Source organism: Biomphalaria glabrata, chromosome 17 (genome assembly GCF_947242115.1).
Source record: "Biomphalaria glabrata chromosome 17, xgBioGlab47.1, whole genome shotgun sequence".
NCBI lineage: Eukaryota > Metazoa > Mollusca > Gastropoda > Planorbidae > Biomphalaria > Biomphalaria glabrata.
This window is the reverse complement of record NC_074727.1, coordinates 25,814,584-25,930,573: the sequence shown is the minus strand read 5'-3', so window position 1 is coordinate 25,930,573 and position 115,990 is coordinate 25,814,584. Positions and strand designations below refer to the sequence as shown.

General features: G+C 36.4%; 2 protein-coding genes across 5 annotated transcripts; one reads left to right on the top strand and one right to left on the bottom strand.

Annotated features, from left to right (window-relative positions):
* Window positions 1-36,680: 36,680 nt before the first annotated feature.
* On the bottom strand, window positions 36,681-38,801 carry LOC129923641 (uncharacterized). Its single transcript, XM_056015586.1, has 2 exons — window positions 37,341-38,801; window positions 36,681-37,156 (listed from the first exon to the last, which is right to left on the bottom strand). Exon 1 carries the CDS (start codon window positions 38,731-38,733, stop codon window positions 37,984-37,986), a length of 750 nt encoding a protein of 249 aa, XP_055871561.1. The 5' UTR covers window positions 38,734-38,801; the 3' UTR covers window positions 36,681-37,156; window positions 37,341-37,983.
* A 5,855-nt stretch (window positions 38,802-44,656) lies between these two features.
* On the top strand, window positions 44,657-115,206 carry LOC106070215 (neuroglian-like). Of its 4 annotated transcripts, none has more exons than XM_056015575.1 (15): window positions 44,658-44,812; window positions 65,892-65,995; window positions 70,819-70,927; window positions 73,183-73,373; window positions 73,849-74,034; window positions 75,356-75,499; window positions 76,070-76,157; window positions 77,679-77,884; window positions 78,930-79,088; window positions 79,537-79,674; window positions 82,136-82,247; window positions 96,584-96,801; window positions 98,007-98,138; window positions 111,807-111,885; window positions 112,092-115,206. In XM_056015575.1, the coding sequence occupies exons 2-15, from the start codon at window positions 65,929-65,931 to the stop codon at window positions 112,297-112,299; spliced, it is 2,037 nt and encodes a 678-aa protein (XP_055871550.1). In that variant the 5' UTR covers window positions 44,658-44,812; window positions 65,892-65,928; the 3' UTR covers window positions 112,300-115,206. The 4 variants fall into 4 exon arrangements, with proteins under 4 accessions (XP_055871553.1, XP_055871550.1, XP_055871551.1 ...); XM_056015576.1 differs by having other exon boundaries at window positions 44,676-44,816; window positions 65,896-65,995; XM_056015577.1 differs by lacking the exon at window positions 44,658-44,812 and adding an exon at window positions 65,421-65,552.
* The last annotated feature ends 784 nt before the right edge of the window (window positions 115,207-115,990 follow it).

Below are 115,990 nucleotides of genomic sequence, written 5' to 3'. Positions count from 1 at the left end.
GTATTTAGTCTTCAGGAGCATGGGCGTACCTCGGTCACTGGCGGATCCAGTGGGAGGGGGGGTAGAGACGATCGCTCCCCCCCTCCACAAGGGGGTTGTGGGAAATTTAGTAGAGAAATCACACAATTTCTAAAATAATTCTTTACTTATGTTAATAATATATACTAATTATTTATATTTTAATCAATTTTTCGATTATTTCGTCACCCCCTCGAGTATGTTGGCCGATTTAGTGGGGTGGGGTGGGGCAGTCGAACCTAACCATTCAATTTGGGAGTATATATATCCTGGCCGAGAGCGTAAGAAACGAAGCTGCCTTAGTCAAGAGAAAAAGAAAACTAGCCCTAAAACAGATGCATATACATGCACAAACTGTGGCAAAATCTTTCACTCCAGAATTGGCTTGATCAGTCATACCCAAAGTGTCGTTGTTAACGGGACAGAGTCAACAAGCTTAATTTTGAAGTACGGAGTACCCTAAGGATCGGTTCTATGCCCAGTATTGTTCACTATGTAAACTACTCCACTTAGCGGCATCTTATATCACAGTTATACGATTCCTCAGTATCTTCAGAGATGTCGCATCTGGCAGCAAAAATCCGTGGTACATTTTCAAGAGTAAGCGATTGGATGGTTGAGAATAAGCTCAAGATGAACGAAGACAAGACAGAAATAACATTTCAAAAGTCGAGAGCATATATTACTTTTTATCGCGAACTGCCAGGTTCCTTATGTCCATGTAGTGCGAAATTTAAGAGTTTTCTTTGACTTAATCTTTCTACACACACATTAGTCATCTCTGCAAAGGTCTTTATCTGCAGCTGCACAGATCAGGCCAGATCCAACAATATTTAACAAAGGGAGTCAACAAAAAAAGCTAGCTGTGGCATTCGTACTCTCCGGCCTTGACTATTCCAGTGCCGTGCTGGCAGGTATACCGAATGACAAAATCGCCAAGCTGCAACAGATTCAGAACAACGCCGCACAAATAGTGCTAAGAAAAACAAGACGAGATCCTGCTACTACTCTCTTGTGCACACTCCATTGGCTTTCTGTGAAAGCGAGAATCGACTACAAGGTGGCCCCACTTTATCATCAATGTAACTACAACAAAGAAATGCCCTTGTACCTTATCGAAATGATCACTCTATATGTCACTCAGATAGCCTTGCGCTCAATGGACTCAACGTGTTTAGTGGTGCCACGTTTTTCCCTCAAAAGCTACGGTCTGCGGGCTTTTTTAATGCACGGACCAAAGGCCTGGAACTCACTCCCCATTGATTTCAGACGGAAAACATGCTACACTACATTCAAGAAAAACATTAAGACCTACCTATTAAAACTTTTTTTTAGATTAGTTTGTCATTTTTTAGCTCTCGTGTAAATGTTTGTAATGTTATCACAGCGCCTTAAGCCTACATTTTGTTTGTTAACAGCGCTCTATAAATAATAATAATAATAATAATAAAACATTTTTGCATGGGCCTCTCCTTTGACACTAGTGTAGCGTTTTCTGCTTCGGGGGCAAGCTGAATTACACAGAAAGGCTTAAATCAGTGTGTTAAAAGCTGTTCGATTTGCACATTTTTTTCGTCAAACCAATCTTGATGCTTGCGTTTTGGCTTACTGAGGACACTGCTAGCCAAAGAGTACACAGAATCCCTTAGTTTATTCCAGCTGTTTTCCACATCCTTGTTTTAGTGCAGGGTTTTAATTTCACTGTATGGTTTGTTGATGAGCTCTTGCTTGATGTCTGGGTCAGTGAGCTTACCAACATCTAAGCGCTTTGTATGCTTGCATTCTTGGGGCCGTCTAGGTGGTTTTATGCATATTTTCAGCTTAGATAAGATTAGGCGATGATCAGTCCAACAGTCCGCTCCGCATAATGCTTTAGTGACTTTGACGTCTTGTCAGTCAGACGGACAATGATAAAGTCTATATGATGCCACTGCTTGGACCTGGGATGCATCATGATAACTTTTTTTTCTGTGAGGTAGCTGGAAAAGAGTATTTGTTACAGTCAGCTTGTGGGCTGCGCACATTTCTAATAACAATGCACCGTTGTTGCAGTGATTAATTTCCTTGATGCTGTCTTGGTGAAATATAGTTGGGGCGTGGGCGCTTATTAGATTTGCGTGTCGCCTTGGGGTCAGGAGTAGGCGTAGGGTCATTAGACGGTCATTTATGCCTTTTGATAATCCTGTTAACTTGTTGACTAATTTGGATTTCACTTCGAAGCCAACACCAGCTTCAAGCCTTTCCTCGCTATTTTTGCCGATCAAGAAGAACGTGTGGCCTGTGCCAAGTTCTGTTAACTGTCCCTGTTAGCTGGCAAGATTCTGGCTAGGTGTCACGGCCTGGTTCTTGTTATAGGCGTGATGACGCGAATTTCTCTGTGCGTTGTAGATACCTCTTCTGGTACTATTATAATGTTCTCTGACTTGTTAACCTGCACTACATTTGCAGGTGCGTGAGAACACTAACACACTGAACTCTCCGACCACAACATTTAGAATTATTAATAAACGCTCTTGTAGCAGACATGAATTTTATTCACACTATAATAGATCACAAAAGATATTGGCGAGTTCAGCCATCACACATTATACATATCCAAGCAAATAAGTTCTGAACTCAAATCAATTATAATAACTTCAATACTTTAATACTAATACATAACTCTGCTGTCAAAAATATCCATAGCACTCCTATCGCTCTAAGAGTCTACTGAGGTGTCCACCTCGTGGTCAGTCCCCGACCAGGAGAAAAATCTCGTGCAGTTAGCACGGAATAGTTCAGTGAGTACTAGTCACCAAATATTACAGGGGTTCTAAAACTGATACATGACACTAGGGTGCTTTTAAAAAGACTACAACACCACATAGAAACTGGCCTACTTGCGGAGAGTCAATTCGGCTTCTGTGGTCATAGAATTTGGTAACTGTAGTTTGCTTTAGAATAATATTGAAGATAGAGGTTTTCCACCACAAAACGCTCTGTAAGTGGATTTTAAACTCAAAACCATCTGGAGGGGTTTTAAACTTTAAAAAAAAAAAGCCATCTGTAGGAGAGGGGTTTAAACTCAAAACCCCTAATTGGCTTGGCTACGCTCAAATAATTTTAGTGTGTAATTTGCTTTTTTTTTATATTGAAGAGGTATTTTTTAGCATCAAACCCCTCTGGTGGGGTGTTTAAACTCAAAACCCCTTTAGCTACGCTCATAGATTTTAGAGTGTGTAATATGTTTTTTTTTTTTATATTGAAAAGGTATTTTTAGCTTCAAAATCCACTGGAGGGGAGTAAAAACTCAAAACCCCTTCGACTACATTCATAGAATTTTGAGTGTATAATTTGATTGGTTGTTAATATTAAAGAGGTATTTTTTACCTTCAAACCACGCTGAAGGGGGGTTTAAACTCAAAACTGAGTCAAAACCCATTTAACTACGCTCATAACATTTTGAACGCGTAATTTGCTTTTTTCTTTATATTGAAGAGGTATTTTTTTTAGCATCAAACCCCTCTGAAAGGGGGTTTAAACTAAAAAAACCTTTAGCTACGCTCATAGATTTTAGAGTGTGTAATATGCTTTTTTTTATATTGAAAAGGTATTTTTTAGCTTCAAAATCCACTGGAGGGGAGTTTAAACCCAAAACCCCTTTGACTATATTCATAGCATTTTGAGTGTATAATTTGCTTTCTTTTTAATATTAAAGAGGTATTTTTTACCTTCAAACCACGCTGAAGGGGGATTTAAACTCAAAACTGAGTCAAAACCCATTTAGCTACGCTCATAACATTTTGAGTGCGTAATTAGCTTTTTTTTATATTGAAGAGGTATTTTTCAGCTTCAAACACTACTGAAGATGGGGGGGGGGTTAAACTCAAAACCCCTTTACAAATTTTAGTGTGTAATTTGCTTTTTTATATTGAAGAGGGGTTTTATCGTAAATTTTGGAGGGGGTTTTTAAATCAAAAGCTTCCTTAACTGTGCTCTTGGAATTTGAGGATTGTCGTTTGTATTTGTTTTTTTTTTATTTTGTTTTATAGAAGAGGGGAATTTAAATGCTAAAACCCCTGGTAGGGGGTTTAAAACTCAAACCCCCCCTGATAGGGGTTTTAAACTCAAAACCCCCTGACTGTGCTGAGGCAAGTGATGGTTTAGTATTAAAATCTTACCTAAAATAAACAAAATCAAAGCAAAAAATCAATCAATAAATTCCGACCCACCCCCCTGCGGGGGATTTCATTTCGGGGGGGGGGGTTGAACCCCCACCCAAACCCCCTGGCTACGCCCATGATATATATATATATATATATATATATATATATATATATATATATATATATATATATATATGTATATGTGTGTGGCTGGTGCTGTAGCTGTCTGCTGTGGGCTGGCGGAATGTGTCCAGGACGTGGGCAGTCCAACTGTGAGTAGAAGCAGGAATCAGCTGCGGCTACTGACAGCACAGCCAGTGACGGGTCGTGGCAAGCAGTCTCTGTGTTGACTTCTGTAACGGAGGGCAGAGTACCTAAAGATTAAGAGGCTGCAAAGATAAAAAGATCAAGCATTTGATCCATAATGACACCACTGGGATGTAGATGCCTTTCTGGACTAGGCCGTCACTCAGCCTAACAGCTACTGTAAGAATGAAGCGATACGACTGGTCAAATCTAGTTTCCCTTTCAGTATTGTTGAGGGAAGTGACGTATGCTTAACCTAAAAGCAAAATATCAAAGAACCCCGTTTTTTCTGAGATGTCAAGAATTTACTGTCTTATTTATTATGTGAGCTGGCGCTCCTAGATCTAATTTTTGACCTAATTTTATCTTTATTTTAATTTGTAATTTATATAGGCCAGGGCTATGATGTTTGTAATTTAGTGTCTTTTTAGTTTATATAGTTCAGTGCTGAGTATATTGTAATTTCCACTATTTATAACTTTCTGCTAGTTTTATTCTTCTTCTGTTATTTGTGTCATCCCCTTGCGCCATCCTTAATGCTTTTGCTTTCCTATACTATGTGTAAATATTTTATTATTTTATGTCTTCTAAAAGTATTTTTATTAATATTGTTACGAATCTCACTATCCAGGCTCTCTGCAAACTGCACCATACACCACCAACTTAAAGAACTTGACAACTCAGGGCTCCAAAGTAACGTAAAGGTTTAATAGTTGAATAAATAACAGCCAATACTGTACAATCGGCAACACGTACACTGTACAAATATCCCTCCGATAACACCATTTCGCCGTATCAACTCTTGCACTGGCCTCTCCGTCTCGTTCCGGGCTTGCACTGGGTTCAACAGTTCGGGACTGACTTCACACACTTGGGCTCGTTGTGTCGGACTCGATCACAGACCAAGATCAAGACGCCGTTCGTCTCAACTGTACTTGACAGTACTCCGCACTGAACCGTCGTAATGCTCCGTACAGAACCACACCGTTGAACTGTGCTGTAGTCGACCGTGTTCTGAACTCCTGTCGTAAACCCGCTTTCTGAACCGTCTTGACTGCGTCGCCTCCGCTCTTATATAGGGTCCCTACTGGCCTTCTCGAACCGGACAGAACGCCGCTCGACGTTTCTAGGTGGTCAGATGACTATAACTCTCGTGACGCTCCTGAGTTCTGTTCACGACGTCGATCCTTCCCGGACCGCCGTGTTGACACTCGTCTCGGCTGACCGTGGTATATCGTCACGGTTGACCGCTCGTCTAGCGCTGGCCTGGGGCGATTTGCGTCGGCTGACTAAACTCACACCACTACCCCCATCTGTGCTACCAACAGGTTTATAACACTGCCCCCTCCTTAGATCTGTCCGTCCCGGACAGAATCAAGCTCATGACATTGGCTGTAAAGTTTCATCGCTGTAGGTGGGGGTCGATCAGTGGCAGTTGGCTTGCCTCTTGAGCTTGACGGAGCCATCCATGTTGCAGTCAGCAATGGTCGCTTCGTTCTTCTCCTCCAGTTTGCCTTGACCTGGTTGCCTCGCCGTCGTGTTTTCATCGCCATCCATGTTGAATTCAGAAAACGTTTTCTTCTCCTCCAGTTAGCCTTCATCTGGTTGTATCGACCTCGTGATCGCATGGTCATCCATATTGCACTCAGCAAAAGTCGCCTTCTTCTTCTTCTCCGCCAGTTGGTTTTCATGTGGCTGCAGTGATATCGAGGTTGCATCGTCACCCATCTTGCATTCGACAAAAGTAGCCTTCTTCTTCTCCGCCAGTTGGTCTTCATGTGACTGCAGTGATGTCGTGGTCGCGTCGCTCTGTTGTCGTTTGGTATTGAGGGCAGCCGTTTGGCGCATGGCGATGTATAGGATGTAAAAACTGGGGTTACCAAGATCGATGGCCAAAGAGGTGATTTCATAGGACTTTGCGAAGAAGGACTGGGATGGGCTTCAAATCCACAGGACACGGAATTGTGGAACAGGTCATCATCTTCAGCCTTGTCTGGAGGGCATGCTCGTGGGGCAGGTTGGCAACACTCCTCGTGCAAAGGTCCCTCGTCTTCGGCTTCAGGCTCCATTTGACTTTCTTCACCACCATCAGGACCTCTCTCTCTCTCGTCTCAGTACCGGGCCAATCACTTGTTGGTTTCAGACCTTGTCGATGACTTTCATCGTGCAAATGTCCATCATCTTCAACGCCAGACTGCCTTGGATTCTCTTTACCACCATCAGGACTTTCCTCTCCAGTCTTGGCAGTTGAACCAACGTCAGGCTTCCTTGGATTCTCTTGACCACCATCAAGACTTCTCTTGCTGAGCTTAGCATCTGGACGAACGTCTGTAGGGTCCAAGCTTCGCCGGTAGCTTCCATCATGTAAACGTCCCTCAGCAACTGGCTTGGAGGCAGACTCAGTGTTCTCTTGATCTGTCTTGTTGTTTGAGGTGCTCACATCAGGTACATCTGCAGCACAACCTTTGATCAAACTATTGTTTTTTTTTCTCGTTTCTTCATCAGTCTCCTTCTGCTTCTCGTTGAGATCACAATCTTCATCAGCACTACACTTGTTTCTGCCCGTTTCTTCAAAACCTTGGATGGGTTGTAGTTCGACGTTGAATGATGGTGCGGCTCCTCCATCGTTCAAATCACTCTGGCAGCATGGGGTTTCTACCACGTCTTTTGAATTTCTCAGCATGGGCCTCGTCACTTCCTTCACCGAAGTATACATCTGTTCGAGCCCGGAACAGATCTGTTCATTCAACATGTTCAACATTGTACTCGTGGCACGAACCTCTTCTCGTACGGCGCTCATCTGCTCTTGCTTGCTACGGGTGATCTGCCCCTGCATAGCTGCCATCTGTTGCTGCATGATACTGGTACTGGTGATCTGTTGATGCATGCTACTGGTGATCTGTTCCAGCAAGTCCGGTTCGACTTCAAAAAGATATGTGTCCGGATCTTCTTTTTCTTCCAAAATGTCTTCTCGGAGGCGTGCTTGTAACGTTTCCTTGTTTCCACATGCCTTCAGCCCTCGTTCACGGAGTTCTTGCTTCAGTTCTCTGAATTCAAGTTCGTACAGCAGTTTCAGACGAGCCATAGTAGATCCGATCCAATCCGTTCCGATCCCACTTCTGACACCAGTTCTTCCCGAACCGTCATGTTGAAATTCGTCTCGGCTGACCGTGGTATATCGTCACGGTTGACCGCTCGTCTAGCGCTGGCCTGTGGCGATTTGCGTCGGCTGACTAAACTCACACCACTACCCCCATCTGTGCTACCACCAGGTTTATAACAATATTATAATATTGTTAGGATAACGGTTCTAACAAGTTGGCATGTGTCCGATTTTAATTTTTAATGTAAATGATGGCTGCCTAACTGTCTGCGGTAGTATTGCCTAACTGCTTTTACTGCTGCCATAGCTGCCGTAGTAATTATTGCTGCTGCTAGTAGCTTACTGTTGTAGTTTTGCCAAATAGCTGCTTTATTTGTTAGGTTCAGTTAAGTAGGGTTGATCAATCGTTTAGTAGTGTGTATATTTAGTTTTATTACTGTTTTTTTTTCATGTAAATAAAGTATATATAAGTTGTTTTATAAATTTAGTTGGTTGTTTTATTTTTAGTTTGTTTCCTTTTAGTTTAGTTTAGTTTAATTGTGCTGTCTGGTTGCTTAGGCGACTCTAGCCCCTTGGTCGCAGACCGAGGTGCACAGATTGGGCCCACCCAGTAGAGCTACCACCTGCCTACTGTTATAAATGAATAAATGTTGAGCAGCAGATAACAAAAAGGCCTCACTCAGTAGCGCCACCCTGACATGCTCACAATTAAATAAAGCATTTAAATACAAAATGGTAAAATGTTTGCTATTACAACTTTTTACTTAGAATTTAAATATGTTATTAACTCAAATTTGAAAACCATCGGAGTTTCCCTTTAAGACACACACTCTTAGTAGAAGACACAGTCTCAATTGAAGACACAGTCTTAGTTGAAGATAGTCTTACAATCATGAAACAAAGTCATACACAGTCTTACAATCATGAAACAAAGTCATACACAGTCTTACAATCATGAAACAAAGTCATATACAGTCTTACAATCATGAAACAAAGTCATACACAGTCTTACAATCATGAAACAAAGTCTAAACTGTTGAAGACACAAAGTCTTTGATCAAGTAACACATGTAGGTTTATATTTAAGATAAGCAAGACAGAATGTCCACTACAACGTGTCCTTTACCTGGAATATGCTGCACTTGAATTGAAAGTCCTGAAGCATCAGAGCCCAGCGAGTTACCCTGGAATTCACCGACTTACGTGTGTTTAAACAGCGTAAAAGTGCGTGATCTGTGCGGAGTACGAATCTTCTGACCCAACAGGTATCTGGCCAACTTGGTTACTGCCCAAACAACTGCTAAGCACTCTCTTTCTAGTTTCTACGGTGCTGTATCGTTGTTCCGCTGAAGACAACTTTCTACTGACGTACATTACGGGATGTAGAATGCCCTGTGATTTCCGTACTAAGCATCTCCCGATAGCAACAGCAGATGCATCAGTAGCAGTATGAATTCCTTCTGATATTCAGGTAGACGCAGGATCGGTTCCTTCTTTATCTTTTGCAGCGATACTTCACAGTCATGTGACCATCTGATTACGTTGGGTGCTCCCTTTCTGGTCAGGTTTGTGAGTGGCTCAGTCATCTCTGCAAAATCTGCTATAAACATTCGACAGAAGTTGCAAAGTCCCAATAAACTACGGACCTGTCACTTGGTAGATTCATAATCCGTTGTCGTAGTTCAGGTTGCGGTTTCAGTGAGTGTCCTCCAATTACATATCCTAGAAAGGAAATGCTCTTGCAACCTTTAGATGGTCTGTCTTGCAGATCTGTGACTTATAATGGGACTTTTGTAAACGATCTCTCGGCTTTGTTCTGGCATAAGTGCTACACGCTGAACAATATATTTTCACATTTTTAAATATTCCTGGCCAGTAAAAGTTATTAAGAATTCTTTTTCTTGTTCGTGCTATCCCCATATGACCCGCAAAATGTGAGTCATGACCTAACTCTAAAATTCTGTTTCTGTCGGCGGCAGGAACGACTAGCTGTAGTTTCTCTTTGTTATCTTGTCTCACCAGAAGTCCATTTTTCACTTTAAATTTACTGGTGGGACGCTTCGCCAATTCAAAAAGTTTAACCAATGTTTGGTGTTCCTTTTGTTTCAATGCATAGCTGGATGTTATATCTGATCTTGGCTGTTCAATCTGACTATGTGTGATCGGTTGTCCCATGTTATCTATTATATTAGATTGAGATCTTGTCACAGCATGTGTAACTTCTGACATTGCTAGCCTTTGCCACTTGTAGATATCTGTGATGGTAGGTTCAGTTATGCCATTCACGTTTCCTAGAATCAAGTCAGCTGCAGGCCTCTCCAACAAAAATGCTTCAACTTTTTCAGATAAAAATGGCGTATCTATGTCAATGACAGCTGTAGGATATTCTTCAATTGTTCCCTCAAATGTCATACATTAAACTTTCTTACCCGTCAACTGGTGACGTACCTCGTGTATGAAGTTGCTTGTTTGGTGTCTAGGGGATGATTATTTTTGAATTGCCACACACTGGCCCATCAGAGATAAATCGGAAGCAGACATGCAACGAGACAAACAATGGAGAAAGATACAAATGTTGAAAAATTAAAGAATATTTATTTACATAAATATACAAAGTAAAATAAAATAGGGGAGGGGATTTGCATCTATCTCGTTAGCAATATTGTATCATCATACTAAGCACTTAATTAGAGAGTATGTCACTTTCGTCCTCTGCACTTAGTTGGTTGTTCTGCTGGTTTAGCAGCTGGCAGTGATCCTGGCTGGAGGTCTTGCAACTGGAGGTAGCGCTCTAGTGGGTAGAGGGTCGCCGGTGATTCAGTTTTTGTGGAGTCTCAATCCAAAGTTCTGATCTGTAGTCGGCACAGTAGGGCGGGTGGCCGGCTACCGTGGGCACAAGGGTGCTGCGGGCAGAGCTGATCTGCCGTAGGCAGCGTCGTTAGCAGGATAAGTCAAGTGAGTTGCGGAGATTTGGCGAAGCTATGACTTCTCGCACAGACGCGTGGTCTATAGAGACGTCGTGCCTAATAGGTTGACAAGTGGACTGTCAAAAAGGCAGGCAAGTAGAGCCGATATCGCCAAGTAGTAGAGCCAAATAGGCAGGTAGGCCAATAGGCAATTGAGTAGTGTCAAGTGAGCAGATGACACTGGATAATAGATCCAAGTAAATAGGTGATACTAGAAAGGCAGACACCTGAGGGAGGCTGCGGATAAACAAAGACAAGTTAGGACATGTCTCTCATGCATCTTATCGATGCCCTCGACTGAGGTGCATTCGTCAGGTTGCTAAAATTGCTTTTGAGTACAATGGGGAGATGATGGCTAATGAGATTTGGAAAATAGATGGCTGGTAGTAGCAATATAAAATGTACATAGTAAGGGCGATAATAATCTCAATTAAACATCATAAGTTGGAAGAGAAAGTGGGGAGGGAGAAATGGACGGTGGTCAGCGACCATGACGATTTGTTTACATATGGCCGTCGGCCATAAACAATGGAGCAAAATTGAATGGAGAGAGCGTCCGTTCAAGGGGCGCAACTCTCGTCAAAGCAAAATAGTTAATGGGGAGATAATTCATATCTCTTTTCTTAGCACAGTATTAGTGCGCTAGTAAAATTATCAAGGTGGTCAGCCGAGATAAATGGAATAAAATAAAATGTACAAATATATACATGGTTGCATCAACGATCAATTGAGCAACGTAGCATTAATAGATTAATGCAATACATAGATATATGCCATGTTTATGTTTTCTACTTACGACAGTGAGAAATACACAATGCACTAATTAAATATAAATGAAATAATAAAATCCACATGATAATATCCAGTGATAAATATACACAAAGTAATTAATATGGAACTGTGATTAAGTTCGGCTTACCACTAGGTATTCCTCTAAGAGCAAAAATAAAATTGTGGTCCATACTCGATGTCGGCGAGAATGAGAAGTGAAAGAGTGTATCTGTGCCGCCTAATTCTACCTTATAGAGGTCCGGAAGAAATGGGGGAAACAGGAAATGCGATAGGGTAAGGATTATCTCTCACGTGGGTAAAGTCCAACGAAAGTTGCACATTGGAAGGGTCAAGAGGCGTGGTAACACAAATAATCTTCTTGATCAAAGAGAAACGTGGGTGTGGTGGAAGAAATAATGAAGTGTATTCCATCCCAGGTGGTCTCGACGTGAAAGTCGGACATCCGGCGCCTAAGGCCATGTAAGTGATTGTTTATCTTTACCCCGGTCAAGGGGAGATAAGCGAGAAGTAGTGGCTTTGTTGTCGACGAGGTGGTGGACTCAGTCTAGCGAGAAGATGAAAGGTTGGGGTTCAGGGGTGAAATTGGGGCTAAAAGTATGAAATAATTAAATTAAAAGAAATAAATAATAATAGATAATAATTAATGCTGTGATAAAATCGAGTCACTCTGTCAGCAAGCTTTTGACTTCTGACAACATGCAGTCTCTTTACTCCTATCGTGGTCGCTCATGTGTCTCTTAAGACCCAAATAGATTTCTTCCCAACGAATCCAGGATACATTTTTAGTTTCCCAGCGTCACAAGTTTCTGCTCCAGCCACCTGGATCTAATCAGATTCATGAGGGAGTTATTCACCATGTTGATAGTCTATGCAAACTGACGCATTGTATGGATGTCCAGTTGGTCTTCCCCTGTTGCTGGTTTTAAACTCCTGACTTCTGCTTGAGCCAGTAGTCTCATTTTGTCTTAGAGGGGTTTTGTTTCTACATTGGGCCGCTAAATGTCCTGTTTTGAAACACTTAAAATATTTTCTTTTTTCATCCACACTTCTTTTCTGCAGACGGCCCTGTTTCCATTCTTGTTTAAAACGACTTTTGTTATCATTAGTCTTTGCAGCAAATGCAAACTTGCTAGTTATCAAGTCTTCCTCCCTTTGAATTGTCTGCTCTGGATAAGCAGTAATATATTGCTGACACAAATTCACTGCTGTCTGCACATCTTTCGGTTTCCTTTCATGTAAAAAAGCCCCTTACTGAGGGTTGCACGATGTGAGGATCTTGTCTCAGATAAACAAATCAATGAGACCTTCAAATGTCTTTTCAGTGTTAGACAATTCGACCCAACGCATGCAGTAATGTCCTCAACCAATTCATGAAATGGCTGGTTTCTTTCTGGTTTAGCTTTATGGAACTTTTGTCTATACCCATCATGTTAAGTTGTATCTCTTCATCAATACTTCCTTTACCTTATCATATTCTTCTAGGACTTTCTTAGAAAAAATTGATACAATTGATCCCCATGACTTTTTAGGTATTTCTGTAGCTTGAGCATGTACTTCGAATCTAGCCCAATAGGCATCAATCTGGTCGACATTCTCATTAAGGGTGGCAACTTTGGCTTCCTTACAGGTTTTATATGCTCTTTGATTTTGATTTCTCCTTTGGTCTCCATAAACTCCAACTCTATGATTCTTAATTTATGTATTTCTACATTAGCCTCTTTCTCTTTAATTCTTGCTTCTGCCTCTTTTTCTTTAGCTTTTTCTTCAGCTTCTCTCTCTTTAGCTCTTTCTTCTCTCTCTCTTAAGCTCTTTCTTCTCTCTCTCTCAATCTCTTTCATCTCGATTTCTTAATCTTTCATCTCGATCGCTGTCCTCTCTTTCTTTTACCCACTCTTGTAAAGCGGTTCCAGTCAATCCCATTTCTTTTCCAGCGGCTATTATCTGTGATAATCTGTCTGCCATCCTTGTTTATGTGAGTAGCATCCAATATAAACAATACAAACTGCTTTATCACTGTGTTTGACCTAGTTTCCTCTTGGCTGATTAACTTAATTTTTTTCCCACCGTTGCACGTAAGCGCGCATCTTTCACGCCTTCATGACCTTCTTGCTCCTTGACCTTATCGCAATGTCGAACCGCAATTCAGCCTAATGTCTTCCAAGACTAAGTCAAGTAACTATACAAACGAGCCTTCAAACATGTTAAATATGTTACAGCTTTATCTATTATATTGACCCCACCACCCCCTCCTCCTCCCCCAACGCAGAAGAAAACAACGCCACAAAATAAACCTCCAAAGAGAAAAGAAAGCCCTGTTGTCATCCTAAAGAACAGGTTCTCTTTGCTCGCTGATGGGAGCATGGAGACTGAGCAGCATGTCAAAACCAACACTCCGGGAGAACCCGGAGATATTATGTCTGACACAGGTTCTCCTCAGAGAACCTAGCCAGACACCCCAACCTCTACTGAGTTAGAGGTTGACCAACTCCCTAAGGGAGTTACCGAAGATACCCGACGTGAGGGAGGAGGAAATAGCCTCCGCTCTAACCGGAGGGATCTCACCTCTCCAGAGAGAAAGACCTTCCACAAAAGGGGGTTGTCCTCTTCTCCATCCAAACACAAGAATAAAAATACCAAGTTCATTGCAATAAAGGGAAAACCCTCCGGGGGCCTCCCAAGGCCTAAAAGCTCCAAGTAGGTCATTTAGAATAAGCCATGGATTCCAGAATTGTGCAGTGAAACTGTAGTGGCCTCAAGGCCAATTACGAAGGAATGCAGCTACTGATGAACTCTTGAGACTCCTGTAGCTATTTGCTTACAGGAAACATTTCTGAAAGATAGTATCAGCTTCCGAAGCTACAGCACTTACAGCAGGAATGTTGAGGATGCGGAGAGCGCGTCAGGTAAAGTCTGTATTCTTGTGAAGGACAGCGTCCCCCATGAGAGGGTAGAACTACAGACCACACTACAGGCTATAGCAGCTAGGATAACTCTACACAAGTTTATCACTTGCTGCAGCCTGTATCTACCACAAGGCGCTCCATTAAACCCAACAGAAACAACTCCCTCGGCCGTATATAATTTTTGGAGATTTCAATGCGCATAACACTACGTGGGGATCCAACAACACTGACACAAGAGGTCGTATGCTGGAGAATATCTTCCTCTAACATGATTTATGCATGCTTAATGATGCATCACAGACCTGAACTGGATCTCTCACGTGCATTGACCTCACCGTTTGCGTCCCAGACTTCTGAGCGATTTTAAAAGGTCAGTTAGCAACGATCTACGGGGAAGAAATCACTTCCCAATCAGCATTACTAACAATGTTCCCTCATTAGGACGACCTCAGCGGTGGAAACTGAATAAGGCCGATTGGGAACAATTCCAAAAAAGATGCTCCGAGGATATCACAGAAAATATCATTGATGAACAGAACCCAGCTGATATCTTTGCTATCAAGTTACTTGATATTGCCAGGAAAGTTGTTCCTCTAACCCCCGCAAATCCAAAAAGGCCTAGCAAACCATGGTTTGATACAGCTTGCAAAAGTGCTATAGGCGATAGGAAAAAACGACTGGCTGCATTCATAAAGAAGCCTTCCCAGGAAAATCTAAAGCTATTTAAGATAGCTAGAGCAAAGGCTAGACAAACCATAGGTCAATCAAAAGGAATTCCTGGAGAAGTTTTGTCGGCAGTCTGGATAGTAAAACTTCTGCTAGAGCAGTTTGGAAGGCAGTAAGGCGGATCAAAGGGAAATAATCAAATTCAATAGGGCATTTGAAAAACCAAAGACGAACTGTTACGTCCCCCAGAGATATAGCTGACTGCCTTGCATCCTCAACAACAGATAAATCATCCACTGCACACTACACGCCAAAGTTCCAAAAAGTCAAAATCAAGGAGGAAAGACACCCCATTGACTTCAGATCAGAGATCAATAAAGATTACAACAAAACCGTTCTCGCTTGAAGAACTGAGGGACTCGCTGGACAAATCACATGACACAGCGCCAGGAGAAGACGAAATCCATTATCAGTTCCTCAAGCATCTTCCCAAACCCTCAGTGGCAATCCTGCTAAAAATCTATAACTGTGTCTGGCAAACAAGCGCTTTTCCAAACATCTGGAGGAAAGCCACAGCTATACCGATACCCAAACCAGGAAGAGATGGGTCTGACCCAGCTAACTATCGACCAATAGCATTAACAAGCTGCATCTGCAAAACCATGGAAAGGATGATAAACAATAGGCTGGAAAAGTAATCTCCAACTACCAGTGCAAATTCCATCAGGGGCGGACAACAACTGACCACCTGGTAAGGCTGGAAGCTTTCATCAGAAATGCATTGCTAAGACGAGAACATCTAGTAGGTGTATTTTTCGACATAGAAAAGGCCTATGATACAACATGGAAACATGGCATTCTACGTGACATGGAGCTTATGGGGCTTAAGGGACACCTTCCCTGCTTTGTGAGGGAATTCCTAAAGGACCGGAAATTTCAGGTTCGAGTGGGCTATACCGCCTCTGACACTTATGACCAGGAAATGGGTGTACCCCAGGGCAGCATTCTCTCAGTAACCCTGTTCGACATAAAAATTAACAGTATTATAAAGGCTCTGTCCCCTCGCATAGAGTGCTCTCTGTATGTTGATGACTTTGTCATTTTTACACATGGGAAAAACATGAATACTTTAGAAAGAAAATTACAGTTATGAGTGAGTCTGGTGTGAATGTACACTTTGGTTTCTTATAGTTATAATGTTTTTTGTTTGGTGTAATGCACACATTGTAAGACAAATTTCCTTAAGGATAATAAAGATTATTATTATTATTATTATTAAATAAAATTCAAAATTGGGCAAACGATAATGGTTTTAAATTTTCGGACTCCAAAACAGTTAGCATGAATTTTTGTAATATAAGAGGAAATAAATCAGACTCTGAACTATTTATACACAAAAAGAAGATCCCTGTCGTGAAAACTACAAAATTTTTAGGCCTCACCCTAGATCCCTCATTGTTAGATAGCTAGTTTAGTTAGTTGGGTTTGGGTTACGCACTTTAATGTACTGACAGTGAACGGATATTTTAGAATGACGACATAGACTTTGGGGTTAGAGGTTAAGTTTGACTTTTAGGAATCAGTTACCGCAAGACTCTTGAGGGGATAACATCGTTCTTTAGTGACAGACTAGACTGTGGCCCATTCTGCTACTGTTACTTTGGAGCCAAGAGTTGTAAGGTTCTTTAAGTTCGTTGTGTCGAGTGGTGCAGTTTGCAGAGAGCCTGGAAAGTAGAGAAATGTTACGGTACTAAGTTCTACCCCTGATGTCGATTCTTAGCACCTGCAGCCTGCCTAAGCATCCCGGATTTCCCCCCCCCCCTAACGGTGTCACTTGTCACTTCCACTTCGAGGGCACATATTAGCAGCCGGGCTATTACTTATTCAGCTGCAGTATTTCGGCTGGAGCTTGCACCTCTCAAGCTGATACTCATGGAAAAAGCAGGGTCGTAGCTAGCATGGGCGTAGACAGGATTTTTTTTCGGAGAGGGGGGGTTGGGTGGATTTTCTTCTCCCCCCTTTTCAGCCCCCCCCCCCCGCGAAAAAATATAATTATATATATATATATATATGTGTGTATATATATACTATATATACTCCCAGAGCTATTTTTAGCGGCCCCCGTAAGGGGAAAAAGCCGCTATTAGGTTTGTGCAAAATGTCCGTCTGTCCGTCTATCCGTCTGTCACACTCAGATCTCGAAAACTAGAAGAGATATGAAAAATATTATTTCATCATTAAATCCGGCTTGAAAAGTTTAGGTGCAACGGCTACTTTTGGTTTTCTAAAAGCAAACCGTTTAATTTATAAAATTAATTATGCAAGCGATTTTTTCATAAAAATACACCAATTCTAAAACAATTACGTAAATGTAAGGGAGGCAATGTTACAATATGCTAACAAAGATGGACAAATTTTGTGTATTTTCAGTATCACTAAGTCAAATATATTTTTAAAATGTACAGGAAATGTTTACAACAAATACAAATAATAGTTAAAGACGTTTTTTCTGGTCAACTAGCTGCTAAAATTAAAAGAAAACATTTCTGTTTGTTTATAAAGGCTAATAATGCACTTTGTATGTAAATATCACGCACATTTTTTTAAATGGACTTTTTATGCAGCGATTTTCGTGCAGTAGCGTAACGTCGCAACATGATCAGGTGCTAAACCAATTCCTTAAACTTTTTTTAAAAATCAGATTTTATTTATTTTTTGTTTAGTGCCCCCATCCGAATAAAAGAAGCTTATTTTTGTGCGTTTTGTCTGTTGGTCGGTCTGTCCGTCACGATTAGATTTAAAAAACTAGAACTCTAAAAGCTATTGAAAATCTGATTTACCCTTTAATGTTCCTCCCATAACATCTCAATAGTTTTAAGTATCTAAAATTGATTGTTCCGGATTTTTTTGTGCAAAACTAATCAACGCCAACAAATGTTTGTTTGCTCTTCTAACTTATATTACATTCAATTTCCATGCTTAAACGTTGCAAAAACACATTATCAATAATATGTTGTTCCGTTTTTTATGTAAATAGCATATTAATGCTAAATCATAATCTCTATACTGACTTATATTTCATTAAGTGTAAAAATGTTCCGGATATTGTTTTATAAAACATGAATTATGCCTAATGATTGTTTGAAATCGCATAAGGCTTTTAAAAAAAGTAATTTACTAGAATTGATTACTGAAAATTACTTTTTAGACATTTAATTTTCTTGTAAAACATAACATAGAAGTTTTGTAATCGATAAAGAAAGTTCCGGATTTTGTTTCTTACAAATCGTCGCCAGAAATTTCCGAATTTATTTAAAAATCTACTAACGCCAAATAATTGTTTGAACTCCCTCTTCTAATTAATAAACAAATAATCTTCTCATTTACGAAATAATGTTTTTACGGATTTTTATGAAAAATATTTTAACTCACTACTCTCTTACAGTACATTTAACTTTCTACCTAAAACATTAAAAAATCTAATTATCGTTAATATTATGTTCCGATTTTTAAGGAAAACAGAATCCAAACACCAAAGTAAGGTATGAAAATCTCTCCACGTGGCTGTAGTACATCTAATTTTTATACGAGACCATCCAAAAAATTTAATTAACGGTAATACATTTATCTGAAATTCTCTTTTTCTTTTACTATTTATACAAACATCCGGAACAATCTATTATATAAACTTTTCAATTGTGTTCATACCTAAAAATTATTGCGATGTTTTGAAACGTAAAATAAAGGTTAATCAATTTTTAATAACTTTTAGTTGTTTTTTTTATATCAAGATAACGGACAGACCGACTGACAGACAAAACGCAAAAACAATGTGGCTTTGATCCTTTTTAAATAATATCTATTAGAACTCAGTGCACCAATGTCTATGAACCCTCGTTAAATATCTCGTGTAAATAAAGACATTTTTTTTTATGGTACCGGTACTAGCCTATTGTGAGGTAATGGAATTTTTTTTCTTTGACGTCATATGAATGGACTCTTTAAATGTAATGTTAAAAGAACGCACTCGGTGCACCAATGTCTATTAACCCTCGAAAAAATTGCTTGTATTAATGAAAACATATTTTAGTCTAACTAAGCCGTGTGACGTAGTGTTTTTTTTTCCTTTGACGTCACATGGAATGAATTCTTTAAATGAAATGCTAAAAGAACGCACTCGGTGCACCAATGTCTATGAACACTCGAGAAATGGCTTGTGTTGATAAAGGTGATTTTTAGTCTAGCTAGGCCTTGTGACGTAGTGTTTTTTTTTCCTTTGACGTCATATGGAATGAATTCTTTAAATGAAATGCTAAAAGAACGCACTCGGTGCACCAATGTCTATGAACACTCGATAAAAGGCTCGTAATGATGAAGGCGATTTTTATTCTAGCTAGGCCGTGTGACGTAGTGTTTTTTTTTCCTTTGACGTCATATGGAATGAATTCTTTAAATGAAATGCTTAAAGAACGCACTTGGTGCACCAAAGTCTATGAACACTCGATAAATGGCTCTTATAGATGAAGGCGATTTTTAGTCTAGCTAGGCCGTGTGACGTAGTGTTTTTTTTTCCCTCTGACGTTATATGGAATTAATTCTTCAAATGAAATGAAAAAAGAACTCGGTATAGTAATGTTTATTAAGCCTCGTTATGTGACTCGCGTTTAAAAAAGGAATGATATCTTGATTTAGATCTAATCTAGATTTTTTTAACTAGATCTAGATTTTTATTACAGTATATCTAGATCTGGATTTATATTCTAATTAAAATTATTTTAGAGTCTAGATCTAGAATTTCTAGATCTAGTTTAGACTAAAATAGACTAGATTAAGATGTAGAATTTCAATTTCTAAACTTAAAGTGTAAAAAAAAAAAAGTGTAGATTTTCATTTCCAAACGTTTTGATCAATATTGTAATGTTTTAATATACTAAAACTAATCTACTATTTTTTTATTAAATTTAAATTGTATTTTCATAGGCTATAGCTGTTCTTTATATTCTTTTTTTTATAGGTTAGTGTCAGATTTTATAATTGTACTTCCGCCTAAAGGGTTAGGGTTAGGGTTATATAGTTATATGGGTTAGTGTGGGATAGTATATATTGCTATGTCCATGCTGTTTCTTGGACAGTTGACCAATGTCTGTGTGACGAGAGGTCTTGGTGATCTTAAATGCTAGTAATTGTTTTCAATATTTTTATTCCTGTACCTGGGACGGCCTGTAAATTTGTAACTATTTTATATTTTCTTTTACTAGATCTATGTCACACTATGTGTAAATATACTTTACATTTTAAGGTAGTTATTTTATTTTCTACTTGGACTATTTGTCATTATAGTTGTCAACATGCTGTATTAAAGATGGCGGCGCCCATCAGTCCTGCTTTGAGTGTTCTAGATCTAATAGAATATATGATTTTGTATTTATAGTTTTGTATGTTCATATGTTGCAGGCTATTTTTACTGCTGAATATTACCGCTGCTGTATCTAATATTGCTGCTTTAAGCTGCTGTTGTAGATCTAGTGATATTATTGTTTCTGTACTGTTGCCTTAGTCGGCTTAGTGGCTTAGTCGCCTTAGTCTGAGTAATAGTAAGGGACTAACTAAGGACGTAAGGTGTTCTTGTTTCAGTGTTAGTGTTATGGGTTGGTTGTAGTAGTAGAATATTGTATATCTAGACTAGTTTATTGTAAGGTGTTAGTGTAGATCTAGGTCTAGTGTAGTAGTTGTAGTGATTTAGTTAGTTACTTATTGGTAAGGTTGGTTTGTTAGTGTTGATTTTTGGTAGTTGCATAGGTATATTTTTTTTCTATTCAACTTTAGTGTATAGGCCTATATTATATTTTATTACTGATTTATTTTTGTATGTAAATAAAGTTTCATTTTGTTTTATTTAATTTCAAGTGAAGTTACGTTTTTTCTTTCGTTCATTTTAGGTTAGTATGTCTGGTTACTTAGGCGACTCTTGCCCCTTGGTCGTAGACTGAGGTGTCACAGATGAAACCCACCCAGTAGCGCTAACATCTGCCTACTGCTAATAAAATTTAATGTTGAGCAGAGAAAAGGTCTTCCAGCGCCTCCTGACCTGCTTATATATATATATTCTTTATTACATTCTGACTCATCATTTTTTCGGAACACGTTTATTAGAGTAGGCTCTTCCTGGAGTTAGCGGAAAGTTTATAGACTCTCCGCCCTTCACAGTAATGGGGTCTGGTGGAGCACTTTGAGCACTATTTTCGGTATTGAAAGCCTCAATAATGCATATTCTGAGGTGTCTACAGTGCATTATTCTGCTATTAAAAAGTTTTATTTCAAAAATTGTGCTATTCTTACTTACTTAAATCCACCCGCGCCGTTCGGCTCATTGGGCAGCAAGCTGTTTCCACAAAATCTGTCACTGGCAATGTCTGAAGCCTCTTCCCTACTGCTCTGAGGACCTCTATGAAAGTTTGGCGTGAAGTTGTACTAGGATGTTCCTGTTTGCGATTTCCTCGTAATGGCCCCCATGTCATTGCAAATCTAATTATGCGTAATTCATTTTGTCGGAATACATGTCCCGCAAACCTCATGCGACGCTATATCACAACCTTACCAATGGGTCGACTCCCACTTCGGCATAGCATTCCTTGATTGAGACCCGATCTCTATAACTGACTCCTAAAATCCGTCTTAGCCATCTTTGTTGAGCCACATTTAGTCTTTTTCAATTTCGTTAGATGACTATCCACTGCACTTTATTAATGGAGTCCAGCCACTGGTAGAAATTTTGTAACCTCCTTGGCTACGCTCTTGGAATTTGGTGACTGTAGTTTGCTTTAGATTTTATATCGAAAATGGAAATTTTATCGTCAAAATCATCTGTTGTGGGGTTTTAAACTAAAAAATCTCTGGAGTTTTTTTTTAACCCTATTTAGCTACGCTCATAGAATTTGGTGAGTGTAGTTTGCTTTAGAATAATATTGAAGAGGGAGCTTTCAACTTCAAAGCTCTCTATAGGTGGATTTTAAACTCAAAAACATCTGGAGTAGTTTTAAACCAAAAAAAAGCCACCTGGAAGAGAGGATTTAAACTCAAAACTCCCCTTTGGCTTGGCTAAGCTCAAAGAATTTTAGTTTGTAATTTACATTTTTAGCGGCCCCGAAAGGGGAAAAGACGCTACTAGTTTTGTGTGAAATGTCTGACCGTCTGTCCGTCCGTCCCGTTTAGATCTCGTAAACTACAAAAGATATTGAAAATCCGACATCACAATATTTTAGACCATTCAAAGTTCTGATGCAACGGCTACTTTTTTTTTTCCTGAAAGCGAAAAATATAATTTTTAAAATCAGTTATGCAAGCAGTTTTTTAAAGAGAAAAAGCTAATTAGTATGCATTATAATATATACCAAATTTAAAACGAATAGTAATCTTATAAATTTTATTTTCTTGAACATTTTTTTTTTTTGCGGAATTTTTTTTTTTTTTTTTTTGAGGATTCGAATAAGAGATTCAGCCTTTTCAAAACAATCAAATTATTTATAAGACTTCAGTTAGGCCTGGAGAGGCGCGTTAGTTGAGTGGTAAAGCACTTGTCTTCAGAACCGAGGGTCCAGGGTTCGAATCCTGGTGAAGACTGGGATATTCAACTTCGGAATCCTTGGGCGCCTCTGAGTCTACCCAGCTCTAATGGGTACCTGACATTAGTTGAGGAAAAGTAAAGGCGGTTGGTCGTTGTGCTGGCTACATGACACCCTCGTTAACCGTAGGCCACAAAAACAGATGAACTTTACATCATCTGCCCTATAGACCACAAGGTCTGAAAGGGGAACTAGTTAGGCCAGGTTCACATCTAACTTTGCATTCACTTGCACCTATCCTTTGATCTGCTGCACCGTTGGGGCATTACACAAGATCTGTCAGCCTTCTTTCTCCATTCTTGTCTCTCATTTGTCTCTGATATAATTTCATTTGGATGTTCTTTCTGAAAATATTGAAGCCTGCCTGGGAGGACCTCTTCGGTGTACCTGTCTTTGTAACCTTGTTTTTATATTGAAGAGGTATTTTTTAACATCAAACCCCAATGAAGGCGGGTTTAAACTCAAAACCCTCTTTGACTACGCTCATAGTATTTTGAGTGTGTAATTTGCTTTTTTTTAAATAGAAGAGGTATTTTTTCGCTTCAAACCCCGCTGAAGGGGGATTTAAACTTAAAACCCCTTTGGTTACTCTCAAAGATTTTTGAGTGTGTAATTTTGCGTTTTATATATTGATGAAGTATTTTTTTAGCTTCAAAACCCACTGGAGGCGGTTTAAATTTAAAATCCCTTTGGTTATGCTCTTAGTATTTTGAGTGTGTAATTTGCTTTTTTTTAAATAGAAGAGTTACTTTTTTGCTTCAAACTCCGCTAAAGAGGGATATAAACTTAAAACCCCTTTGGTTACTCTCAAAGATTTTTGAGTGTGTAATTTGCTTTTTTTATATTGATGAGGTATTTTTTTAGCTTCAAACCCCACGAAGGGGGGTTTAAATTTAAAAAAAAACCTTTGGCTATGCTCAAAGATTTTTTAGTGTGTAATTTGCTTTTTTTTATATTGAGGAGGTATTTTTTTTAGCTTCAAACGCCCCTGCGAGGGGTTAAACTCAAAAGCCCCTTTGGCTACACTCATTGAATTTGGAGTGTGTAATTTGCTTTTTTTTTAAGAGGTATTTTTTAGCTTTAAACCCGCTGAAGGGGGGGGGTAAACTCAAACCCCCATTGGCTACGCTCATAGCACTCTCAGTGTGTAATTTCTTTTTTTTTAATTGAAGAGGGGGTTTTATAGTTAATTTCGGATGGGTTTTTAAAATCAAAACCTTCCTTAGCTATGCTCTTGGAATTTAGGGATTGTCATTTGCATTATTTTTTGTTTGTTTTGTTTTATTGAAGAGGGGAATTTGACTGCAAAACCCCCTGCGAGGGGTTTTAAACTCAAAACCCCCTTGGCTGCACTGGGGCAAGTGATGGTTTAGTATTAAAATTTCACCTAAAATAAACAAAATCCAAGAAAAAAATCAGTCACTAAAGTCCGTCCCCCCCCCAGGGAGGATTTCATTTCGGGAGGGGGGTTGAACCCCAAACCCCCCTGGCTACACCCATGGTAGCTAGATAGCTAGAGATTTGGGGAGCTGGGAGGATTGACCTCTTTGGGGGCCCCTTGCATTTTGACATTCGACATCATGACATGAGATAATGTACTTAATAAATATATAACCCTATATTCAAATTGGTGCGGTATATCAGTAACATTAACAAGAAATAATCATTAAGGCTCTTTTAATGAATAATAACGTTTTTTATTGGCGAAATAATGCACAAGTGGCAAATCTCAATTCATATCGCTTCATGTCGTGCTTTCTGTGTAGCAAAGGCAGCTGTAACATCGTCTACATCGATACTGTCTGGTATTTGTGACTCCACTGACATTAAAGCCATGGCTAAGCCTTTCTTGCGTCATTGTGTTCCTGAGATAGCTTTTGATTGACTTGAGTTTTGAGAATGATCTCTCACGTGACGCAATGGAAGTGGCCTGAGTTACCAGTATTGGAATGGATGTTGCAAGGTTTGAGCACACATCATTACCATATGAAACCAGCTTCCTCAATATGTCAATTGGTGATAGTGGCACTGGTTTGTTGATGAAAAGTGCTCGTGCATAAATGATATTGAATTAGCGATTTACCTGTATTTTATCAAACAAGAAAAAAAAAACAACAGTTTTTTATCAGTGCGTCATCATCCATAGACTTAAAGAGATGTCTTGGTTCAAGAAGAAACCCAAAAGTTGTCCACAAGGTTTTCCAGCCTTTGGAATCTGTCCTTTATTTTCATATGAAGTCTTTCCAGCTTTTCTGTCGCAACACATTTGAATTTCAGTGTTAAGAGTGATATGATTTAATATTCCTATTAAAAGATGATGCACACCCTCCCTCTCTTCATCTTTTATGTAAATAAACATCTTGTAAATTATTAATATATTCATTTCTTTATTGTCTGTTTGTTGCGTGCCTGTTTCCGATTTATCTTTGATGACCGAGTATATTGCACACTCGAACAATCATCCCCTATTGACACTAAACAAGCCACAAATATAAGCAACACCCGCGTGTCGTCACAACTACAAATTGAATTATTTTAAAAGTTTCCCTTTCTATAGGGCAGATGATTTTGGTCTCAAAAGTGAGACAATTATGTATTTACTGACCTTATGACACGGTAGATTGCTGATTCCAACTTGGAGAACGTTGCCATGTATTTTTAAAGATAAATTGAAAATAGGATCTTTGTTGGATCTTTAAAGATCTTTATCTTAGTTGGGGGTGCCAGATGTAACAATCATTTATATTTGAGTGCTAGATGGGAAGATGTTGCGCATTTCATTATTGTCGAAAAAAATATCTTTGGACAATCCTGGCCAAAACACACTCTGTTTTGCCTTGGATCTGGTTTTCTCAAGACCAAAATGACCTATGTGCAACTTGTCGAGAATTTCATTTCTCATACTTGAAGGAATTATAATTCTGTTCTCATAAAACAATATTCCATTCTCTTCATGAATACTGTCTTTAAATGACCAATACACTTTCACTGTTTCATGAACTTGAGTTTTTATCTTTGGCCAACCTTCTCTGATATAATTAATTGCAAGTTTTAATTTAGCATCAGATTCAGTTTTCCTTCTAATTTTAATAATCTTCTGATCACTTCCCGGAAACTGTGCTGTTGCGCTATGAATTCTCATAACCATGTCATCATTTGAATTTGATTGTTCTTGACCATTGATGTACGCACGCGATAACGTATCAGCTATTTGCATTTTTGAACCTGAAGTGTAAGTTACTGTTAATTGATATCTCAACAGTCTTAACATCATCAACTGAAGTCTTGGTGAAATCTTATGTAAAGGCTTAGTCACAATAGTTTGCAAAGGTTTGTGATCTGATTGTACAGTCACAGTTCTTCCAAAAATATAATGGTGAAAATTTTCAGCTGCAACCACTATAGCTAACATTTCCTTTTCTATTTGTGCATACCTGCACTCTGTTTCTGTCAATGATCTTGACATATACGCAACTGGTTTGTCTTCTTGCATTAAACATACTCACAACCCTTTAGAAGAAGCGTCACACTGAATAGTAACTGGCTTTTCAGGGTTAAACAATTGCAGAACTGGAGCTTCACTAAGGATTTTCTTTATTAGTTGGAAAGCATTTTCTTGCTCTGCATTCCACTGCCACAATACATCTTTCTTTAGCAATTCACGCAATGGACTGGTAATTGTTGACATGTTTGGAATGAAACTTGACAGAAAGTTCAACATCCCTAGCAGTCTTTGAATTCCTGTTCGATCTGTTGGTGCTGGCATCTCCATTATTGTTTTGATTTTATCTGGATCTGTACGAATACCATCTGCTCCAATTTGTCTTCCGAGATAATTAACACCAGAAAGCTTATATTGTATCTTGTTCTTGTTGAACTTTACATTGTTCTTTCTAGCTCTCTCCAGAACCTTTTCAAAAATTTGATCATGTTCTTTTTCATCTTTTGCTGCGATCAGCATGTCATCTGACATGAGATGTACACCTGGGATGTCTCCGAATACTTGATAAGCACGTTTCTGTAATACTTCACTAGCTGAGGATATTCCAAAAGGCATTCTCAAGAATCTGTATCTTCCAAACAGAGTATTGAATGTACATAAATAAGAGCTTGGTTCATCCAACTCAACTTGCCAATATGCATCCTTTTGATCAAGTATACTAAACACTTTTGCTGCTCCCAGTGAACTATTGATTTGATCAAATGTTGGTATAGTGAAATGTTCTCTCATTATATATTTGTTCAGTTCTCGGGGATCTAAACACAACCTCAAAGAATTATCTTTCTTCTTTGCTATAACCAAGTTATGAACCCATTCTGTTGGTTCATCAACTTCTGTGATCACTCCATCTTGTTGCATTTGTGTGAGTTTTCTTTTTAATTCTTCATAGAGTGATGGTGCAAGTCTGCGCGCACATTGAATAACTGGTTTTGCATCTGACGTCAGTTTAATGTGATACTTCATTTTGTATGTACCGAGTCCTTCGAATACTTGATTATATTTTTTCATCAACACTCGTGGAACTTCATTTTGTTGCTTGACATCGTGTACTTCGACATTTCTCTTTGCCTCAATTAGTTTTAAAGCAATAGATGTCTTCAGACCTAGTATAGGATTTATACTTTTCTTGATCACGTACAGATCATCTTTTACTTCTACATCGCCGACTTTAAATGTGACTGATGCAACTCCGTTCAGTTCTAATGCTTCATCCCCCAATGCTCGTAGGGTAGTATTTGAATTCTTTAACTGAGTATCAGTTTCTAAATTGTTCCACGTTTGACTCTGATATCACATTAGCTTGTGCTCCTGTGTCAGTCTTCATTTTGACTATTTTTCCCATAATATTGACATCAACCATCCAAACTTTGACATTGTTGTCAGTACCAATTGCCTCAAACCACAACTCATTTACTTGGCTTGACTGACTTTCATCTTCCAGTGAATCAACAGCCTTGAAGTGTTTCGAACGACATTTTACAGCGAAATGATTTATTTTTTTACATTTTCGGTATGTCTGTCCAAATGCTCTGTTATCAGCAGCAGACGCCTTGGCTGTCTTGGCCACGTTTGTAGAATGCCAGTAGGTCGACTTCCACAGGACATCCTGTATGGCGATCTAATAGAAGGCAGGAGAGCCGCTGGTCGCCCACTTTTACGTTATACGGATGTATGCAAACGCGACATGAAGCTCTTCAAAATCGACACTGGCAACTGGGAAGAGGTGGCACTGGACAGATCCAGATGGAGAGAGAGCATAAAGCAAGGGTCACAGATTGCAGATGTCATACACAACAGAAGCAGAAAGAAGGGTGAAAATGCAACGGCGCCTGGTGATTATATATGCCCAACCTGCGATCGCAGCTGTGTATGAAGGATTGGCCTCTTTAGTCACACAAGAAGTGGCAAGGGAAAAGATCGTCTCTCGAGACGTAAAATGCCACAGAGCCGTTCTGTATATTCTTTTTTATAGGTTAGTGTCAGATTTTATAATTGTACTTCCGCATATTTTTATATAGGTTAGTGCGGGATGGTATAAAAAGTGATGCACATGCTGTCTTAAAACAGTTGAGTGTTCATTCGACCAGTGGTCAGTACAGTATCTCTGTCTGTGTGACAGCTGAAGTCTGTCGTGTAATTATTTTATTATTCTGTACTTTGTACGGCCTGCTATTGTTACTGCTGTGTTATTGCTGCTTTTAGCTGCTATTACTTTGCTGAACATAACTGCTGTATTATTGCTGCTAATTTTACGGCTGCCCTGCTATAATTGCCGCTGTAGATCTAGCCTAGTGTCATTTTGTTTCTGTAGTGTTGCCTTAGTCTTAGTCGGCTTAGTGGCTTAGTTATAGTCTGTTCTTAGTGAATACTAATAGTAAGGTACTAGGCTAAGGTGTTCTTGTTTTAGTGTTAGTGTTATGGTTTGGTTGTAGTAGTAGAATTTTGTAGATCTAGACTAGTTTATTGTAGGGTGTTAGTGTAGATCTAGGTCTAGTGTAGTAATTGTAGTGATTTAGTTAGATAGTTATTGGTAAGGTTGGTTTGTTAGTGTTGATTTTTGGTAGTTGCATAGGTATATTTTTTTTTCAACTTTAGTGTATATATTATATTTTATTATTGATTTATTTTTATGTAAATAAAGTTTAATTTTTAGTATTACTTTCAAGTAAAGTTTGTTTCTTGCTTTAGTTAGTTAGTCTAGTCTAGTTGTCTGGTTGCTTAGGCGACTCTAGCCCCTTGGTCGTAGACTGAGGTGTCACAGATGAAACCCACCCAGTAGCGATAACATCTGCATACTGTTAATAAAATTTAATGTTGAGCAGAGAAAAGATCTCCAACGCCTCCTGACCTGCTCACATTTTTCTTATGACACCAAAAATATTGCATGAACTGTCTGCCTTGGCCTCTGACTCTTCGTTCTGCGTTACAGATCGGAAACAGAACACTCAAGTAGCATACAATAGAGAAAAGAATCCCTTTTGTTAGCAAGATAAAATTGTTTAGTGTAATTAAAATGAAAGGGGGAGGTATTACAAAAAGTAAGGAGTATAATCATACATCCTAAAGTAACATATGAAGTAAGTAAAGATAACTGAGATGCTTTACTCATCATACATACTGCTGACTGTACAAACGTGTAAATGCCCTTATTGACTTAGATCTTAGGTTACTTGGTTTGGTCTTTCCCTCTGCCTTGTTGCTTTAGACTGTTTTAGTCTGCTACCCAGTGGCGTAGCTAGGGTGGGGGGAAGAGAGGGAGAATGTCACTTTGCCTTTGAACTTATCTGAGTGTTCTGTTGATGTCGTAGCTGGCTGTGTTCCTTGTTGGAAGGTTTGTAGCTGGAGGTGGCGCAATAGCGGATAGAGCGTCGCCGGTAACTTATTGCTTGAGGAGTGTCAATCCAAAGTCCCTGGTTTATGGGCAGAGTAGTGCGGGTGCCAGACTACCGCGGACTAGGAAGTAGACATAGAGTGGTATCAAGTACTAGGAAGTAGGTAAGAAGTAGTATCAAGTACTAGGAAGTAGGCATGAAGTCCTATCAAGTACTAGCAAGTAGACATAGAGTGGTATCAAGTACTAGGAAGTAAGTATGAAGTAGTATCAAGTACTAGGAAGTAGGTATGAAGTGGTATTAAGTATTAAGTAATAGGAAGTAGGAAAGTATAAAATGGGCTACACATAATATATTGGTAAACATATGATACAAACCCAGCATTATCTAAATTATTTGTAGAATAAAATCCTGAATAAAATATAAGAAATAGTGAACATATGCAGTTAAGAAAATCAAATGGTAAATAATATAAGAAGCATGTTTACATTTAAGTTAAATCCAAAGGTAGATTTGATAAACATAATAAAATGCTCGCTGGCAAAAGTTGGGAATAAAAGTATTTACATTTAATTGTTTACCTGCCAATCAACGGAGATAAACATGTAAGGAATATGGTGGGCAATAAAGTCCAGGCACTAGCGGATCCAGAACTTTTGAAGGGGAACAAACCCTAAACTTAACGCCCAACAAACCCTAACCCTATGTATAAACGCATACACACAGCGCACACAAATAAATAAATAAATATTTTGTTGTAACTCCAGTGGCGGACTGACAGGGTTAACGTGTGTGCGACCTACTACACAAGCGACTTAGGCCAATCACACAGGTCAACCGCTGTCGATGAACAAGGGACAAAACTGCTAATGCACGTAAATATGACCCGTGTTATGGTCATGTGATCGAAAGCCTTCACGGGCGAGGAACAAAGTGTAAGAAAGGACAGTTGAGTCCGGGACAGCAAGGCAGTAAGGACGGTGAGGTACCATGTGAGTCCTCGTGAATGTAGCTGTAAGAGCTAGAGAGACTAGTAGTGTCTAGAGGGCAGTTCTGTTGTGTACAATAAATCATTTGAAGTTAGTGTAGCCAATTGTGTTGTATTGGCTGTTGATGTATAAAAGCAACATTGTTATTGGAAACTCTTGTCAAGTTCTAGTATTAGATATGCTTTGTTGAGCAGTGTTTACAGAAGTCCTGGTAGAGAAGATACTCAAGATAGTAACAATATATATACTAGAAATTGCCCATATTGGAGGTTACCCACTGCCCAACATGCATGTCTACTAGATGCGCCTGGGTTTGGTGACCTTTTTGATAACTTGAACACTTGGGGACCTACGGCTCATTTGCAAAGCATCCACCGAGAAAGCCTGCTAAAGGAACGTGCTACACAAACAGCCTTGATGACCACTGCCATGACAACGACTTCCTCGCTACTTGCTCAGGGCCACGGTCGGCCAGGCAACGAACACGACGTCCCCTCAACCAAAGGAAGACCAACTGGAGCAGAAGGAGAAAGTGATAAACACAGACTACAAGGCAGATAGCTCCATCGAAATGGCAATGCAAGCCCACTCCCGCTCCCAGCCATATACCCCACCTGCATCGATGAACATCCACATTCCATATGATGTAGTTATTGTCCTGGATAGACACATAACTATGATTTCTGCATAAAAAGTGGACAGTATCCCCAACTCAAAGATGCAATCCCCCCCCCGCCCCGTTTCTAAGCCCTAACTTAATATTATATAAAGATTAGTTTAACTATTAATAAGTAGCTAAAGTAGCTTATATCAAATAGAGTACCAGGGTGATTCGCTAGGTTGAATATTTTATTGAGAAACTCCTTTTATAAACATTTTTGTAATGACGAAAATGAGGGATCGGGTAAAGACCACCAATAAGAAGAGTTGGTTTTGTGTTCTTTTAGTTCTAAATGAATAGAATAGAAAGTCTTTTGAGTCCCTCTACACTACAGTTTAGAAAATTAAAAACAAACTAAAAGATTGGCGTTCTCCGTATATATTGTTATAACCTTGCCATGCACACCGCCATCCAAGATAGTGCAGAAGGTGCGCACTATTAGTGACTGGACTAGTAGGGATGTTGACATTAGAGAAAAAATGAACGATTTTCGCCCAAGTCTAGAGCCGATATGAAGATGCTGTGCTCAAGGCAGATGTGCTCAAGGCAGATATCCTATGTGTTTGTAATGTCTCCATGTAAATAAACATCTATGTCTCGTTGAGTTGTCTCCATTCAGCTATTACCACCTAAAAAAAGATTGCCTTTTGGCAACGTTCTTTCCCAATATTAGATACGTGCCCTGCCCACCGTAGCTGCCGGAATATAAGAAGTCCCTCTACACTCTATACCAGTGGTTTTCAACGGGGGCGCTAGCTCCCCCAGGAAGCAATTTCGTGAAATTGTGTGGCGCTGGGAGCCAATGGGGCAGTATGGGGAGCTGTGCACCATGGGTGCGGTATGCGGGCGCTGGGCAGAAAAGGGGGACGTTTTTTTTAGACATTAGGTCCTCCCGCGCCGTTCGGCACATTGGGCGGCAAGCTGTCTCCACAAAGATCTGTCAATGGCATAGTCTGAAGCCTCCTCCCACTTGGTGTCTACTGTTCCGAGGTCCTCCATGAAGGTGTGGCGCCAAGTTATACGAGGACGTCCCTGTTTGCGCTTTCCTCGTAATGGCCTCCATGTCATCGCTACTCTAGGTATGCGTAGTTCATTTTGTCGGAGAACACCTCCCGCAAACCTCATGCGACGCTCTGTCACAAACTCACTAAGTGTTCGACTCCCAGTTCGGCATAGGATTTCCTTGTTTGAGGCCGAACTGTGTAACTGACTCCCAAAATCCGTCTCAGCAATTTTTGTTGAGCCACATTTAGTCTTTTCTCAATGTTGACAGACGACTTCCATGTCTCACATTCGTATGTTGCTGTTTGGATGACGATTGTGTTGAGAAGGTGTATTTTTGTCTCGAGTCCAATGGCTTGGCTTGTCCAAATAGGCTGCAGCCTTTGGAAAATGCTCCCCGCCTTTCCTTTTCGGGACGCTACATCATGGTAGACATCCCATCATTTGTTATGATGCTGCCAAGGTATGTGAACTTGTCCAACTTTTCAAGCTTTGACTCGCCAAGTCTGACGGGGTCACCCTTTGCCTTATTTCGCAAAATTTTAGTCTTATCCAAGCTTATGCGGAGGTCAATTTTGGGTGCCTCTCTATCTAGGCTCTCCGTCATTTCTTGTATGTGTAGCCCCGAGTAGTGCAACGTCATGGGCAAAGTCAAAGTCCGTGTTTCGGTTTTGTTCACGCCATGGAGTACCAAAGGCAGTCTGGTTCATTGCTCTCCTCATTATGTAGTCGCATTATCTTATCTTATATAATACAGATGTTACTTCAAAAAAGAAGAAAATTACGTCCTACGAGTCATGTATTCAGTCATGCATGTTAACCAATGACTTAAATTCTGCCAAGTCACTGGTTTTCCTGGCTAGCTCAGGCAGCCCATTTCATGCTCTAATAGCACTAGGGAAGAAGGAGTATTTGTACAAATTTGTCCTAGCATATGGGATGAGGAATGTGCCTTTATCTTTGTGTCCTTCTGAGTATTTTATTAAATTTTGTTTTTGTATTTCAAGATTATGGTTCAGTGTTTTATGTATAATAGCTACTTTACTTTTGAGTCTTCTGTCCTGAAGGCTCTCTAAATTTAGTGATTTTACTAAAGGTGTTACTCTAGTCAAATATGAATATTCGTTTATTATGAATTTCACTGCTCTATTTTGTGTCTGTTCCAGTTTCTTAATGTTTTCTTGAGTTGAGGGGTCCCAAACAGAGTATGCATATTCTATTATTGGCCTAACCAATAACATTTTAGTTTTATGTTTTCATTTGATTTATAGAAATTTCTTTTAATAAACCCTAATGCTTTGTTTGATAGCTTCATCAATATGGGGATTCCATGACAGTTTTTCATTTATTATAACACCTAGGTATTTTGCGTTTTTAGTCTGTGTTACTGGTTTACCATGAATAAGATAAGTGGAATTAATTTGTTTTTGTTTTTTTTTTTGTTACTCTTAATAACTGACATTTTTCTGGGTGGAAAGGCATGCTCCAATTTGATTCCCATTTCTGTAATTCATCTAATTCTCTTTGTAAAATGTCTGTATCTTATGTGTTTTTATTGTTCTATATATTATGCCATCATCTGCGAATAATCTGACTTTTGTTCCTGAACTAATGCAATTTGGTAAATCGTTTATGTAAATTAAAAATAGTAGTGGACCTAAGACTGTTCCTTGAGGTACGCCTGAGTTTACGGTTACGGTTTACGGTGTTGATTTAGAGCCATTTATTATTACAGTTTGTTCTTTCCCTATCAGAAAATCTTTAATTCACTGATGCAATGGACCATCAATGCCAAAATATTTTAATTTTTTAAGCAAACTATGGTGGTGAACTTTATCAAAAGCCTTGGAAAAATCTAGTAAGATAGCATCTATATTTCCTAAAGCCATGTTGGTATGGAGTAAGGACATTATGTTTGTCTAAGTGGTTTATGATGTTGCTACATATTATGTGTTCTAGGATTTTACATGTGATACTGGTAAGTGATACTGGTCTGTAGTTTCCTGGGTCTGATTTTTCTCCTTTTTTAAATAGAGGGGTGACAATAGCTTCTTTCCAGTTCCTTGGTACTCTACCCTGGTTAAGAGATGCCTGAAAAAGTATTTTGAACACTGGTGCTAGCTCATTGCTTAGTTCTTTGAGTAATCTAGCTGAAATACCATCAGGTCCAGACGCTTTATTAGGTTTGATGTTGGCTAATAGTTTTTGGATTCCCTTTTCTTGTGCTTCTATATCTCCTATGTTGTCTACTTGGTTCAAATTAAATAATATGTCTTTGTCTCCTGGGGCTGAGAATGCTGATGCAAAGTATTTGTTTAGGATGTTAGCTTTAGTTTCATTATCATTATGTATTATGTTATGTTCATCTTTTAATGGCGCTATGCCTGTTGTTTCCATTTTCTTAGACTTAATATATGACCATAGGTTTTTATTGTTATCTTTAGATATTATATTGTTTATGTATTCACTCTGCAGCTGTCTGCTTACTTTTTGGGTTAGGTGTTTAATTTTTATGTACTTTTTATAAACTCTTTCTGCCTTAGTTTCTTTAAATTTTCTATATAGGTTTTCCTTCTGTTTACAGAGCTTTTAATTTATTATTAAACCAGCATTTATTTATTGATGTATTGATATGTATTTAGTTGTTATATGGTTTTCTATAATGTTTTTAAGATAGTTTTTTTATGAAATTCCAGAGGTCATCAACTGGTTGGTTAATGTCTCTTTCTGATAAGAATGTTTGTTGAAAGTTTAATGCAGCTTGGTGTAGTTGTGTTAGGTTGCATTTGTTCCAGGGTAAGATTTTTCTTTTGGGTTTTATATTGGCTACTGCTTATATCTGACTGTGTATTTTTATGATCTCATGGTCTGATAGACCAGGTATGATATCATAATCTACTACTAATCCAGGTCTGTTGGTTAAGAAGAGATCTAATGTGTTTTTTAATCTAGTTTGATTTGATCTAAACTTAGGTTGTTTAAAGTTTGTATGAAAAGCTCATTTATGTCCTTAAGTTTTTGGTGTTTATCTATGGTTAGTGTTTTCCAATTTATATTAGGTAGGTTGAAATCAAACATAATCCAAAAAACTGCATTTTTATTTGTCTCTTGAAGTTTAGTAAGCTGATTACATAGTTCTTGCATGTATTCTAAGCTAGAATTTGGTGGTCTGTAAAAACTGCCTATTATTAAGGATGTTGAGGTATTAATTTTACAAAACTGTATTACAAAATTTCATATGTCAAACTAGTCATGCGTGTTGATCAATGACTTAAACCCATTCCATTCTCTAATAGTACTAGGGAAGAAGGGGCACTTGAATTGGTTCTAGCAAATGGAATAAGAAATCTTTGTGTCGTTCTGAGTATTTCATTAGGTTTTGTTACTGATGTTCTAGTTGAGTTGTATGAAAAAAATTAATTTCCAAATTATTTCTTCAGTAAAATAAATGTTAACATAGGAGGCACAGCAGAGATATGGTTGCATTTAAATGTTCTGGTAAAATAGTTTTTCCATCAACATGGTTAAACCATGGTTAAACTGGATTAAGTGCGTAACAAATTTAGCTTAACAATTTTTAGCGGCCCCCGAAAGGGGAAAAGACGCTATTAGTTTTGTGCGAAATGTCTGTCCGTCCGTCCCGTTTAGATCTCGTAAACTAGAAAAGATATTGAAAATCCGACATCACAATATTTTAGACCATTCAAAGTTCTGATGCAACGGCTCTGTAATGGGTACCTGACATTATTTGGGGAAAAGTAAAGACGGTTGGTCGTTGTGCTGGCTACATGACACCCTCGTTAACCGTAGGCCACAAAAACAGATGAACTTTACATCATCTGCCCTATAGACCACAGGGTCTGAAAGGGGAACTAGTTAGGCCAGGTTCACATCTAACTTTGCATTAACTTGCACCTATCCTTTGATCTGCTGGACCGTTGGGGCACTACACAAGATCTGTCAACCTTTTTTCTCCATTCTTATCTCTCATTTGTCTTTGATATAATTTCATTTGGATGTTCTTTCTGAAAATATTGAAGCTTGCCTGGGTGGACCAATTCGGTGGCCGATTTTAAGTTTGTGTTTCCACACAAACTGTCTTTGTAACCTTGTTTTTTTTGTGAATTCAGCGATAATAAATTTACATTAAAAATTATACAAAACGTACAATTAAACCAAAAAAATTGTAGGCCTACTAGGCCCTAATATTCATTAACTTTTAGAGGGACTATTCAAAGGATTTGAAAGAAAGTGAGATTAATGAGATTAATTTTTTCTTTGTAATCACTGAAAGTTATTTGATATAATTTTTGTATAATAGTTATAAAAAACGATCTATTATTGACAGCATGAAAATTAATAAATAAATGACATTTTATTGAAATTTGCCTTCTCACGCTTCTTTTTTTCTTTTTTTTTGTATTTTTCTTATGGGTGGGGGGGGGGGGGGCGCTGGTGGATTTATTAAATGTGAGCAGGTCAGGCAGGTGCGAGTGGCTAGAGAGAGATTACCTATTCTCTTCTGCTCAACATTAAATTATTACCAACAGTAGACAGATGTTTGCGCTACTGGGTGGGCTCATCTGTGACACCTCAGTCTACGACCAAGGGGCTAGAGTCACCTAAGTAACCAGACATACTAAACTAAACTAAATGGAAACAAGATAACAAACTTTAGTTTAGTATAAATAAACAAAATGAAACTTTATTTACATGGAATCAAATAATAATAAAATATAATATATACACTAACCACTATAAACTACCCTCTAAATCTACACCACTACAAACACTAACAAACTAACTAACACAAACTGATCAAACCAACTATCTAACAAAATCACTACAACTACTACACTAGACCTAGATCTACACAAACACACTACAATAAATTAGTCTAGATCTACAATATCCTACTATTACACTCATAACACTAACACTAAAACAAGAATATCTTATCCTTAGGCTCAGTACCTTACTATTCACTAAGAACAGAAACTGAGAAACAGACTATAAATATAACTAAGTTTACCAAGGCATAAAAAGAAACAAAATAACACTAGATTCTAGCTTCCCTAGAATTAGAATAGATCTAACAACAGTAGTTATAAACAGCAGCTCAAAGCAGCAACACAGCAGTAATAATAGCCTGCAATACATAAATGCAAAACTATATTAGATCTAGATTATATTCTATTAGGACTGATGGACGCCGCCATCTTCCGTACAGCATGTTGCCAACTATTATGACAAATAGTCCAAGTAGAAAATAAAATAACTACCTTACACATAGTATAGATCTAGTAAAAAATATAAAATATTTCTACACTTACAGGCTGTCCCAGGTACAGGAATAAAAATATAATTAGATGACAGACCACAACGATCTTCAGCTGTCACACAGACAGATATGGTACTGACCACTGGTCAACTGTACACTGAACTGTTTTAAAACAGCGTGGGCATCACTTTTTATACACAAAAAGCGGAAGTAGAAATAATAAGTTTGGCACTAGCCTATAAAAATAAAATATATAAAAATATAGCTCTGGGAGCACAAGCTCACATTCATCCCGCCTTAAATTTTTTTGCGTCCTCGCAAAACAAAATACTAACAAACTACTTAAAATGCATTACATACATACTGCTGACATATTCTACCATCAAGAAAATACACACTAAAATCTATTTCACACAAAAATATACATCTCCATGACATGACTTAAATTACATTGCTTTACCAGGACAAAAGCAAAAAAAAATATACACTTCATCAGCTAAAAACACAAGAAAATACTCTTGATTCTGTACATTCTCAAATAGGTACAGCAACTACTAAGCTTTTTAAAAAAACTTTTAAATACACATGTAGATAACAAGTACTCATAGAGTTATTACAAACTAATACATCTTAATACATTGGAACGCAACCAACATATTAAATAAAAATTACAAATATACAAATGAAGAATTATGCTAGTATGGTGAGGAAACGAACTTCATTTCCTCCTCTCGTACATATCGGTAAGTACTGCCATCTTCTGCTTCTACCATGTACCAGCCAGAAGCATACTTGGGTACTGCAGTAATTATAAAACACGAGGGCTCATACTGCATGAACATTCTTCCCTGGCCTCTGACTCTTTGTTCAACAAGAACTCTGCACCCAATGTTCAGAAGGTCGTTCCTTTTCTTCTGCAACTCAGGAACCTCATGGGAAAGCAAGGTGGATTCTGGTTGGACCGGATGAAACTGTAGGAAAGGATTTGTTTCCCTACCTCCTTCTGCATGACTACTGAAAGTGTCAGGTGAGGCAACTTCTGAATGAATCGACATCATTTCTGCCACTGCGGGTTGGTTTCTGCGAACAATTGAATCGGGAGCAGTGTTGGATCGCCTAGGATTCTGTGGCACCTCAACCAACAATTCTGTTGGCTTGGGGGCAGGTTGCAGTTGTACTGCCTGTGGTTGTTCCACTGAGGCAACCCGAACGTGATTCACTGCTGCAGTGACATCAGGGCAAGCTCGGGTGAAATGGTCCCGGCTTCCACAATTCGAGCAGTTGCTTCTAGAAGGGTGTTGCTGGTGAGCCCGGTTCCCTGACTTCTTTCGCTGACATTGGAACCTGTTCTGCAGCCTGCAATTTCTTGCAAGATGGCCAGGTATCTCTCTATCAAATCCTTGTCCCCGTACAAGGACAGCCTCTGTGTCGGACATGCGGGACATGTACCAGTTATCTCTCTATCAAATCCTTGTCCCAATCGTCCTTCGTGCAGAACTATGCATTCATAAAGAAAGTGTTCTATTGTCTCATCGTCCTCCATGCAGTGGCGACACCGTCCGAAGTAAGCACCAATTGGACAATGTCCGACCCGGAACTGGGCTAGGACCGCCTGTTCCACACGATTAAGTTGCCACAACGCATCTCTTTTTTCTGGTCATTGCCCTGTGGAGCTCACGTCCCTTGTCCGAAGAATCCCAGCCATCGTACAAAAGTGTCAACAAACGTTTGTCGGCAAGGGATCGTACACTTTGGTAAGTGCACGGTTCATCATGCTCGAGCGCTGTTGCGACCGCGGTTTTTGCGAGGTGGTTAGCCAAGTCGTGGTTGACCACTCCACAATTGGCGGGCACCCATTGTAAAGTAATGCTCACTCCGAATCGTAGGAGACGCCCTCCGACCGTGAGGACGTCCCATACCCTTCTGACACCTTCTTCTAGCCCCTCTAAGGCCTCAATTTTGGACATCGAATCCGTGAATAGGACTATGTCGTTGGCTGAAAGCAATGCGTCATTTGGAACTATGCTTCCCACATATGTGAAGTGGTCTACCACGTTAATGGGATGATCTTTGGGGCTGATTAGTTTTTCCGAGGTATATAGCAAAACAAAAAGTGGCGGCAGCGTACGCAAATTCGTTGACCGCGAGCTTAAGATCATGTTCAGTGTGAGTGAGACCAATCGTTATAGGAGACCTGGACACTGACATGTATCGTCACAACCTGTGGGCATTTTAAAACAATAGCTCTTTGCCACGTCAAAACGAATGGTCTCTTTGTGAGCATGTAAGAAGCTGTGTTATGACAGTTTCCTTTATTTCGGAATGAGACAGTAGGCTTCGAAGATTAAACATATTGTAATTATTCAACAGTAAAATAAAATATTACCCTGCATAATTAACCTGCATAATAGGACTATGCTAATTATTCTAAGCTATCTAAACTGGTAAATAATTAGTTATTTGCTTTGAAAAAAAACAAAACTTGACCTATCAGATTTATAAAGGACATCTATTTGTTTACTAAGTCACAAAAATTTTTAACAAGGGGTCAAACTTAATACTTAATGGAAACTTTTATCACTTTTGTTTGTGGTCAGACAAGAAACTTGCTTTTGTTCAGCGCAAGTTTGTGCTTTTAGCTTTCTCAATACGCTATGATCCTATCACTTGTCTGAACCAGTTGGAAACTGATTGGGAGAGAAATGGGTATCTGTGTGATCGCTTTATTAATAAAAAAAAAAAGGAAGCGACCTGAATTCGAACTCTAGGGCTAGGCCTCTGCCTCTAGTCAACACACTAACCACTGTGCAAGGGAGCTGCTTATGAAAATAGTTTTTTAGTTATTTACAAACTTTTCTTTGTACAAAACAATAATAAGGGGACTAATTTAACGTATACTACCTTATCTGTTAAGTAAAATTCCTTTACCTTGTTTGAGATACCAATCAATACCAATTCGAGATAACAATCAATACCAATATGAGATACCAATCAAAACAATTAATTACCAAAAAATTAATAAACTAATTGGCTAATTTTTTTAATTAATTTTTGTTTTGATATGTAAAAGAAATAATTGTGCAAAATTCCTGCTTGATCCGATATTGGGTTTTGGAGAAATAACGTGTACAAACTTTTTACCAGACAGACAGGCAGAGTGAGTTGATATAAGCTTTGTAAAAAGGTACAGCATTTCAAGTGTAACTTTTTTTTGTCGTTTCTCGAGGTGTAACAACGCTATCATGAACAAAAATATTTTTCCCTTAAAAAAATATTTTGCCGCACATGTGGTAATGCTTCATTCAAGAATCTTTATGAGTTAAAAAGGTATATCATTCTCATTGTAAAGTGTCCATTGTTCGGTCTCAACATTTATTAAAAAAATACAAAGGTTAAATAAGACTTAATTTTCAGAAATTCTGTTCCAATTGACTTCGAATCATATATTATTAAACGCCGTATAAATCTAGCGCGTCAGACATTTACACAGCTAAAACCAACCTGGAAATCTCCTCACATCTCAAACAAAACTAAACTAAGAATCTTTAACTCTAATGTCAAGGTTGTCCTACTGTATGGTTCTGAAACATGGAGAACAACTGAAGCGACAAAAAAAATACAGACCTTCATCAACAGATGCCTGAGAAATATCCTAAAAATACACTGGTATGACAAAGTAGAAAACACCAAACTGTGGGAGATGAGTTGACAGAAAAAAAAAAGAAGTGCAGATATTAGAGAGGAAGTGGAGATGAATTGGTCACATCCTTAGAAAAGATACCAGCAACAGAGCTAGGCAGGCCTTAGAGTGGAACCTCCAGGGAACAAGACGCAGAGGAAGACCAAAAAGAACATGTGTACCTGAAGAAGCCGAGAGGACCGGGAAGAGCTGGGAAACCATAAAAAAATCTAGCAAGAGACCGTGAAGAGTGGCGTGTTTTTGTCGAGGCCCTATGTTCCATGAGGAACTCAAAGAAGTGATGATGATGATGATGATATATGATATAATAAACAACATTCAACAAGCTCTAACTATGTAATACATGGCTTCTGAATTTTGTATCCAAGTACTTATGATTAAGTAGAGTTTACAGCCTATAATAGTGTCATAAGAATTTATTAGATCATCAATTAACATAATCAGTGCGGTCGCAGTGGGCCCCGCACTAATTCAAGGTGTAAATTATTAAATTGAACCATTTTAACTTATTATTAAAGGTTACCGCGGCCATCTGATTTTCCAGGTGCTCCAGGAGATTTCCTGAAATGGCAAAATATACGAAAAAGTCATAAAAATCTCGCGAAATTATTAAAATCTTCTAAAAACTCTTACAAATCTCCTAAAAACAGACGAATTGTCATTCAATATGGAAAACGCCAATTAAATACTACTCGCGATTAAAAAAAAACCGGCATTGTCAGCTTTCATTTAATAAAAATGTAACAATAGGGCGAATTATAACCAAAACAAGAAGTTCAAATACTTAACTTAGTTTAATAGTCACTGGCATATAAATATCTCTATATATAATTGTCTTTTTCCCTCAAGAGTTTGGACGAGAAGCAAGAAGTAAAGGAAACATTACTCTCTTATTTCTGCGGAATCATCCCACGAAATAACAAGAGGGGGATGAGAACAACTGGATATTCACACGTCGCAACGGATGGCTGCGCGCTGGACTGTCAAACCCTGCCGGCACCCATCCCCATTCGTCATGAGGGAGGTTTGGACTAAAATGTAAACTATCTTCAACACTGTAGGAACATCCGAAACATGTAAAACATTTTACAAACAAACATTTTACAAACACTAAATAGCAGGGCCAGACTTAAGCATTGTGGGGCCCTATTCGAAACGGATTTCGCGGGGCCAAGTTTGGGTAGGGAAGCGGACAATAAGTGAAATTTAAGAATTTGAATTAGAAAATAAATTCGTCTATGCATTTTATTCATTCTTTACTACGTACATAATTACTTTACGAGCCTTGCATGTAGCAAAGTCATACAGTATATCATAATAATTCTGTTTCCTACATAGATCTCGCTCAATAGCAAGAATTACCAAATGTTTCAATCTATCTTTCAGAATTGTTGACCTCAAGTAATTCTTCATTAGTTTGAGGTGCTAGAAGCTTCGTTCACCTGATTACACAATTTCGGGAGATTTCCAGGAGCTCCTGGTAAATCGACAGGAGGGCGCGGGAAAGCTATTTTAAGTTATAATATTGTTTACTTTAATAATTTATACACCTAGAATATATAATTCTCCTCTTCCCTCAAGAGTTTGAACGAGAAGAAGAAGTAAAGTAAAGATCACTCTCTTATTTCTGCGGATAGTCACCCCACGAAAAAACAAGAGGGGGGGGGGAGAACAAGTGGGTATTCACACGTCGATACGGATGGCTGCACGCTGGACTGTCATACCCTGCCCTCTCCCATCCCCTTTCGTCCTGAGGGAGGTTTGCACTAGGAAGTAAACTATCTTCAATTCTGAAGGAACATCCGAAACATGTAAAACATTTTACAAACAAACATTTTACAAACACTAAATAGCAGCACCGGGCGCGTAACCATTGTGACCAAGAGGTCATGGAAAGAGAACAAGTAATCTACTATGTATATTCATCCGTCACTAAATAGCAGAGCCGGACTTAACGGATTTCGCGGGGCCAAGTTTGGGTAGGGAAGCAGATAATAATTGAAATTTAAGAGTTTGTATTAGTGAATAAATTCGTCTATGCATTTTATTAATTCTTTACTACGTACAGAAGATGAAGTAAAGGAAAGATCACTCTCTTATTTCTGCGGATAGTTACCCCACGAAAAAACACCGGGGTGGGGGAGAACAAGTGGGTATTCATACGTCGATACGGATAGCTGCGCGCTGGACTGTCAAACCCTGCCCGCTCCAATCCACTTCGTCCTGCGGGAGGTTAAGACTAGGAAGTAAACTATCGTCAACTCTGAAGGAACATCCGAAAAATGTTAAACATTTTACAAGCAAACATATTTACAAACACTAAATAGCAGCGCCGGACTTAACCATTGTGACCAAGAGGTCATGGAAAGAGAAAAAGTAATCTAACATGTATATTTACAGGTCACTAAATAGCCTGTCCAGACTAAACAATTGTGGGGCCCTATGCGAAACGGAATTCGCGGGGCCAAGTTTGGGTAGGGAAGCGGATAATAAGTGAAATTTAAGAGTTTGTATTAGAAAATAAATTCGTCTATGCATTTTATTCATTCTTTAATACGTACAGAATTACTTTACGAGCCTTGCATGTAGCAAAGTCATACAGTATATAAATAATATATCATAATAATTCTGTTTCCTCAATAGCAAGAATTACCAAATGTTTCAATCTATTTTTGAGAATTGTTGACCTCAAGTAATTCTTCATTAGTTTGAGGGGCGAGAAGCTTCTTTCACCAGATTACACAATTACGGCTAATGCAAAATGCCGTTTTTACTTATCGCGCGTAGGATTGGCGTTTTCCATATTGAATGACATCCCAAAATGACAATTTTTGTGTAGGCTTTATATTTCCGTATATTTTAAGGACTTTTTCGTATATTTTGCAATTTCGGGAAATTTCCAGGAGCTCCTGGTAAATCGACAGGAGGGCGCTGGAAATCTGTTTTAAGTTATAAAATGGTTTAATTTAATAATTTATACACCTTGAATTAGCGCGGGTTCTATGAAAGTGCGGGGCCCACTGCGGTCGCATAGGTTTCAGTGGCCTAAGGCCGGCCCAGCAAAATAGCGGCGTATGGTACGCCGCCGGTCGACTAGTAGATCTAAATCTATCTCGACCTCTTAAAAAAATTATAAGCGATATTTTGCTAGTCGATACTAAATCTAAAAGGCATATCTGAATGTTTATCGGCTTTTTGTTGGAAAACTACCATCTACTGTAGATGGCTCGTAAAGTTAATTTGACCTTGATTTTCCACGTAGTAAAGTATGAATAAAATGCAAAGATGAATTTATTTTCTAATACAAAATCTTAATTTTCACTAATTTTCCTTATGATAGCCTTATCGCTACCGAGACTGGGCTCGCGCAATCCGTTTCGCATAGGGCCCCGCAATCTGTAGGACCGTCCCTGAACAAGATCATATAAAATCTAGGTTTAGATACAAAGTAGCTCTAACTTATCTAATATAAATTTCAAATAATGGGTGCAAGATTTTGATTTTTTCTGACCTTGATTACATCTACCCACGCTTTTTTTTTTCTTTTAAAACTGTGGTCTGCGCCAAGCCAAAGCTGGCATAAAATTTGTTGGGCTATTATTAGGCATACCATAGTTGTTACACGGGCAACCACGCTTTTAGTCCACCTTCGTAAACAACAGGCTGTTTTCTCGATATCTTTCAGCCAATCAAATCATAGCGTTTCAAATTCTGTGTAGTTCGTCATGAATGACGAATCACACCCTACACGGAATTGTAAGGGAGAGGTGTGTGACACACTTTTTATGTGTATGCGGAAGACGCTATTACCTGATAAAATTTAGGTAAGTTCAGTAGTCTATTCTTTTCAATGTGTTTAAAAATTAATATATAAACCTAATTGCTCAATGTTTATAATTGTTGCCAAATCTGAATTGTTTGATCATATTTGCTCTGTACAATTGTCTAGAAGTTGGTTATTGTAAGTGTAAGCACATTAATGATCACATGTCTGCTCAGTTAGTGGGGCTGCCTGGGACTTGATATGACTATGTCTATGGCCTAGATATTTACTTGACACACAAGATCTTTCATTTCGGGGATTGGGTTGACGTTAGGTTGGGTTTGAGATATTCGATGATTGTGGCATTTACGTGACTCACTAATGTAAAACGGAAAAGTAGTTATTTAGATTTAGATTACGAGATCTAGAGTTAGAATCTAGATTCTATAGTATAATATAGAACTAGATAAGCGTACTACAGAGGCTGAGTGAGTGAGTCTGTTAGTCTATAGACACTATACTGACTATAGTAATAGTAGTCTATACTACAGTCTACACGACTAGACAACTAGAATCTACATTTTTCAATTAATTTTAATAATTTTTAACGAGATTGAGATGAGAAATAGAATCTAAGTAATTTCACATCTAAGACTAGATCTAGAATCTAGATCTTAAATGACAACTAAACTTCACACATAACTAATGAACTGCTGAGTTACTGCTCACTCAACTCCACTGCTCAACATCTTTAGAAGTGACTTACTTTTTTGACTTAGAAGTTAACTCTGAAATTGAGTCTGAAAGTAGATATAATTTATTATCTAGATTAGAATTGATTAGATCTAGAGATCTAGTTAAAAGAGTACTTTTTAAACATTTTTTAAAAACCAAAATAGGCCTACCTACATATCAGTACATGTACAATAAATCAGAAAAAAAAAATTAAATTAGTACTGGTGGCCCTTATTCTTAATCAACTGTGTATGAGTATGTTTAGGCTGTAACCATATTCCCAGTCAACTGTGTTATGTCAAAATCCTATTCCCAGTTTTAATTGTACACCCATGACTCATTGTAGTACAATGGTTAAAGTCATTGTTGTCTTACAGAATTAAAAAATATATTTTAATTTTTAAATAATTAATTTAAAGGAAGATAAGTGAAAATAGCTTTAAAATTTTTTGAGGAATAAAATAAAATTGATTTGTTATTGATAAATCTTTACACTGTTATCACTGTATTAGTGGGCAGACATGGCAAAATTGTGCCAAAAACACAAAGTATCAAATATCCATATAGTCTACTATGATTAGTCCTTAATGTAATTAAAGGCTGTAAGTATAGGCCCAATATTTACTATGTAAGCTAAATTGTTATAGAGTTTTTAAGTATCATTTTTAATCTTTGTGCTGAATATTTATAATAATAGTTATAAAATATATTAAATATCAAAATTTTAAGTCATTGAGTAATAGTGCTGTTAAGGCTTTGACTAAAATATATACAAGTAAAAAATAGTAAAAAAAAAACACACACACACGTCTGTCTGTGGCACATTTGTTGGGGAAAATAAAGGCGGTTGGTTTTTGTGCTGGCCACAACACACAGGTTAACTGTCAGCTTTTCTCTGCCCTATAGATTGCCAGACCTGAAGGGGTACTTTATTAAAAGGTAGGAGAGTGGAATATAAACTACATAAACCTTACTAAAGTAAAAAAAAACTAAAATGAATGTTATAGACAATCTGTTCAATAAGTAGCTATTAAAAGAAAATTGCACTGGCCAAAGTACTGGTATCAACTATTGAATGTCTGTCAGGTACTAACTTGATACACCAAAAAGATTTTTTTATTGATAACACCTTATATAAAACAAACCTTTGATTTGGTAGTACTCCTTAACTTGTTGTTTTGTAGCTTTGCATACCAACTTAAGCCACTCTTACTGTGTATATAGATGCTTTTAGGTGCTCACTGAGTGATAATGTAAAATCAAAAAACATATTGATAATATTTAATATCTAACACGGGAAAATTGTTGGTAAAATCTACTTGCTTTTTTGAAATAAAAAAATCTATCCTAGTTTTTAGTGGGGACACGACAATTCGTTCACAGACAACTTGTTCACTGATTAACGACAAATCGCTCACTGACAATTCGTTCACATTTTGTTAATATTGTATTATATTCTCGCTGCATGTTTAGTGTATTTAAATTAAAACTTTTGCAGCTATTATTTCCCCCCCAAAAAATTTTGATTGCTAGAGATGGGGCCTAATCTGAGTTTCTTTGTTATTTTTGTGTGTTGATCAGGGAACATGAAATGCACCAAGATACCTGTGTGTAGTCGCTGAATGAACTCTTTATGTTGTCTGTTGTATTTATGTGTATTTTTCTGTTGTGTTGTCTTTATATGAGAAACGAGTCCTTGTAATCACAACAAATTTCCGTAAGGATCAATAAAGCAGTCTTAGTCTTAGTCTTAGTGTGTTAATTCTTTGTTCTACGACTGAAGGAGGCTAATGATGAATAATTCTTTGTTAATGAGGACAGTATGTAATATAAATTATACTTTAAAAAATGCAATCTTACAACAAGCTAACTAAAAAAAAATTAAATGGGCCCTAAATTAGCTTTAGGCAATATTTTTACTTCCATCATGTTGGCATTCTTTTACACTCATTTCTTTCATGTAGTCTTGTTCGCCCCACCTACATTTGCTTATCTTCTTAATTGCAGTCCAGATGTTTACTTGACATACCTATTCCATCATGCCATTATAGTCGACACTCTTCATATAGGGCCTTCCTCTACCTATACCACCCCCTTTTTTTAATCTACCCATTCAACTGGATACTCTAGTTAACACCTAGTTGAGTGCTAGACAGAATGGCGGCTGTAGAAGTAATAGAACTTTATCGGACTTATAAAAGTAGAAATGGTTCATTGACAAGTCATTGTTTTTTATATTCATCTACACGTTTGCAAAACATTGGTGAAAGTTTTTTTTATTATTATCTTTGAGTATTTTAAAAATAATTTTTATTTCTTAATATTTGTTTTTTTTTTTCTCACCTAACTTAACATGTCTATTGGACACTTTCACTATAAAGTAAACAATGAACAAAGAATTAACCTAAAAAAAATTAACAAAGAAACTCTGATTAAATTTTTTTTTTTGGAAATAATAACTACAAAAGTTTTAATGTAAACAAATAAAACTCTCGAAGAGAATATACGAGTATTTCTCCAGTACTGGTGACAAATAGGTATTGGCTCACTAAAAAGTATATAACTCAAAAACTTCTTATTAAAATGTCACAATTTTCTTTTCATTTCACTTAGAAATGGTTTATCTATAAATTGTGATATTTTGAGCTTGAAAGGTGCATTGTGAAATTTTTAAATTGTAGAAAATGTGTGAAATAGTGCACAAAATGGCATCTTTTGATGTAACATGGAATACCAGGCTTAGGTTGAAGTAATATTCTACTAAAAGCAAAGATTATTCAACAGACATTTTTGTAGAAATAGGTTAACACTATAATGTTATTGCATTATCTATATCTTTTTATTTTATAGTTACTTTGGTATTACTTAGATGTCGCCGTAAAAAAATGTGTCACAGGTGCATCACATGGTGTCCCACTTAACTTGAAATTTCAAACCTTTATCAATTGTAAACAAAGTAAAGGATTCTGCTCCCAATAGTGTTTCTGTTACTAAAAGCATCAATGATTAATTTACACAGTGCAATTTGTCTTAAAAAATGTAAAAATTTATATAATTTTAGTAAAATAGCTCTTGGTGTCCCAGGTGAAGCACCTCAAACGCTCTTAAAAAAAAGAACATTTTTTTAAACAAAGTTATTAATGACATGGGAATTACTTCATTAATGGTATCTCTGATACTGCTTAGTACACAATAAGCTCCATTTTCTAGGGAAAAGGCTACATAGTAATTAACAGGAGACATTAATATACATGGTGTCCCACATTTTTTCATTGTAGCACCCGAAACGCCTCATGTTGAATGATACCAGAAAATCTCAGAGATCTAGATATAAGTAGTTTTCTCACAAAAGTTTTGAATTATAATGAGAATTAAGTTTATTATTCTTAAGTTTGATCTAAAATACATAGAAATACTATTTTTTAATCTAAGTTAATGTAAACCTTATTGTTTTATCATTGTCTGTTGTGCTTCACGGGACACTAAACAAGTCTTGATCTAGATATATAGGTCTTGTGTAGATTTAAATCTACTCTGTATTTCAATTAATATGTAAATCTAGTTTTGGATCTTGTTCTTGGTGCATTGAAAGTCATAAAGCTGCTTTAGTCTATGATTAGGTCATGTTTGAGGCAGTTATATCTAATATATTTTTAAATGATTATTGAACACACACACACACAAAGGTCTAGTACATTCATTTGTGGTTATAGAAAACTATTTTGTGAATCATTGATAAAAGACTAATTGGTAATGTATTTACAGACTTTAAAAATATTGTATTTCAGCATGTATTAACAAAAAAAACTATATATTTCATATTGGTGTCCCGTTGTAGCACCCGCAACATCTTGTGATATAATAGTTATGTTATAATAAATGCTTGAATTATTGTTGAGATATTGTAGCAAATAATAGCCTATTAGTTTGCTACAATGCAAGTATAGCATAAATTCTATTTTCTTATAAAAAATCTTATTTAAAAAACTTTCACCAGTAGTGTTACAGGTGCTACGGTGTCCCATTTTTTAAATTGAGCGCAAACATAACGTAAGTGCTCAAAAACTTCAATTTCTCTATCTAGCTGCCTAATACAATAGAAACATTCAAATTTATGCTAAGAAAGCAAACAAATTAACAGTTAGTTGTACTTTAATCATCAATGGTGTCCCGGTGATGCACCTGAAATGCAATAGTGGGTACCCCATTTGCCAGCACTGCTGAGGAAATGTATGTATTCCAATTCATTTTCTATTGATAAATTCTTAAAGTACAATGGGTGAAGAAATGAATACACTTAAAATTAAACCAAAAAGGTCCGTCCATTTTAATTTTTGACCTAATGTGACACTTTTTGATACCAGTACCGGAGAAACACTCATATAAAATAGGCCTATTAACAATATGTTACTATCAAGTGAATGAATTGTCATGTGAACAATTAGTCGTGAACCAATTGTCGGTGAACAAGTTGTCTGTGAGTGATATGTCGAATGAACGAATAGTCAGGTGAACAAAATATCAGTGAAAGAATTGTCATGGAACTGATTTTAGTTACACTATAAAACAGTTTGTGTGGATTTGTTATAAATTAAAATAGAGATAAAAAAAAAGCTAAATGAAAAAAGTAAATAAATGCTTCACTGGCTTAAATCTAATTTTCAAGTTTTCATTTAAATCTAGCACATGTAAATCTAGTTCTAACTTTATTTTATGTAGTAATCACCAACAAACCTTAAGTTAACGTCATGTAACGTATCAAGACAAAAAAAATGTGTTGATTTAGGTACGCAAAGTATCATAATTATGTTAACTTTTTAAAATTTACACATGCATACTATTATACACACACAATGATAAGAATATACTATTATCAGAAACTTAAAATCATCGTAAAAGAGGAGGCCTTAGGGAGTGGGGCAATCACGACAGGCCTCGCGCCCTAATAGAAGTTCAGTTTGCATGCTATGAGTAAGCAAAAGTTTAAATACGGAAATCCCATTTCATGTTTCTAATAGTTTTTTTAAAACGTGTATTTAATTATAACAATATTTTCACTTTTTTAAAAAGTGTTTTTAGTTATAACACTATTTCACTTGAAATGCCAGGAGTCTCATTGTGGTAACTCTTTTATAAGTCATACTTCTCAGCTGCCCCTTTCAATAGTTATATTAACTTCTCTAGGGTTTCTTTGAACCTGACTGGGTAACTTACCATGAAACAAGGCACCACTTCACCTAACACCTTTTCTTTTAAATGTCTTAATTTTATAAATGAAGCATTTTTGTTTAGTAACATGTACTTTCATTCCATGACTTTTATATGACTGAAAAAAAATTAATCGAATTTTCTTTTTTTTTTCTTTTTCATTTGGATCCAAAATACCATTGGGGGTGGGTGGGGCTAAAGTAAATTATAACAAATAAAACATGCTCATTAGACCAGTAACGAAAGTTTTCTTTCTGTTCAATACCATATAAGGTGTAGGATATGGAAAACTATTCTTTGTTTATATAACTATACATACATATATATTTAACTATTACCTAACGGAATTCGGTTAACTAGATCTAGTCTGAATATTCGATTTTATCAGTTTTTAGAATTTGCAGATGATTCACTAACTACCGTATAAATAAGTGAATTTTTCGTTTGAAACAAAACCTGGAATAATTATGGTAAAATCGTGATCAGGCAGCTTAACAGTATTTCCTTATCGCTCCACTTAGTTTTTTCCCCTTTTAAATTTCCCACTTGAGTGTTTTTACTATATCCTTTAGAACGAGTTTCATTTTCGTCTAATAATTACAATGTTTAGTTCAACGATGTGGTAAGAAGTCAGTACACTATTCAATAGCATGTCATTTCTCCGTTTCGTTGCTAATGAATACTTTTTAAAAAAGGTTTTAGTATTCTTACGTCAGCAATGAAAGTTTAACCGATAGATAAGTTATAAGCACAGCTTCACCATGTCATGTAGCTGTAAGCACAGCTTCACCATGTCATGTAGCTGTAAGCACACATTCACCATGTTATTAGCTGTAAGCACACTTTCAGCAACATGTTAAAGAATGCTTGATGCTCTCATTTTGTTTTTAAACTGATTAAAAAAAAAACATAATCTGTTTTTTCTGTTACAAGACAGCTAATTGAACAGAATGCAATTAAGATCAGAGACACGGGGGCTTGGGAGAGTGTCATATCAGGGCCACGGTGACAAAAGATTCTTATTAATCTCGGTGCCTCGTTAGGGCGCGAGGCCTGTCGTGATTGCCCCAATCCCTAAGGCCCCCTCTTTTACGATGATTTTAAGTTTCTGATAATAGTATATTCTTATCATTGTGTGTGTATAATAGTATGCATGTGTAAATTAAAAAAGTTAACATAATTATGATACTTTGCGTAGCTAAATCAACACATTTTTTTTTGTCTTGATACGTTACATGACGTTAACTTGTACATAAAACACAGACGAAATAGTTATAAAATGTGTGTGTTTCGTAAGCTACCCAGGATCGTAAGGTACCCACGTCCCTTTAAGACAAAACTTAAACTTAGCACGTTGACTTTCTCCAGCCAATTTAATTTATTTTGGAATTTCCAGTGAGTAGTATAAACGATCGATATTTTTCCTGAAACAAGTCACTAACGATTTGAAGTTATCCAAATGATGGGAAATTCATGTGTAATCCAAGTTTATATTTTTAGTACATGGGAATTTCTAAATCATCGCACTGGCGTCTGTTACTTGACATATTTCCCCAATATTTTGGGTATGTTTAACATTCAACTTGACTCACAAGAATTTATTTACAAATTTCGTTCTCCTTCTTTACAAAAGTAGCAAGGGGAACAACTCACAGCATCGGTTAATTTTGAACATATACATTGATTCTAGACCCCGTTGACTGACTGATAATCACTAAGTTTTCTCAAACTTGAGTGGAAAATACGAAAAAATGTAACCTGTTATTTTCGTGTGCATAGAAGAATTAAGCCATTTTCACAGATTTAAATCGCAGCGGTTTAATTAACCAAAAAGGATTTTTTTATTCTCGAGTTTGACCAAATTTTTTTTTCTAGCCTACATTTAAATGTCTAAAGTACACAGTTGTATTTCCTTCAGCGTTTTAATTATTTTTTTTCTACACAGATCTAGAGCTTAAATGTAATTCTCCTCTAGATCTAAATGACTACAATTAGGGGGTATATAATACTGTTTGTTGAGATGAGTAATTCTAAGTAAGGTGCTTCTCTAGATCTGTGACTGACAAAATTAAAAAAAAAGTGTCAAGAGAGGACTAAATACATGTAGTGATGTTTCTTCTTTCAAACTGTGCCACTTCATTTAGTTCTCAGTAAAATTTACAAAAAAAAGTGTGCTAGGATCATAGATTATATATATACAGGACTGCCAACTGTGCGCACCACGCCTATATTATTCAATTAAATAAGTCCCGTACACCGAGGCGTCCTTGGTTGCAGTGTAGTGTTAGAAGAATGACTTCCGGTGAATTAGTTTACAATCATAGACATATTTATTTATGTCTATGTTTACAATAAAAAGAAACCATCACTATTGATAAACACTACGTTCAAAATATTTCTTAGTCATAATTTTGGTAACAGTGCGATAGACATAGCCAGATTTTTATAAAAACAAAATCTGATTTACCAACTTTAAAAAAGAGCATTTACATAGATAATGTTCTAACTAGTTTATATATTTAATTAAAAACCCATTAAGCACTTTTGTTCAAAAACAAATTATAGTAGTGTGAATGTAGATATAGTTTATACTAGCCATAAGTCACTAAGTCTGGGTCAAAGTTTACATGTTTACTACGTGTACAATTAATTTTTATTGAAGTAGGAACAATGATTCTAGAATTCTATTAGGTGAAGAAAAATTTGGAACAATATATTTTGGGGGGGGGGGGGGGGCTTTTAGAATAATTGGATGTTATTTAGGATTTAATTAGTTTAAAAAATTAAAAAGTTAATAACTTGCAGAGCTGAAAGTTTTATTCATATTTTTCAATTAGTCATAAATACACGATTGCTTGTAATTTTTAATGGCTTCATTCTCCATTAATATATATATATATATATATATATATATATATATATATATATATATATATATATATATATATATATATATATATATATATATATATATATATATATATATATATATATATATATATATATATATATATATATATATATATATATATATATATATATATATATTGTTGTAACCACGCTCCCGCGCTACACTTATGGTGCGCATCTGAGCACTACTGAACACAACTAGTGAAAGACATATTTAGACAAGAAGGACTGTTGTGAGCAGGCTAAAAGTCATGGGAGTCTGAACAGTCTGGTGCTGAGTGCGTGTACAATTAATTTTTATTGAAGTAGGAACAATGATTCTAGAATTCTATTAGGTGAAGAAAAATTTGGAACAATCAATTTTCAATTTTTTTTTTTGGGGGGGGGGGGGCTTTTAGAATAATTGGATGTTATTTAGGATTTAATTAGTTTAAAAAATTAATAACTTGCAGAGCTGAAAGTTTTATGCTTATTTTTCAATTAGTCATAAATACACGATTGCTTGTAATTTTTAATGGCTTCATTCTCCATTAATATATATATATATATATATATATATATATATATATATATATATATATATATATATATATATATATATATATATTGTTGTAATGCTGTCCTGTGTGATACTAGGAAACTGTGGGAGACCTGGAGCGACACTGGGAAGTGTGTCGGTGGTCTGTTCTGTGTTCTGGTATGAAGTAGGACTCTTAGAACTTTAGACATATTACTCCCTGTGACTTTATAGCAGACGTCCAAGTCTAACTAGTAACTATTACTATTTGTTGATGCTTATACTAGTTATAATAAATAAATACATCGTTTACTGTTGTCGACCTGTCTTTTGTTGAGTGCCTACCCTAGAGTTACAACAATATATAATGCATACTGCATGCTATCTTAAAAAAAAAAACTACAAATAAGTTTTAAAAAATAGGTATAGAATCTAGATGTAAATAAAAGTTGGCAAAGATGTCAGTGTGTAGGCTCAGGGACTCCACTATTGTTATTTTTTTTTTAGACTGACTCACTCACAGACTTAACTTCTATCACCCATTATAGGCCTATAGGCTACCTAAGTAATAAATGACACTCTCAAAACTGTATTGATTCTTTCATTAATCGCTTATTTAACTCATATTAATAGTATACAATGTAAAAAGAAATTGTCCAATGTGATGAAAAGGGAAAAAATATATATTATCCAAGCTGGCATTATCATTCAAACATCGTGAATGTCATAAAATAAGTTTATTCCGGAAGTACCTCGTCTCACATTTTGGAGTTGAACGAAACTTATGCTTAGTTACCCTTAGTGTTGGCAGTCCTGTATATATATATATATATAGTCTATGGCTAGGATGCAACGAGTGATTCAAAGAAGTGTATGCTTTGTTTTAAAATGTTTTACTTTTATTTGATGGATGTAAAATTAAACTAAATGAATACTCGGATATTATCGAATTCAGGGGTAAAAAGTATTTTCTAAGGGGGCGGGGTGAAAAGGTTGGGGTAGAGAAATGATATTCACAGGTCTGAAGTGAGTGTGTTTGGCAGGGCGTTTTAAAGCGTGCCGTTTCAAATAAACTTAACATACAGGCATACTAGAATACACTGGCCAAAACGGGGTTGTTGAAATGAAGGCAGTTTTATACTAATGTGAGAGATTTGGGGAGAAGATTGTTTTCTCATCAATGAAAAGTTTGGCCGAGCTGAATAAGCTACCAAACGTTTCTCAGGGCATTCTTTTAACATGTACGTGATTTTGTCTTCTTCTAGATGGAGTAGGCCTCTCTCCGCCTCGTCATGGATGACACTGCATAGAACGCGTTTTATAATACACTCAATTACATACGCGCTAAGATAAGAAAGCTTAAGTCACTTAGACATGTACTCATAGCTAAAACATTTCCAGTAAATGGCCTGCCGATAGACGATACCCTCTTCCTCTAAGCTAAACTGTATAAATCTTAATGTTAGTTCTGGAGGATACTATCGCAACACTTCACCCTCCCCCGCCCCCTTTTTTCCCGAAAAATAAAAACTCTTTATCTGCAGCCATAAATCTTTTTTTTTCCTTGACCAAACTACAATTCCTTCACAAACACGACAATGGGTGTAATTCTCAAGCGCACATAGAAAGTTGTTACAAATCAGATTGATATCTTCATTTTAAATATAAAACAAGGTTACAAAAGACAGTTTGTGTGGAAACACAAACTCAAAATCGGCCCCCGAAGAGGTCCACCCAGACAGGCTTCAATATTTTCATCCAAATGAAATTATATCAAAGACAAATGAGAGATAAGAATGGAAAAGAAGGTTAACAGATCTTGTGTAGTGCCCCAGCGGTCCCGCAGATCAAAGGATAGGTGTAAGTGAATGTAAATATAGATGTGAACCTGGCCTAACTAGTTCCCCTTTTAGACCTTGTGGTCTATGGGGCAGATGATGTAAAGTTCATCTGTTTTTGTGGCCTACGGTTAGCGAGGGTGTCATGTAGCCAGCACAACAACCAACCGCCTATACTTTCCCCAACTAATGTCATGTACCCATTAGAGCTGAGTGGACTCAGAGGCGCCCAAATATTCCAAAGTTGAAAATCCCAGTCTTCACCAGGATTCGAACCCGGGACTCCCGGTTCGGAAGCCAAGCGCTTTACCGCTCAGCCGCCTTCCCTGGCATAACTGATGTCTTATAATTGATCTAATTGTTTTGAAAAGGCTCAATCTCTTATTCGAATCCTCAAAAAAAAAAAAAAAAATCATAATTTCCGCAATAAAATTTTTTTTCAGAAAAATGAAGTTTATAAGACCACTATTCATTTCAAATTAGGTCTAACTTATAATGCATACTAATTAGTTTTTTCTCTTTAAAAAACTGCTTGCATAACTGATTTTAAAAATTAGATTTTTCGCTTTCAGAAAAAAAAAGTAGCCGTTGCATCAGAACTTTGAATGGTGTAAAATATTGTGATGTCGGATTTTCAATATCTTTTGTAGTTTACGAGATCTAAACGGGACGGACGGACAGACATTTCGCACAAAACTAATAGCGTCTTTTCCCCTTTCGGGGTCCGCTAAAAATGTCAAATGATTTTTTTAATATAATAGACGCTTTCCCATAAGAAGACTTGGTGACACTTAGAATATAACAAGAAAAGAAAATACTTAAAAAAAAAAGACTATACATCCTTTACACAACTTGTAGAGCGATTTTTTTCTTCATTTTAATAACTAATGAATGTTAGATTTAAAAAAAGATTCATTTATGATTAAACTCTTCAATGTATAGGACCTACATGCACGCACGCGCACACACACACACATATATATATATATATATATATATATATATATATATATATATATATATATATATATATATATATATATATATATATATATATAAGAATGGATAGGTCTACCATTGATAGAGGTTTTAAACACGGCAAAAGACGGGGAGGAATGGAGAAAGACGGTCGACAAATCTTGCTTGGTGCCCCAACGGTCCAACAGACTTAGGGATAGGTAAAGGTAAAAAAAAAAAAAAAAGGATTGGATTTCGATCTACGTCTAACAGCGATTTTCCATTCCCATTTTTTTTTAGATTTCGTTATAAAAATTAGAGTGAAAATAAAATGCTGTAAAATCGGATTTACCCGATTTGTATAAAGTTTTTTTTTAAAATAGAGAATAATTTAGTTTTTCTTTTATTTTTAGAGCCTTCAGTGGACCTCATTCACCAATCGTAAAGATTTTGCCACGTGGTTATTTATATCTTCTATACAAATTACGCAATCCATAATGGCTGTCACGTGATACGTAATTTTCATTGTTTTATCAATATTATCACGTGGCTAAATGTTGTATGTTTACGATTGGTGAATGAGGTCTATTGAGGAAGGAACATTAAACATACAGACATACATACGCCTCACTTCATGCATTATATATTAGTGTAATGTCATTGGCCTTGCTTTTTTTTTTCTCTGACGCTTTTTTTGTGCCAACAGTGTTCTCTTGTCCTCTGCATTTTGTGTGCCAGTTTTGACTGCGCGACGCCATATTAGCATAAAAATAAACTCTCTTTAAGTTGTTGAAAGGATAATTTTTTAAATTCTATTTTTTTTTAATAGTTTTCTTGTTTAATGACATTAATTGGAATGAAAATGTTAAGTTTAGTGTTAGTATCCTTATCTATGATTGAATGACGCTGCTAAATTTTTAATGAACATGTGATGGGGGGGGGGTTAGGGCTAATTACTTTACCTCGTTCGGTTACGTGGATGTCAGAGAAAAGTAATCAGCAGTACTTGTCCTCATGCACGAGTGTACGAAAGAGCGTGATACTCCCCGCTGAGCTCACAGCTCTTGTCAGAAACAGCAAACTTTTGTGTCCCAAGGGGTGCACCCCGAGAGATGCGGTGTTTGTTTGGAGCCCAGTAACCTTGCTCGCAGTAGGCTATTTTAAACTACGTTGTTGTGTTTGTTTGGAGCCCAGTAACCTTGGCTCTCAGTAGGCTATTTTAAACTAAGTTGGTGTGTTTGTTTGGAGCCCAGTACCCTTGGCTCGCAGTAGGCTATTTTAAACTACGTTGGTGTGTTTGTTTGGAGCCCAGTACCCTTGGCTCGCAGTAGGCTATTTTAAACTAAGTTGGTGTGTTTGTTTGGAGCCCAGTACCCTTGGCTCGCAGTAGGCTATTTTAAACTAAGTTGGTGTGTTTGTTTGGAGCCCAGTAATCTTGGCTCGCTGTAGGCTATTTTAAACTAAGTTGGTGTGTTTGTTTGGAGCCCAGTAACCTTGGCTCGCAGTAGGCTATTTTAAACTAAGTTGGTGTGTTTGTTTGGAGCCCAGTAACCTTGGCTCGCTGTAGGCTATTTTAAACTAAGTTGGTGTGTTTGTTTGGAGCCCAGTAACCTTGGCTCGCTGTAGGCTATTTTAAACTAAGTTGGTGTGTTTGTTTGGAGCCCAGTAACCTTGGCTCGCAGTAGGCTATTTTAAACTAAGTTGGTGTGTTTGTTTGGAGCCCAGTAACCTTGGCTCGTATAAACTGAGTTAGTCTTTACATTGGTCACGAGATGGATCGTTTCCCTCTTAAAAAACAAAATAAGAAACCGTCTAATAGGGTCAATGCAGTTAACGTAACAAAAATAACACAACCGTAACAATGCATCATTATTTTGCACATAAGCAGATACATTAACACCCGCCCCGTTTTAAATATTAATTATCAAAGTTATATAGACGTAGGCAAGAACAAATACGAGTTATGCAAATGATTTGAGATTTGAAAGTAAATCCTTTTAAGAAAAAGTTACTTTTACTTTTTATTTCCTAACTGGTAGTAAGATTGAACAGTTTGTTTTCAAAGTTGAAGCTGTACGTGGACAATGAGAAATATTTACGAGTGAAAGTTTATTATTGATAAAAATGTTTTGTTGATTTTTTTTGGTAAGATATAATGCACGAATAAAAAAGAATAAAAAAGATTATCATTATTATTATGAAATAAGAGGACTTGAACTCTGACATTCTTTTTTTAAACAAATTTTCAACGAACGAAGTAAAATGAATGATGTATGTGAACAAAAACTAAATTTGGATTGAGAACCAATTGTGAGCAAGCCTTGACAATCTTTTAATAGAGTTAGGCACAACTGTAACAACAATGGCCGGTCTATGCATTTGACGTGACAAATTGTTATAAATAACAAAACTGCAATTCTGACGACGGCATTACATCTCGGGTTAATTGATACCCGCCCATGTGAACCGGGCACAGGTCTTTCATCGTAAAACGGAAAAAGTAATGTGATGGAGGCTGTTAGAAGTGGATCAATTATGTGTGTGTGTGTGTGTAAAGAACGTATTATTACAAATTGATGTATCATTCGGAAGTAATCATAGCTTCCAAATTAATGGTATCTGTTTGTGACAAAAATGCTTCTCGTCTCTATTTCCATCTTGTTCTCGATAGTATTGCTGGAAGGAAGTTTGTTAACCATTAGGAGAAAAAAATTGGTTTCAGAACTAACTTTGTTCTTTTTAAAAATGCTAATTGAAAATGATCTTATAAATCGTCTCAAAAATGTTTTTTTTTTTTTTGTTTTGTTGTTGTCCTCACTATCAACCAGTGCCAACGTCTTAGCGTTTTTCAGAGGTTTTAATTTACATAATTATGCACTTTTTCTTACTTTATACATTTCTTATAATCATTCATTCATTCAACGCCACCAACTTACATCTAAAGAATGGTATCTGTGATGATTTCAGTTTCTTTATTGTTAAATTTTTATTGACGATATATTGTTATTATTTTTTCAATACATTTCATATATCTTAATGGCACAAACATAATCATCTTGCCGGATAGATTTTCAGTTCAATAACAACTTGACTAAATTATCTTGATAATATTCAACTTTCTACTAATACAACTTAACTGATAACTTATTACTAAAACAACTTAATGATACAACTTTAACTTCAACTTGTGGGACACGCAACTCATCACAGCCCCAAGACAGTTACTATGCAAGCACCCCGACTAACTTGCTTTCCCTCAATTTATACTTTGTTTAAAAAGTATTTTCCAGAATCCTAGAAACTTCTGAATATTTTATTAACTATGACCTTCTAGAAACTGACGTACGAGATTTTTTTCCTGACCTCTTTCCCTGAGTGGATGACTATAATTCAACATGTGTTTTTCTGCGGCTTCTTTGACCTGACCCCGGTTTCTGGAAAGAGGTAGAAGTAGGTCACAGTATCGGTTACTTTAAAATGTCAGATGTTTTAGATTGCAATTGATCTGGACCAGAAACAAAATCGTTATTACTGATAGACAAAAAGATAAAGAAATGAACAAGTAATTCCCCCAAAGAAAAAAAAAAGATACTGCTTTATATAGATATATCCTTATATAAAGTTAGAAACCGAAAACATCAAACGTAAACTACGGCAGTGGCGTCACTAGGGTCGGGATCACCAATCAACTTTCTCTAAACCTTTTCCAATAAACATTTCCAGGTATCGTTAGTTTGTTTTTGTTGAACCAATACAGTGAGCTAATTACCAACTTTCATTGATTTTTACATAAATGAGTGTCTATTCTATTATAAAATCACAATTTTTATAACATGTATTCAATAGTTATTACATATTTTACTATCCAGGGTTTTAAAACTAGAAACAGACTGAACATCACGTATAGATGTTTCCATTGTTAGACAGAAACAGTATAACATTATGATATGTCGTTCAAACTTCGACTACCATTTAAACCAGAAAATCTTCGTTTGCTGCCTCCTTAGTCAGCAGTTGGTCTGGAGCACTAGCGGATCCAGAACTTTGGAGTGGGGGGGGGCGATTTTTTTCCAAACCCTAACCCTAACGCCCAGTAAACCCTAACCCTATGCATAAACGTGCGTACAGCGCGCGCGCGCACATATATATATATATATCATTTCTCAACCTTCGGCGAAAAACAAAACAACTGGGCCAGAGCTATAAGGCCCCGACGACAAAAGTGTTTTCTTGCTTTTTTCACTGTAGAAAGGTATTCTCCTGACAAGCACACCTCATTATTCATCAATGGAATTCGGGGCGAAGCCCCGACGCCAAAAGCGTTTTCTTGCATTCTTCACTGCAGAAACGCATTCTCCTGACATCAACAGCTCATTATTCATCAATGGACTTCGGGGCGAAGCCCCGACGCAAAAAAAGGTTTTCTTGCATTCTTCACTGCAGAAACGCATTCTCCTGACACCTACAGCTCATTTTCATCAAAGGACTTCGGGGCGATGCCCCTACGCCAAAAGCGTTTTCTTGCATTCTTCACTGCAGAAACGTATTCTCCTGACCTAAAGCTTATTATTCATACTATTAAAAAAGGACCTTTCGAATAATGTTGTACTTGAAAAATATTCTAATATAAATTTATAGGCCCATAATACATTGCAAATAAAACTGATTTGTTTCTTGAAAAGATAGGATACCCCACATATTTAGCTTTTTGCTTTGAGGATCGCCGCCGAAAAAAAAAATTATTCGATAAATAGTATTTAAGAAAATTGAAGTATAAATTGTGAGTTATAGTCCCAAATTTATTTAACTAGAAAAATATCAGATTGAGTAAAGGTTGGGAAAAGGCGACTATGAAAACATTATTTGAGTTTAGAACTCATCTCAATCATGACTTTTATACTGAAAAATTTCGTTTGAATTATAACTTTTCCAATGGAAAGTCTTTCTTAAAATAATTATAATCAATTCATGTGAAATTATATTAATAAACTCTGTCTGGAAATGGGAGGAGCGGTAGAGTGAAAACGATTAATCTTCGCTTCTTTAATAATTTCTGCTAAATATTGCATTTGGCATTAAAGAATAGGGGTGGGGCGACTCGATATAAGAATTTAATTTATAGTGTATATAAATTATATTAGTGACAGATTTTTTTTAATTTTGTAATTTCTTAACTATAATACAAAAAGAAAAAGTATTGATTTTTCCGATGGGGGTAATGTGATTGCATGTATCGCCCCTCCCAACTGGTACAACCCTTTTTCATTTAAATTTACTAATGATACAATTTGAGATTAGAGTATGGTACGACATAATATACAATGGGTCACATATCAATACGTAGTTTATATTATATAGATATTCAACTAATTTTGTTCACAAACTATGATTTCTCCATAAAAACGGACCGCCCCCCCCCACTCAAAGGTTTAGGTGGGAAGGGCAGTAGAGGTATTCGCCCCCCCCCCACACACCAATCGGCAAACAGGGAACGACATAAAGATCGGTTAAAATATCAATAACAAGTTTTAATAATATAGATATTTAATTGATTTTGTTAGCAAGCTGTGATTTCTACAAACAAATCGGACCGCCCCCCCCACTCGAAAGTGTAGGGGGGGGGCGGGATTGATACCATTGACCCCTCCCGACCCCACCAAATCGGCCAACATACTAGAGGGGGGGGGCGAATCAATCTAAAAATAGGTTGAAATATAAATAATTTGTATATATTTTTAACATAAGTAATAAATTCGTATACAAATTGTGTGAATCCTATACTAAAGTTCGTCCGCCTCCCCCCCCCCCCCGGATCCGCCAGTGGTCTGGAGGAGCACTTAAAGCTTCCAAAGCGCCTATTAGCTTTTCTCAAGCTTTTACCGTTGGCGGCTTCAGAAACAGTGCTTTGTAGATAAATTCAAAGTGTTTTGTATAGCCGAAAAGAGAGGCGGCAGGTTACCTCTCAATCCAGCGGGTAGTCTGGGTAAGCGCCGTTAGCTCCGCCAAGCGTTTTCTTGCGTTCTGAACTTCATCAATTCTTTCTCTGTCGTGTACAAACCATTTTTTTTTGTCCCGTAGTAAGAAGAGCACATGTCACTGTTTACGTATAACGGAGTGGGAAGTTCCGATATTGAAATATTTTCTTGGACTCTGAGTGCAATATATTTATCCTAGTAAAAAAAAAAGTTACTCAAATTTAAGTCTATTTAATAAAAAAAAAGGCATCATTGAACGTTTTAGTTATTGTCACACAAAGGTCGTCAACTTAACGATGTTAAGCACTACAGAAAATTTTGACCATTCTGACCATTTGAGACGAATGACGTAAGCGCAGAAGTTTTGAAATATCTTCTTCAAAAAAGTTTTGATTCAATATTGTTAGACATTAGAGGAAGTATTTAACTTAAAATATTCTTTTCAAACATTAATGATATCATTTTACTGGGTTAAAATATCTTCTTCAAAAAAGTTTTGATTCAATATTGTTAGACATTAGAGGAAGTATTTAACTCAAAATATTCTTTTCAAACATTAATACTGGGTTTAAACTCACACGTTCATTGATAACTACAATGAAAGACAGTGTTACGTGCGCATCTTAGTGTAAATGTGAAGTGGTGCGATTGCGTGTTGAAAATGGAGGAATATGAACAAGAAAGTGTTTTCAGTATTGAGAAAGCTAAACGCATGAAATAGCGCTAAACCAAAACAATCGATAAAAATATTATTAATCGCACAGATTTATTGTTCTAGATCTATTACAAATTTAATTGCATGGCTAATTGATGGGCTAATTGATACAGTTACACTTCGTATAAGCTTTTTTTTTAAAGTTTATTCTTGTTATAGAATAATTTCATTAAAAACACCACTACGTTGAAATTAAACGTGTATTGTAATGTAACAGCATTATAATCTGGTAACTTTTTTATGTAAGCACCTCAGTTGTCAGCAAAAAAACACTATCTTAGACCACCTTTTTTAAAATTAAGTTGCGAGTTCTAAATATGGATGTCCAGTGCAGCTCCTGATGGTCTTATTCGCACTCATTGTGAACGGTCACTTAATAATTTGTTAGAACATGGGTCCTAAAGCTCAAAGATAGCTGAAAAGTAAAGCGCCTCAAGTTATTTTGTCATTCTTACAGGGAAGACATAGCCCTAGATAACACCATGTAGAGAAATGGTGACAAAGAAAGCTATTGACAGAGAAAAAAAAGCTCTGGAAGAAAAGGGTGCCAAACGAAAAATGTCTGGCTCTTCGAACACCAAAGCGAGTGCCACCTTTACCTGCGTTCTATGTGGACGGGAATCTCTCCAGAATAGGGCTTTAAAGTCACATGAAAAAGTATCCTCCGATGAAGTCGTTCTACGACTGAAGGAGGCCAAGATTATTGTAAGCCGTTCCTGTAACAAGTAGGGTCATCCTTGTGTACTAGTTTAGCTGTAGACGGACTAGATCTATTATTTTGATTTGCTTATAAATAGTGTGTAGCCTACATACTGGAAAATCCTGTTCTGCCTGTCTTCTCGCCAGCGTTGATTTCAGTGATTCTCAAAAAGGAAATTGCTATTATGGAGTTTACATTTAGATAGCTTATGCAGTTTTAAAAAATACATTAAAAACAAGTTAAAACCGTCGAAAAAAATATTTTGAATATTTGGTGGTCACTGATAACATCTTAGTATCTGTAAGAAACAATAGAGGCATTATAGTGTACACAAATATTTTGACCCCCCCCCCCCCCATTTTTTTTTCTTTCTGTCTCTCTCTAAATCTATATATCTACAGTTGCACCTAAACTTTCTAAGCTCTTCAATATCAAGAAAACGAATTTTGAATATCTTATCTTTTCTAGACCACACACAATTTCTCGTTTCTTTGGGGGGGGGGACTATTTTGAGCTACTAGATTTTTTTTTTTTAGTGTCATTCGATTTAGAAAGCAATATCCCAATGAGCGAGTGAAAACTTGTATAGATTCTAGATATTGTTCTGGGGTAATATTGGCTTAGGATAGACTCATTTCTGTACTAAAATACAATAATGACTCCAATCTGGTAATAGATTTCTCCTAGTGTAGATTTTATTGACATTTTTTTTTCTAATGGCCTTTCAGCCTTGTTGTTGATCTAGGTCTACACATCTATACAGTTCAGCACAATGTTGTTGGGGTCAGTAGACCATATTCATGTGAGAGATGTGCAGGTTAAAATAGCACACTGTTTTTTTTTCCCCACAGACAGTTGGTTTTATAAACATATGTCTGAGAGGGAAAAATCAGCAGAAAGAAACTTGACAAGAAAGATAAATACTTTAATACAGTTATAGTCTAGTTTCTAGTTACTGACAAGGCTTGTGGTGCTAAACGAACATAGGTCTCTCTTGATACCTGTTTTTATGGCTTTGAAAGGTTGTTTAACAACTGTGGCTGTGTTTGTGTAGTTCTTTTGACACAGTGTGTGGGTAGTTCCATAACATTTGCAGGGTTTAATATGGAGATGTGTTTGTAGTTAACTGTGTGTTAGGCTCAGTTGTGTCCCTCCACCTGAGACTTCCAATAGTCAGTATAATAATGTATGTGTGGTTTTCAGACAAAGTGTGTCAAGTTTTACTGTGTGTATTGAATCTTGGAAGGTATATCCCTAAACATTGTTTGAAGTTTTCTGTGTTTTTAGAATAAATAAAACCTTGAGCATTAACATTACAAATTACAAGTTTCACAAATCAATCCAAAATACCATGAAGTATTTTTGTCTATCTCAACCTCTTTACTTTTTTATATTTGAACTTCAATAGTTGCCTAAATATCATAAGTCAGTTATTCAGACTCAAACTTGTAAGTGATAATTAATAGAGGAAACGAAAAATTCTATAATTATTAACTGTTCTTAGCGTAAACAGCATTTTTCTACTTATCTTTGCTAGCCTTAAACTTAAAAAAAAATGTTTGTTTAAAAAATATTATTTTTACAGGTAGGATTAGATCAGAAATTAAGCTCCCAAGACGATCATGTTACAGCTGATGTTCTTACTGCTGCTCAGCAGTTTTTTCTTCTCAAGTCATTGTATTACAGATGGTAATCTTATTTTCTTCTATCTTTAAATAGTCCTTAGAAGAATTTCCGTTCTATAAAAATATATTATGTACAATTTCTAAAAATATGTTTTGTAAGGTGGGGAAGTGCCATGGGAAAGTATTTTACAGAAATAATGCTCTTATCAGGGTAGAACATGGAATTTGGTTTTAGCTAAAATTTTCTCAGAACTGTATTTAACCTTGGTTAGGCCAATAATAGAATATGCATCCTCTGTTTGGGACCCCTCAACTCAAGAAAACATTAAGAAACTGGAACAGACACAAAATAGAGAAGTGAGATTCATAACAAACGAATATTCACCTTTGACTAGTAAAATCACTAAATTTAGAAAGCCTTCAGGATAGAAGACTCAAAAGTAAAGTAGCAATAATACATAAAACACTTTTCAAATCTTCAAATACAAAAACAAAATTTAATAAAATACTCCGAGACACAAAGAGAAAGGCACATTCCTCGTTCCATATCCATCCATCCATCCCAGTGGCGCTACAGCCCATGGAGGGCTCTGGCCTGCTTTAGCACATCCTTCCATTCAGATCTCTGCTGGGCCTTTCTTCTCCATGCCCTGACCCCAAGCTGCTTCAGATCTGCCTCTACATCATCAATCCATCGCATTCGGGGTCTGCCTTTGGGTCGCCTGCCTTTTGGTTTTTGCCTCGTGTGTATGTGTATATTTCTTATAACTCTCTCCAGTGTCAAATTGAAAAGCATGCAGGAAAGTGCGTCTCCTAGTCTTAATCCTCGTTTAATCCTAAATTCCTGTGAGTGTTCTCCTTGTATTATGACTTTGCTTTTTGAGTTGTTTAGTGTCATATGTATAAGTCTTGTCAGCTTGTTGGGTATTCCAAAATCCTGTAGAGTCTCATATAGGTATTTCCTTCTGATACTGTCATAAGCCATTTTATACTCTATAAAGAGTTGGTGGATTGATATGTTGTATTCATGGCATTTTTCTAGTTTACATCTTAGTGTGAAGATGTGATCGGTTGTGGATTTGTTGGGTCTGAAACAACATAGGTAGTCACCTAAGATTTCTTCTCAATATTTTCCAAGCCTCTTAGTTATAAGCCTAGACAGTATCTTATAAGTCACATTTAGTAGAGAGATTCCTCTGTAATTACAGCACTTTAGCTTGGATCCTTTTTTGTGTATTGGGGTTATAAGAGCTGTTTCCCATTCTGTTGGTATTACTTCTTCCCAAATTCTTGATATTAGTCTGTGTATTTGGGAATGTAAGTCTTTCCCTCCATATTTAATTAGTTCTGCTGTGATTTGGTCCTCTCCTGGTGCTTTGTGATTTTTCATAGTTCTAATTATTTCTGATGTTTCAATGAGTGTTGGAGGGTTCACTAAGGGATCTGGTTCCCCATGTGGCAGTTCATATTCTCCATTGTCTCCATCTTCAGTGGTATTTAGGATCTCCTCAAAGTATTCAGCCCATCTCTCAATTACCCTGCTGTTTTTTGTAATAAGCTGACCATCTTTGTTCTCACACATGTGGGATCTAGCTTGAAATCCGTTGTTTTCATCTTTAATTTTCATATACATTCCTCTCATGTCTCCCTCCCCAATGCTAGTTCCTCAATTTGAATAATCTTGGACGTTTCCCATTCCCATTTTTCTTTCTCACAACTTTTGTGGCCCTTCTTCTTGCTTCATTGTATTGCTGTCTAGTGTTTCTGGTTTCTCTCTGAAGCATTATCATTCGAGCATTGTTTTTCTCTTCTATAGTTTGTCTGCATTCATCATCATACCACCCCATTTTCATGTTCTTTTGTTTAAATTCAACTACCTCTTCTGCTGTTCTTTTGATAGCATGCTTTATTATTTCCCAATGCTCATTTATGTTATTTTCGCTGTCCTTTTCTAGTGTTGTTAGTTGCGTTTGGAGTGCAATTCTATAAGTTTCTGCAACATGTGGATCCTTTGTGATTTTTTGACTATCATATTGCTGTGCTCTCTTTCTTTGGTAATTGTGTATGGTACTTATTCTTTGTCTAAGTTTAGCTTTTACTAGTAGGTGGTCTGAGTCAGCATTCGCTCCTCTGAAACTTCTTACATCTAGTATGTCTGATCCATCTCTCTTATCTATGAGTATATGATCTATTTGATTCTGGGTGTTGCCATCAGGTGAGATCCAGGTAGCCTTCTGAATATTATGTTGGAATTTTGTGCTGCTGATAGACATTCCTTTTCCTGATGCAAAATCAACTAATCTTATGCCATTATTGTTGGTCTCTTCATGTAAGCTTTCTTTGCCAATTATTGGTCTGAATGCTGGTTCCTTTCCAATTTTTGCATTGAAATCTCTTAGTACTATTTTGATGTCATGCTTTGGTGCTTCATCATAAATTCTTTCCAGTCCATCATAGAAGGCTTCTTTTGTGTTTTCATCTGCATCTTCAGTAGGGGCATGAACATTGATAAATGAATTTTCCTTTCAAACGTAGTGAGCCGAGTCTATCACTTCCAGGTTTAAATCCAATGACATTACCTACCATTTCCTTTTTAACAGCAAAACCTGTACCTAAGTTGTTAGTGCTTCCACCACAATAAAATATAGTATACTCCTTGGTTCTGAGAATGTCTGAGTCTTTCCACCTGATTTCCTGTAGGGCTACAAGTGGTATCCTATATTTCTTTAACACTTCAGTAAGTTGGGCTAGTGCACCTGCTCTATAAAGGCTTAGCACGTTCCATGTCGCAAAACAAAAATCTTGTCCTTTTCCAGGCCTAGGTCGTTTTCCGTTGAGATCTGTCCGGGTTTTCTTGTGTGTATTAGCTTTCGTAACAGTATTTTTTTATATGACAGAGTTATTAGCCCTGTGCATAACCATCTGGGGGCTGCCCCTTTCAGCTCTCTGGATAGCTGCCTTTATTTTCGGGTTAGGTGCCCTAGCCTTTGTGGATCCCTCCACTTCCTGCAAGGCAGCAGGTTTGATTTTTGTCCACCCCAGGTATTTTATTTCTCCGGTACCCACCATATCTGGAGGGCATTCCTATATCCACCACCTGGGGAGGCGCTCGATGGGAGATAAAAAAAACTCCACACGAGCCTCGTTCCATATGCTAGGACAAATTTGTACAAATGCTCCTTCTGGAATGGGTTGCCTGAGGAAAAACAGTGACTTGGCAGAATTTAGGTAATTGGTTGATATGCATGATTGAATGCATGACGCGTAGGACGTAATCATATTCTTGTTTGAAGTAATGTCTGTATTATATAAGAAAAAGCTAAAATGATATTACAATTTGTCCTCTGTTTGGGATCCTCCAAGTCAAGATAGCACTAGAATTACACAAAAAATGGATTCGTCAGGTTTATTAGTAAAACCACTATATTTAGAGACACTCCAGAACAGAAGACTAAAAAGTAAAGTAGGAATACTACTTAAAACACTAAACACCAAAACTATTGAATACAAAAACATGTGTTGCTGAGTGGCAAAAGCATTGATCCCATCTTTAACTGAATTGTGTTTGATGAGGGTCTAGTGGCAATATGGAAACCTTTTCCCCCCACCCCCTCCTTTCCCTTGGGTCCATAATTGAGATTAGACCAGTCGCACTGAGCAAGCTTATTGCATGAAAGTATTTAAAAATATATAGAAGTTTATAAATTACTCAGACACACAAAAAGAAAAAGTTGAATTTTTTATTCCATATAAATATATATACTTTGATGAATGCAACTAAGTGCTCTTCTTCCCTAGTGCTATTATAGCATGGAGCATGGAACCTGAATCAGTCAGGAAAACATGATTTGTTGAAGTAACATTAAATGGTTAAGTGTAGAATATGAGGAGGAGGGTTTGACGTGGGGCTAGCGACCCTACCCTGTTAAGCCACAATTGCTACAGAAACGGTAAACTTGAAAGATAAATAAGTCTGTAATTTATAACATCTAATCAACATCTGGGTCATTCATATTTCAGTAGTCTTTAGATCAATGGACAGGTTTTCATTCACATCATTGCAATCGCTTAAGAGAGAGAGAGATTTTTCCACCAATAAGGTCTACAATAACTTATCATAAGAAAGGGATGTAGTTAAAAGGTCATAGGCCACTTACAAACTATTGGTAGTTTGGATTTTATTTATAAGAACTTTAGTGTAACTTAACAAGCTTAGAAAAGCAAGATCTGATAAGCAGACAATGCACTCAAAAACAAGTTGTCAAAGGTAAAGGAACATACATTTTGTTAAAAATGTTATACATTTTTAAAAAATTTAAATCAATCACTTCTTTACATAAAATGTAAATTAATGTAAAAAATATGTATATATGACACTGCCTGTAGAAACATATTTAAAAAAAAAGTTTTAAAAAAGTGGAATTTATGTTAGTGTTCTCTTTAGTGTGCTTTCTTCATGAGCTGAATGAAATTTAGTCATCCACTACCTAATAGCTTTTGGAATTTTATTTATAATTTAGAACATTTTTCTGCCTGGAAATTAAAAAAATACATGTTATATATATATTAACTTGACCAAAAATTTTGTAATATCAATCATAATTATCTTATCTTATATAATACAGACATTACTTCAAAAAAGAAGATGATTACCTCTTACGCGTCATGCATTTAATCATGCATATTAACCAATGACCTAAATTCTGCTAAGTCACTGGTTTTCCAGGCTAGCTTGCTTCCAAGACATTTCATATTAGTATTAATTATATTCAATGCTTTAACAGGAATATATTCAGCTAAAACCATTGCTTGCTTAATTTAATTACGCATAGAACAAGAGTTAAGTGTTTAGTACATATTTTGTATATATTTGATTTCTTTGTCCAGTGTTACTTAGCCCTCCAGACATCACCAATCCAATTGAAGCAGTGACTTTGTACAAGGGTGAACTTGACTTTGTTGTCAAATGTGAAGCTACTGGTATACCAAAACCAACGTAAGTAGTCACTTCTTATTGTACACATTTCAACTTGTTTGGTTTCAAAAAGTGTGTAAATTGTTTGACCATAGTAGAATTTGTTTCCAGTCAAGGAAAAGGCTAGTGCAGTGTTTCTCAAACATTTATCAGTGACGCCCACGAATTGGTTTTCTTTGAAAAGTTTTGAGTAAATATTGTTACTGAAGCCTCTAACGCAAAAGGTATACATTTTGAAAGGTCCTGTCTAAAAGTAACAATGTCATCTCATCTATCACTTTATTTTAGTCATATAGGTGCTGTGATATTTGGGTAACCAAATCCCTCCACTTGTACTGGTCAGCAGCTGTTCTTAGTAGGATATTATGAAAGAGGCTAGTCTGATCTTTACATTGTACTGCTAGCTTTTCTTGACCCTTTCTTCTTGTTTCCTCCACTGTACTTTAAAGGATAACTTTTGACTGTAAGTCATACCTTACAATATCACTGCAACATCTCAGCTTTTATCTCATCAGAGTATTGAGGAGTTCCTCGTTTTTGCCAGCCAGCCAGAGTGTTGTAAAAAAATACAATACAGGCAATTAAAAATACAAACTCGTTTTCTTTTCCTGGTATCCAATACCCAGCATTTTTCTGTAACATTTTTCTCAAAGGCTCTCACAACCATAATTCCTTTATCACAATCATAAAGGAGTAAGAAACAACTAGCAAAAATACATTCTTTATTTTTCTTGGAAGTTGATGTTACTTTTATAGATTTTTTCATAGTTTGCTATTGACAGTGGATGCCAAGTCATAACTGGTTTTTATCTCTTAATTGATCCTCCATCACTTATGTTTGACCCTAGGTATTTAAACAAGTCAACTTATTCTAATCTACCACCAATTCCTATAGCGTTTCTCCTGGTTTTTGCTGCAGAGTCTTCAATGGCTTCAATTCTATAAACCTTTTTCATGTGTTCCTCCCCAAATTACAATTCCATTGTTCTAACAATGGCCTCGTAATCTTGCTGGTCGTTAACTATCTGTAGCAATTCAGAGGCCTTTCCTCGTAGTGCTAGCATTAATCCAGTTGCTTTTTCATCGTTGGTACTCCAGATGTTCACTTTTGCAGCCACTTCAAATTGTCTTTTTTAGACTGTCCACGAAACTGTACCATTAAAAAATAAGATGGCTTGACTTTCCTATTGTTTTGCTCGATCCTGAATTTGTTTTTATGCGTTAAACTTTGTCCAGCTTGTCTCTGACTGCCTGTACCTGGTCATTAAAGGCTTGATCTTTGCTTCCTGTCTACTGTAAGCTGTGACTTCACTGTGGCAGTTTCATCCCATAACTTACTTCTGAATTCCTCCAGATCTTTTTTCAGGTCAGTTGCAATTGCTCACATTGACCCTAGAAATTCCTCTTTTATTTCACTCAACATTCTGCAGAGATCAGCCTTCATTTCAAACTCGTATCTCTGACAGCTAATGAGGGCTTCTTTTTTTTTTCTGATATGACAATGTCCTGCCTCTTTAACTCCTATGGATTTTGTCAAATCTGGAGCTCATGTAGGCATTTAGAAGTAGACATGTTGGTAAGTAGAGTAGGTGATATCCCGCTTCGACACCAATTTTTATGACAGGGGAATGAACTAAAGAAAATAACTAATTCTCTGGTTGCTGGTATTTCTCCGATTGCAGAAGCACAATTCAACTATTATCACTCAATAACTTCACAATAATCCAAATGAAACTTACTAACGCAAATTAAAGAAAACAATCCTCAATCCTCTGTCAAGAAATAAAAAAAATCGTAACTAAAGTTTCTTAACACATTAACACACTAGCTCAGGTCATTAACGCCTGACAGCATAACAAAAAGGACCTTACTTGGCATGTGGAAAATATGGTTAGTCAGGGGGGAACAGATTAAAAGCAAAACCAATTAATAATCACACAAGTATGCATACTGGCTGAATCAGAAACATAGCAACTGACGTCGTCACTTGTTAGGCATCTGCTTTGAACCAAATATTATTTTAATTCTTTTTTATTTTATTATATTTTAATAAAGCTTAATAGTGGAGGCATTGTCTTTTTCAACAATTTAGTTTTTAATGGTTTTCTTGTTGTATACTCTTTAAGACACAATAGTTATATAATTTGAAATTGTGATTAAATGTAGGTTACAATTATTCTTTTTTATTGAGATCTATCTTGAATTTTTTCCTAGAGTTATCTTAAAATGTTCTCATTTAATTAGTTTGAATAGATTTCATTTTTTTTAAAATTTAGTTACCAGTGGAAAAGGAATAACCAAGATATCCCTCCTAGTAGCTACATTACCTATGATGCCAACACTGGTGACTTAACTTTTAAAGGGTTTTCAGAGAGAGAAGAAGGAGAGTACAGATGTTATGCATCAAATGTTTTGGAGCAAACTACAGCTGTCAGTGTCTCTCAACCAGTCACTATTAAAAAATATCGTGAGTGTATCATATATAGAAATATAGTTTGCTTAAAATCTTATAACTGTAAATTAGTTATTTAATAATGTGTTTTGGGGAAATATGTGTACTGAGTGATGATGTCACTTTGTGATAGAGTGGTACTTTTTGCTTTCCTTGCCACACAGCAACTTAACATAATGTTTAATGAATAAGCTATTGTATCAAGAAATAGTCTCTTTAAGTTACATAAGTTGCAAAGGGAAAAGATTATCTCAAGATGAAAAATACCACATAGTCTTCATATAGATCTGTAAAATTATATCAGTAACTAGACATTCTCAAAAATCATGCTGATAGTTCAGACCACAGAACTACATTTACAGGTGGTCACTATAGTCAGAACACACTGGGAAGCCTCTGTTAATAAATGTTAGCTTTGCTAGCTATTTTGGATTGTGACAGACTGTAACAAGTTATCTTTTTATATGTAATGTTTTGTTTTTTCAAATAGGCTTTCTGAGACCGGATAGTAACCTTGCTACTGAACCAGTTAGCATCAAACAATATGACTATGTCAAATTATTTTGTAAAAAGGACAAACTTGAAGTAGTGGCTGAAAGTATAAACTACAACTGGTATTCTAAAAGTAATGACCAGCTTCAATTAGATGATGGTCGACTGTACATTGACCAAAATGGTAAGTATTTTCTCAATTTTGTTTTGTTTGCTTGACAAGCAAAATGTGACATGCAAGCTCATATCAGTCTTGCTTAGATCTGATGGTAATTGTGTAACCCTGACATAATAATCATGGCAATTGTAACAACTTGATTTTTACCATGGCTGCTACACTTGAAGTAAATCTAATTATTAATTATTAATCCTTTAATATCCATTATCCATTTCAGTCATTCAATTTAATCATACCAAAATCAAAATAATAATCCTCACATAAATAATTTTACATTAAGTAACCATATAATGGAACAAAAAACTATAATTAAAAATCTTATGGATTGGAGGAAAGTTTACACATAAAAATTCACATAAAAATATAACAAATACACAACAAAAACATGCATTTATCTTTTTAGAGACAATTTAGTAACATGTCCTAAATTGTGCTGTGCCAGAAACCCATATATCATCCCAATCATATGGATGCTCCTCCATAACTTTATTCAGCATTGGTTTGCTCCACCTTTCACACATAAGCTGTAGTGGTCTATAAATAGTGAAATGAATTAGCGCTATTCCCAACATCTTCATTACTGCATTGATGATATTTGAATTAAATTGTTTGCCATTATCACTTATTATTTTTTTGGGAAAACCATATATTGAGAAAAGGTATAGCAGTGATAAACATATTGCATCAGATGTAATGTTCTTGAAAGAAATGGCTTCTAGCCATCGTGCTGTCATGTCAGTTAGTGTTAGAATAAATCTATGACCTCTTTTTGATGGTGTATTAAAAGGTTCAATTATATCAACAGTTACCTTTTCAAAGTTTCTTTCTATTTGTTCCATCTTTGTAGGGGTGCTCTGTGCTTATGATTTTTCATGAGACATAGTTTACATCCTTAAATACTCTATTAAAGTGATCTGTCAGTTTTTCTTGGAACTTCATTCCAGCTTGTCATACATCAGTTGTGGCTTACTATGAGCCTAGTAAATTCCCTTGGATCCCTCACTTACATGGAATGGATTTTTGTTTAAAATGCTGCTGATAGTGATCTTATTACTCTTATCTAGACCTCATCTGTTTGGCAGAGAACTATTTGAAAAGCTCAACCAAATATAAAGATGTTCAGAGAAATTAAATTTTCTTTTGATTATAACACTGTAATTTATAAGATAAGATATTAAAATAAAATATATTTAGCTAGAAACTTAACAACAAAAAATGCTAACAATCCTTTCATATAGAATCATCATCTTTAGAATTTTAAGTTAGAAGAATTACTTGTGTAATAATATTACAGCATATTTTGTTCTTCAATGATTTTCTAACTTAGGGGATCTGCACATAAATTATGCCAAGACAACTGATGCTAGTGATCCCTTTGGTATTAAGTGTGGTCTCTCAGGTCGAAGCAGTGCTAACATTGTTTTCGGGGATGCATACAATCTGTATGTTACACCAGTAACCCAGATTCCAGGTATGCTCAAAAGAATATAAGTAAGTTTAGTAAAGATATGTAGAATAGCAGAGCTGGTTTATACAATGTTCTGTTCAAAATTTAGAATTCTGCTGTTTAAAATTTTTAAAGTTAACTCAAGTAATCTTTACACTTAAGTGTTTGTAGTAGACTATGCTAAACTTTCTTCCATGCCCAACATCAGGTGCCCTAAATCCTATAAATGTCCTAAAATACACTTGTATTTTTAATACAGATATGCAGCTAAATGCTGAAACATAATGATGCATACTTAAAGGCACCAGTAGAGACTAAATGTTTTAATGACAGAAAATGATTAATTAAATATAATAATGGTCAAATGGTTTGTTCGCATGGTGCAGTGTGGTCAAATTGGAAGGGTCCATGGTTTGTTCCCTGGTCATTGCTGTCCCTTATTTTCATTATTCACCATTTTCTCTCATTAAAATTTGGTCTGTAGAGTTGTATTTATAATGTTGGCAAGATGCATATTTTGTACTTAATATTTAGCTTTTCTTTACCCCTACTATTGTAACATTTTTGTCAGTAGTTTTTAAATGTTTCTAACAGGTCAAGCTCCTGTACTAAAATGGTTTTCTGCAAATATAGTGGCAGAGGTGTCTCACTCAGCTAGACTAGAGTGTGTTTTCAGTGGATAGTAAGTAGATTAATTACATTTCGGTTTAAATGTTGTTTTTCAATTAATGCAATGATCTTTACTTTGTTATATTGTAAAGAATGAGTGACTAGAACCAAATCCTTGAAGAAAATTCAGTTATTGAAGATTGAAGTGCAGCAAATTTGTACTCTCTTGAAAAAAACAACAACAAACATCCTTGCCGTCTTTATTCAGAGGCTGAGAGGTGAACAAAGATGGAACAAGTTCACTTTTTTTTTATGTGGCAGGAATTCAAGGTCCAAGACTCTTAAGGATATTAAATTGATGAAAGAACTAGAGCACTCCAGACTTTCAGATTTGTAGATGTACTGAATTCTCTCTGTGACCATACTTGTTTTTGAAGCCTACCAAAGGCAGCACTTCAGTTACTGTGTGTTACAAAATATTAAGAAAGTTTTCTTGTCAGTCTGTCCAATCATGACGGTCACTCAATTTTATGCTACTGAAAGTGTAGAGTAGTACTGGGATGGCCCAGCAATTTATTGTCACACAATTAAATTAAATTATTGCTTTTATATAGTGCTACATTTATGCTTATAGCATGCTCAGAGCGCTATGGTCCAATCTTATTTGTGGACCAGTGGGGGATTGGGGATCTGGAGAAGGTTTTCCATGCTGCCTTTAGGCTCTCAGTAAACATAACTCTGCTCAAGTCGGGTGTCGAACCTTGAGCCCCCTTGATAGTAGCTAAGCCAAGTTCAAGCGTACTAAGCCTCTTGACCACACTTCCCAATATGAAGTTATTCTTGTTACTCTTTTGTTTACAAAGAAAGTCCACTTTTGATTTTTTTATGGTTAATAGTGGCATTCTGGTTAATGTTCAGATATTTTGAAAGTGTAGTAGAGTCTAATCATTCTTACAGCAGAATGTTGATTATCCAGATTAATTGGGAATTAGGTCTATCCAGATAAACGATTGTCTAGGTAAATCGATGCTTTGGATAACCAAATGCAGAATATTATAAATGGTCCATTTCACCAAATATGTAAAGAAAATTCAAAAGAGCAGTGTTGTTTCCTTTTCCACTAAGAGTCATGTTTTGATAAAAATTTTTACAATGGTGTCTCTTTTTATATTTAAGTGTGCTGATGTTATAAATCTTGGCATTAGAAGCTCCTTATCAAGATGATTTAATATTTTCAACTTCGATTCAATTGTCAGCACATTATGTTTTCTTTTCATGTTTCCTGCTTCGTACGACAGTTCACCAAACACTTCTCACTGCCTTGCAAAGTTTTAAATTCCTTGACTTGTTCACATTTCAGAATCATGTGCTACTAGACATCTGGAATATATTAAGTTTAGGAAGCAATGTAAATAGATGACATCTCACATTAGCAAGAGCACTTAGATAAAACAAATAAAAAAAACACAAAAAATTGCAGTACGGATATTTATCATTCTGGATAACTGACATCCGGATAAAATTTTACTTTATTATTATTTTTATTATTTATTTTTTTACTCATGAAATTTGTGTCACATTTCTTTTGCATTAGTGACCCAATGCAACCATTACCAACCATCACTTGGACGTTAGATGATGGGACAGTAATAAGCACTAACCAAAAGTACAATGTGTCATCAAATGGAAGATCTCTCATAATCTACAAGTTATTGGAACAAGATGAGAGAAATTATTACTGCAAGGCTAAAAATAACTTTGGAGAGAGTAATCCTCATCAAGTTTTTCTTAATGTTACAAGTAAGCGCTTCCTAAATTGATATTTAAAAGGCATATACATGTGTTAATATAGCCCTATTCCTAATTCTTTGTGTTAGTGACCTTGAACATTAGACATTACTCCAAAATAACAAAGTAACACTTCTGTCTGAAGAAACATTCTTGATGACAGTGTACTGTAAAACAATTTTTGATCATCCTTATAAATCCTGACTGAAAGCCTGTCATCGAACTACCTGTAGTGAGAGGCAGGGGCAGACTGGGTGTCAAATTTGGCTAGGTATTACAGTAGTTACTATACCATCGGGACCACAAATATTTGCCCTATGCCAATGTTACCTGCCCTCAAAATAAAGTTTTGATAATGCACAGAAAACTGAATATAAGCAGGCAAAAGAGGGTTTACATTAGCCTAATTTTAACATATTGTTTCCTACAACTAGATAGATTTAGAGGCTATTAATTAATAAATTAATCATTAATTAGTTTTAAATATAATTTTTAAATACTATATTTTATTACATGAGTTTGAAACGATTTGATATGATTGTAAGAGTGAAGTATAATACTTAAAAATGGAACAACATGAAAGTTCTTGCAAAACATTAATTTATTAGGGATGAAAAGGTTTTATCAAATTTTATCAACAGCCTTAAACATGAAACGTAGGACGTAATCATCTTCTTTTTTGAAGTAACGTCTGTATTATATAAGATAAGATAAGAAACCTTTGCAAGTATTCTTGCGTCAAGATGCTTTTTAGCCTATTCTTTAAACATTTCAAGGTGCTGAAACATCTTTCACAAGTTACTTGCTCGTGCACCAACTCAAATGCCAAGCTGTTGATTACAAAACACTCCTCTGTCAATAAATTGTACTTCTTTAAAATTCGTAATAAACATTTGAACAGTCATTACAAGAAAACTCTTTGCTCTCACCTCAATCGCTCACAATAGTCTACAGGAGTATATAAAATATAAGCCTTATTTTGTTTGTTCAAAATTGCGGCTAACTATGGTCTGACTGCATTTTAGTTTTTAATGAGACTTGTTTTTCTATTGAAAAGGTAAGCCCATCTTCTATGAAAACAAAGCGCCAAGGGATGTAACAGTTTCTCAAAATAAAGATGTGACAATTCCATGTGAAGCTAGGTCAGCTTCTGGTGAGGCAACTCCATCGCCTGCAGTTTGGTATGTCAATGGGAGACAAACTGGACAACATACAAGTAAGCATTGAGAATCAGGAATTGGGTCACCTACATACGAACAAATTTCATTAAAAAGTTTTTTTTAGTGTTTTTTAAGTTTATGCTTATATATTTTCTTTGAGTCATTTTCTGTTTGAAATTTGGCCCTTGTTTTTAATGTAACTTTATAACACACACACAAAATAAAGCTAGGAAATATTCCTTTTGTTTGCTAATAAAGTGAATTACTGTTAACACAGGATACCCCTATGAGTCAATTATACTCTTAAATTACATTGCAAATCAAGCCACTTCTACACTACAAGAAGGCTCTATTTCATTTGTTGTTCTCTCCAAAGCTTAGTTTTCATTTGTTACTCACAGTCTTTCTCTATTTGTAACATATAATTAATAATCTTAATTTGTCTTCTGGTCAATGTTTGTGTGGACAATGTCATAGGAAATGCATGTTTTGTTTTCCTTTCAGACAGGAACAAAATTGATGTCAAGACTAATTCACTTACAATCAAATCAGTCAAAAAACCAGATGATATTATGTGTGTCTTATGTATAGTGTCTAATTCTAATGGAGAGAAGATGGGCGAAGCATGTGTTAATGTAATTTGTAAGTATTACTATGGAGGCCAAGACTGTTTAGCCATTTTTTAAAATCTCAATTATTTTATATGGATAATTTTTTTTTTATTTGTAAGAGCACTTCTTCTAAATTATCTGGTTCATTTAACATTTGAAATGTTTTGAAATGTTGTATAAATATTAATCAAATGTTTTCTACTCATTTAATTATTTCTTGATGTGTTTGAAAAGCTTATTGTAAAATTTGATTAATTAAAGAAGTTAAATTAATGTAACAATATTAAATAATAGAAATATTTACTCAGTTTACTCATAGTAAACAATATCATTGTTATTGAATTGCTTTTGTTCAGTAGATCTTTCATGCTAAGAAATGTATCTTTTCTAGCCCTAAGATAGCCTCACCTAAAACAAACGCTAATTAATCATGTTGCACATTATGCATCCCACAAGTGTCGAATATACTAATTGTACATCTACAAACTATACATTTTTAAAGTTGTCAGTCTCACTAACCCTATTTACTGCTCTTTATGACGGGGACATGACAATTCGTTCACTGAAATTTCGTTCACCGACAAATCGTTCACGACTTTTCGTTCACGCGACTATTCGTTCACACAACTATTTGTTCACACGACATATCGCTCACAGACAACTTGTTCACCGACAACTTGTTCACCGACAACTTGTTCACTGACAGTTGGTTCACGACAAATCGATCACGCAACAAGTCGTTCACTAACAATTCGTTCACAGACAAATCGTTCACTGGATATTTCCAAAAACAAAAAATTGCTAGAGATCAGGTCTAATCCGAAATTCTTTGTTATTTTTGTTTGTTGTTAATATTTTGTTAATGAGGACAGTATGTGATACAAATTATACTTAAAAGAAAAAAGAGATCTTACAAGCAAGCTGAAACATTTAAATGGGCCCTCACTTTACTATAGGTAACATTTTTACTTTCAACATGTAGACCTTCTTTTACACTCATGTCCATCATGTAGTCTTGTTCGCCCTACCTGTATTTACTAATCTTAATAGCGGTCCAGATGTTTAATTAACTTACCCAATTTATTGATATCTTATTAACAAAAACAAATATACGCACAGACACAATAGTATTTTTTCCACAATTCTGTCATTGTTTTTATGAGAGATAATTTAGATTTTTAACAATGATACTAGATTTGGTACAATATATGGTTTCAGTGTTCAACTCTGAACGTCACATACTAGATACAGATCTAAGGTTAATACTTATCGATTAAGACATCTAAGAAAAAAAAAACTAATTACATATACAACACTAGGAAATATTTTGGTTCCCTGTCAAAAAGTTATAAATTTATCGCAATACAACAATAAAAAATTATTTCAATAAATTTGTTATTGAAGTCCAAGCAATCAAATTAGTTTACCAATGGGTGATCACATATAGAAACAAGTTAACTAAAATAAAAATAAAATAGAACTCCTTTTAAACTTGATGGAAAGTACTATACTAGTGTCTAGTACATATTTTCAATGTTAACAGACTGAACATGTGTATAGGCAATGTCCAATAAAGTTTTATTACTTCCAGAGGAGCCAGTCTGTCTAGCACTCATCTAGGTGTTAACTAGAGTATCCAGATGAATTGGTAGATTCTCGATTGATGAAAAAAAAGGGAGGGGGAGGTATAAAGGTAGGCCTATATTAAAGGTGAAAGTAAAAATGTTACCTATAGAAAAGTGAGGGCCCGTTTAAATTTTTCAGCTAGCTTGTAAGATCTTTTTTTTTCTTTTAAGTATAATTTTTATCACATACTGTTTTCATTAACAAAATATTAACAACAACAACAACGAAATTAAATAGACTTGGATTAGACCTGATCTCTATAAATTTTTTTGTTTTTGGCAATAATAGCTACAAAAGTTTTAATGTAAATAAATTAAACATGTCACGAGAATATATAATATTAACAATATGTTACTATCCAGTGAACTATTAGTCTGTAAACAATTTGTCCGTTAAAGTCGCGTGAACGATTTGTCGTGAACCAACTGTCGGTGAACAAGTTGTCTGTGAGCGATATGTCGCATGAACGAATAGTCGCGTGAACGAATAGTCTGGTGAACGAAAAGTCGTGAACGATGTGTCGGGTGAACGAATAGTCGCGTGAACGAAAAGTCGTGAACGATGTGTCTGTGAACAAAATGTCAGTGAACGAATTGTCGTGGAACCCTTTATGACATCATGACATGTCATTGATCCCTAAGATTTTCCCTAAACTATTTAACTAATTTTTCACGCACATACACACAGTCAACCTATAGACTAATAGAAATAATGAATTTGAATAAAATAAATTACTTTGAAATCAGTGAAAGTCTATTAAAAAAATAATATATTAGGAAAATATGTATTTGTGTTTAATAAGTTAATTACATTTGTTTGTTTTTTGAAATTTTTATATAAAATTGACTTAACAATAAAATCTGCAGTGCCTATTGATTTAACCCAGCAAATCAATGTGAATCAAGAGATAGATATGGGAGATTCTATAGATTTAACAGTCTTAGCGAAAACTGACATATCCCAACAACTCATTTACAAGTAAGTTTTTTTTTTTTTTTGTTCCTTATTATTTAAGACAATGATGCCCAACCTAATTCGGTCCGCGGGCCATATTAATTTTCAACACTCGTGTCGCGGGCCACATCACCAAAATGAAAAACAAACGTCCCGAGACATGACGTTAAACTGCGCTCCTCTTTCCTTAGCACTTTTGGAGCTCAAAAGTGCCCTACTTCTTTTCTATCATTGTGTCTGCCTCCTCTTTTCCTAAGTCTGCCTTCATTGATCATCACACTGTCTCCTTAACTTTAAATTCTCACTACGTCCTAGACCAGTCCGTTTGCCGTGGACTGCGACGGGTAAGGGGGGATAAAGAGATCCTGGTGTTTGAGTGGTGGCTATCTGAGGATAAACCACAACAACACAATACTTTGGCTCCAAGTTCCCCTAGACCTGAGACCCAGATGGCCCGCTCTGGGTCAACCGGCTGGTCATGCCGAGCTACCAGCATAGGTCGTCGACCTATGCTGGAGGGCGGTGGCTGGAGGGTCAATCAGGGAGCTGCTGTATCGGACACATGTCCGATGTAGCAGCTGACTGAGTATAGCACCTGTGTAGCCCTGGCGGGCTCATTCTGGACATCCGAATGGCCTGTCCCCTTGTTGGACTCGATGGCGGGTGGGGAGCACAGGTGCCGAATTAACCAAAATATATATGGACAAAAAAACACACACAAAACTACTTGCCCCAGACCTATGTCTGGGCAAGAAACGACGAATTGACGATAAAAAAGAGGAGGTCCCATAAAGCTGTGCCACCTGGCCATCATTTCTGGTGGTTAGATGCACAGAGGAGGGAAAAAGCCTGACCAAGTTGAGCCCTTTTATTATCTATAAGGGACTCAAGTCAGTAGTGGGAGAGCCCAAGAGTGTGTCTAAGCTACACAAAACAATGGAACTCCTTGTAGAAGTAGACAGCAAGACACACTCTGATGGGCTTTTAAGATGCAGAAGACTCTGTGATCTCCAAGTGGAAGTCATGCCACACAAGAGTCTGAACACCAGCAGAGGTGTAATCAGCTCTAGGGACCTACTGGAATGTTCCGAGAAGGAAATAGTGGAGGGCATTGAAGGAGTCACCCATGCCCGGCGCATTACCAGGTGCAGGGAGGGTGAGGAGGTCAAAACCGCCACTATTATCCTCACATTCGGAACTAGGACACCGCCAGAGTATGTGAAGGCAGGATACCTACGAGTTCCAGTGAGGCCCTACATACCTAACCCCATGAGGTGCTTCAAGTGCCAGGGTTATGGACACGGCGCGGCAGTCTCAAGAGGAACACTGTGTGTGCCAGATGTGCTGGAGAGGGTCATGAGGACAAGGGCTGCACAGCCCAGTTCAAATGCCCAAACTGTCAAGCTGGCCACTCAGCCTACTCCAAGGACTGCCCTGTGTGGAAACAGGAGGTTGCCGTGCAGGAGTACAAGGCAAGAAACGGATGTACCTTTAGCCAGGCGAAATCGGCTGTACTGGCCCTACCCAAGGGCCAATTCGGCTTGACAAAGACCTACGCCCAGGCTGTTGCTAAGAAAGGAAGATCCATAGCCACACAGACGGACACATTGACCCCACCACCCCCTCCTCCTCCCCCAACTCAGAAGAAAACACTGCCAAAGAACACACCTCTGAAGAAACAAGAAAGCCCTGTTGTCATGCTAAAGAACAGGTTCTCTGTGCTCGCTGATGAGAGCATGGAGACTGAGCAGCATGTCAAAACCAATACTCCGGGAGAACCCGGAGACATCATGTCTGACACAGGTTCTCCTCAGAGAACCCAGCCAGACACCCCAACCTCTACCGAGTTAGAGGTTGACCAACTCCCTAAGGGGAGAAATCAAAGCGGAGAGGATGCCCGAGGTGAGAGAGGAGGAAATAACCTCCGCTCTAACCAGAGGGATCTCCCCTCTCCAGAGAGAAAGACTTCCTCCAAAAGGGGGTTGTCCTCCTCTCCATCCAAACCCAAGAATAAAAATACCAAGGTCACTGGAATAAAGGGAAACCCCTCCGGGGGCCTCCCAAGGCCAAATAGTTCCAAGTAGGTCATCTAGAATAAGCCATGGATTCCAGAATTGTACAGTGGAATTGTAGAGGCCTCAAGGCCAATTACGAGGAAATGCAGCTACTGATGGACTCTGAGACTCCTGTAGCTGTCTGCTTACAGGAAACATTTCTGAAAGATTGCATCAGCTTCCGAAGCTACCATGCTTACACCAAGAATGTTGAGGATGCAGAGAGAGCATCAGGTGGAGTCTGTATCCTTGTGAAGGATAGCATCCCCCATGAGAGGGTAGAACTACAGACCACACTACAGGCCGTAGCAGCTAGGATAACCCTTCACAAGGTTATCACTTGCTGCAGCCTGTATCTACCACCAGGCGCTCCATTAAACCGAACAGACATGGAGGACCTATTGAAACAACTCCCCCGGCCTTATTTAATCCTTGGGGATTTCAATGCCCATAACACCATGTGGGGATCCAACAATACCGACACAAGAGGTCGTATGCTGGAGGATATCTTCCTCCAACATGATTTATGCATACTTAATGATGCATCACCGACCTACTTGCACCCAGGAACTGGATCATTCACATGCATTGACCTCACCGTATGCGTCCCCGGACTTCTGGACGATTTTAAATGGTCAGTTAGCAATGATCTACGGGGAAGTGATCACTTCCCAATCATCATTACTAACAATCTCCCTTCATTGGGACAACCTCAGCGGTGGAAACTGAATAAGGCCGATTGGGAACAATTCCAAAAAAGATGCTCTGAGGATATCACAGAAAATATCCTCCATGAACAGAACCCAGCTGATACCTTTGCTAGCAAGCTTCTAAGTATAGCCAGGAAAGTTGTACCCCTAACCTCTGCAAATCCAAAACGGCCTAGCAAACCATGGCAAACCATGGTTTGATACTGCTTGCAAAAGTGCTATTGGTGATAGGAAAAAACGACTGGCTGCATTTATAAAGAATCCTTCCCAGGAAAACCTAAAGCTATTCAGGATAGCTAGAGCAAAGGCTAGACAAACCATACGGTAAGGAATTCCTGGAGAAGTTTTGTCGGCAGTCTGGATGCCAAAACTTCTGCTAGAGCGGTTTGGAAGGCAGTAAGGCAAATCAAAGGGAAAGAATCAAATGCAATAGGGCATTTGAAAAACCAAGGACGAACTGTCACGTCCCCCAGAGAAATAGCTGACTGCCTTGCATCCTCAATAGCAGAAAAATCATCCACTGCACACTACACGCCAGAGTTCCAAAAAGTCAAAACCAGGGAGGAAAGACACCCCATTGATTTCAGGTCAGAGAACAATGAAGACTACAACAAACCGTTCTCGCTTGAGGAACTGAGGGAATCGCTGGACAAGTCACATGACACAGCGCCTGGAGAAGACGAAATCCATTATCAGTTCCTCAAGCACCTTCCCGAACCCTCATTGGCAGTCCTACTAGGGGTCTATAACTGTGTGTGGCAAACAGGCGCTTTCCCAAACAGCTGGAGGAAAGCCACAGTTATACCGATACCTAAACCGGGAAGAGACGGCTCTGACCCAGCTAACTATCGACCAATAGCACTAACAAGCTGCATCTGCAAAACCATGGAAAGAATGGTTAACAGTAGGCTGGTCTTGTACCTGGAAAGGAATAAAGTGATCTCAAACTACCAGTGCGGATTCCGGCAGGGGCGGACAACAACTGACCACCTGGTAAGGCTGGAAGCTTATATTAGAAATGCATTACTCAGAAGAGAACATCTAGTAGCTGTATTCTTCGATATAGAAAAGGCCTATGACACAACCTGGAAACATGGCATTCTACGTGACCTGGCGCTTATGGGGCTTAAGGGACACCTCCCCCGTTTTGTGGAGGAATTCCTGAAAGATCGAAAATTTCAGGTCCGAGTGGGCAACTCCGCTTCTGACACTCATGACCAGGAAATGGGTGTACCCCAGGGCAGCATTCTGTCAGTCACCCTGTTCAACATTAAAATAAATAACATCATAAATGCGCTGTCCCCTGGCATAGAGTGCTCTTTGTATGTCGATGACTTTGTCATTCTTACTTATGGGAAAAACATGAACACCTTAGAAAGGAAATTACAGTTATGTTTAAACAAAATTCAGGGTTGGGCAAACTATAATGGTTTCAAATTCTCAGACTCCAAAACAGTTAGTATGCATTTTTGTAATCTAAGGGGACTCCACCCAGACCCTGAACTATTTATACACAAAAAGAAGATCCCTGTCGTGAAAACTACAAAATTTTTAGGCCTCACCTTAGATTCCAAATTTAATTTTCTCCCCCACATTAAGGAACTTAGGAAGAAATGCCAAAAGTCATTAAACATACTAAGAGTACTCAGCCATACGGACTGGGGAGCTGACAGAGATACCTTGCTGCTGCTCTATCGGAGTCTAATTCGATCCAAGCTAGACTACGGATCCATAATATATGGAGCAGCAAGGAAGTCGTACCTAAAAATACTGGAACCAATACAAAATGCTGCCCTGCGTCTCTGTCTCGGCGCGTTTCGTACATCACCTATCCCAAGTCTCCATGTGGAGGCTGGAGAACTCCCCATGGATATAAGAATGAAAAAGCTTGCAATGCAGTATATAGTCAAGCTAAAATCCAACCCCACGAACCCTGCTTTTGACTCCATATTTAACCCCACAGAGGTAGAATTATACAATCGAAGGCCTAACGTCATACAGCCGTTGGGCCTTCGAATGAGAGAACCCATCCAAAATTTAACCCCACCCATTGACCAAATCTCTAAAATAGAAACCCCTCAGAATCCTCCTTGGCTAATGAATAAACCCAAATTAAATTTATCCCTCCTTAATTTCAAAAAAGAAAATACAGACCCAAGCATACTACAAGTCCACTTTAGGGAACTGCAGGAGAGCTACGGAGATTGTGGCACCATCTACACAGACGGATCCAAAATGGAGGGAAAGGTCGCGTGTGCCTGCTCCTTTCGGAACAAAACAATCTCCCGTAGACTCCCCGATGGCTGCTCCATCTTTACGGCCGAATTGCACGCAATATTGCTTGCACTTATGGCCGTAAAAGCATCAGAAAGGAGTAAATTTATAATCTGCTCCGACTCCAAATCTGCATTGCAAGCTTTGGGGCGGATGAAGACTGACATCCCATTGGTACATAAGAGCCTGAAGCTGTTGGACCTAATAACAGCCGACCGTAGGGATGTCACCTTCATCTGGGTCCCCTCCCATGTTGGCATTGAGGGAAACGAAGCCGCAGACAGAGAAGCAAAGAGAGCCCTAAATCATGCGGTGTCAGGAACCCAAATTCCCTGCTCGGACCTGAGACAAAATATTGCCTCTGCCACCTATCGAGAGTGGCAGAACCGATGGGAGGCTGAGACTCACAGTAAACTCAGGCAGATTGTGGCGGATGTCAGGTGGCGGCCCACATCTAAGGGTCTGACAAGGCGTGGTAGCACAACCATGTCCAGACTTAGGATTGGCCACACCTACATCACGCACTCTTTTGTACTGAAGAGAGAGGAGCCCCCACTTTGCGAGTACTGTGACTCTCGCCTCACCGTGGAACATATCCTCGTTGATTGCCCCAGATACCAGGATGTCAGGGCGAAATATTTTAGAGCCACTAATCTAAAAACACTATTTAATAATGTCGACCCTGGGAAGGTACTGGGCTTTATTCGGGAAGTGGGGCTATCTACGAACATCTGATTTCTGAATTTGTGAACATGCACTATTTACATTAGATTTTTACCAAATATTTAAATTTTTACTACCTTTACTATTTTAACTGTGAATAAACCTTGATTTTAATTATATGACTGTATAGAATCTGGCCCTTGTTGTTTAGAGAGAGAGTAGTCCTTAAGGGACTGCAGGCACGACATGGCCTAAATTGTGCCGATGTGCCTCAAATCAACAAATCATGAAAAACAAAAATTGACTTGAAATCATTTTCTTGTAATTATTCACACATTAATTGCATGTCAGCATTTTATTCGAAAACATACTTCTGAATATACGGCTGCATAGATAAGCCTCCAAGTCAGAGCACTGAATCCAGACTCTCGTCCGTGATATGAGGACTTATGATTGGTTTCGCCTGTTTCATCACTGAAAAAGTTTGTGCTTGTAAACAAGGTGACCATCCTTAACTCTTGTTTCGGAGGATTTAGACAACTTTCTGCAGGCAACACGGAGTAGAAATCAATTGTCTGCATGGTTAGAAATTTATCAAGAAGGGATGCCTTTGGATGGCTTTGTAAGTCAATCAGTTCCAGTTAGATGTATGTCAGGGCTATTGACACATTGGCCGCTAATGGATTTTTGAAAAAACATACTTCATTCTAAGGAATTTGAAAATCCATAAATCTTACAGTTGGTAAATAAAGCAATGAAGCTGCAGACACCCGGCTCCTTTTGACTGACAATTTTTCTAATAACTCTTGCTTCCTGTCCTCTGTGATATCCATCCATACTTCTGGTGCCATCAGTAGTCACTCCCATAAATTTCTCCCAAGAAAAATATCCTTCATGATGGTTGAAACCTTTTTGAACAGGTCTTTGCAGGATGGTCCCACGCATCCTCCTCATAGCTATTAACTCCTATTATTTCAAAATTGCTGTTTATACCATAAATACCAAGAGTTAAGTGGTACCAGATATGCCTGTTTCATATTATGTTTTTGTTTTTAAAACATCCACATTACTTATAAAACAAATATGTTGACTCATTATCATGTTCCTTAAAAAGAAAAAGTAAAGGTCCGTTCACTTTTCCTGGAGGATTTCAAATTTAAGTTTAAAAGGTCATGATACCAATGTATCTATGAAAGTGTGACTGCCCTAACATAGGGAAATATACATGTTCATCTTATTTTTGGAAGGGGGAAGATTTTTCTACGTTTTGTGCTGAGTTTTGGGGGGCCGGATGGAATGACATTGCAGGCCAGATTTGGCCCACGGGCCGTATTTTGGGCATCACTGATTTAAGTAAAAAAAAAATATTTTGAGAATGAGGATGTGTACAAGATTTGTAATACATTGTGGCTAGCTTATTGGCTTGATTTTTGTTAGCATAAGTTAGCTGTGACAGTTTTTGGTAGAGCATGTTTAAATTTGGATGATTTTGAGCATCATTTCCAGGAATACACATTAACCAGTGTCTCCCAAAGTGGGTTACCCATACCCCTGTGGGTACACATTGCAGATAGTTAACTATGATGAATTTAAAAAAAAAATTTTGTTTATAAATCAGAATATAATATTTTAAAAATCCTTTTAAGTTTATACAAACTCAGATATGGCGCTATTTAATATTTTCAGACAAATTTCTACAAAGATCAGGAAATGGATAGGGATGATATGCTCACTTTTTCAATATAAAAACTATGTTTCTGCTTTTTTTTAGAATGTATTTGGTGTGAAGCATGCAAAAACAGACTCATTAATTGAATAGTTGTGATAAAGTAATTATTATTTTGTGTATGTAGGCCTATACAAAAAAAAAAAAATTTGAATGTTATTAAAATATATATAAAATATATATAAATCCTTTTTTTTTTTTTTTGGAGGAAGGAGGGCAGGGGTACTCAGTGTTAAAAAAAATTCTAGAAGGGGTATGCATAAGTCAAAAGTTTGGGAAACACAAAACAATGGTGAATACTCTAGCACTTTTAATGTCACAAAGTGAAGTGAAGCTGGTTTCATGACTATTTAGTTATGGTGTTCACTCTCATCCTAACAATGCCTTCCATGAAAATAGTATTGTAATAGACATACATTATTGCACTGAAATAAGTCAACACAGGCACAAGGCAAAGACTAAAGTAAAATATTTGCTGATGACAACACACAGGTCACAAAAAGCCATTGGAGTATGGTAGCACATAATCAATTTGGATTTAATTGGGTTTGGTTGAAACATTTCATTTGTGCATGTCTAAAAAATCAAATTTACCAACCCAAAGCTAAATACACTCCTGTTAAATTTACTAAACCTTAAACAACCGTCCCATAACATATTTTTTTGTCTAAACAGAAATACCCTTTAAAATAAACTTCCAAAGTATTAGAAACAAATCAGCAGATTTAGAAATCTTATTAGAAAGAGAAAAGCCATACTTAATTGCAGGAACAGAAACATGACAAAATCCTGACATTTATTTCTCAGAAGTGTTCAATAGCAATTATGAAAGTTTCAGGAAAGATGGCACAGATAACAATGGAGGAGTTCTGTTAGCCATAAAAAAAAAACACTTATAGCAGAAGAAATAACTCATTAAAGTAAAACCAGCTCAACATCCAGCAAATTCTAGTTTAGGGCTCATACAATAATTATCAATTGTTTAAGAAAAACAAAAAAAAAGCAGTTTTTTTTTTCTTAGGAGATTTCAATCTCCAAGACATTAAATGGAAAACATTAACCATACACCAACATCAAATCCTGAAGTATATAAATGAACTATTTATAGAAACCATAAACAATTAGTTATAGCAAATTGAAAAAAAAATAAGGCTTGTCTTCGAGCCCGAAGATAAATGAGGAGTGCAGTACTTTCCATGACTACGCAGCCCCAGCTGTGACCTACATGTTTTGCCACATCTAGCGCAGTCACCATAATAAACCTGGACTTTGGTAAATTATGACATTATTCCTAGAACATGAAATTGCTCTGGCTATTTATTCTGATAATTACTAAATACACACTAATTGAACACAGATCCAGATCAGTCAACACTAAACTTAAAAAGGAAACAGTCATTACCAATCATCACACTATAGATCAATGCAACTCCAAAAATAATCTAACATACACATCCATAATATAAAAGAAGATTACCGAACACAAATGGAAGTTCTTAATTAGACACAGCCGAAATAAATACCTATCACTCTTAATATTAATAGCAGGAGATATAGAATCAAATCCAGGGCCTAGATCTATAGATAGATGCAACATCTGCAAAAAAGTATGCACCATGAAACAGAAAGCCATTCAATGTGACACCTGTGATGAATGGTACCAAGCATCATGTCTCCATATGAATACACCTGTGTATTATGCCTTAGGCAACAAAGACGCATCATGGCACTGTGTACCGTTTAAGTTACCTTAGTTTACATCAGGACTGTTTGATTCCTTTGATGCAGACACTTCTAACCCATACAACATCCTAAACACCATCCCAAACCAAACTCACCAACCACTAGCCAGATCCACTCCAGTTAAATCTGCTAAAACTAATTTAACACCTTCATTAAACAAATGTACTAAAGAAGTAATACCAAAATACCTTAAAACCTTAGTTATAAATTTTCAAAGCATTAGGAACAAAACAGCAGACTTGAAAATTTTATTAGAATGTGAGAAGCTTCACATAATTGCAGGAACAGAAACTTGTCTACATCCTGAAATTTATAATGCAGAAATTTTCAATAGTAATTATGAAATTTTTAGAAAAGACAGGGCTGATAATCATGGAGGAGTTCTTTTAGCAATAAAAAACACTCTTATAGCAGAAGAAATTACCTTACCCAACTCAAAAAATTTAGAATCAACATTTTGTAAAATTTATACCACATCAACATCCCTAATAATAGGCAGTATTTACAGACCACCAAATTCTAGTTTAGAATACATGCAAGAACTATGTAATCAGTTTTCTACACTTAAAGAGGCAAATAAAAATGCAGTTTTTTTGGATTATGGGTGATATCAACCTACCTGATATAAATTGGAAAACACTAACCATAGATAAACATCAAAACCTTAAGGACATAAATGAGCTTTTCATAGAAACTTTACACAACCTAAGTTTAGATCAAATAAAGATCTCTTCTTAACCAACAGACCTGGATTAGTAGTAGATTATGATATCATACCTGGTCTATCAGACCATGAGATCATAAAAATACAGTCAGATAAAAGCAGTAGCCAATATAAAACCCAAAAGAAAAATCTTACTCTGGAACAAATGCAACCTTACACAACTACATCAAGCTGCATTAAACTTTCAACAAACATTCTTATCAGAAATAGACATTAACCAACCAGTCGATGACCTCTGGAATTTCATAAAAGCTATCTTAAAAACATTATAGAAAACCATATACCAACTAAATACACATCAAACAAAATTAATAAATGCTGGTTTAATAATAGATTAAAGAAGCTTTGTAAACAGAAGGAAAACCTATATAGAAAATTTAAAGAAACTAAGGCAGAAAGAGTTTATAAAAAGTACATAAAAATTAGGGGTGCACCGGATAGTCGCTCCGGCTTCTGCCGAATATCCGGTATTTTTTACTATCCGGTGCTATTCGGCTCCGGTCGGATATCACTACCAGATAGTAAACCGGATAGTAAAAAATACACCTATTTAATATGCATAAAGTGGACCTCGTTCCATTAATGTCTGTTGTAGAATGTATTAATGTTTATATTAAAACAAAATAATGTGCTAAAAAATAGAGCCGTTATGAATATGCACCAAACATTGTTTATTATAAAGACAAGGCCTGTTAATAACTTAATATAAATAGAAATGAAACTTTACATCATAAATGCGCTTTACATACAGAGGAGCAATGGCTGACACTTTTTTTCAATTTGTCTTGACATTTGAGTAGGTTAGTTAACATGTTTAAATGCTACATTCCTTGACTACGCCATGCTGACCAGACGTCTGTCTAGCTGTGCGGGTATATCTCTAGAGGTAGAGATGAACAACTCCCACCCCTTTTATTTGTTTTGTCCATCACATTGAGTTTTTTTATAGGCAGGTGACTACAAGTTAAATACGATGGACGTAGGTTTAATGTCAGCGTATTGACACTCTCTAGAGGTCACACCTTTCGAGGGAACTGAGTTTGTTTATTTAGTAGTTAATCTTTATTAGGGGGGCTGGACTATAGGAGCCACACCTCTAAGGTAACCAGGTATATTTCCAAATGAACAACTCCCTCCCCCTTTGATTTGTTTAGCCCATCACATTGAGTTCATTGATTGACAGGTGACCCCAAGTCAGATACGATGGACGTAAGCACTCTCTAGAGGTCACACGAGGGAACTGTTTGTTTACTTAGTAGTTAATCTTAATGGGAGGGGTGGGGGCGGACTGGACTTCAAGCCAAACATCTACACGGGTATCCGGACAAAGAGTTTGCTTATTTGGAGAAAAATCTTAATCACGTGGTTGGGCTAGAGGCCACACCTTTTCAAGTGTGCCGAGTTACTTGAACATAAATCTCAATTAGTAAGCTGGACTAAAGATCACACGCACCTAAACGAGTGACGTTTAGCTACACAGAACACAAACCGCGAGATTATAAAGCCCAGTAAGCCAGTCACTAATTATTTTGTAGAAGACACGACCAGGGCTATCTTTAAATGGAGAGCTAAACACCCCCTACTCTTTATTTTATTTCTTTGGTCCTTGACACCCAATTTATTGATAGACATTGACCATTTCTAAGCCAGAATATAAAAACACAACGTGCTAACAAAGGATATTACACTGTCAATAAATATTACGGTTAAATAATTTTTCTAACGTGTTTACTTGAATATTACTCCTGCAGTTAAGTGTCTTGATTTGATAACAATATTCTTAATAGGCTTACTATCGTTCCTTTTTGTAACAGTTACTGAAACCAGGAATAAAATAATTAATCAGTAATAATTAAGGAAGCTGTTTCTAACATACGTTCTTTAGATTTAATGTTTCTTACGTACGTTCTTTGCACAATAAAATAAAACAAAGATGTGCATGTTGGCGTGTGTGTATTTTTTTTGCCTTGTATTAAAATCTTTAGAAAGAAAGCTAATTTCATTGTTTAATTCTTTTGACTTAATAAATAACGGAAAACCTTACAGTAAATTTTAAAATCGCATAAAATAAATTGAACAATAGTACAGCAGTTAGATCTAGCAAACAAAAAAAACAATATGCTAGAGCGTAAAAAAAAAAAAAACAACCCTTGACCTCTAACTAGTGGACGGGTATAATTTATCTATACGCTTGACTGACCATGCCAATGTATTATCTTTTTTGACTGACACCCAACTCTATTGCGTGCGTATGCTCAAGGAAAAAACAATGTTTGATGGTTAACACAAACAACTATACACACTACACTAGGACTACATGTGTAACCTCACTAGGTCTATCTGACCAGGTTGTTGGTCTGAAATTCATGAACACATACATCCGACCACTATACAAGGCAGATTGCACTTTACTTATGAGATTTACATTAGTAACTAGTTAAATATATACTAACATTATTTACATTGACCTTCCTACACACATCCTTTACAGTTGGTGGCATCGTACATACACGCAGACACACTCATGCTATACAGATTTTTAGAAATACTGTTAAGCTTGAATAAATCAATCAGTAACAGAGTTTAAAACAATAAGGTATATAAAAGGAAAAAAAAACCCAACCAATATAGGTATGTTATTTAACAGTTTCGTAAAATGTTGAGCAACACAAGCTATTAACAAGACACTTAGGTATCCGGCTCTGGCACCGGCCCCGGCCGAATATCAAATATTACTATCCGGTCATATCCGGCCCCAGCCGGATATCAAAAAGTACTATCCGGTGCACCCCTATTAAAAATTAAACACCTAACCCAAAAAGTAAGCAGACAGCTGCAGAGTGAATACATAAACAATAATATCTAAAGATAACAATAAAAACCTATGGTCATATATTAAGTCAAAGAAAATGGAAACAACAGGCATAGTGCCATTAAAAGATGAACATTATACATAATGATAATGAAACTAAAGCTAACATCCTAAACAAATACTTTGCATCAGCATTCTCAGACCCAGGAGACAAAGATATATTACTTAATTTGAACCAAGTAGACAACATAGAAGATATAGTAGTACAAGAAAATGGCATCCAAAAACTATTAGCCAATACCAAATCAAATAAAGCTTCTGGACCTGATGGTATTCCAGCTAGATTACTCAAAGAACTAAGCAATGAGCTAGCCCCAGTGTTCAAAATACTCTTTCAGGCATCGCTTAACCAGGGCAGAGTACCAAAGGACTGGAAAGAAGCTAATGTCACCCCCCTATTTAAAAAAGGAGAAAAATCTGACACAGGAAACTACAGACCAGTATCACTTACCAGCATCACATGTAAAATCCTAGAACTCATAATATGTAGCAACATCATAAACCACTTAGACAAACATAATGTCCTCACCCCATACCAACATGGCTTTAGGAAATATAGATCATGTGAAAAACAACTAATAGGACTAATTGATGATTTTTCAAATGGTTTAGATAACAGTGAGCAAATAGATGCTATCTTACTAGATATTTCCAAAGCTTTTGATAAAGTTCACCACCATAGTTTGCTTAAAAAATTAAAATATTTTGGCATTGATGGTCCACTGCATCAGTGGATTAAAGATTTTCTGATAGGGAGAGAACAAACTGTAATAATAAATGGCTCTAAATCAACACCAATAACAGTAAACTCAGGCATACCTCAAGGAACAGACTTAGGTCCACCACTATTTTTAATTTACATAAACGATTTACCAAATTGCATTAGTTCAGGAACAAAAGTCAAATTATTTGCAGATGATTGCATAATATATAGAACAATAAAAACAACACAAGATACAGAAATTTTACAAAGAGAATTAGATGAATTACAGAAATGAGAATCTTAATGTATGAACTTGAATAACTGTCCATTCTGGACCACTAAGATAACTGAATTACTAATTGCTTTAAAGACGGACTCCAGACTCCTCAGTACTGGTTGTTGTGAAGCCATGGCTGTCTAGGTCATAAAATTGATATTGATGTTGGGGTCAGCATCTATTTCACAACTGAAGGTGTGGTGACACTTAACTAATAGGTTTAATTGATGACTTTTCAATGGGCATAGATTATAATGAGCAAATTTTATTAGACTTTTCATGCAAATCCATTACGTGGTTCCAGAGATTTTATGAGAGATCAGTTATTTAGTACTAACTTAGATCCTCCCGCACCTTTGGTGAACTGGGCAGCAAGCTGTCTCCAAAAATGTCTGAAGCCTCTTCCCACCTGGTGTCCACTGCTCTGAGGTCCTCCATGAAAGTGTGGCACCAAGTTATATGAGGACATCATTGTCAGCGACAAAATGAATTACGCATACCAAGCAAGAGTTGCAACAACATGATATGGAGAGATCAATGGGATATATATATTTATATATATATAAATCAACTTCAAAGATCAATGCATTAACTGTGTAATAAAATGTTTTCAGGTGGACACACTTTAGAAACAAAAGTGACCTTGTTGGAGAAGAACCAAAGTTTACCTTCCATGATTCTGTGACAAAAGTGGCCTATATAAATACAACTGGGATGACTGAAGCAGAATATGAATCTCTTCGTGGTGATTATGTGGTGAACATCTCTCACCTCTATGATTACAGAATTGAACGTATTCATGTCACACTTAAAGACAAGCCTGCTCCAGAAGGTAGGTCTAGTCAGTTCAATTTAGACCCCAGGAATCATCTCTTCTACTGTTTTTCTGCTAGGTATTAGAGAGTAACACAATATCTTAAAATATTTTTTGTTTTGAGCTAATGCAGTATTATTGATATGTTGTTTTTTTTTATACTATGACAATTGATGACATCTTGTTTTTGAACTCCCATAAACACAATTTTATGTTTATCTACTATAATTTGGAAATGAGCACAGCCATTCTAAAGGGAAAATTTTTTTATAACCATTTGGATGTTTGAGAACACATGCATATGCTGCCATAGTTGAATCAAGAAAAATATTAGTATGATAAAATAAACAGAGTACCAGAAACTTTATGGATGTACTTTAGTCAAAATTAAACTGAAAATAGTTTTTGGTTTCACAAACATGAGCTTAGTACTAACATATCTTATTTATTCAAAGCTTGCAGATATCATATTTGCTTTTTTTTTCAAGCCGAATCCATATATTTTCTATTTCTATCTTTATGCTCCTTTTTTCTCTCTCCTAATATATTTAAATTTATTTAAGGATCATGCCAAATGGTTCACTATGCAATTTACTTCACCCTACAATTAATTTACTATAAAAATGTTTCGCTGACAGTCAGCTCACAAAACATGTAAACAAAATAAGCATGCAGGCAGTGTGCTAATATGTTTATATTATATCATTATTTGTTGTGGATGTTTTTGTGAGAGTACTTAAAAGGATGTGATGTAATAAAATGACAGTTTTCAATGTCTACTTATATCAAGACAAAGTCTCTGTTAATTAATTGTGTTTAATCGTCTACAGCAATTTATTTATTCTCTGTGAAAACAGAACATAGTGGTTTCTAAAAGTACATTTTATTCATACAGATGGTGTCATTAGCTCATTTTGTTTTGATCTAGACAAAGAATGTACACGTATATAATGAAATTATTCAATCCTCCTAAACCTTTGTCACTAGACGATAATCTGTTGGAGAGGTTAGGGTTAGGAAAGTCTAAACTTAACTGTAAAATAGTCTAGTTTCATTCATGTAAGCAAGTATTTATTAACAATGTTCTACAGTGGTACATAAAGTATTAAAGATACCTGCTGATTTTTCCTTGTTTTTTAATTTATATTAGATTTTGTTTCTGTATTTTATACTGATATTACCATAGTTTAACTATAATGTAATTCATTGTACATTTGTTATAGAACCAGTGGCAACAGAGGCAGGGTTTGACATGTGGATAATTGGTCTTATCATTGGCATCCTGTTTCTCATAATAGTCATAATCATCATTATCATTGTTATTTGTCGCAAGCAACAAGAAGGAGACTACAATGGTAAAGATTTTTTATCTACAAAAAGTTTCTTTTATCATTATGTATTTATATGTTAATATAATCATATATCATATCAATATATATATATATATATATATAATATTTATATATATATATATATATATCTTGATACACGATGATGACCATGTCGGGACTTTGTAGGATAATATTACTGAAATTACAGTAATTTTAAATTACAAATTATATTACTTTGTGACTTGAAATATTTTAGGCCCAAGTTCAGCCCGACAGCCACACCACACACACTTTGTTATACAAAATTAATAAACGAGGTGTATGATGATTTAAATAAAATAATGAATTTAATCTAATGATATATTTACAAATGAACTGATATATGAATAATAATAATGGTATGAATATCAATAGATATATATAAGATGTAATTTAATATGATCCAGTTAGTCTTTTTAAAAACATAAAATAATTATGTTACAATTAATATTTTACCTTAACCAATATATTCAATACAGTTTGTCCAAATAACTTTTAAGACAACAACTGGTAATCCTCGTAGATCTAGCCTCTAGGTCAGATACTGTTCACTGACAATTCCAAAGTTCATAGTTCACACTGTAACACCAGGTCTGGATACAGCAACCCGCAGTCTGGAAAAACCTCAGACTCGTGAAAACAAAATTGAATGTCAGACAGACCAACTGAGATGAAGACCTCAGTACTGTAGACTAAAGCTGAAATCTCAATATTGGAAACTGAGACTGGAAAATGATACTTGACACTGAGTCTAACACTGAAACTTGAAACCGAGTCTTGACACCAAGACTTGACACTGAGTCTTGAAACTGAGACTAAGACCAAGACTTAGACTTGACACTAAAACCCTATAGAAAGATAAAAGAAAAGATTCTTCTAATCTTCTAGTCACTTATAGAATTACAAATACGATCGAATCCAAATAGTAATAACTATACAATAAGAAAATACAACTCACCCTAAACAGGGGTCAAGATAATCCTTTAGAATATATCCAAGGCAAATGCTTAGGCTATCCAGTAACATAAGCACAAGGAGAAATTCAAGAGCTCTCAAAACATGTCTTAACTCTACATTACAAAATGGAGAGACTGAAACAGACGATCTATGACGAAAGTCACACACACACTAACTTTACGTCACTAGGATTCGTGACAAGCAACAAGGGGAGATCATTCTCCTAGACCACACAGGAAAATTAAATAGCGCTAATGGCGTCATTACCTAGTGATGAACACGGCGCTAAGCAACCAATTCAATGGGTACGACAGACCACATATGTCATTTAGGGGGCTTGGGGCTTTGATTTGTGGTTTGTAAGACCTATGTTGGCCTGAAATGATCGTCTGCACATTTAGGAAGCTATTCCAGCTTGAGCTTCTGAGAGTTGCTATGAATTTCTTCTCTAGTGCATTTCTTCAGCTAAAGCTGTTTTTATTTCTTAAGCATTTTTTGCACCAGTTTTCACAGTGCAGCCACATGATGATCTATCATTTGCTTCCATCTCTCCTAGGTCGTAGGGTCTTTAGGGGTGTCCTTAAATTATTTATTTTATTATTTTGGGCTTGCTTTCCATCTGTTAACTAAAGGCTGTAAAGAAGCATTTAGGTATTTGGGATGTGGCTTGCCCATCACAATTGTGTCTGCATCAGGACTGTGTGGATACTATAAATGCCTACTCTTTTCTATTTTAAGGTACATTTTCATGCATTGTTTATGTTCAAGGGTTAGCTTCTTGGAATGCCTCTATATGATTCAGAGGCCTACAGCATCATCAGGAGGATGATTGCCTGAAACAAAAAACAAGCTTTGTACATGCTGTGATGCACACATTTCTTGACTGGCTTTGGACATTCACAAGTCATTTTTATTATCTATGATTCCATTTTGGGAAAGTGTTCTGCATTAATTATCTGTGCATTTATTTTGATCATGGTGTCTATGTAGGCTTTTCCTGAAGCTGGCAAGTAAAGAACTTAAGTATTTATTGTGAGACTGAAATCTGTACATGCTTTTGAGAAGCTACTGACAATGCTCGGTAGTTCAATTTCAGAGCAGGCATTTAGGGCACGAGAGGATGTAAGGAACAGAAGACTTTGGGCACAGTCATCAGCAAAGAATAGGTCTCTAATTGCTGCTTATTTCGTTTAGATTTGGTTTTTAGAATTGGCTGCCATCAGTTCAATATGTTATATTTATTACCTCGTCATCCCTTTTTCTGAGTGCTTCTGTTAGCATAGCAAAAAAACATAAAGTTTAAACAACCCTGAACACTCCATGTTCAAGATGATTAGTGATGGGCAAAAGTTAACTAAAAAGTTAGAAACTTTTAGTTTAACTAAAAAAATTTAGTTAAGGCCATTGTTTAACTAGAAAAAAAAGTTTAGTTAAAATCGTAGTTTAGTTAATTTTTTTTAGTTACTAACTAAAAAGTTTAATTAAAATTTGTAAAACTTTTCAACATGTGGTCAGGGTTGAAACGCACTCCCTGTTTTCTGGTCATGTGATATCAATAACTTTGATTATCAAAAAAAATGATGCAGTTAACAACTATTTAGACAGTCTGCATTTGAAGAGGGTAAAGTAAGATCCTGGTAGAAGTTATTGGAGTAAATATTTGCACTTGAAAGTAGCAGTATTATAAAATGTTTTTTTACCAAAAGCTTCTATGCAGTATTATGAATGAGCTTGTTCCAAATTTTTTTGTGAGCTACATGGAGGTGTTAAATTTCTGTTTCTAGTGGGAATCTGATAAGTGAGTTAGGTCAATATTTCGTGGTTTTAATCAATTCATTTGCGGAAAACAATTTTTTTTAACTGCAGGAACATCAAGTACACCCTTTTATAGTTTTAAGACTTATTATTGAGATCTATTAAGTCTAAATCAACAGCTAGGCCTATATAGATCTAAAAGCATTAGGATAACCAACTCTAGAAAAAAAATCTTAATCCACACCCTCTCTGACCATAAAGTAAATAGACTGTGTTCAACTGATTTTAACAACCTTGTCAGCTAGACATACTTCTTCTTCTAGCCAGCTTTATTGCTGCTGAGCTGTGAGCTCTTTTGCAGACTGTGCCAAGGAAAAAAAGTGTGCTGTTTTCTTCAGTTGTTCAGCACTGCCGTACAGGGTGTTGGTTATGTTGGGCTGTAGTGGAAGTAGGGTCTGCCTAAGGTGGATTAGGGAGGGGCATTCCAAGATGATATGGTTTACGGTTTCAAAGGGGTGGGCGCAGTGTCTGCAAAGGGGGAGTTGTGTGGAATTAATTTTGTTCAGGTGGTAATTTAATAGTGGTGTGTGTCCTGTTCTTAGTTGGAAAATAGTAGATTGTTCTTTGCGGGGGAGGAAGTTAATACTGTCCAGTTTGTTAGGTGTAGTCATTTCTTTGTACATGGCTCTGCTTGTGTTTCTTGATGCCGATTGGTTGAGCCACTCCTCTTTGTGATTGTTGACTAATATTGACCTTAGGGTGAGGTAGTTAACAGGTCTATCTGGTTGTTCAATAGATGAACCTGCCTTTGATAGCTTATATGCCTTTTCATTTCCCATGATGCCAATGTGTCCAGGGATCCACTGTAGTGTGATATTGGTATTTAATTTTGATATCATCTGATGGATTATCACAATGAGTGTTGTCAACTCTCTTGGGCTGTTTGAGGTCGGTCCCGAAACATGACGTTAAACTGCGCTCCTCTTTCCTTAGCACTTTTGGAGCTCAAAAGTACCCTGCTTCTTTTCTATCATTGTGTCTGCCTCCTCTTTTCCTCAATCTGCCTTCATTGATCGTCACTCTGTCTCCTTATCTCTAAATATCTCACTACGTCCTAGACCAGTCCGTTTGCCGTGGACTGCAACGGGTAAGGGGGGATAAAGAGATCCTGGTGTTTGAGTGGTGGCTATCTGAGGATAATCCACCACAACACAATACTTTGGCTCCAAGTTCCCCTAGACCTGAGGCCCAGATGGCCTACTCTGGGTCAACCAGCTGGTCATGCCAAGCTACCAGCATAGGTCTTCGACCTATGCTGGAGGCCGTGGCTGGAGGGTCAATCAGGGAGCTGCTGTATCAGACACATGTTCGATGCAGCTAAGTATAGCACCTGTGTAGCCCTGGCAGGCTCATTCTGGACATCCAAATGGCCCATCCCCCTGTTGGACTCGATGGCGGGTGGGGATCACAGGTGCCTAACTAACAAGAATATATATGGATTAAAAAAAATCCAATAAACTACTTGCCCCAGATTTATATCTGGGCAAGAGACGCCATATTGAGGCAAAAAAGGAGGAGGCCACAAAAAGCTGTGGTGGTCAGGTGCACAGAGGAGGGGAAAAGCCTGACAAAGCTGAGCCCTTTTCTTATCTATAAGGGACTCAAGTCAGTAGTGGGAGAGCCCAATAGTGTGTCTAAGCAACCCAAATCAATGGAACTTCTTGTAGAAGTAGATGGCAAGATACACTCTGATGGGCTTTTAAGATGCAGAAGACTCTGTGATCTCCAAGTGGAAGTCATGCCACACAAGAGTCTGAACACCAGCAGAAGTGTAATCAGCTCTAGGGACTTGCTGGAATGTTCCAAGAAGGAAATAGTGGAGGGTATTGAAGGAGTCACCCATGCCCGGCGCATTACCAGGTGCAGGGATGGTGAGGAGGTCAAGACCGCCACTATTATCCTCACATTCGGAACTAGGACACCACCAGAGTATGTGAAGGCAGGATACCTACGAGTTCCAGTGATGCCCTACATACCTAACCCATGACGTGCTTCAAGTGCCAGGGTTATGGACACTGCGCGGCAGTCTGCAAGAGGAACACTGTGTGTGCCAGATGTGCTGGAGAGGGTCATGAGGACAAGGGCTGCACAGCCCAGTTCAAATGCCCAAACTGTCATGCTGGCCACCCAGCCTACTAAAAGGACTGCCCTGTGTGGAAACAGGAGTTTGCCATGCAGGAGTACAAGGCAAGAAATGGATGCACCTTCTGCCAGGCAAAATCGGCTGTATTGGCCCTACCCAAGGGCCAATTCGGCTTGATAAAAAACCTACGCCCAGGCTGTTGCTAAGATAGGAAGATCCATAGCCACACAGACGGACACATTGACCCCACCACCCCCTCCTCCTTCTCCAACTCAAAAGAAAACACCGCCAAAGAACACACCTCCGAAAGAGAAGAAAGCCCTGTTGTCATGCTAAAGAACAGGTTCTCTGTGCTCGCTGATGAGAGCATGGAGACTGAGCAGCATGTCAAAACCAACACTCTGGGAGAACCCAGAGACATCATGTCTGACACAGGTTTTCCTCAGAGAACCCTGCCAGACACCCCAACCTCTACCGAATTAGAGGTTGACCAACTCCCTAAGGGGAGAAATCAAAGCGGAGAGGATGACTCTTGTATGGCCAACTAAGCGAAGGAAAGCGCTCGCAAGGTGGTCAAAGAAAACGCTTCAGGGACACCATCAAAGCTTCTCTGAAGGCGTTCAGCATAGACACAGGCACCCGGGAGACAGAGGCACATGGCAGAGCATCATGGCATCGCGCTGTGAAAACTGGCGCACAGGTTGCTGAGGAAAAAAGAACAACGCTGGCAGAAGAAAAACACCAGAAAAGAAAAGCAAGACAAACGACACTAGCTCCAGCTGGAATAACCTGCCCAGTGTGCGGCCAAACATTCCAGGCTCACATAAGTCTCACCAGCCACATGAGGAGGCATAAAACCCCAGTGCAAAGCCCTCAGCCCCCTGGATGACAAAGTGGTCATCATCGAACCACGATGGACGAACTAGTATATATATATATATATATATATATAAGTCCACTTTAGGGAACTGCAGGAGAGCTACGGAGATTGTGACACCATCTACACAGACAGATCCAAAATGGATGGAAAGGTCGCGTGTGCCTGCTCCCTTCGGAACAAAACAATCTCCCGTAGACTCCCCGATGGCTGCTCCATCTTTACGGCCGAATTGCATGCAATATCGCTTGCACTTATGGCCGTTAAAGCATCAGAAAGGAGGAAATATATAATCTGCTTCGACTCCAAATCTGCATTGCAAGCTTTGGGGGGGATGAAGACTGACATCCCATTGGTACGTAAGAGCCTGAAGCTGTTGGACCAAATAACAGCCGACCATAGGGATGTCACCTTCATTTGGGTCCCCTCCCATGTTGGCATTGAGGGAAACGAAGCCGCAGACAGAGAAGCAAAGAGAGCCCTAAATCATGCGGTGTCAGGAACCCAAATTCCCTGCTCGGACCTGAGACAAAGTATTGCCTCTGCCACCTATCGAGAGTGGCAGAACCGATGGGAGGCTGAGACTCACAGTAAACTCAGGCAGATTGTGGCGGATGTCAGGTGGCGGCCCACATCTAAGGGTCTGACAAGGCGTGGTAGCACGACCATGTCCAGACTTAGGATTGGCCACACCTACATCACGCACTCTTTTGTGCTGAAGAGAGAGGAGCCCCCACTTTGTGAGTACTGTGACTCTCGCCTCACCGTGGAACATATCCTCATTGATTGCCCCAGATACCAGGATGTCAGGGAGAAATATTTTAGAGCCACTAATTTAAAAACACTATTTGATAATGTCGACCCTGGGAAGGTACTGGGCTTTAAGTGGGGCTATCTACGAAGATCTGATTTATGAAATTTTTACTACCTTTACTATTTTAACTGTGAATAAACCTTGATTTTAATGATACGACTGTATAGAATCTGGCCCTTGTTGTTTAGAGAGAGAGTAGTCCTTAAGGGACTGCAGGCACAACATGGCCTAAATTGTGCCGATGTGCCTAAAATCAAAATCAAATCAAATCACTGTTTGAGGTGCTGCTATTAAGTGCTTGCAGAGTAGATTGGGAGTCTGTAAAGACAACAAAATCTGATGGTGGTTGCACTCTTTCATATAATTTGTTTTCCACTGCCTGTAGTGCTATGGTAATTGCCTTTATTTCAGCTTGGAAGTTTGAGCAGTAATCGCCACAGGGTGTGCTTATCTCAAAGTGTTTATTTTTAGTGAAGACCAGGAAGGCGCCATGACCAGCATTGATGGTGGCTTTGAAAGCCGATCCGTCTGTATAAATATGGATAGCTGTTTTTTGATAGCTTTCAATTGTTTCCTGCGTGCCTACTAGCAAGCTTACATACACATGTAAGCCTAGTGTAGGCCTAGTGTATTGTACGTGTGTAGTCGATAATGTAAGACTACCCTGCATTAAGCGTTATGCAATAGTGTTTGCTTAATGTGGAGAAGTCAGACAAGAAAATAACACACTGGCGTGGCTAGTCAAGTATGTTCGTAGATATATCTTTACACTAAAATAGTTATACACCCTCCCTGCCCAGAAAGTAAATAGACAGTATGTCCAATTGATTTTAACAACCTGGTCAGATAGATGTACATGTGAAGGCCTATATAGTGTACTGAGTGTGCAGTCCAAGATCACCCAGTTTTTTTCCTTTGCGTGTTTAACGGTTATGCAATAGTGTTAGTTGTATTTTTAGTGGTCAGACAAGAAAATAGCACATCGGCATGGTTAGTCAAGCATGTATTTTACACTATAAAATAGTTATACAGGTCAAATGTTTTAAAAACTCCAGCGATTTCGTTTCTATTTCTTTTGGATACTAGATCTAAATTTGAAATTCTAAATCTATGTTATTTAATGAGATTTTAAACTTTACCAGTATAAGTAAGATTTTCTGTTATATAATAATTTAATATAATTTTTTTTAAAACGAGTACCATTATTTTCTAAACGTTTTAATTCAAGGCAAAAATACAAGCACAAATATTTATTTAGACATTTTATTTTCTTGTGCATGAACGTTTATGTGAGAAACATATTCCTTAATACTGATTTTATTAGCGGCCACCGTAAGGGGAAAAAGCCGCTATTGGGTTTGTGCAAAATGTCCGTCTGTCACACTCAGATCTCGAAAACTAGAAGAGATATAAAAAAATATTATTTCACCATTAAATGCGGCTTGAAAAGTTTAGGTGCAACTGCTGCCTTCGGTTTTCTAAAAGCAAACTGTTTAATTTATAAAATTAATTATGCAAGCAATTTTTTCATAAAAATACACCAATTCTAAAACAATTACGTAAATGTAAGGGAGGCAATGTTACAATATGCTAACAAAGATAGACGATATTTGTGTATTTTCAGTATCACTAAGTCAAATATATCTATAAAATGTACAGGAAATGTTTACAACAAATATAAATAATAGTTAAAGGTGTTTTTTCTGGTCAACTAGCTGCTAAAATTAAAAGAAAACATTTCTGTTTGTTTATAAAGGCTAATAATGCACTTTGTATGTAAATATCACGCACATTTTTTTTAAAATGGACTTTTTATGCGGCGACTTTCGTGCAGTAGCGTAACGTTGCAACATGATATGGTGCCAAACCAATTCCTTAAACTTTTTTTTAAAATCTGATTTTATTTATTTTTTGTTTAGTGCCCCCAACCGAATAAAAGAACTCACAAATAAACTCTGCACTCTATCCAGAAGATATGAAGAAATTAATTGTAAATAAAATAAATGAGAAATGGACGAGCTCTCATCCAAATCACAAGAAAGATGATCACGTCCTCCAAAACTGCTCTCTTTACCAAGAGGCCCGTATAAGACACTGGCCCCAAAACACCCCAATAGAAAGAAAACTATATGGAGAGCTCCCCGATTTGGAAACTACTGCGCAGTTCATCTCATGTATTGGTCTAGTCATCTGAACACTCCAACATAACAATGAGAAGGAAGAAGAAGAAGAAGAATAAAAGAAGCTTATTTTGTGCGTTTTGTCTGTTGGTCGTTCTGTCCGTCACGATTAGATTAACAAATAAAACTAAAGGCTATTGTAAATCTGATTTAACTTTTAATTTTTAATTCAGAAATATTGCAATAGTTTTAAGTATCTATAACAGATTGTTCCGGATGTGTTGTGAAAAACAAATCAATGCCAACGAATATTTGTTTGCTCTTCTAACTTATATTAGATTTTATTTCCATGCTTAAAGGTTGCAATAAACACATGATCTTTAATATATTGTTCCGGTTTTTTAATTTAAATAGCATATAAATGCTAAATAAAAATATTTATACTGATTTATATTTCATTAGCTATAAAGTTGTTCCAGATATTGTTTTATAAAAAATAAATTATGTCAAATGATTGTTTGAAATCGCAAAATTGACTAATATTACACTTATATTCTTTGACACTACGTCACTATAGTTTATTTATCAATATCAATTGTTCCGAATTTTTAACTTAAAACGAATTTATGTCAAATAATTTTTATTTTTTTTTTAAATATCGACTATAGGTTGTTCAGGATTTTAAAATAAGAAAGTAATTTACTAGAAATGATTATTGAAAATCACTTTTAGACTTATTTTACAGTTAAATTTCTTGCCGAAACATAATAAAAGTTGTTTAATTGGTAAAGAATGTTCCGGATTTAGTTTCGAAAAAGAAATCGACCTATATTACCTTGATTTTCTTACAAATCGTCGCCAAAAATGATCCGAATTTTATATGAAAAATCTAATAATGCTAATAAATGTTTGAAATCCCTCTTCTAATAAATAAAACAAATTTTCTCATTTACGAAAATTGGTTGTTCCAGATTTTTTAATGAAAAATAAATATTTTAACTCTATTTATGTAAAATCGCACTTCTCTTACACTACATTTAACTTTCTAGCTAAAACATTAGCAAATCTAATTATTGTTAATATTATGCTCTGATTTTTAAGGAAAACAACTTCCTAACACCAAAGTATGGTTTGAAAATCTCTCCATAAGGCTATGGTACATCTTAGTTTCATAACAGAGACCATTCCACAAATTTAATTGATGGTATTTGATTAATCTGGAATTCTTATTTTCTCTCACTATAAATATGTAAACATCCGGAACAATATATTATAGAAACTTAAAACTAATGTGATGTTTCAGAAGGGAAATTAAATTTTAATCAGATTTTCAATAGCTTTTAGTTTGTCCGTCATATTAATAGCAAGAAGAAAACATACAGACTGACAGGCAAAACAAAAAAAAATGCGTCTTTAATCCTTTTATACATACATATTTAGTCTAACTAGCCCATTAAATGAAACGCTAACTGGTCTCACTCTGTGCACCAATGTCTATGAACCCTCGAGAAGCTGCTCCTATAGAAGATATTTTTAAGTTTAATTAGGCCGGGTGACGTAGTGGAGTTAATTCTTTAAATGAAATGCTAAAAGATCTCACTTGGTGCACCAATGTCTATGAACCCTCGAGAAGCTGCTCGTATAGGAGACATTTTTTAGTCTTAACTAGGCCGTGTGACGTAACAGATTTTTTTCCTTTGACATCATATGGAATAAATTCTTTAAATGAAATGCTAAAACAACTCGGTATATTAATGTTTATTGAACCTCGTAATGTGACATAAAAAAGACATAATAGCTAGCTTTATATCTAATCTAGATTTTTTACACTAGATCAAGATTTTTTTTTACACTAGAGCTAGATTTTTTACACTAGATCTAGATTTTTTTTTCTTACACAAGAGCTAGATTTTTAAAACTAGATTTAGATTTAAGTTCTAATTAAAATCATTGTAGAATCTAGATCTAGAATTTCTTGGTCTAGTTTAGAATGTTTGTTGTTTTACATGCTTCAGAGTTGTAGTCCAAACCTCCCGCAGGACGACGGGGAATGGGAGGGGGCAGGGTTTGAACCTGGGACCATCGATGAATCCAAATGACAGTCCAGCGCGTAAACCACACTACCAGATAGCCATGATTTAGACTAGACCAAGATCTATAATTTTAATTTCTAGACTTAAAGTGTAGATTTTTATTTCTAAAGTCTAGATTGTCAATATGTCAATATTGCAATGTTATAAAATACAAAAACTACTATTTTAAAATTTAATATTGCAATTAGTCTATTAATTGATTATCTAGTGTTTTTTTTAAATATAAATCTTATCTAAATTACATCTACATTATCCCTAATATATATTTTATTTTATTTTAGTTAGTTTGGGACCCCTCAACTCAAGAAAACATTAAGAAATGGGAACAGACACAAAATAGAGCAGTGAGATTCATAACAAACGAATATTCACATTTGACTAGAGTAACACCTTTAGTAAAATCACTAAATTTAGAAAGCCTTCAGGACAGAAGACTCAAAAGTAAAGTAGCAATCATACATTAAACACTGAACCATAATCTTCAAATACAAAAACAAAATTTAATAAAATACTCTGAAAGACACAAAGATAAAGGCACATTCCTCATCCCATATACTAGGACAAATTTGTACAAATGCTCCTTCTTCCCTAGTGCTATTAGGGCATGGAATGGGTTGCCTGAGCTAGCCAGGACTTGGCAGAATTTAAGTCATTGGTTAATATGCATGACTAAATGCATGACGCATAGGACGTAATCATCTGCTTTTTTGAAGTAATGTCTGTATTATACAAGATAAGAAAAGAAATGAAAATGCTGAATACCAAAAGATTATCTAAAATCGCTCTTCTGACATATTGTACATATCTGGTAGTTAGTTGTCAATCCGTAATGTGTATATTATCAATAATAGACTATTAGTTTGTAACAAGTTTGTCATTAGATTAAGAGCAATGCCTGGTTGTGCAGTTAGCGCACAGGACTAATTATCTCTATGGTCTCGGTTTCAAACCCTGCTCGATGCCATCCTCCGTCAACAAGCGAATATGCGGATCCGACAGGGATCCGTCTCCCACGGGGGGCGCCTCTGAGTTTGTGTGACAACACAAACTCTCTGTCACACAAACTCTCTTGTAATCTTTTTATAGATAAATATTACTAGAGAGTTAAAAAAAAAGATCGAACCATAGGCATACAGTCGGATGATTATATCTATATAGGTCTAGTTCAACCCCGCCCCTACCCGCCAAATAAAAAAAGTTTGTTATAGTTTAATTAACTTTCTTTAGTTTAGTTTAACTATCTATTGAAATTCATGTTAAACTAATTGTTTAACTACTTTATTTTAGTTGAAAACTAGTTTTAGTTTAATTTTTAAAAGTTAGTTTAGTTCCCATCACTAAAGATGATACAAAATCTGGCAGTTCTTTCATGTCATGTTTGTCTGCAAATTCTTGTATGGTTTCCACTTTCTTGCTAAGCCAGGTATTTTGCATTTGATTTAATGATTTTCGCATGTTTTTTCAGATGTTAATCAATGCATCTTTGACAGATTGGGAGTTAAGATTGTTTAGATACGGTTATGAAGCTTGTGCTTTTCATTTTAATGTTCTTTGATCTCAGTACTAGTACTTTTGTCATCAAACGTCTTGATGTTTACTTTCCATGGATACAAGTATGCTTAGTGCTGTGCTATGGACAGCTTCTTTGAAACAGGATTCCCATCTTTTGTCTTCATTGAATTCAGCTAGTGGGATGGACTTGAGACAATTCTCTATCGCATCTGTAAGCAAATTTTCAGTTAGTCTGGCCATGTTTAGCCCCTTTGAAGGTTTAGATTTCTGCAGACGTCTCTTTGGTTGTATCCAAATGTAAAATTATGTGATAATAAGGCGATGGTCTGTTCCACATTCTGCACCACAACCAGATTTGATGACAGTCTTTTCTGGCAATCAGTTTGTCTGGTAATAGCACAGTGCTATGGACAGCCTCTTTTATAAATTAAATTTAGACATTTGGGGTGGGGGTATTATTTTCTTTTTTTCTAAATGGTTGAGACTGCATATAGTAAGGAATTACTTTGTTTATGGAGGACTTAGGCCACATTTGGCCCGTTTCCCTTCAGTGTTAAGGTATTTGATATTTAGAAGAACAATTTCTTCCTCTGATATATTCTGCTGTTTGGTATTTGTCTTTCTTATCTGATATGTTCTGTTGTTTGGTATTTGTCTAAAATCAACATAAATAGAGCTTGAAGAACACTTCATAATATCATTCAGCACACCAACACAGAACAAACCTTAAAATACTAGCCATACAAGTCTATCTGTAGATCTATTAAAAGTGTCAAACAATGTAGACAAATATATGGATTTAGCTTGTTTAATTTATATTTTTTGTCATCTAGTCTCTCAATTGAACAGCAACCTGTGATTTTATTAAAATTACACACCAGAAATCCACACTGCAATAAGTTTTGAAATAGAATTTTTATTACTCAATCCATAGAATGAAAAAGTAAATCTAATTCTGAAACAAAGTTAAAATTGCATTAATAAGTACAATATACTACTATTAACTGTCAAGAACTGAACACAACTGTTATGAAAGTGCTGAACTGATACTTGGCTGGCCTCTTTATACATCCTGCACTCCTTTTGTGCACTCCACAGTGATATTTGAATCTTTCTTACAAGGTTCTTTTATGCTTGTCAGTTAGGTATGTTTTACGTGATGTCTTAATACATCCTAAACTTTCAAAAATATACTTTCCTTTTCCAAACATTAAAAATTGAAATTCTGTCCTTTTGACCAAGCATACAATTAAAAATGACAGTCAGCATCTTGTAGATCATGTCTTAATGACATCTAAGTCAGAACTAATGTTCACCATTTCTTATTTCTGAGTTTATACAGCAATAAATATGTTCCAGTAATAACTTTCTATACTTTTCAGTGGACAAAAAAGAAACTAGAGCTGGTTTGGATCCAGAGAAAGAATTAAAAGACAAAGGATTTAATGAGTTCTCTAGGCCGTAAGTTGTGTTATATAATTTGAAGTACTAGTGTTGTTGACCTCCTTGAGGACAACATGTGACAGAGGATAGTGAAGCTCAAATCTAGAAAGACAAAATTATTTTTTTTTTTCAATTTTTCAAATTTGTTTTGATACTAAATTAATTTTTAAATGCAATATTTAGATATTTTCAACTGTAAAACAAGATTTTATTTTTCAAAACAGTGCCTTTGATGATTATGACTATCCTGACAAGAAACCTAAAGTGGACTTGGAATATGATGATGTACCCATTGGTGGTGATGATGAAAGTCTAGGAGAATATGGAGATGAAGAGGATACTCACTTTAATGAGGATGGTTCTTTTATTGGAATTTATGATAAGAAAGCACCTCAGAAGCCACCTACACAAACTAGTGAATCTACTATTTAAAAAACATTAAAATTTATTTTACAAATTCTGACTAATAAATGTGTTTTTCCTTTTGAAAATCTCCTATTCAATAATTTTTGAGCTAAGGAAAAAAATCTGAACCTTGTTTCTATTTCTAATCTTACAGGTCACTAAGTAACTTAACTAAACTTAAGCTGTGTTGAAAAACAAAAACCTGGCATTATTTTTTTTTAGCCTAGCTTAATGCATAGTAGAGACATTTTAAATATGCTGATCAAAATTGTTAAAAAAAAAATTGTACCTTAAAATTTTTTTTTTTATATATGAGTTGGTCAACTAAATGTGATAAAGTTCTTCACATATTGATTTGCAGGTTTCCCTCTATTGGTTTCTAATTAGTTTTTGAAGTAAAGATGTAATCTGCTGAGGCAGAATCATCAACAAAGATATACAAGTGCCCTGTTCAAAAACTCATTCACATGGTCAACATTTCATCTATTTGGTCTATAAGTCAATTCTACAGAACTGATTTTTAGTTTCATTATATTCTTTTGGAATTTAAATTTCAGAGACTTTTTTTTCTTTGAAACTTTTTCTTCTTTTTATTTCCTGCTGGTTTTAGTAGAATTTACAAAATTCAGTTAAATTGCATTAAAAAACATTTAATTATTCAGTTGACTTGATTCTTAAGTAGACTTTGTGAAGACTCGGCTGTAGGAAAAAGCTCAATGAACAATTCAAGATGATGCAACATTTCATTCCTATTGTTATACATTTATATTAAATTTCCATTTGATTCTGTTATTATAGAACACTAATTTGATAATCTATATCATCATCTTTGTGTATATATATGTGTGTACAAAACATTTACAGCATCCAAAAAAAAAAAAGGGGTTTTCGTATATATTTAAAAAAAAAATCTGGACAAAAGTTAGGTTCACAAGTGATTAAAAATGATTCTTATCAAGTCTTTGAGGTATTAAAAACAAAAAGACCATATACATTTCATCCTTGTTGGAAAAATAAAATTGTATTGTATACTATTTTTTCAACGACTTATTTTTTGAATGACAATATTATGCAAGTTTATTTTTTTCCTTTACTATAAATTGTTGAAGGTTTACATTTTGAATGATTTCTAATTGTGTAGAGTTGTTTTCTTTCAATGGCCTTTATTAATATATACATTTGTATTTTAGATAGATGAGATTTCTGCAACTCTTGTAACATATTACAATGCTTGAAAAGAAATTCTGCTTGAATTGTTGTTTGTGTATTCTAAAATAAATGTAAAAGAAGTTTATTATGATTCTTGTTAAACAAAAAGTGTTGTTGTTTTTTCAAGGTTGTGATGATTTTCTATCAGAAAAACCAAAACATTCCTGCAAAAAACAGCTAACAAATATGCTTGTTGAATTTAACTAGGATGGTATATAATTTATAATTCTATTAGGCATTTGTCAATTTAAAAAAATTAATTTATTGTGAGATAAGTGTTTTTTTTTTAACTTAAATTTATGTACATAAATGGAAATAGATTTATCTCCGTGTAGATATGTAATTCTCATCTTGAGACTTTTTTTGATTAATGAACATGGCTCATGGAACAATGTAGATGATGGAAATGTTGATCTTTAGAAATAAAAAAAATGAGGAATTTAGTTCTTTGTTTTTTTAAAGATCTGTGTAGAATCCTCATTATTTTCAAAAACTTAAAGTTTGCTAGGAATTACTTGAAATATGTACTAATAATGTATCAACTATGACAAAACCTCATCTCATGAATGCGTATGATAAAACATAAATACTCAAATTTATAAACTTTTTATGTTTATTTTAATAGTTTCTGTAAACCTAAAAACTTATTGTTATATATATTCCTGACTTCAGTATCATTCCATGGGCCATCATCTCATTATTCTTAAATGAAGAAATAAATAAACTAATAGACTAAAAGCAGGTGAATCGCCTATGTTGGTATCCAAGTGCAAGTTGTGTGTGTGTGTGTATCCAAGTGTAGTTGTGTATGTCCAAATCTTGGGTCTTATTAAAGTGCATGCATGTCTCTTTTTATATCAGAATGTAAATATTAGTTTTGATTGTTGAAGATTGAAAGAGGAAATGATGACATTTTCCAATGTATTTCTCTGATATAACAGTTTGTTATCCAACACCCCACCCTCCCCCAGTTATATCATTTTCTCATGCCTAGGTCATTATACAACCTAGGTCTGAGTTTATAATTTTTTTGGCAAGTCAAGTCTAATTGTAGGCCCTCCATGTATATAGAGAATTATTATTATTTCACTTTACTGTTTTTTTTTTTAAATATATTTAAAAGTGTCTACATACATGTGTGAAAGGTGTTAGACTGGCTTGCCTTTATTTTTTTTTTTACATTTTTACAGGAATTTTGAAGCTACTTGTAAAAAAACAATGTACAAGTTGTAGGCTAAAAAATTTGTGTGTGTCTGACACTAGACTAGTTAATTATTTGGAAGGTATGTTTAAACTTAGGTGGGACTTTGTAGACGTGAGCATTGTATTTGTTTTTTTTGTTTTTTTATTTATTGCTTACAAGAAATTTTCAAAGAAAACAAGAGACATAGAAAAATGTTAGTACTTACTAGACTAGCATTGAATTTTCTTCATAAATATGTTATTTTGTTATAAAAATAATTTGTCTTCAATTTTGTTTCAACACCAAGCAATCAATTAGGAACTATTGATATGCTTGTATTTTTAGTATGTGGAAAGACTTGATTTTTATTTTTAGTTCAACCATTACCAACTGAATGATTGAGTACAATGTTCTAATTTTTACATTTTGCTATGTTACTTTGTATTTTTTCTTTATTATTTAACCTGCTTTATAACATGGAGGCAACCTCTTGCACATCTTATGCCAATATATTTTTAGCAATAAAAGCTTTATTAAATGGGCGTTTGATTAGCATATTTATATATAATTTGTTGTCGTTAATTGCATTGATATGTGTTTGTACTAAATTGTAGTACAATGTGCATGTAGGTGCCATGAGTTTGTAGAGCTACAGAAATGTTGAAACAGTACTGGTACTAGAATAAGTGCAAAGCTTGTGTAATGATCTGGAAGTGAAAGACATTGCAAATTTCCATAAAATATCAAGATATTTCAGCAAAGTTTTTTTAAATATTGAATTATTGTATTTAAGAGACGTGTCTAATTAGACTAAATCTATTCATTATGTTTGGTTCCATTAGGTTGTTATTGCTGTTACATTCCCAGCTCTTGTGTCTCTAGCATTATTGTTGCACGTGCCCTCTCCAATGGGTGTTAATTATGTTTGGTTCCATTAGGTTGTTATTGCTGTTACATTCCCAGCTCTTGTTTCTCTAGCATTATTGTTGCACGTGCCCTCTCCAATGGGTGTTAATACTCGGTTGTTGGCTCCATAGAACCAGTACAATTCAACTAGATGTATGCTATGAAATTCTTAGTATTAAACTTCAAAGAACATGAACAAACTTCTTTAAAAAAAAAAAAAAACTTTTATTAACAATATACACTGATTCAAATTGAGAGGAGATATAAATCTAGTACTAATAATATGAAATAATATTTTAAACAAAATGTAACTGCAAAACAAAAAGACTTCCTTACACTCTACCTATAATACTAATATGTTATAGAGTGAGTAGATACAAGCTTTGTACAAATCGAGGCGAAATGGCGTTACCATGATAC

What these genes read in the sequence shown, in the direction of transcription:
- LOC129923641 (XM_056015586.1), bottom strand. Translation starts at nt 38,733, where the DNA reads ATGTCCCGCATGTCCGACACAGAGGCTGTCCTTGTACGGGGACAAGGA.
- LOC106070215 (XM_056015575.1), top strand. Translation starts at nt 65,929, where the DNA reads ATGTTACAGCTGATGTTCTTACTGCTGCTCAGCAGTTTTTTCTTCTCA. An exon ending in AAGTCATTGTATTACAGATG is followed by an intron (nt 65,996 to 70,818) that starts GTAATCTTATTT and finishes TTCTTTGTCCAG; the next exon opens with TGTTACTTAGCCCTCCAGAC. An exon ending in ACTGGTATACCAAAACCAAC is followed by an intron (nt 70,928 to 73,182) that starts GTAAGTAGTCAC and finishes TTTAAAATTTAG; the next exon opens with TTACCAGTGGAAAAGGAATA.